The 144,179-nt window shown below is 34.4% G+C and overlaps 1 protein-coding gene across 1 annotated transcript; it reads left to right on the top strand.

The window, feature by feature from the left end:
* The first annotated feature begins 47,857 nt into the window (after nt 1–47,857).
* LOC140436383 (protein gooseberry-like) lies at nt 47,858–143,678 on the top strand. Its single transcript, XM_072525138.1, has 7 exons — nt 47,858–48,095; nt 91,793–91,965; nt 106,694–106,919; nt 132,082–132,287; nt 133,036–133,228; nt 133,307–133,675; nt 140,925–143,678. The coding sequence occupies exons 1-7, from the start codon at nt 48,032–48,034 to the stop codon at nt 141,197–141,199; spliced, it is 1,506 nt and encodes a 501-aa protein (XP_072381239.1). The 5' UTR covers nt 47,858–48,031; the 3' UTR covers nt 141,200–143,678.
* The last annotated feature ends 501 nt before the right edge of the window (nt 143,679–144,179 follow it).

The raw sequence follows: 144,179 nt of genomic DNA, 5'->3' as shown, positions 1-144,179 counted from the left end.
TCAATGATATTCGACGGCTTGCATTTCAAATCGTCAAGAGAAATCAAATACCACATAATTTTAATAAAGAATCCCAAATGGCAGGAAAGAAGTGGTTTTATGCTTTCAAAGCTCTTCATAAGGACATAATCTAACTGAGAGAACCTCAAGCAACGTCCATGATGCGCGCAAAAGGATTTAATAAAAAGAATGTTTACATATTTTTAAACCATTTGGAAAAAATTGTTGATGAGAATAATATTGATGCAACTCGTATATTTAGCGTTGACGAAACGGGTGTCAGCACTGTCCAGAACAAACACCAAAAGGTTCTAGCACAAAAAAAAAGTTGGGACAGTGTCCAGTGGAGAACGTGGAGCTAACACGATAGTTGTTTGCTGGGTAAGTGCTTCAGGAATTTACCTATGCTTCCACAAGTTCCACCTATTATATTTAAGCTTATGCGAATGAACAATGATTTGAGGGTTGGTGCTCCACCAGGGAGTATGGTTGAGATATCAGAATCAGGCTACATAACTAGGGATGATCTCTTTGTATAATGGCTCCAGCATTTTATTGATTCTGATTCTTTTATTGATTCTTTTATGACAAGAAGAAATGACGATTGGAATGTGGTAAACGGCAAACAGAATGCTTGTGTTAAGCCACGGATAAGTTAGTAAGTAATTAATATATATATATATATATATATATTAAACTTTCCACCGCGGAAAGTCTTTTCCACATTAAACATTAAACCGCGGAAATCTTTCCGAACATATATACATATATATATATATATATATATATATATATATATATATATATATATATATATATATATATATATGTATATATATATATTACAGCTACCGCCGTTTCTCGCAACCTAGCTTCCAACGCTTGCGATCGTTCCAGTCATCTACTTGTAGACCCCTATCTTCCATTGCACCTTTTACTTCTTGTCTCCACGATCTTCTTGGTCTTCCCTTTTTCCTGCGGTTGGTGGGGATCCACTGTAACATTCTCTTTGGCCATCGTTGATCATTCATCCTTTCTACATGGCCATACCATTTCAGCCTTTTGCATTCTATAGTTTCCAGGACGTCAATGTCTATGCCCATACGCTCTCTGATTTCAGTATTCCTTACTCTATCTCTTCTAGTGAGTTGGCAACATCTTCTCCAATAATTTATTTCCATTGCTTTTATTTTGAATGCGTCATTTTTATTTATTACCCAAAGCTCTGAACCCTATATAGCAATGTTTTCTATGATACTTTTGTATATCCTAATTTTTGTGTTTCCGGTGATGTGGTTATTCCAAAGTATACTATTCAGTTGACGTATTGCTGAATTTCCTTGACCAATTCTAGTAGCTATTTCTTTTGTATTCCGACCATTGTTTGTAATGTTTACACCGAGATATTTATAGCTATCAGTATTTTGAATTTGTTTGCTTCCTAGTTCTAAGTGCTTTCCTTCACCTCCCACTACTACGTACTCTGTTTTTGATGGATTAATTGATAAGCCCCACTTAGTATATTCTTCATCTATTTTTCGTAACATGTAGTGGATATCATCTTGATCTTCTGCAAGTATTACTTGGTCATCAGCAAAATGCAAGCTGTACAGTGTATGGTCTACAATTTTAACACCTATAGGTTCACATTTTCTTTTACAAATATCCAAAACCCCCTCCAAATAAATCTTAAAGAGTGTAGGTGCAGTGCAGCAGCCTTGGCGAAGTCCTTTGGTCATTTTTATCTTTTTTGTCACTTTTTGTCCAATCTTTATTACACTCGTCATATCATCGTACAACTCCCTTACAGCATTAATGTAAATCGGTGGAATATTCTTGTCTTCTAGCACCTGCCATAGCTTGGCTAATGGGACACTGTCATACGCTTTTTAAAGATCAATAAATACCATGTGTGTATTTCCATATTATGTTCCAAACGCTTTTCTATTGTTTGTTTTAGGCAGAACACATTGTCTATACAAGAACGACCAGTACGAAAGCCATTCTGATCTTCAGCGTCTTCCCAGCAATCTTCAATTCGGCTTTTAATTATCTTCCCGTAGACTCTACAGATTGAGTTAGTTACACTAAGCCCTCGGTAGTTCTTACAATCTTTTCTGTCGCCTTTATTTTTGTATAGATTGCTGATATATGCAGTTTTCCATTCTGGGGGTAGCTCTTCTCCTCTCACGAATAAATTAAAAGTATAAGCCAATAGCTGAAATAGTTTGTCAGTACCATATTTAATCAGTTCAATGGGTACTCCCCCCGGTTCTGGAGCCTTTCCATTTTTTATAGCGTTGGCGTGTTTTTTAATTTCTTCTGGTGTTATTTCAGTTTCTTCGCGGTAGGAAATATCATATTTTTGGTAGCCAATATCTTGGAATTCTGTTCGATCTTCTGTCAGCATTTGTTCATAATATTCGACCCATAATTCTGGGGCTATTAGAGTTAACCTACTGCATTCTTTTCTATCTGTTCTACTACCTCTAATTATTTTCCAGGCTTCTTTACTTCTTGCTGTACCCATAAAATTTTCTACGTTATCGCAGGCTTTATTCCACATCTCATTTTTGGATTTATTTACCTCTTTTTTTACTTCTTTGTTTTGTTGTCGATAGTAAGGGTCCTTTGTTGCTAGCCATTTGTTATACATATTCTTCTTCTTCCCCACAAGATCTTCTATTTCTTTATTCCACCGAATTTTATTTTTTTATTCCATTCTCAGGATCTGAACCAGACATGGCAGATGTGCATACGTGCTACATAAATGGGGAAAGAACCCGTCTCCTCAATGTGACTGTGGGGAGAACCAAACCATCGACCACATTATTCAAGAGTGTCCCTCAAGATCCTACAATGGTAGCCCTGAAGACTTCCTGTTTGCAACTTCAGAGTCAATTGATTATATAAATACACTTGATGTTTGTTTGTAACTATTTAAAGTTTGTCAAATACCTATATTACTAGTGTTTGTGTATTTGTTCTAAATGTGTTGTAATTGCCATACGATAAATAAATAAATCTTTATTACACCATTTATTTCTATTTTTTATGCTATCCACTTCTCCAATAGCTTCCATTGCAGCTTCGTCAAGAGCTTTCATAATTTCGTTGTACGTATTAATTGGTGAGGAGTAACAAACATCGTGCAATTTCAGATTCAACCTCATTCGATACAGAAAGTGGGTAGACTCATTTTCAAAACCTTGTAGATTATATCTCTTTGTTGAAATGTCTTGCAGTATCATTGAACTTTCGTTTTCATTTTGTTGTTGGCTTCCTTTAAATGTAAATAGTAGTGACGCTTTAAGCAAATGGTGATCAGATCCACATTCTGCTCCTCGATGGACTCTAACGTTATTAACCTTTATTGTGAAGTTTTCTTTGCATATACAGTAATCGATTATTGATTTCAAATTCCTCGTTGACTGAATCCACGTGAATTTATGAATATATTTGTGCTGATAATATCCATTCATTATCTTTAAATTCATATGATCGCAGAAACTTATTAATCTCTCACCGTTTTTATTTATTTTTTCTTCTCCAAATGGACCGACCACTTTGCTATTTACTTTTCTTCCGGTTCTAGCATTTAAGTCACCTTGTAGAAGTGTCAGTAATTAATTAAGAAAATTATTTAAATGTTGAACTGTTGAAGTGAAGGATTGCTCTTGAAAATATTGTGTCAATAATATTAATATTACTTCAATAAACATATCCCTTTAGATTTTATTTGTTTAAAAAAATATTCTAATGCGCAGCAATTACGTTTTGCATATTGTGTATCATAACCTAAACGAATATACAATTTATTATAGAATCAAATATTCTTAGGTTTAATTAACATAGTAGGAAAACAGAATATTGCTTTTCTAAGAATGTTATAATTACTTACAGGTCAAATAGAAGTGTTGATCGTAAAAACTGGTACTTATATAAGATTGTGCTTCTTGGAAGTTACTTTTATACGCATAGTTAAAATTGTGTAAACTTACACCATTAGTAATTAAAATTTATAAAAGCTTTGCCAAAGTATGAAAAATTGGTTACAGTAACGTGTTTCATGTTATACATAAAGCAATTTTAAAAATACTGGCAAATATTTTTATGCACTTACGAAAACTTCTTATTTACATGTCAACTCTTTTAAGCAGGTTGCCACTCTTAAGAGTTCTTCAATTTTTGATGAAACTTTTCATAAGGGGTTACTTAAACTGTTCAACCAGCAAATTCGTTTTCATTCGCAATTCATTCTTGTCCGTATGTTTTTTTTACTATTATTTGAAGAAGGGGAAGTCTGTGTAATATATTGTACGTTTTCCATAACAAGATATTAATTTTTTGCATCTTCTACTTCATCATCATCATTCTGACTTAACAACCCTACGTGGGTCCTAGCCTCCTCAAGAATTTCTCTTCAGTCTTCCCTATCCATCGCCTTCCTCTACCAAGCACGTATTCCCATATTTCTCATGTCTTCATCGATGTTAACAAGGAACTTCGTTCTGGATCTTCCTCTTCTTCTCTGATCAATAGGTCTATCAAGGAGCGTTTTTCTAGTTGGGTCATTTTGCTCCACCTCTATTACATGCCATATGCATCTTTAGAGGTCCTATCTTAATATGTTTTACGATATCTGGTTCCTGGTATTTTCTATAAAGTTCGAAGTTGTATCGTCTTCTCCACACTCCATTGTCATTGACTGCTCCATAGATTTGCCTTAGTACTTTTCTTTCGAAACATCGTAACATGTTTTCATTACTTTTTGTTATAGTCCAGGTCTCTGAACTATGTGTTAGGCGTATTATTGTTTTTTAAACTTCAATCAAATGAAAGGCAGATATCGAGCACAGTTTATTTATTAAATCTTGCCCAAGTACTTTCGCTCCTAGAGCATCTTGAGGGGCATTTAGTCAAATTTAGCCTTTTCAAAAATCGACTGAGAATGTAATTAACTGAGGTTGTACCTCAGTTGTATAACTGAGGTTATACTTATGACTGTTATTAACTGAGAATATAAACATAATAACTATACAATTACCACTACACAACACAAGGACAAACAGTTTAAAATTTTAAAAACGGCGAAGCTACATATTAGTTGGCATCAGGAGAGAGAATGATCATTTTCTCTCCTGATGCCAACCAATATGTATCAATAGGCAGGTAGACTTGGAGTTAAGTTTGGATATCGTTTCATGTAGATCATAAAACATTGGCTGTATTTTGTCAGCTCTAATTTTCAATCTCTACTCTGAAAAAATAGCGAAGTGTTGCGCGAAACTGAAAAAAGCGCTCTACTAAACGGGTACCGGCTAAACATCAGATATGCAGATAACACCACAACCAGTATCTGGGGATAACCTACAAGTATGGACTCAATATAAACGTAAAGAATGCAAAGCTTATAATAATTAGCAAAAAAACGATAACAAAAGGTCAACTCTACGTAAACCAAACCCCAGTAGAAAGAGTGATGCCCTACAACTATCTAAATCCATCTAGGATGGGGGCCTACTTCAAGAGCCACAACCTCCTTCTTGGTATAAAAGTGAGAATACTGCGATGTTACGTCTTATCTGTCTTTTTTATGGTGTTGAATCGTGGACTTTGAACGAAGATATTTATGTGCAGAAGATTGGAAGCATTTGAGCTGTGGCTATTTGGGAGAATAGTTAAGATCCCGTGAACTGACTAAGGTACACAAGAGGAGGTCCTCAGAAGAATGAAGATGAACCGAAAGGTACTGACGACCATCAAATCTCGAAATCTACAATACTTCGTACTAAATCTAGATATGCCCTTCTACAAGGCATTCTAAAGAGAAAAATATTTGAAAAGCGAGGTCCAGGAAGAAGAAGGACATCCTGATTAAATAACCTCATATCCTGGTTCAGCACAACATCTGTGCAGCTTTTCAACGCTGTTGCAGACAAGATAATGGTTGCCATGATGATGGTCAACATTCGTCACTGATAGGCAAATTAAGAAGAATCCTCCGCTTTCGAGCCTTTTTTAGAAACAGATGAATTTTTTGTGGGAATGATTTACAAAATAATTTAATATTTGAATAAAACAGGAATAGATGCCCATAGATACCAATAGATACCCATTTATTATTATTATTATTATTATTATTATATTACAAATAAGGGCAGAGGAGCGAGCTCCTATTATGCCCAAAAATCAAAAATAAAAAACATCCTTATAAAACTAATACCAATTATAAAGTTAAGTAAACATAAACAATTAAGTATATCATACAAAAGTTGAATGGTAAGACAATAAATAAATAATGCTTTCCAAGAAAAAAAAAATCCTATAAATAAAATAAACCACTATCAAGTTTATTTTTAAAGATATTAACACTAGTTGCCGATATGGTGTCTTGATCCAAATTGTTCCAGATATTAAAGATTCTATTTGGCAAGAAGTTCACCCTGGACCTTGCAGTAGTTTGTTCCCTTTTTAATTTGTATCGATGGCCTCTTAATCTTTCGTCTTGATTCAAAGTGAATATGGTGCTTAGGTTCCCAAAATTATGTTTTAAAATACGGAAGGACATAATTAGATCACCTCGAAGACGTCGCTGCTCGAATGTCGTAAGATGAGCCATGGATAATCTATCTTCATAGTTAGGTCTAACACGACCGTATGCTAGTCTTGTAGCTTTAGCGCTGAACATTTTCAAGTAGGATCTTATCGCGAATGAGATCTGGATTCCACACTGGTCCGGCAAACTCAAGAATAGGTCTAACGTATATTGAGTAAAGTTTACTAACAGAAGTTAGAGATATACGTGTAAAACATTTACGGATCAAAAACAGTTTAGAGTTTGCACGTTTACACACCGACACTATGTGATCAGACCAATTTAAGTCACTATTAATTATCACTCCGAGATCATTGTGGGAGGTTACCGAGTTTAAGGGATGTCTTATTTGATATTTTATTTGGAAGCTAAAGCCGCAGCAATGACGACTCGAGGGAAACCACAACTAGGAAACAATTCCGACTTAACGGAAATCATCCCGAAAGAATTGGTGGTAAAGGGGACCAAGAAATTCCGGGTGACCTGCAATAACGGCCTCACACCGTAGTGCTTCGTACACACGCATCCCCACCACAAGTTCCTCCTTCAACAATATGCACTAGAGGAGATGGAAGGCCTTCAACCGTACAAAAGAGCTTACTCGTCACAAATTGGTTCCTGCTTGGGCGCCAATTTGTTATATGGGTATCGAGCCATTTCAACAGTTTTGAAAGAACGAATAAATCAGCTCTTAAACTTAGCAGATGAGCAACCAGGCTTCCTTACGGGAAAGTCGTGTACATACGCAATACTCGTCATAAAACAGACAAAGCATTAAAATACAATAGAGCCGCATTTCTATATTTGATCGACTGAAGAAGGCGTTTGACAGAGTAAGACTTAAAGATGTAATACATCCCTTGTATAATCAAAGGATCCTGCTGGATATTATAAAACAATTGAAAACGTGTATCAAAACAATGAACAAAGATGAAGGTCAGAATAGATGGACAACCTACGGAACCTACAGATACACACAATGAGATAAGACAGTGGGATAGACTTCAAATACTAGTTCGCAGATTTAATACCAGAGCAAAAGAATTTAACATGAAGAATTGAGTGACAATCTTCCATAGATGCAACAATCCGCAAATGAACAATTAAAATTGCTTAAATAAATAAAGGAGAAAGAAGAAGAATCCTAGCATTTATATACAAGATTTTTAAAAGAACAAACTTTATATGACTGACTGCGTAACCGTGCAAGAACTTATGGAAACGTTCACAACATGCAAGAATAGAAAAGATGAAGCAAATTTGTTGCTAATTCCTGGAATGAATTCCATGAATGAATCTCTTCTTCTTTAGATGCAAATCCACTAATGGATGTTAGCGATCACATTTTCCATTAATTCTCTATTTCTTGCAATATGTATCAGAGATTGTATGTCGTTAATCCCTGTCCATTGCCTTATGTTTCGGAGCCAGGACATTTTCTTGCGTCCCATTCCTCTTTTGCCTTCAATTTTACCCTCGATTATAAGTTGGAGGAACTGGTATTTTTCATTTCGCATGATGTGACCTAGATACGCCGTTTTCCTTTTCTTGATGGTTTCGAAAAGTTGGCGTTCTTGGTTTATTCTTTATAAATGAATCAATCCTACACAAATATGAAAAACGCAACCTATGTTTTCGACGTATCAATGCCACCTCACAATTTTTCTGTAATAGTTTTTCGACATCTTCTATAGAAACCTATAAAAAAGAAAGAATTATTTTTCAAATTAACCCTTCCTAAATGATTTATCTATTTAAACGAATATATCACTTTATATATTTATAATAGCCAACCATTACTTGCAACACTATCTCTATTCAAGTTCATTGATTGCATGTGAAAATGTAAAGTGAGGTATTTATACTAACTACATTCCCTGCTAACAATACGGAATTTTTATAAGTTTGACAGTTCATTTTACGTTTCTGTTTTCCATTTCATTCCACTTTTTATTTTGATTCTGATGAGAAATAATGCATGAAGTGTTTATCGATACAATGGGAAGTTGAATTCGTGATGGAATTCGTTTACACTTTTACGAAAAAATTCAATGTAATGGATGCAGTTTGTTTTAAAATTCGTTATTTGAAATACTTAACTAAAGTTACGGTAGATAAGCTAAGGAATTTTTATAAATCACTGTATAATGATGATATAGTAGAAATTTTTATATTTTGGCAAAGTTCGAACACGGAGAAAATAGAAATTTTAGAAACTTGGAAACAACATTATACAGAGATATTTGGGGGCAAACTGGCAAGAAATCTTGAAGGAAGATGAAGTAGAGGAAAGTTTACTGCAGATAACTAGAGGGAAAATTCACGAAATCATAAATATAATCAAAAAGGAAAAGTAAATCAAAAGTATCCAGTAGAAAAGTGAAAGGAATGGCTGTGAATAATTTACAAAGAAGCTATCAAAAATCAAAAGATCCGAAAAATGGGAAAGTAACTTAAACGTACCAATATATAAAATAGGATCTTAAAAAATCCGCATCGGTAGTATAATAACGAAGAAAGATGAAAGCAAAACTTCCAACCTTTGTAAAAGTGCTGAGATCCTGATGAAAACACACTTCCCCGGTTCTAGTGCCTCAACAGCACCGAACTGAACGAAAGAAATAATCATATCTTCACTGAACGCCTGGCATCCCGCCATAACAATGATATTGTAGGATTGGCCATATCCTGCTTCACCCCTTTCAACTCACCAGAGCCTGATGGCATATATCCAATCCTACTAATCTTGTGGAAATGTTCAGAGCCTCCTTGGCTCTGAGATATATTCTTAGGCAGTGGAGAGAGGTACGTATCGTCTTTATACCAAAACCAGGTAGGATGGACCTTACTGAGGCTTTCCAACCAGCTAGTCACACATCGTTTCCCTTGAAACAGTTAGAAAAATACTATGCGAGAGGTATACAAGAGATGAAGTTCTGGTTATAACCCACATCACCCAAATCAACATGCATATACTTCAGGAAAGTAGTGAGAAGAATTAAAAGATTGCTGGATAATAAAGAGTCCATCTTAGGTACATTTATAGACATTGAGGGAGCGTTTGATAAAACAACATTCCCAAAGTGAACGTTTAGGTCAGAAACTTGGAATTCCCTTTAAACTTTAGATTCAACTGTTATTTTAATATTTAGATAAAAACGGCAACACGGTGATTTTATCCTTTTATCCGTTTCTTAAAAATACTTATGCACGATTTATCTTGTGAAACAATTGTGGATTTTTCAAGATTTTTTGAGTTTTAGTAAATATAGTGGTTTCTTTTTCACCAATATTTGTTGTTCTGTTTTTTAGACTGCATCCTTATCATGCAGTTCTTCACCAAGCTTTACATGAGAGAGATTTTGATGCAAGACTAGATTACTGCAATTGGATATTAGGTCTGCTAGAAGAACAACCGCATATCATGTCAAAGATTTTGTGGACAGATGAGGCTACGTTTAATAGTGCGGGTGGTGTTAATCTGCATAATATGCATTATTGGGCTGAAGAAAATCCGCACTGGATACATGAGGTTCAAGGTAGATGGAGTCTTAATGTTTGGTGTAGTATAGTTGATGGAAAGATCGTAGGTCCATATTTCTTTAATAGAACTTTAAATGGCGAAACGTTGTATAAAAATGTTTTATTGGAAGATATTTCCTTACAAACAAGAAGAGATATGATATTACAACATGACGGGTGTCCTGCGCACTTTTCCAGACGAGCTCGAGATTATTTGTATGCAAGTTATCCAAATAAATGGATTGGAAGGGAAGTATATTTTCATGGCCAGCTAGATCTCCAGACTTAACATGTCTGGACTTTTATCTGTGGGGAAGATTGAAGGACTTAGTGTACCAAACTCGACCAACCACGCGAGACGACATGAAACAGCGCATTATAAACGCAATAAATAGTACCTATATCAACAGCTGAAAATGAAGCAGCTGTTATGTCTAAGCGCGAAAGATTACATCTTTGTGTGGACAACGATGGAAAACAATTTGAACATTTAATTGGACATTAAGTTTTAATGATCGAGATATTTGTATGATCTTTCACATATTTAATTTTAAGTTATAATAAAGAGTGAGTCAATACTATACTTACTTATGTTTATGCGTTTTTATTCGTATCTCGAGTTCGACAAATGCTATCAACATGCAGTTTGCGCCATTTTGTTACGAATTTAATTCAGTTCCATTATAATTTACAATAAATAGGTGTTTCCATTAAACATTTTGAAGAAAAACAAATTTTAATTTTTTCTATTCGAAAGTACCGTCTATCCATGACAATTAAAACTAAATGCAAATGTTTTATAGTAGATATAAATTAAATCATCCACACTTTTTCTAATGACACTAATTTCATTATTGGTTGATCCAAACCAAAGTTATAGGTATTTATCCACAAATACGTTCCCACTCTCCCCACCCTTTAGGTAAAAAAATAAAAAAAAGTACTCGAACAACTTTGTGAGCAATTTAGGCCTCTTTCTAGTTTACTTATTTAACTCTTTGTATAATTGGGCATATTTCACAAAAAACTGGTTTTCCAATTTTTCTTCACAGGTTACGCCCCCTAGCGGTTAACCCAGAAACTTGAAAGTTATTTCCAGCGATTTCTCTTGGCCACTTTTACTAAGGAACTTTTTCTCCTAAAGTTATAACATGAATAGTTTCTGATATATAGCCGAGAGATCGGCTTATTGGACCACCCGGTACACAGCAATGAAGTCAATTGGATATAAAGGAAACATTACGAATCGTGGATAACCCAGAACCCTAAAAAAATTTTAAGAGATAAGAACAATAAAAACCAAAATAATCAGAACAACAAATCCCATAAGATGAAGAGAAATAGAGGAAGAACACAAAGAAAAAAATAGGGAAAATATCGTTATAGCAGTAGCTGTATGCAGCCGCACAAGACACAGACATATGGAAAAAGCTGAGGGAGACATATGTGCAGCAGTGGCCGCATACTGGTTGATAAGTATGATGATGGTTTGTTTTTGTATACAAAATGGTTAATTCCACAAAAAGAATTAATTATTCCGTTACGAATATTTTACTTATTGTTCCAAGAATGCATTGCGTGCATGAAATTCTCCCAACTGGCAAAATCGATATCTAAATTACATTCGTTTCGGACATGTTACAATAATTGTAAAACTTAATTTAGCTTAGCAATTATCAACGTTTCAATTAATTTTTCTAATTCCGTTACCTTTGAATGTTTAATTTCGATTTCATGTAACATTATAATCTGCACCGTATATGTCGTTAAAACTAACTGATTGATTTTTATGGCGAAACCAATAACGTTTGTAATAAACGAGTAATATTAAAAATCTTATTTGCTTTTGAGCCATAAATCTAATCGAAAAAATAATTAATGTTCAATAAGAGAAATAAACGATCTATTGTTTTAAATTTGCATTTTTTTTCAACTGTTACATTATTTCTGAAAGTTAAAAATTAAAAAGAAGAGTTGAAAAAAAATTAAAAAGAAAGATGAAAATAGTATATTGTTCGTTTCATCCTTTTTTGCCGATTTCATAATGTAAACTACGAAGTAGAATAAAACAGAATCAACGGAATTGACATCAATAACCTAAGTTACGCAGATGACACTGGATGAATCAGAAGAACGTGTAAAGCCACTGATGAATGTTCTGTCGGAATCGAGTACCAGAATGGGACTAGAGATAAACTATTGTAGTAAACCAAAACTCTAGTTGTTGACCGTGAAACAAGGAACATACATGCAAAACAGCATCATAATTTACTCGACAATCCTTTGTGGATCTTGACTTGCTCACAGAGAACTCTCGTCGATTCCTAGCAACTCCCCCCATCTTCTGACGCTTAGAATCTTAAGGTCTTCTTCCACATCATCAATCCATCTTCTACACGGTTGTCCTCTACTTCTTCTGTCCTCTAGATTTGAGAAGAGAACGTTAATCTATTAGCGTAATTATTATCTATCTTCTTCTTAACATGTTATACACCAAAGTGCGTAGGCGACTATCTCATTACTAGAATTCTGTTCTTAGCGGCGTGACACAGCTCGCCTGTATTGTGTATTCCTGTCCATTCTTTAATATTCCTTAACCGGGATAATTGTTTGCGGCCGGCTCCTCTCCTACCTTCGATCTTCCCTTGTAGGATTAACTGTGGTATTTCATATTTTGCTCCTCTCAATATGTGCCCAAGGTAACCAATCTTGCGTTTTTTAATTAATTTAAAGAGTTCTCTTTCCACGCCGGCTGTCTTAAGGACGTCATCGTTTCGAACTCTATCCACCCAAGGTATGCGCATCATTCTTCTTAATGGCCACATTTCAAATGCTTCAAGTTTGTTGATAGATGTTTTTTTTCAAAGTCCACGTTTCCATGCCATAAAGCAAGATGGACCATATGTAGCACTTGACCATTCTGTAGCGTATTTCGAAATTTAGGTTTTGATTACATAGGAGCGGTCTGAATTTCACAAAAGCTTGTCTTGCCATTTGTATTCGGGTTTTTATCTCTTGTTGTGGATCCGATTGGTCATTGATTGTGGTGCCAAGGTATTTAAAAGTTTTCACGCGTTTTATGCGATCGCCACCTATGCATATTGTCGGGTTTTCTGGAGGGTTTCTGCTAATGACCATATATTTCGTTTTATATATAGGGGAGAGTAACATAAGATGGGACACTTTTTTTGTTCCAACGAATTTTAAACAATCATTAAGGCAAATGAAAAAACAAAATATGGAAACAGAAACTTTATAACATTGACAAGAAACATTTTCATAGATAATATGTAAAAAAACAAAACTTTTTTTTCTAATTTAAAATGCAAAAAACTTTGCAAATGTCCCATTTTAGGCAACCTATATCCTAAAATGGGACATGGGGTTACTCAAAAAGGGACACTAAGTACAACAGTTGATACATGTGAAATAAAGTTCATCTAAAATTCCACAAGTTTCATTTGCCCAAAGGCAACAGTTTTTGCACTGATACCAGTCCTCTTTGCTAGATGCGTAAATACATTTACACACTGCACACAACTCCTTTTCTTCGCGCTCTTTTTTTTGTTCTGAGTCTAGCTTTCTTTTGCCTTTTCCACTTTTATTTTTTGTATTTTCATTCGCTTCAAGTTCATTTTTATACGGAGACTCAGTAAGAATGGTTGATGGTAGGGACCTATTAGAATTCATTTTCTTTTTTCTGCTCCGGGCTACTGGAACAGGACTTATCTGCAATATGCTGATATGCTTTTTCTGAGATTTTTCACTTTCGTCCTGGATTTTTGATGTTGAAGGTTGTGGATTATTTAAGATTCCGGCGTTTTCCTTTGATTTTTTCTTATTCGGGATATTTAGTGACTGATCTTTACCCAGAATGGACACTTCATTGGTGTTACTTTCAATAACTAGAGGGGGAGGGGCTTCAGTTCTGTCGTTTTCTTCCAAAGGTAATTCTGTCGTTTTACTTGGGGCAAATTCGTATTCCTGAAATATGTCGGGGTTGTATGGCCATATGCCAGCTGCTCTAAAACCATTCATAGCAGTTTTAACAGAGGCTGCCTGTGAAAAAGCATCAGTTACCGCTGCAGCAACCTGATATATGCCAAAAGTACGTCCAGGGTGGTTTTTCATCCATCTATTTAGCCCAGCGTCGTAGAATGTCATAAAAGGTTTAAAAAATGACACATCTAATGGCTGCATTTTGTGCGTGCAATGAGGAGGCAAGCTTAAAAGGATAAGATGGTTTTCTCTTGCAAAATTGATTACGTCTAAGCTTTTGGTGTGCGAGACATGACCGTCTAATATTAATAGGACTGGTTTTTCGGCAGTAGGTCTTACATTATCCACAAAATATTTCAAATATTTCAAAAAAACGTCGCGGTCCATCCAGCCCTTATCTTGAGCAAATGCTACACTTCCATTGGGAGCATTATCCATAAGCTCAGGTTTTATCCTCTTACGAGCAAAAATAAATGCTGGTGCTAGAAAATTTCCCGTCGCACTCATTGCACAGACGAGTGTGGTGTTCACTCCTCGTTCGGCACTTGTTAGCCCTCCTACCTGTCGTTTACCTTTCTGAGCTAGTACTTTAGACAGCTTTTGTACTGTTGTTACTCCTGTCTCATCCACATTCCATATTCGATCAGGAGACAAATCATACTTGGCAAAGATGGCTTCTAAATTTTTGAAAAATGTCGAGACAGCATTTTTGTTGAAGCCCGTCGCCCTTGCGTAGGACGTTGCTTCTGGTTTTCTAAGAGAAATGTTCGAATGACGGGACAGGAAACAATAGAGCCATTTTTTGGAAGCCATTCTTGTCACTTGGTTGAAGTTGTTGGGGATGCCGTTAATTGCAGCGAAATCGAAGGCTAATCGACGAAGTTCTTTATAGGAAACTCCAAAGAATCTTGATTCCATTTCCAAAACGTATGCTATAATTTCCTGTTCTTGCTGTTCATTGAAAACGCTACGAAATCTGCCCAGATGTTTTTCGCTGTTCTGTACCGTTTTATTTTTATTTCCCGTTCTTCTTGCGAGGGTACTTTTTGGCACATTGTAACGTTCTGCCGCGTCTCTGATGGAAAGCTCTCCTTTATGGACCTTGACAATCGCCTGCGACATATCTGTTTGAGACCACTTGCCGCGATTGGTTTTTCTAACATATTTGTATTTTTCTAAGTTGGGCATCTAGAAACAAGAATAAATGCTGTTTACTATTCACATAGTAACTCTTTAAATAACCCTACTAACCGATAACACTTTATAAAAATATGTTTTATTTTTATTGTAATGCATACCAAATATAAGAGAAGAAAATAGAATAAGTTACCTAAGATGGGACGTCTCGACTTAGGAAACTTCTTTCTGTCCCATCTTAGGAATAATGAATATACAAAAAAATTTCATAACCCTACTTATCAGCAGTCGAAAATAAAATCATGCAACCATAGCAATATGTACAGTATAAAGTACCTAATGTTATGCCAAATAAAGAAATAAAACGCACTTACATTTTCCGAGTAAAAACACGCCTCGAATAAACCAGAATATTTTAACGAATGGCACGATAACAAGCAACGGCTTCTCACAGGACACTGCGAGATCGATGATGGCCGATATTCGTAAAACTTGTTCATACTGAAGGAAGGTTTCCGCACGGGACGGTAGATGTCAGTAGCCTCACAGAATAGACGGGAAATTACGTGTCTCATCTTAGGTTACCGTCCCGTTTTAGGTTACTCTCCCCTATGTGCTACAGACGTATGCTAAGAATCAGCTGGACCAGTAGAACGACCAATGCAGAGGTCTTAAGGAAAATGATTATCCAGCCACAACTGGGAATAGCAACGATGTATTGATACATTAAATCTATCGGTATATTTGTCCGATATTTTTATATTGATATTCAACTTTTGATATATCGGCATATTTGGGATTCAATGTATCGTCACTCAAGATTAATATATTGCAATTAATATATTGCAAGTATTTAATCATCATCATCATCCCCATTAAATCTTCACTTGTTCAATGCTGGACGTAGATCTCCCTTATAATTCCATCTTTTTCGATCTTGTACCACTTGCATCCAATACCTATGATAACGTTTTAGATCGCCAGTCCAACGTATTAGTGGACGACCTCTGCTTTGGTAGTTACTATCTCTTGGTCCTCTTTTTAGTATCCGCTTTGTCCATCTGTTATCTGTAATTTGAGCCACGTAACAGCTCACGCATTTAATATTATACAAAAAATATCTATAAAATCAAATAAATTCATAAAGCTCTCTCTAAAAAATGATAAATAAATAAGAGTTCAATGTAGGTATTAAGTTAGATGGATTGACAGCTATATATCTGCTCAGCTATTGCTCTTAAGGTCAACCTCCAGTTCAAGTTGTGTATTTTATGTGGGATAAATTTAGCAGGACAAGACATGTGTTATGTTTTGTCCATCCGCTGAACTTAGTATGTGACATCTCAATGTTAAATGTTGCTCAGGGTTTGGATATATTAATTGACATTGAAAAATTGGGTTGTTTATTTCAAAATAAATGTGAAGGGCAAAAGCAAAAATATAATTAAAGAGGTAAAAGATATCAAAAAAATTACTACTACTGGAAGAAGTGACGATATAGTCCAGCGGATCTAGCTATGTCACCATAAGCCCATTAATGATAGCTTATTTATACTAATAGTATATAAATATTTACAATGTGGACTAGCAGCAATTTAAAAGCCGAAATCAAAAAAGAATTGATAAGAAAATTTGGGATCATTGAACAATCGATGATTACAACAATTACAACAATACTGGACCCAAAGGTTTAAAACCAGACACTTTCAGGATTCTGCGTCACTTGCGAACACAATACGCTATATAAGACATAAAATGAAACTCGTTGAGAAGTCAACATCTGCTTCTGAGACTAAAGGTCAAAGTTCATATGAAAAACAAAAAGGAGTAGATCTATGGGCCTATCACTAAAATAACACACGCGAAGAAAAAGGAAGAGCTTCCAGAACCAAGAGCTGAGAAAACTCAATATTTAGAGTTTCTCTTAAGGAAACTAAAAGAGTTTCCTAAGGAAACTAAACACTTCTGTTCTTAGGGAATAATTGATTTCAAAGACAGGAACAACTACCACCAAAACAAGAAACTCTTAATGGAAATACAATTGCCCAAATTCTTTTTTTTTTAATTAAATAAGGGTTTTCATCGCTGGTTTCTAGCATTCTTTTTATTCCCTCTACTTCGAGTCGTGTTTCTGCCACTTATGTCTTTATTGGCCTGATACATGTTTTGTAAATTCTGCCTTTGATTTCTTTCCCGATATTTTAATTTTTCCATATTGTTTCATTCAAGCTTCAGGCGGCTCTGCGGCTCAACAACCAACTTAAAGGATCTGATGACCTTCGCTGAAGATACTGCAATAATAGCATTGGACGAACATCCAGTATAGCATTGGGCCTCAGAATGACTTGACCAGAAAACTAAGCTTATAACAAATATGGTCTCCAATAACCATTTAACTATTCAAGACAAAGTGGTAGAACTGGTGGAGAAATATACGTATGTGGGTCATGAAATAAGAATCAGCAGGGATAACCAAACATGTGAAATCCAAAGACCAATTACTTTAGTGTAGGCAGCCTTTGGAAAACTACGAGACACACTTATGGTCAACTTATCAATTAGTCTCAAAAGAAAAGTATTTGACCAATGCGTATTACCGGTCATGACCTATGGGGTGGAAACTATGACTCTGACCGAGACTACGACTTCGAAATTGAGAGTGGCACAAAATTAAACATTGGAGGCCAAGAGCAGACAATCGTAGTAGAAGACCACCTACACGTTTGGCTGACGACATCAGGCGTATCACAAAAAATTGGCAACAAAGAACACAAAATCGCAAATAATGGAGGGAGAAAGCCTATGTCCAGCAGTGGACGTGATAAATGAAGGCTGGATGATGATGATGATGATGATGATGAACATCCAGTAGAAACGCCAGAAAAGCTCAATAACCACCTTAATTTGCATCAAACTTTTCTTCACAAGATTACAGTAAACACTAGGAAATCTGCACAGATAACTTTTACAACCAAATATCTTGTGTTCTCAAGTGACAATTAAGAATCAATCTATTCGAATGAAGAATGAAATCAAATATTTAGGCTTTCATCTTGAATAAATTTAACATGGATGGCACATATCCGAGAAAAAAAGCAACAACGAAATATTAAAACCCAACAAATGAACTGGTTCATTGACAAAAAGTCAAAATAAACACTAGAGAACAAGCTGCTAATATACAAAACTATACTGAAACTCATATTATGGCCGATACTCCTTGGTATGTATCCAATCAAACTCTCCATGGAAGACCTGAAAGTACCATTCATAACAGACATTATATATGAACATGCAGCTAAATACAGAAATAAAAACTTACACGACGAAATGAACTATTCAACGCTCTTGTCAACCATTCAGCAAGAATTAGAAGACAGAAAAAAAAGTGGCCAAAAAATCTGGTAAAACAAATCAAGGTGAATAGACGCATGCTGGTAACAACCACAAGATATCATCATCAACAAACTTATTTAATAACTAGAATGTAACGATTAGATTATAAAGAAACAACTTAATAAACAAAAGTTTGAGGGAAGCTTATGTTCCGCAGTAGACGCAAACAGGGCTTCAGATTATGTAGTTATGAGTGACGCATTTGTAAAAAATATTTGCATTTAAGTATTTTATTAAGGTAACTACTTCAACAAAGATTATAAATTGTTTTGTTTTGCTTCAATATGACATTGACCTTATAATTTGACAACAATATCTAATTTCCTATTTAAAATAAAATTATTCCTATAAAAGAAGACACTGCCAACATGATTCGTCGCAATCAAAACCAGTTAAAAATCGACAACACCCAAAAATTTAGTCAAATAAACTTGGGACAGGTTTTTTATTCGTATTATCAGTAAAACTAGTTTTAAGTTCTTACGTTTTTATTGGTGAATCAATGATTTTGGGTACGACTATGTATTACTAGTCAAACCACTAACGAATAGCTGCTAATGTATTGTTTTTTAAAGGTGTGTGAGTAAACCTGAAATATTATTTGATAAAACGATAAACCAATTAAAAAGGAACGTGCCTTCTAGAGGTGTAACAAATTGATACTTAGAAAATTAGGACAATGATCAAAAGATTAAGTAATACAGAAGCTGTAACTTTAATATTTTTCTTGAAAAATATTATTTCGCCAGGTTACAAACAAAATACATTAAATAAAAATATGCACGTTTGAAGACATTGGTTTAAAAGAGTTTTTTATATTATATTTCCTTTTGTTAAACCAGCGTTAAAATCAATAAGGTATTTTATTTTTTAATTTCAAGTATATTTTACAGTCCATCTAATTTACTTACCGTTGCACGTCATTATTATTGACAGAGATCGAAGTTGACATAGTTGCCAAAGTATAAAAAAAATCCTGAATCCATTTTAAATCAAATAGGTCACATAATTATTGAAAAAGTGGATTATAGAACAAAACAAATTAATATTTAATGTAAATAAATAGAAACAAAACAAGAGTTAAAAAATAATCTAACAATTTGAGTCTCTTGTATGCGTCGTATAAAGATGTAAAGTAAAATGGAATACTTAAACAAAAACAACACTTTTTTCATTACTTATTAACATTAGTCCGCAACTGTCAAATAAGTGTTACCAATTTATACCAAAATATCACCTTCGTTCGATTACAGTTACAGTGTGTTCCGAACAAATGTTCTTCATAAAAACGCTTTATAATGCATTTATACAAATTAAATGAAACATATTATTGTCTATTTCTTTAAGTTAACATTAATAGAAATCTTAAATATTATTTCTACGCGTATATAATAAAATACGTCTAGTGGCTGTAATGCCAGTGTACTCGGCAAAGTGATTCTAAAAAAGAACACACCTATTGCCTAAATATTTCGTGTTGGTATCATGTGACCTCACGGACTATGACGCGGATGACGTGTAACGGTAAGTAAATTAGATGAAGTATACATGTAAATGAAGCTTTTCGTAAATGTATTAAGGAGCACAAAGAGTTTTTCATCTTTCCCGTGATTGAATTTTACTCCTTTGCCAGTACGTTATTTTATTCGAATACTCTCCTATCCTTCCTTTTGACCATTTGCTAGCGGCGGCGAGGAGTTGTAATAGTGAGAGTGATAAGGTTCTTACATCGAAATTCACATTTAGCATTCAATATTCCAACAGACTGGAATAACGCTTCTATGATTCTATTACACAAAGCAGGAGACAAAGCAAATTTAGAGAATTACAGACCGATTAGCCTCCTCAGCCATATATATAAGTTGTTTACGCGAATACTAGTTAAGGAAAGAAAATTAGAGACTTATCAACCAAGGGAACAGGCAGGATTCCGAAAAAGTTACGGAACAAATGACCATCTACAAAGTATAAAAACCCTAATAGAGAAAGCAGTGGAATACAATAAACCTCTAGTTCTAATATTTATCGATTTTCACAAAGCCTTTGACACAGTTGAGCTAAGCAAAATATTACAGGCGCTTAAAGAATGCAGGCTAGATTATAGATATACTAAATTATTATACAAAATATACCTCCAGGCAACAACCACTGTCAGATTACATACTAACAGTAATCGCATAAAAATAGAACGGGGGGTTAGACAAGGAGACCCAATGTCACCTAAACTTTTTATTACGGTGCTAGAACATGCTTTTAAGAATTTGGATTGGATGACCAAGGGAATAAGAATAGATGGAGAATATCTAAACAACTTACGTTTCGCCGTGATATACTTATAATAGCTGAAGATCTAGGTATGGCAAGAGAGATGGTACAGGAACTCGTTGTGGCTGCAGAAAATGTAGGTTTAAATATAAATATCTCGAAAACAAAAATCATGACCAATTTGGTACCCAACCAGAACATCAGTATTTTGAAAGAAATAGAACTCGTAGATAGATATAAATACCTGGGACATGAAATTATGATTGGCAGGGATAACCAGACTCATGAACTGAAGAGAAGAATCGGCCTTGGGTCTTTAAAACTGAGCTGCCCACATGCCTAAAGAGAAAGGTATTTGATCAGTGCGTCCTCCCAGTCTTGACGTACGGAGCAGAAACACTTACCTTAACAAAAGCAGCAGCTATCAAACTGAGAGTCACGCAGAGAAGAATGGAGCGGTCCATGTTAGGAATAACTCTGCGAGACAGAATAACCAACGAAGACATCAGGAGAAGAACCGGAGTGACTGACATCATCGAGAAGATAGCCAGACTAAAATAGAGATGGGCAGGACACAGAGCCAGAATGACAGATGGGCGATGGACAAAGAGGTTATTGGAATGGAGGCCAAGGGAAGACAAGAGAAGCGTCGGTCGACCACCTACAAGATGGACTGACGATTTAAGAAGACTCAATAAAAACTGGATAAGAGCGTCGCAAGATAGACGGGGTTGGAAACATGAGGAAGAGGCCTATGTTCAGCAGTGGACTCTTGAGGCTGGATGATGATGATTCAGATGACAGCGTTACAGAGATAGACTAAGAGCGATTGATTACAGGGACCCGATCCGTCAACCGTCAACTGCGGATGTGCAGTCTTTGAAATGATATCAAAAGTGACAATCTCCCACCTAAAATAATCTGAGCAAATTTATAAAAATGATTTAGCAATAAAAATGGGAAATTTTAAAATATTTATTTCTACAGGTACATAGTTGTTACATTCAGAACTACAATATAGAGAATAAATAATGACTTGTACTCTCAGTAACAGGAAAGAAAATCACATTAATCTAATGGATATTGACGATTTTGATATGAACCGCCGAAGATTGTTTATCTTGTAGTAGCATATGGAGATTGTTAACTTTGCAACAGATAATTTAAAATATTTAACGCAATATACGTTTATGATTAAATATAATGATTATTATAAATTATTATATATTATTATTAACTTAAATTAAATTTATTATTGTTGAAAGTAAACAAATTATTTATGAACTAAATTTAAACGACATATTCTGGTAAATCTTGTATATGTTGGCACAAATCGTTGTCTTTAGGTGGATGTTTTCCAAAGATTTCTCGTTCTAAAACGTGTTTAAAATAGCTTAATTCTTTAATACTGTACCGTTTTTAAATAAAACGAGCGGTTCTAATTTATATAAATATATTTATTTATAAGTTTACAGCACGAAAATATCTTATCAACTAAAAACCTCAATCATCGTTACTTATATAATATATACAAGTTATTATGTACTAGTACTAGAATATTCTAGAGTAGTCCACCTCTAATTCGTTTGTTTTACGGGTCGAACTCTCCCGTGGTCGATAGTTCCGGTCGCTTCTAGAAGGGCAGATCATCCTCGTCTCGAGATGCAACCGTTATATGGGCTATGTCGAATGCATGTTCGTTACACTGCTCCCCTCTTAGATCTGAGCGTCCCGATCAGCAACTCCATATGTAGGCCCAGGATGGCGGAATATACAGGACTCTTCAGCTCTGCATGAACCCCTCAAGAAGAAATAACAGTCTACTGACTTTGAAGGGCACGATCTCTTCGGGTTAATGCAACATACAGTAATTCGTACGCCGGTTTCTCGGAAGATCACTTCAAGCATTCTTCTGACAATCTTCCAATCTAGATTTTCTAGTGCATAGCCTATCTTGTGTAAGGCTAAATTCTTGATGTCATCAAATTAGTTAGCCATATATCCTCGTAACTTGCCCGGTCTGTATACGACTTCCTGGTCACCATATAGGTACAGCAAAGATCGAGGACCATCTTCTAATCTCAATACTCTTCCAACTGTAGGCTGCTGATTTTTTTAACTCCTTTAAACGACTGAACTTCTTATATAATACGATGAGATTCGTTTAGTCGTCTCAAGATCTTGGGTAACACAGTGGGCTAGAGAGATGTTATGCGGAACACTAAAAAAAAAATGCTGAACCATCTTTGATTTCATCAAGTGGTTCTTCTGTTTCATTTGAGTCAGCATAAGCTGCAAGACGATTTATGTGAACTACTTTTGGTTTACCTTTCGGCAACTTCTTAATTTGGTATATTACGTCATTTATTCTCTTTTTAATTTCATACGGACCTTCCCATTGTCTTTGCAGTTTGGGAGACAAGCCTCGACGACGTTGTGGATTATAAAGCCAAACAAGATCACCTACTTCATAGCTTTCATTCTTGAATCTAGAATCTTCATAGAAACTTCAGGCGGTCGACATAATCTTCACTTGCAACATATGTTCTTCGGAAGGTCTGCAGCCAAACTCTAGGTCGCAAGGCAAACGAACTTCACGACCTAACGGCAGGTTGGAATCTGGCCTGTAGTTTCAATCACGGCCGAGCGGTAGGCCATTAGGAATAAATGAATTTGCTGGTCCCAATGTCTTTGATGTTCTGATACAACTTTGGACAGGTGTTTACTCATAGTTCGGTTCATCCTCTCGACCATTCCAATTTATTGAGAAAGCAGGGGTGTCGTTCTGGTCTTATTAACACCGATCAATTTACAAACGTTTTGGAAAAGGGTTGACTCGAAGTCCTTTGGTCGGAGTGGATCTCCAAGGGAACACCAAATCGGCTAAAGAATTATTTAACCAGTACCTCTGCAACGGTAGCAGCTTCTTGATTTGGTATCGCAAGTCCATTTTGATAAATAATCCATGGCTACCAGGATATATTTATTTACATCATTCTTCGCTGGAAGTGGACCTGTAATGTCGATTGATACTCTTTCCATAGGACTACCAACATTGTACCGTTTCATGGGTGCCCTCTTTTTACCAACTGGACTATTACTGGTTGCACACAGTTCACAATTCTGGCACCATCTTCTTACATCATCTTTACAGTTCACCCAATAGAACCGTTCTCGAACCTTTTGCAGAGTCTTCGTAATACCAAAGTGTCCACCTGATGCACCGTCATGCAACTGACGCAATACTTTACTTTGACGACACTTTACTTTTAGGTACAATCAACTGAAGCTTAGATTCTGTACCATCATCGTTCTCAAAGGTTCTATACAGAAGATCATCTTTTAGCTCTAGGCAATTCCATTGGCTCCAGTAACACTTGAATTCTGGACTACATGCACTAATTTCTTGCCAAGAAGGTCTTTCACTTCGACGCATCCGATCCAATACTCTTTTTATACATGGATCTTCTACTTGAGCGTCTTGTAGCTGTTGAGGTTGCCGTTGATCATTAATGACGGTGGTGCGTCTTACGGGGCAAAGTCGTTCTTCTAATTTAAGACAATGATTACGATTTGCACTGTATAGCTGTCTTGACTGAGCATCAGCATTTGAATGACTTTTTCCAGCCCAGTGTTCGATCTGTTCTAGCTTTCTGATTGTTGTATTATTTTCTTGCAATTTACGGCGAATGTGACCTACGTCGCCACCATTCCAACATCTGGTTTCGCGTCTCTTCGGCATCGTGTTACGAACTACTTTCCGTACGATTTCTTCCAGACGTTTATTGTTTTGTTCGTCGCTCTCTTCAGAGGTTCGTACTCGATAGCTCCGTGAAGCTAGACTAGCTGTTTCGTGCTCCAAGGCAATGGCGTATTTGCACCTTTCGGTAACAAGAAGCCCACTGTTCCACATTTTTACCATAATCTGTTTTTACATAATCACCCATCTTCTTGGTCTCGTCATCAGATGGTAAAAGGTTTAAGAATTTATTGAAATTAAAAATAAACTGATCTTCATCCAGTGTACATTGAACATACTTCAATGACTTATAAACCCATTTTCTTTTATCCAAGTCTAGCACATTCCCCAAATTTTGTTGCCAAGCACGATCGATGTGCCATGAGCGTTATAACTGTTTAAGTGGGGTACCCATAATTTTTTTCCAAGGGAGATGAAAAACTGAATTAATGTCCGACGTAAAACAGAGTATTTGTATTTTTCCAACAACTTCCATAATTTCTGTAAAATAAACTTCATTAATGCAGTAGTCCTTTCGGTTTGAAAATAAAAAAGCTAGTGGAAATCCACTTCCAATTCATCAATGACCAGAACTGTAGTCATTTCAAAATAATATGCATAGAGGCCATGTGTGGCCAAATTTTTTTAACAGCTCTGCCTGAACTGGACTCATTAATATCAAACAAATGTCATTATTTTCTAAATTATATGCAGTACAATCGGTAAGATAGTTTCGAAACTATCTTACCGATTTTTCTATCAGATGTCGCTATTGCGTCCATAACGAAGCCATGTTATTGTTGCTTCCTTATAAGACAGAGAAGATTATTTTTCACGTTAAGAACGGCTATGAATAACTATTCTGATGAGACTTATTAAGTCGAAATACGTATCAATAGATATATAGACGCTTTGAACGTGAAATCAAATCTTTTCTGTCTTTTTCATTTTATATGCAGTACATTCAGAATTTTGATGTTTGTAAAATACTACAGGATTATTTTCGGTTCCAGACATTCCTTGAATTCACTATTCGACACTGACTGCATCTTATTTGTGACGGCATCCATTCTTCAGACCTATGTTATAAGAACCCATCACATTATCAATGTATATCCTCGTTAATAAGTGATCTCTTTTCAATGAACATCCAAAGTTGTCCCTCGTAGAATTTAAAGGAAGTTGAAGAAGACGCATTTCCTGGCTTCAAAATTTACGAAAGTGGTATAACACGACTAACACTGAACTGTTCCGCGCTGCTATAAACAAAGTAAAGATAGCCGTGATGATCGCCAACATCCGGAACGGATAGGCACTTTAAGAAGAAGAAGAACAGCAAATTGGTTGACAAAAAAAAACAAAATTGCTTATTTAAAACTTACTGCGATACTGAAACACCTGCAATTAATTTGTAAGCAACACTTTCACGTTTGAATTTAGAGAGTTTCATGTGCTGCATATCCTCTTCATGTCCATAATGAGTCTTAAAATTACTCATATTACAAAAACCTGTTCCAGTTACTAATGTAATTATTATCTGACTGGTACAATTTCTGTTCAATTTACAAAAACCATGACTTTTTTGTGTTCGAGTATGTGCATTTTCTTCTCTTCTTTCTTCTCCTGTAATAATCTGTAATAGCACACATATTTACACTTACTGACATAGTGTATATAAACTATAAACAGAACTTTTAAAAACTCATTAATTCATCACCTGAACGACTGCAATTGAAATAGATCTTCTGATTATCAGTTCCACTGCGTTTGATTCCTTTGGATTGTTCATAACGCACACTGTTTTCCTCTTCCTCAAGCTTTAACCATGCTGTAAACTCTACAATAATCATAATGCATAGTTCATGAATATTTCATTATTGTTATTTGTATTTTAGGATTGTTAATTGTTTACCAATTTACCTAAAACCTTTTACCTTTTATTACAATAGAGGGTACTCCCAAAATGATTCAAAGAAACAGAGGTTTTATCACTCGGGGCATTTGAATGAACAATTTTGAGAAAAGGTCGACACATTCAAAAACTACTGGCATTGTACATTTTTTATAATAATATGCAGATATACGCAATTTCATTTTGCATTACAAATACATTTTACATATATTTCGGTCACTAGTTATCATGCATTCCCAAATAGAGTGTAGTTACCTCTTTTCTTTACTAGTATTAGTCGGTCATCCAACTAGATTCTTATGATTAAAAATTGTTTGTTTTAAACTTTTATTTAGGGGCTTTTAGTGGTATTAATATAACGATTTTAATTCAAATACGAATCTGGTCTCTGAGATATATGTGGCAAGTACCGACCAGGCCTATGAACATAGAGCACTTCATGCTACTCGAATTATTTCTTTTTCTTTTAAGCGTTAACTTGACAAAACACACCATCGATAATCGTTGGCATTTAAATTTAGTAAAAGTAAGTAAACCGGCCATTTCTTTTAGACATTAGCGTGAGAACCGCATTTTTTACTATCGGCTTAGAATTCATTCCTCTAGAACACATAAAATAGCCTGAGAACGATGATAGTCATTTATTTACATGGACTATTTGATTATTGAATTAAAAAGAGTTGCAAAAAGTCGGTTTCTGTTAATATCCATGACGATTCTGTGGTCCAGCGCGCAGTAGGATTCCGACTATGGTAACAAATGAAGCTACTCGGAACTACCGGTACTGTTAGATAAAATATTCATCTCGTACGCGATAGATTGTAACAAAGCAATGTGTCTAATTGGACAATGTATCACGAACGAGTATGGCCAATGGGAATACAGTAGCAGATATTATTCAGACTCCTTTCAAAGATGATATACGTGAATGATCGATTTGACGGTACGAGAATACGTTTTTAAAAATAGTCGGATTCGGTCGGTTCCAAGAAATTGCGAATTCAACAAATATAGTAATGGATATGCCTTGATTCTATTTAAACTAATTCAATAGTATTTGATTTTTTTTCTTAAGAATAAATAGAAGATTCTTAAGAAATCATTTATGGGTCTAATACACATGTCATTTGCCCTAGGTGATTTGGTATGCTGGAGTATCTCCCAAAAATTTTCGTACACATCTGGTTAATATTATTATGTATTAATTGGTCAATTTAGAGTATGTAGTCTACAATACTATCATTAAAATATATTATCCTGACCATATAGGTAAATGCTTAAGAAGAATTTCCTTTTTTTTTTCTTTTTTCTCACTACTCTCATATGTGGTGCCCTCACATGCCTCGTGTATGTGATTTTGTAGTTATATGTTCTTTTCCTTACATAAATAAGTCCGGTGGAGATGGTCGTAGTTTTTGTCAGTCACTACAAAAATCAAACTAGTGGTATTTTTTTCCAAATTTATATTTTAAAACAATCTTAAATCATTTAAGTAATCTTCTTCTTCAAGTGCCATCCCCGCGGCGGAGGTCGGCAATTATCATAGCTATTCGGACTTTTGAGACGGCTGCTCTGAAAAGTTCATTTGATGTACATCCGTACCACTCTCTCAGGTTGCGCAGCCATGACATTCTGCGCCTCCCTACGCTTCCCTTTCCTTGGATCTTTCCCTGCATAATCAGTTGGAGCAAGGTCTATTTCTCTTCACGAGTAACATGTCCGAGATATTCCAATTTTCTTGTTTTAATGGTATTTAAAATTTCTATTTCTTTATTCATCCTTTTCAGAACCTCTTTTTTTGTGACGTCTTCTGTCGACGATATTTTCAGAATTCTTCTGTACACCCACAGCTCAAATGATTTCAGTTTTTTTATTGATGTCACATTCAAGATCCAAGATTCCATTCCATACAACAAAGTCAAAAAAACATAGCAGTTCGCCAACCTAACTCTTAGTTCCAAGTTTAAATCCCTTCTATATAGCACTCTTCTCATTTTGTTCTTTAAGTAATGAAAGAATACAAAGTAATATACAAATTTTATTCGAATAAAATTAAAAAAAAAAAACATAACTAAAACCCTCAATTGTTCATCTGTCCGATGATGTCCGGAAGAGATCGCCACGGTAGTTAGGGAATGATAGCCAATAGTTTACTTTATTCTTTTTTTAGTTTTCTGCTTTTCTTCTCTTCTCTTTTTCTGATCACGAATCCTGGCCACACTGAACAGAATTAGAACAAACTATGGCAGGTGCTCCGACTCACTTTTTAGCTGGGGCAAAATACCCTCTCCAAACTGCGATTGTGGTGCTAAAAAATAAACCATTTAACATCTAGAGGAGGAATGCCCGATCAGATCTTACAGCATCAATCCGTCAGATTTCTTAGTTGCAATCAAAACCTCGTCTTCTTTTGATGTAAACAGGACTGTCTGTTTTTCGATATGCCTCAAGTAATTTGTCGTTCCATTGTTTACGTGGTCCTCCTACTTCCTACTACTCTCTTTGTTGTCATTTGGCTTATATGACTGTTTAATTCTACTCTTCTATTTCTTACCTAGTTCTTGATGTTCTTGACCTTGCATCTACGTCGTATATCTGTACTTCTAGCTGTGTCCCATGGTATTTTACTATTAATTTTTTTGAGTGTTTTCTTCTCTGCTGTTTCTAACATCCTTTTTGTCCCCTCTGTGTCAGGTTTCATTATTGGTCTGATGACTGTTTTGTAAACTCTGCCTTTCATTTCTTTTCCGATATTTTTATTTCTCCATATTGTTTCATTCAGGCAACCTGCGGCTCTGTTTGCTCTATTCGCTTTATGTTTTAAAAGAATATGTAGATCGGATACTTAATATAGTTTATAATACTTAGTTACTATATATGTGTTTATATTGCTTTTTTATTTTTATTCCAAAATTGCGTTTAGGTGATTATTTGTTTATCATGCACGTTTAAATAAATTTTAAATGGAGAAAACACCCACTGATTGTAGCCACATCAGAACAATGGTTTATTATTGAGGTAATGATCTTATTAATTTTAATACTTTTATTTGTACGAGACTAACGTAGACAATTTAGAGCAATAAAGAGGTAATGAATCACTCGAAACAAGTTTTTTTATATTTTGTTAACAAGAAAATAACAAACACGTATATTTCTAATTCTTTTTCTTTATTCCGATATCAAAATTTGCCTTATCTTTAAAGGGTGAGATACCTACTACAAAATTGTTTTAGTTATTTGTTTGTTTTTATTGATTCTGTTTCTTGTGAAGGCATTTTAATCGTGATATTTGTATTTCTGTATTCTGTACTCTGTAGAATAAAGAATTGCGCTATATCCGCAAACACTATTCTCCGTTCACAAATTGTTGAGAGCACGAAATGTGCCTCAAACTCATAAAACGGTCGTAAACCATAGGCGTTCCTGAGGTGTTTATTCATTAAATAATAATATAATATTTTTTAATACTGTTATACATATAATATTAATAATATTTTAATACTAATATATTTAGCAAAAAAACAATTAAAACTTTCACGGCTAATGTTATGTAATTATATTATATTAATAAAAATAAGAATTTAACCATTAACAATTTTGTAAATAAGAATACCTTATCTCTTTGGATATTTCAATACTAATCTTCGCGTTTAATCACTTTACTAGAAAACCTAGAATTCATATCCGAAGGTACTATTCGTTGCAAGATAATTAGGATGGAATTCCCCAGATTTTTAATAATATAATGGGTATTCTTTGGCCACGTGCCTCCTTTGTTCAGTTTATATTCGAAACTTAACTTAAAAGGGTGAAGTTATTACGAACGAAAACAATTGTTTTGTTTAGTACGTTTTTGATCACATGTAATTTACGGCTCGTCGGTGTGTCCGCGTCTACGGCAGTAATTAGCGTTTTGAATATTTCTTTTGCGAATTATATGCAGTGCGTGAGTGATTTTTTATGCCATATACCTATGAACATATACGTACCTTTCGCTCGTGCTCGTTTTGTTGGATTGTTTGTGATGGCTTCATCATCAACATCATCAAGTTTTACACCGGTACTGTTGCGTACAGTCAGTAAGTCTGTCTATTCACCAAGAGAGAAGACTATTGTCCTGAATGTTCACGATGCTCTGGTTTCTCAGAATCCCACAAACACTGTTCGCAACATAGTCGAAAGTTGTGCCAACATGACTGGCGTAAGAGAGTCAACTATATATAGGTTCCTATCAGAAAGAAAAAAACACGGTATAGCTAACCCAAACCCAAACGAACACTTAAAGAGAGGGAAAAAGCCTATTGAAATTGATGAATTTGCCAAAAATGGTATTCGAAGGAAAATTCATGGATTTTTTTTCAAAAAAGAAATACCAAACCTAAACAAAATTTTACAAGAAGTTAGAGATGACCCGGATTTGTCTCATATCGGACGAACTAAATTGTGGCAAGTTTTAAATGAATTAAATTTCCGGTGGGAGAAATCAGACCGAAAATCACTTTTGATTGACCGGGAGGAGATAATATGTTAAAGAAGCAATTATCTAAGATCCATAGGAAAATTCCGGGCTGAAGGAAGGCCCATCTTCTACCAGGATGAAACGTGGGTAAACTCAGGTCATACTCTAAAAAAATTTGGTCAGATAAAAATATATTAAGCTCCAGGCAAGCCTTTATGGAAGGTTGGTCTACTGGTATCTCCCCACCTTCTGGTAAAGGCAGTAGATTAATAATTTCTCACATTGGCAGTGAAAAAGGATTTGTTAAGCATAGTTTGTTGGAATTTCAGTCCAAAAGCACAAAAGACTATCACGAGGAGATGACAGCTGATGTTTTCGAAGAGTATTTTGAGCAGATGATTGAACACATACCACCAAATTCAATTATAGTATTAGATAATGCACCTAATCATTCACGACTAGTAGAAAAACTTCCAACGACTGCGTGGAAGAAACAGGATATTCTTGACTGGCTGCGGAATAAGTATCTGCCTTACGAAGATGGAATGGTAAAAGCAGAACTTCTAAAAATTGCCCGGCAACACAAATCTAAGTTCAAGGAATACGTAGTTGACAAAATGGCGGAAAGGTGAAACATTACAGTCCTTAGACTTCCACCCTACCACTGCGAAATAAATCCAATTGAACTCATTTGGGCACAAATGAAAAGTTATGTGGCTAGAAAAAATACGTTATATAAAATACAAGCTGTACGTGAATTGTTATACGAGTCTTTACAACATATTACAGAACAAAACTGGAAAGATGCAGTAAGGCATGTAATAGAAGAAGAACAAAAAATGTGGGATCTTGATAACATAATTGATGAGACCGTAGAGACACAACCGCTAATTATTAACCCTCAAGATGACTCGGATTCCGAAGTTGATCCTATTTATTTTGAATTTGAATAGTTTTCTAATCGTAATTATATAAGGTAAGTAAGAATAGTTGTAATCGTAAGGTATTAAAGGGGAAAGGCGCAAAATGTCGCCTGTCAAAATGTTCAATGTGTTTTAAATGTATCCATTTTTTTTTTCAAATCCTGAGAAAACTAAACAGCATTTTTGAAAAATTTAAAGGCAGAATGAAATATTTTTTAGAATAAATAAAAAGTTTCTTTTGCATGCAATATTTTGAATTAAAAATTAAACTATATTTTCTCTTTTATTTTTACCCCTGTTACATAACATATTAAAATAAACATTGTAGAAGTTTTCAGGGACTTTCTGCCCTGAGTAATAATGTAATCTTTCATTCTGCGTTTAAATTTTTCAAAAATATTTATTAGTTTTCTCCGGATTCGAAAATAATGGATACATTTAAAACACATTGGAAATTTTGCCAGGTGACATTTGGCGCCTTTTTCCTTAATTAAATAAATGTATCTTTTACAAATAGCAAGAAACTTTTTATTTTTGAATAAAATAAATAAGTTTTATTAAAAAATACAATTTACATAAGTACAATTTAAAAAATATATTTATTTAGTTCAAATAAATGTTTCAATCATATACTCTACGACACTGGTCGTTCATCTCTAACAATTCAAAATACCCCCGTAATAGGATTATAAGGTATTGTATTCCTTCAGATATAAGGTGGGTTAGTCGAAAACGTCTTAAACCGTCAGTTTTAGGTTGGTTTTTACTATTATATCGTATTACCTATCCTCTCTGTATTTCAGTTTTCTAATTAGGGTTAAACTTGTAGTGAGCTATCAACAAATTGTGAACCGACTGTAGTAAAGTTTTAAAACTACATTATCAAAACTGTGACGCAATATCACAAATAGTGTTTAGTAGCATCTTTCTCACTTTCAGCGATAATGACTGTATCGTCGGCATAACGAATGTTAATTATATCTTCACCATTTATCTTGATCCTTTCTGTACAGTTTTTAAGTGCTTGTGTAAATAACTCTTCAGAGTATATATTAAATAGTAATGATGAAAGTACATAGCGTTGTCTCACACCTCTACGTATCTGTTGCGCATCGTGCTATTTCTATCTAACGTTACCACAGCCTGTTGGTTCCAATAGAGATTTCTCACTATGTGCACTATGTTAATATCATGTTTGTAGAGTCCTTCTCGCTTTAAACATTCCATGAGAATGTTATGTTTAACTTTGTCGAAAGCTTTCTCATATTCTATAAATGCGACGAAAAGATCTTTTTGTTGGTCTCTTGGTTTTTAGTCTAAAAAACTAAAGATTTTAGTTTCATAGACCAAAATGTTCGTCTATTTTTTGTGGTTTTTCAGCTTTATAGAAAAGAGAGGCGGGGGCATTGAATTTCATTAGTTTAAGCAGCACTACTTAACTAAGTAGTCGGTTTCTTAGTTAAGAAGCTGATTCTTTAAGAAACTATGACATATACATCCTAGAAGCACTAGAAATAAACAAGACGTATAACTAAGAAAAAAGAAAGATAAAAGATATTTTGTTAAATAAAACAGAACCGACATCCGCGGGATATTTTGTGCTATCTAAACAAACTATTTATTCCTGCAGTGATTGATGCTACAATAAACGTCAATGATTAGCGACGAAAAGCATTTTCGGAAGAAATTCATGTTCTGACAGCTGGAGTCACTCAACGTAATTTGAGCATATTTACGAAAATTTACAACAGGTATTGTACGATTCTGACTAAGACGCCATAAAGTTTGGTCCGTACGGTAAGGCCTTTGGTTCGCACAAAACCATCGACGGCAATAAATATATATAATTTCCAAAAATCGGCGACAGGGCAGGATTTGACTTTCAATGCATTATTATTAACTTGGAACATGATAAGTAAAAATACATTAAGCGGCTGCCTATCAAATCTGTCAGATCTTCTAGAAATGTATACGGAATGTGCATTCTATCTGCCATCAACAAAGGGTTCAAGAAAAATTCAAACTAAATAACAATACATCTATTTTTTTTGCACAAGCCATTGGTATTATTAAAACCTGCGATTATTTAAAAAAAAAACAAGTTAAAAAAATACACTTTTTGAGTGACTTCTTATCTGTACTTAATTGCTTCGCTAAACCAATTAATGTGAGGGCTACCGGTATAAATCCTTTTATTAGAGAATTAAAAGTAAAATCCACAAGGAAAATAATTCCTGTAGCTGGCTGTATACCACGTATAACAAAAGAGGTTAGTCTTTGTATGTGGGTATATTTTATGAAGAGGTTTACTCTCCGGACACTGGAACTCACTTAAGCATGGGTGTATGTTACCTGAAGTAAAATCTAATTAAAATATTAAACATCACATAATATTATAAACATCATGTACAATCTTTGGTAACATTTTTCAATTTAAAGGGTTTTTACCCAAATATTTTGGTGGCTCAGGCATGTTAACCTGCATTTTAAACCTGATGATGGAACAGTTGTTCCGAAAACGTTCGTGCTTGTAATGTTGCCCTTTTAAGGGTTTTTATAAAATAAAATATACCCACATACAAAGACTAACCTCTTTTTTTAATTAAAAGTAAGAATTCATAGATTAAAGAAAAGTCAATACGACTTAAAATTCACTTAGGTAAACGTATGAGTACACGATACACACTGTTATCATCAGTGGCGTTACAGCTCTTTATGAGCCAAAGCCTTCTTCAGAACAATCCTCCATTCGCCCCTGTCTCCGGCAACTCTTCTCCATGCTCTAATTACGATAGACTTTAAATCATTTTCTAGGTTGTCTTGGTACCTAAGTCTCGGTTTTCCTCTTCTTCGTTGTCCGATCGGCCCTCTTCGGTCAAAAACTTTTCTTGAGTATGGCATCTTCCTCTCGTCTGATTACATGACCTATCCATCTGAGGCGTGCTACCTTAATGAATTTTACAACATCAGGTTCTCCAAATATTCTATACAACTCAAAATTGTAACACCTGCGCCACAAACCTTGTTCTTTTATGCCTCCATATATTCGTCTTAGTATTTTTCGCTCAAAACGTTTGAGCAATTCTTGGTCATTCTGTGTTAGTGTCCAAGTTTCTGAACCATATGTTAGTACTGGTCTTATTAGTGTTTTGTATACAGTCAGTTTAATTTTTCTAGGCATTTTTGAGGCCATCTGTCTTCTTAAGCCATAGTAACACTTATTGGCGAGCACTATTCTTCTTTTGATTTCTTCACTGACGTTGTTATCTTTGGTTAGCAGCGACCCTAAGTATATGAAGGTGTCAACACCTTAAAGTTCTAGGTCATCAATTATTATTCGTGTAGGTGTCGGGTGGCTTGACCTAGTGCAACACATATATTTGGTCTTTTGAACATTTATATTTAGTCCCATTCTGTGTGCAGATGCTCTTAACGACCGAAATGCTTCAGTCAGAGATTCTGTGGACCTACCTATGATGTCTATGTCATCTGCGTATCCGACAATTTGTACTGATTTGTTAAAGATAGTACCATTCGTAGTAATCTGCAACTCTCGAATTATTTTTTCTAATGCCAGGTTAAATAAGAGACACGATAGTCCATCACCCTGTCTTAGTCCATTTCTGCAATGGAAGGGTCTTGAGAGATCGTTTTGGATTTTTACCATGCTCTCTGCACCTGTGAGTGTAAGCTCAGTTAACCGGACAAGATCAAACGGAATGCAAACTTCTACCATAGCAAGTAGAAGTTTATTTTTATTAACGGAGTCGTATGCGGCTTTGAAGTCAACAAATATGTGGTGGGTGTCGACGCCGAACTCTAGGTTTTTTCAAGGATCTGCCTCACTGTAAATATCTGGTCCGTTGTTGATTTATTAGGACGGAAACCGCACTGATATCCTCCCACTATTTGTTCGGCGCAGGGGAGGAGTCTTTTGTACAATACGTTAGACAACACTTTATATGCCATATTGAGTAGAGTGATGCCTCTATAATTATCACACACCATCATGTCTCCCTTTTTGTGTATAGGACACAGTACACCTAACTTCCAGTCTGTGGGTGTTTCTTTCTGTTGTCAGATTGCAGTTATCAGTTTATGCATGTGTTTCATGAGGGGGTCGCAGCCATTTTTGAAAAGTTCGGCAGGGAGATTATCCGAACCGGGAGCTTTATTATTTTTCAGTGTTGCGATGGCTTCTCTAATTTCTTCTTCGGTGGGGGGTGGTTGCCGATCATCTTTATTCATTTGAAACATGGGATCCTCAATCTCGCCATCTTCGTGGTTGCCGCTAAGCAGTTCTTCAAAATGGTCCGCCCATCTGTTTAGTATCTGTTCTTTGTTACTAATTATAGGATACACACTGTTACATCGAAGTATTCCTACAGTTTTGTGGCACCAAGACTATGATTTTACGAATGATATTGTGATCATTTGTAGTCTGAAATTCGGACACTTGTATTGTATTTGTAATGCTATCTCCCGGACTATTATTTTTAATGTGTCCGTCGGAATTTTTTTTTTGTTAAATAAAAAATTTAATCTGCCGTTTTTGCAAAAGAAGTCGAAAACATCTGTTTTTTGGGTTCTGTCAGATTCAATAATTTTTGGTTTATTTGAGAATTTTAAATCATTAGTTGAAATCAAGTCATTAGTTTTCATCATTTGTACGATTGGTACTGTCATTCAGCTGTAGATGTCACGATGGTTTACATGATAAGTATACATGAATGCTTGGAGATCATTTTCATATTTGCCTCCCAGAACCAGTGTTATTTATGTAGGAAATATTTCTTAGTATAAGTATTTAGCATAGTTGTATTCGTTAGTTACGCCACTGCAAGATACCACTTGAACCATATGCTAAGTCGCTATAAACCAGACGCCATTGAGGGGCGAAGGGGACAGGAAATATGTAGACGAGATCACACATTCCTGAGCTAAGAGGGATTCGATATTTGTCGCTCGAACTGAATAGACGTAAATTATCGTGCACGCCGAAAAAGACGAAAGATGAAAACAATTAACGACGGGGATGTCCGATATTTGAATTCGCAGACAATTATCCGTAAAAGAACTTAATAGACCTACATTTACGAACAGCTCAAATATTTCATGAAAGGCATCCGGACAAAAATGTAAGTCACGTGTACGTCCGAGATTTAGTTGAAAAGTTAAAAGAAACGGGATCAGTACAAAATTAAAAAAGGGATGCCCCAAGATTACTGAACGAAGCATCCCAAATTGAAGGCCTTGGAAATTTTGCAATAGAGCCCACTACATCAACACGTCAAGTATCTGCAATGACAGGACTTTCATATGAGTCGGTTAGAAAGGTGTTGAAATCACATAATTTTCACCCGTACAAAACACAAATTCTTCAAGAACTAAGCAATGATGATCCAGACCAACGAATTGAGTTTTGTAAATTTATGACTGAAAGAATTCGCGTTGAACCGAGAATGTTAAAAAATATTTGTTTCACTGATGAATGTACTTTTATGCTGAATGGTAATGTAAATAAAAAAAACTGTCGGTACTGGAGTGATGCGAACCCGCAACGATTCAGAGAAGGTCACACTCAATACCCTGAAAAACTGAATTTTTGGGCAGGAATATTAGGCGATGTTATAATTGGCCCCTTGTTCATACCAGCCAATTTAAGTGGCGGCATTTATCTCGATATGGTGGAAAACACCATCGAACCTTTAAATGTGCATGAATTACAAGACCAAAGGGACGATCAAGGCAACCTAGTTCTAGACGAAGATTTGCTGCAATTCCAACAAGATGAAGCACCTCCTCACTATGCAGCTCCAGTTAGACACTGGTTGGATACTAATTATCCGAACAAATGGATTGGAAGGAGAGGTCCTATTGAGTAGCCACTGAGGTCACCAGACTTACCGTCACCTTACTTTTTTCTATGGGGTTACCTCAAGTCAGTTGTTTATAAAACTCAACCAGCGTCACTTGGGGAATTGCAAGAAAGAATTACACAAGCATATCGCGCTATTACTAGAACAACATATGCCAAAGTCCGTGCAGAATTTGAAAATAGTCTGTATTATTGTTTACAAAACAACGGAACCCACTTTGAACATTTACTTAATTGACATTTTTAACAAATTTATAGTTCAACAAAAACCTCATTAAATTTTCCGTTTAAGCCAAAGTTTCACAATAATTCCTTCACCCTGTATAATTATTATTTATACCATTGGATAGCATTTTTTATAGTCTTTTCAATGATGTATCACAAGTTGGGGTTTACAATTTAAACTTTTTTAGTTGTGGTGGGTGGAGCCTAGGGGGTTGATGGAGGTGAGTAGTCTTTCATGTTATTTTAGTTCCCTCTTACTATCCTAGAAACGGTTTCAAGCATTTTACGATATCAGCTTTTGTTCGTGAGATATTACACATTGTAAGTTTTAAAATTAACACACTGTATAATAACTGTGTGTAATAATAACAATGCCATCACAGAAGAAATAAAAACTAGAATTGGAAAGGCTCGAGCTGCTTTTGTTAATATGAAGGACATTCTGGGAAGTTATGACATTAACTTAAACTTGAAAATGAGATTGGTTAGATGCTACATCTTCTCGATACTGCTATATGGAGTAGAGACTCGGACTTTAAACAAGAGTAATACCGATAAACTAGAGGCCTTCGAAATGTGGACATACAGAAGAATTTTGAAAATACCTTGGACAGACAAAATAACAAATAGTGTAGTTCTTCGAAGAATGAACAAAGAACGGGAGCTGTTGATCACCATCAAGAGAAGAAAGTTGGAATATCTTGGTCATGTGATGAGAGGGAAAAAGTACCGATTGCTCCAGTTAATTATCCAAGGAAATATTCAGGGTAAACGAAGCGTGAAGAGACGACGTATATCTTGGCTGCGCAATTTAAGAGACTGGTTCCAGTGCACATCTAACCAATTATTTAGAGCAACAGCTTCAAAGATACGAATAGCAATGATGATTGCCAAACTCCGTAGCGGAGAGGGCACTTGAAGAAGAAGAAGATAATAACTGGTCTTATGGCAGTTTTATAGAATTTTCCTTTCAGGTTTATTAGAAACTTCTTTTCTGTTTTTCTGAATAATTTAACTGCAGTATCTATATCTAACAATATTATTACATATATTTCTCCAAAATGTATTAGGACTTCTTTTCATGTTTCAGCTCATTTTTTTTATAATTTTTGCTCTAAATTTTGAATAGCCATCATTTGATTTTTTTGTATTACTCCCAGATATCTACATTTTGCTTGTAATAAATTTGTTTTGTTTGTAATAAATTAAGTGGAAATGATAAAAATTTTTATAAAATTTTAATTTGTTGTTTTTTAATAATTGTACATTTCCCAAGTAGTTTGAATAAATATTATTTTTATGTATAAGTAGTGTTAGATTCGGCCCTGGCACCGGTTTATTCAGATTTACAACTTTATAGAATTTTATTACTAGAAAGTCACTTGGAATTACATTATTGCATTGCCTTATAGAAAACTGTAGTTAGGTTACAGACAACTACACTTATTGAGGATGAAATTGAAAATTATGGCATTATGGGGACCGTTTGGTTTTACAGTGGTACCACGCGAACAAAAAATTTGTTGTGATTTTTATTGCAGGGGCAGTCGGTTGTAAACCGAAGCAGTAAAAGTTTTGATAATTACATACAATGCCATAGAAATCGATAGAAAATATTATTTTTGGTATAATAGAACTAAGGTCAACGGTAACACACACTTTTTTCAAAAATAAACCAGATTTTTTTATTGTAAGAGATTTTTGTCTAAAAAGGATACTGGAAAGAAACCAAAATATAGTTTTGGTTCTGCTTGCGTAATCAATTATTATAGATAGGAGACACTAAGATATTCCTTCTTTATATACTATGTATTTTTAACTTGCCACAAACAATATTTGTAGGTAAATAAATAAATCATCCATCATCATACTTTTTATCCATCTGGATATGTCTCGTGATATGTAGGGGAAGGTGGAGGAATATCGACCGAAGGGATATATCGATTACTCTTAAATTTCATCTAATTGACATCGCAGAGCAAAACGAAAGCGCACATGTTGAAAGCATCAACAACAGGTGGTGCACTGGCCACTTAGTCGTTTTTCATACGCCATAGGCACTTAATGTCTAGTAAATTTGTGTTTTGTGGAAGATTTTTATAAGATTTTGCAGTCATATTTTAAGGTAAGGGCTCCTTTATTACCTGAAGTCAACATTTTAGTATTCACAATGCATGAAAACATATTTCTAGAATAGAGATATCACAAAATCATATAATTTCAGGTTGTGTTATCTAAAAAAGTTCATCAAAAGGTCAACGTGATAGATATTACGCTAATTGTGATAGGTCTCAGTTGATGTTATTTATTTCAGATGCCACGAACATATCACAGAAAAACAACAGGGTCCTCATGGGGCGAAGAGACAATGGAAAGAGCCCTCAGCGGTATAGCTGACAAAATACTTCGATTTAACGCTGATGAAACGGGACTGTATTGGAAAAAAATGCCTAACCGTACTTACATCGCAAAGGATGAAAAAACTGCAAGTGGACATAAAGCAAGTAAATATCGAGTAACATTATTACATACTTTCTAGCATCAGGAGAAAGGATGTTGAAACAGCTCTTAATGAATAAATCTCTTAGACCACGTGCTTTAAAAGGTAAGGATTTACTTAACAAGAAAAACAAGAAAAAGCAGTTGATGTTAGAAAATTGATAGAAAAACATTATGATTCAAACCGGAAGAGTATTGAAGAATTAAGATATTTTATTCTCTGTTCACAAATTGTTGAGAGCACGAAATATACCTCAAACTCATAAAACGGTCGTAAATCATAGGCGTTCCTAAGGTGTTTATTCATTAAATAATAATATAATGTTTTAATACTGTTATATATAATATTGATAATATTTTAATACTAATATATTTAGCAAAAAAACAATTAAAACTTTCACGACTAATGTTGGTTATTATATTATATTAATAAAAATAAGAATTTAACCTTTAACAATTTTGTAAATAAGAATACCTTATCTCTTTGGATATTTCAATACTAATCTTCGCGTTTAATCACTTTACTAGAAAACCTGGAATTCATATGTACGTTGGAATGTACTATTCGTTGCAAGATAATTAAGATGGAATTCCCCAGATTTTTAATAATATAATTATATTCGAAACTTAACTTGGAAAGGTGAAGTTATTACGAACGAAAACAATTTTTTTGTTTAGTACGTTTTTGATCGCATGTAATTTACGGCTCGTCGGTGTTTCCGCGTCTACGGCAGTAATTAGCGTCTCGAATATTTCTTTTGCGAATTATATGCAGTGCGTGAGTGATTTTTTATTCCATATACCTACGAACATATACGTACCTTTCGCTCGTGCTCGTTTTGTAGGATTGTTTGTGATGGCTTCATCATCAAGTTTTACACCGGTACTGTTGCGTACAGTCAGTAAGTCTGTCTAGTCACCAAGAGAGAAGACTATTGTCCTGAATGTTCACGATGCTCTGGTTTCTCAGAATCCCACAAACACTGTTCGCAACATAGTCGAAAGTTGTGCCAACATGACTGGCGTAGGAGAGTCAACTTTATATAGGTTCCTATCAGAAATAAAAAAACACGGTATAGCTAACCCAAACACAAACGAAAACTTAAAGAGAGGGAAAAAGCCTATTGAAATTGATGAATTTGCCAAAAATGGTATTCGAAGGAAAATTCATGGATTTTTTTTCAAAAAAGAAATAACAAACCTAAACAAAATTTTACAAGAAGTTAGAGACGACCCGGATTTGCCTCATATCGGACGAACTAAATTGTGGCAAGTTTTAAAAGAATTAAATTTCCGGTGGGACAAATCAGACCGAAAATCACTTTTGATTGACCGGGAGGAGAAGATGATGTTGGAGAAGAAATTATCTAAGATTCATACGAAAATTCCGGGCTGAAGAAAGGCTCATCTTCTACCAGGATGAAACGTGGGTAAACTCAGGTCATACTCTAAAAAAAATTTGGTCAGATAAAAATATATTAAGCTCCAGGCAAGCCTTTATGGAAGGTTGGTCTACTGGTATCTCCCCACCTTCTGGTAAAGGCAGTAGATTAATAATTTCTCACATTGGCAGTGAAAAAGGATTTGTTAAGCATGGTTTGTTGGAATTTCATTCCAAAAGCACAAAATACTATCACGAGGAGATGACAGCTGATGTTTTCGAAGAGTATTTTGAGCAAATGATTGAATACATACCACCAAATTCAATTATAGTATTAGATAATGCACCTTATCATTCACGACTAGTAGAAAGACTTCTAACGAATGCGTGGAAGAAACAGGATATTCTTGACTGGCTGCGGAATAAGTATCTGCCTTACGAAGATGGAATGGTAAAAGCAGAACTTTTAAAAATTGCCCGGCAACACAAATCTAAGTTCAAGAACTACGTAGTTGACAAAATGGCGGAAAGGCGAAACATCACAGTCTTTAGACTTCCACCCTACCACTGCGAAATAAATCCAATTGAACTCATTTGGGCACAAATGAAAAGTTATGTGGCTAGAAAAAATACGTCATATAAAATACAAGCTGTACGTGAATTGGATTCCGAAGTTGATCCTATTTATTTTGAATTTGAATAGTTTTCTAATCGTAATTATATAAGGTAAGTAATAGTAGTTGTAATCGTAAGGTATTAAAGGGAAAAGGCGCAAAATGTCGCCTGTCAAAATGTTCAATGTGTTTTAAATGTATCCATTTTTTTTTAAATCCTGAGAAAACTAAAAAGCATTTTTGAAAAATTTAAAGGCAGAATGAAATATTTTTTAGAATAAATAAAAAGTTTCTTTTGCATGCAATATTTTCAATTAAAAATTATACTATATTTTCTCTTTTATTTTCACCCCTGTTACATAACATATTAAAATAAACATTGTAGAAGTTTTCAGGGACTTTCTGCCCTGAGTAATAATGTAATCTTTCATTCTGCGTTTAAATTTTTCAAAAATATTTATTAGTTTTCTCCGGATTGGAAAATAATGGATACATTTAAAACACATTGGAAATTTTGCCAGGCGACATTTGGCGTCTTTTTCCTTAATTAAATAAATGTATCTTTTACAAATGGCAAGAAACTTTTTATTTTTGAATAAAATAAATAAGTTTTATTAAAAAATACAATTTACATAGGTACAATTTAAAAAATATATTTATTTAGTTCAAATAAATGTTTCAATCATATACTCTACGACACTGGTCGTTCATTTCTAACCATTCAAAATACCCCCGTAATAGAATTATAAGGTATTGTATTCCTTCAGATATAAGGTGGGTTAGTCGAAAACGTCTTAAACCGTCAGTTTTAGGTTGGTTTTTACTATTATATCGTATTACCTATCCTCTCTGTATTTCAATTTTCTAATTAGGGTTAAACTTGTAGTGAGCTATCAACAAATTGTGAACCGTGTATAAACACATTTTAGAACGAGTCAACTTAGGAAAACATCCAGCTGTAGACGAAGTTCATCAATAATTAGTTTACTTTCAACCACAATACTAGTCAAATAAACAGGTTCCCTGTTTTCCTGTCTATCGATACGATATAAATAAATATAAATATTCACAAAAACGAATAGAAATATGAACCAGTTTTTTTAAGCTTTTGTATCAATTTCTTTTAGATATTCGAAGTAATTTATCATGCAGACTATTTCTTTTAATTTCTGCAAACTTTTTTGTTTTTGTCTTGGTTTTATGTAGTTTTAGAATGCTACGGACGTATCCCTACTTTTTCAAGGCAAGTAATGTCTTTTTTCATGCAATTTTTTATTGCGCTTTTCCGTGAAACGTATCCACCGCATAAAACGAGACCTTACTGTACTTTTTTAGGTTTTTAAATAGAAACAATGATTTAAATAGTGTGATTCTATTTTAAACTTAACCGATAATAAGTGTGGAGATTTTTATTCAGCTGGCAAAAACCAACATCAGTCGAATTTTTTACACTCTTTCTTAATCAAAAACGTGCTCTAATAGCATCTCTAGATCTTGTACCGTGACCATGTAAGCTGGAGTTTCCTTTGTTGGCATGAATTTCAATCAGCGTCTTATAAGTATAAGTATTATATATAGAGAGACTTTGCTCTTGCAAGTATCCTTACTACTCTTTTTGTAGTTTAAAAATTCTGTCTGCATGACAAGAGTCACCCCAAACAGTTATTCCGTACTGTAAATGGTTTTGCGTATTCAAAATATAGCTCTAACAAGAGCTCATACAGACTACTTGTCTGTATGAGCAGCCCAGTCGAAATTATCGTCTAGAAAGATTCCCAATAACACTATTTCCTAAGATATATTTGTGATCGAAACTAAAAATCAAATTCTAATTTTTCTCTTCATTTAGTTTCAGCTTATTATGCAAAAACCAGTTTTTTTGTTTTCTGAGTATCACTAGGTATTTTAATGTATGTTGATTAATATCAGTATTAATGAGAGTTGTATCGTCTGGAAAGCATACACATTTACAGGAAAAGTATAGTGAAACACATCGTTTAGATAAATATGAAACACAGTGGGTCCTTAAATCGAATCTTGAGGAACCCCGTATTGACAGTATTAATATCAGAATAGCTGTTATTAAGAAAAACTGCTTGTTTTCTATTTGTTAATGTAGTATGATCTAAGAGTTCATTATAATGATTTTATGCCAAAAAGTGCCTGAGGTTTAGCCAATCCAAGCGGTTGGACACCACAAGAAGGATTTCTATCGACAGTTAAACATTTTATTAAATATACCAATCGTTCCAAAGAGAAACCATGCCTTATTCTCATGGACAATCATAAAACACATATAACTTTAAAGACAGTAATATTCTTCTTTATGTGCCGTCTTCTACCGAAGGTTGGCGACCATCAAACGATAGGTTTCTCTGTTTTGTGCCGCATGTATTATGTTCGCAGCTTCTGGTATTTGAAACCATTCTCTCAAGTTTCTTAGCCAGGATTTCTTCTTTCTGCCCAAACCACTTCTACCTTTAATCTTGCCTTCCACGATAAGCTGTAGCAGACTGTACTTATCATTACGGAACACATGGCCCAGGTATGACGATTTCCTCCTTTTAACAGTTGTTAACAATTCCACCTCTTTACCCATTCGTCTTAATACCTCTGTGTTGGTCACTCTGTCTGTCCAAGGTATTCTCAGTATGCGTCGATACAGCCACATTTCTAGAGCCGCTAACTTCTTTATAGTTGCTGCTGTTAACGTCCACCCTTTAACTCCGTAAAGTAGCGTAGAGAGTACGTAGCATTTCGTGGCGCGCCATCGGAGGTTAATGCTTAGGTGGTGGCTGCTTAAGAGCTTTCTTATTTTGATGAATTTGGATCTTGCTATTTCAATTCGGAACTTAATCGCTACGTCTGGGTCCCACTTATCATTTACTGTATATCCCAGATATTTAAATCGGTGTACTCTTTCAATACGTTCGGCTTCAATATTCAGGTCGATATGTTGAATGTTCTTTTTACTGATCACCATAAATTTAGTTTTCTTTCTATTTATATAATGTTTTCTTTATTTATATAAAGAATACAGCCCTGTCTAACCCCTCTCGAAATTGTTACGTTTTCACTCACCATATGTCCATCCTTCATGTGGGCTGTTTGATTCCAATATAGATTTTTTATAATTTGGATGTCCTTAGTGTCAAGTCCTGTAAGATGTAATAGTTCTATGAGTTTGTCATGTTTGATAGTATCGAATGCTTTCTCATAGTCGATAAAACAGGCGTAAACATTTTTCTGTTGATCCAGACATTTTTGAATCAAGACTTGTATTGCAAAGAGCGGCTCTCGAGTTCCAAAACCGCATCTAAAACCGAACTGTGTTTTACTTATGCTGTGCTCTAATTTTGCTCGTATTCTGGAATGGATAGTACGCAAGAATACTTTAAGTAATATTAGCACGGGAAAATCATATGATTATTCGGACATTTCCACCACATTACAGCCATCATCTACAACCAGCAGACGATTCCGTCTTTGAGTCTGTTAAAAAGAGATTTGGAATTTCTATGATGTTGTGTAATCCTGGCAAGACATTCACAATATATGAAGTGGCGTCAATTGCTTATGAGTCCTTTATTCATGCTTTTTCTACGGAAAACATAATATAAAAATTTGCTAAGACATGTATTTACCCATTTAATAGAAATGTATTTTCAAATGATGATTTTTTTACCATGTTTTGTTACGGATAGACCTAATCCATGCTAATCAACCGATGAAATTGCTGATGCACGATCTTTATTGATAATAAGAGAAAGTAATGATCTTGACCTATCATCAACTTCAAGAGATGTTCCATATGTATCTCCACAACAAATAAGACCATATCCTAAGGCTGGTCCTCGGATAAAATCAAAGCAAGGAGGACTCAAAAAAGGTAAAACTACAATTATCATATACACTTCCGAGGCTCATAATAGGCTCATTCATGGAGGAGAAAGAAGTAGCTGAAGGAAAACATCAAAAGTAACAAACAAACGCATTCAAAGCTTATGGCAAGAATCAAATTCTGATGAATCATTTTCAAATATATCTTTACACGACTCAAGCGAGACGACCCTCCTTTTAACACATTTAAAGAAGTCAAAGATACAAATAGAATATCAAAAAGAAAGAAATGTAGAACAAACGACAAGCGGTAAAGAGGGCTTCCTTCTTAATGCATTTGAGAAAGCAAAAAATACATAGAAGGAAACAAATAAAAATCAGACAAAATTCGCCAATAGAAAAGATGAAGAATATGTGACATGCAGGTCGTCAATAGGTCTTTAAACTATTGACTTCTGCTCATAAACTTTGTTCTTCTGTCTTTTCCTCCCCACACATCGCACAAATTACAGCCCTTAGACCACAGTGTCTACGGACCACTAAAATCTTATCTGAATAATTGTATGATGGATACTTGGATCAAGAATAATCCCGGTCAAACTGTCACTATTTATGACTTACCTGGACTTATCGCTGAAGCACTACCCGAAGCTACTTCTCCAGCTAATATACTGAGTGGTTTTAAAGTAACTGGCATATTCCCACTCACAAGCCATATGATCCTACGCTTGTTGAATCTGCAGCAAGAGAACCTGTGCTATCACTGCTTTCCACCTCTAAAGAACTACTTCAATCTATGTATATCCGATGGAACTGGCGAGAACGGAATAGCGTCTGAGATGGTTGCAACAACATCTAGAAAAACCGACAAGTTAAATACTTCTAAGGAGTTATTGGAAAGTCTTCGCGCCTTTTCAAAAGCTCCTACGACTACTAAGAACAATACCATAAATAGAAGAAAGAAAAAAATCAGCTATATTAACAGAAACACCAGAGAATATCGCACTTGAAGAAGAGATAGCTAAAGGTGAAAAAAAGGTGAAAAGTATGCACAAATATCACACAAAAGATGTGTTATATTAAAATTGAGTCCAACGAATTAAATTATTTAGTCGACCATATCGTTCGGAAAATCTGAGAAGTCAAAAATATTTTAAAACAAATAATAATTATTTACAAAATCCTCTTTTAAAAAAAAATACATATTCATTTAATAGAAGTCACCTTCTAAAGAGAATTAAGCCAAAAAACTTGTGGATTAAATCATTATCAACAATTACAAACTCAACATATTGTAACATCTATAACCCATAATCTACCATTATCCCTATAATCAAACTTTCAACTTTTTCATGTTTTGTGCTAGAACACGCCCCAGACAAGGCGGAGCTACAACGCGAGGCGGAGCCAACGACTTCAGCCACTGGCTCAAGTCACAGAATTTTGAATTAGTTCTCAAGTTCTTTCCCGAGTGTTAAGGTTTGATGCCTGTTCGAGGTGAAGACCACTATTCAAGTATATACGATTGAGTTAGAAGTTTCATAGATTTGCTTTTACGGACTTTCCGGTTCAAATAAATTGTCAAAGACTTTTCGGTTGTGCCGTGATTTTTATGAAGTGACACAAAGACGCTGTTAGCGCAATGACTGTTACCGGAAATTTTGGAATTATGCACAGGCCATGTTTTTCAGGGTATCCATTTCAAGGTAAGATTATCTATTAAACATATGGTCTATTGAATCAAACGATTTATTTCTAAGACATTATAATTAACGTAAAATATTTATTCTTCTTTTTCGCTACATACAGTGTAGATACAGGGACAAATCTTTGCTTGTTTTGTTTTAACAAGGATATTATGACTATTTTCTTTCTTTCTACATCTCTCTTATCTTTCGTTTATAGCGTATACACGTAGTTAATGATGTAGTCTTCATTTCTTATTAGATATCTGCGTGTGCAGCTTGCACTCTTCTTAAAACTCTGCTGTCTGTATACCTTTCTCCTGTTTTTTATCATTTATCCAACATTCACCACTATACATAAGTAAAGATACGGTACTTACTTTCATAAAATTTAATTTTTGTATCGTTTCTTTGTTTTATAAAATAGTTTTTGTATTTATTGTACCGCGTATGTATTAGAATTTATTTATTTTATTGTGTATATCATTGTTGTATTTATAATTTGCGCCGCATTCTAAGTACCTACTGAAAATGTAATATGTACTTGCTCTGCTATCGATTAATTTCGACCGGATAGAGCTACACCGAGTAGAAGAGACTTCGCCTCTACTGAATGGTATGAAGCATTATTGCAAACAACTACTGAGTTAGGGGGTAAAATTGGAATTAGTTTGTCCTTTAGCCATTTGCGGTAATTCGTGGCATTCATTTCTAAGTGGTTTTTCTACCAGACTTAAATATTCTAAGTGCTTTTGGAATAAACTCCATTTTACCACCAACATTGCTACCAGCTAACCGCTATCAGCATTAATCGTACCAGTCCAAGTTTTCGATAAAATATGTCCACTGTGTAGTTATGTCTCATCCAGGTAAACCATGGGCCTATTTTTTTTTTCTATAATGTTTGACCAGTATTATTAGATATTTATTATCCGGTATTATCCTCAAACGTAAATGCATCTTTCAAAGGACTGTTTGTAGAGACGTTTCTGATATTTTAATATCCAAATCTTTTTCAATTTTCAACACAAACAACAATTTTATGTCCTATGGAAATCGTGTATTATGCGCCAAATAGGGAAATGTGTACCAAATGACATAGTTTTTTTTGTATCATAACTTTTTAATTCACAGCACATCCATAACTTACATCAATCATCTTTGGTCCTTAAATTATCGAAACTAATAAACATTTCTAGAAAGAAAAATAAAAAATATTTAACTGACATCAATCATAATCCATTTGGTCTATAAGCTTTGGACAAAATAACATATTGGTAATGGGAAAAATGACATACATATAATAGCTACAAAATTATTGGCATAATTCGCAAATAAGTTCTTGGAACATCAGCGTCTTCTCTGGCCTTAGATCTTGAATAAAGGTCGTTACAGTAAATTCAAGCACAGTCATCTTCATCGTCATAAGAAATATTAGGAAAATCTTCTTCGCCATCTTCTTCTTGCAGTACCGTCTCCTATCGGAGGTTGGCTACCATCACAGCAATCTTTACTTTGTTGGCTGCAACTCTGAACAACTGTATTGAACTGCACCCATACCACTCCCTTAAATTTCGCAACCAGGAAATCCTCCTAAGTCCCACATTTCTCTTTCCCGAGATTTTTCCTTGGGTTATGAGTCTAAGCAGAGAGTACTTTTCTCCTCTCATTATGTGGCCCAGATATTCAAGTTTTTTCGTTTGTATGGTTTTTATGACTTCGCATTCCTTCCCCAACTTCAGCAGAACATCTTGATTTGTTACTCTTTCTGTCCATGGTATTTTCCACATTCTCCTGTAGCACCACATCTCGAATGCCTCAATGTTTTTGATGTTTATTTTTTTCAGTGTCCAGGCTTCCATGCCGTACAGCAGAACGGAGAAAAACTTCGCCATCATTTTCTTCAAATAATTTTCTGGTGCCTTTGCTTTTTTTATTTGTTTTATGAGCTTTGGGTTCAGTTTAGATTTTATTTCCAACATATTAGAAGTAGGTATAAGCCGACACTACCGAGCTCTGTCTAATTTTTGGGTTACGTTTTCCTTGCCCACTAATAAAACATCTTTTCGGATCAGAACACGCTAGAAAAAGTAAGAACAGAAGGCGTTGAACGTTCATGGGTAGCAGCAACAGTTAAAACAACTGCCAGACCGGAGTTTCTTGTTGGAACCTGAGATGAATTTTCAGCTTGTAGTTCGATGGATGCTGATATTGCGACTGCATTATGTTCTTCAAATATCGTATCATGGGACCATGGCTAAACGTGAGGGAACGCAACAGCCACAGCGACCTGATACGTATTTATCACAGGAATTGAATAATCTGCATGTTGTGAAAATTGTGTCAAATCTTCTTCAAACTTGACAGAGTTGCTGTTGTAGGCTGAGGAGGCTGTTCATTGGAGTTGTCTCCCAGCGATATGTTTGCCGTTTCAGCGATCTCGTATATATAATCCGGAAATATATCTGCTTTCAGCCAACACGTCCAGGATGTGCCTTTAGCCATTTAGCAATTTCTTGGTTATGGTAGGTCTCTTAAAAAAGGAGACGTTAAGAGGTTGCATGTGCTTATGATGAGTGCTATTTGAAGGCAGGCAAATAGGTAACATGAATACGGTTTTCTTTTGCATATTCTGTACTCCAAAGACATCCCAGATATCACAACAGAGGAAATAAAAAGAAAAATATAGTCTAATTGATGATGATGAAGATACCATAAATGTTTTTAAATCTCAAATCTATTAAATTATCTATTTTTAATAAATACATAATGCCTTTATTTCCATTAGGCTTACACCCAATCACGGAAAATATACAAACAAATATAAATAGGAACTGAATATAAGATATTTTATAATAAAAAAAATCAAATCCTTAAACACGCATTAGCAACACTTAAAACTAACAAAAAAGAATGTAAGATGTTACAAAAAACTATTGTACTCGTAACATTTGATTGTCGTTTGAATAGAATCGAAATAGATATCGTAATTAGAATGGATTTCATTTAGTAAGTTGTACCTACATCCTTAGGTCTACCTACCTACTGGCCTACCGACGGAAACAAGGTACCAGATCTGGAAGATTTTAATGTCACCATGGCCATAACATCAAGCCACTTGAAGACTTGTTATTATGACCTGTCATCAGACTACTTTTCTGTTTTCGTAGAAATGCGTTTAAAAATTATTCACAGAAAATCACCTTCTACGTTAACCAACAAATCACCAAATTGGGAATAATTCATGATTACATTTCCATCACGACAAGTATACCAGACTTTGATCAATGACGGCTGGAGTCCCACAAAACAGTGTCCTCGATCCAATGCTGTACAACTTACGCAGACGACACAGTAGTAACCTCTTCAACTTGGTTAAAAATGGAACATTTACAAATCGCAAGTGACACTGTCTCTAGTATTATTAATCGGTCGTCCTCTTCCACAGAAAGATGATATAAAATACTTGGATATGTATTTGAATCGTAGGCTTATATTAAGGAAACACATCCTTACCAAGCGCAAACATCTGGGCTTAAACTCAGCAGACTATACTGATTAATGAGACGCAAAGATGGACGCATGTAACTAATGCTTCATAATGATCGTACAAGACCCCAAATTGCAACTGTTAAGGAATAAGTCATGACACTCAGCTAGCGATATGGACAGAGGCTAATAGATCATCCTAATAATATGTTTAAAACTTAATGATATTACCAGTCGGATGAAAGCTTAAGTGAAAGACCTCAGCCGATCTTCTAACTATATACTAGCTGCAGAAACCCGATAGAATTTAGAAGCAACAGTCCAACCAAATCTAAAAACATATGTGATGCTGTTATAGTACCAAGAATATAGGTATAGCATATTGTTAATGGACAATTTCCTTCAAGCCGCTTCTTAAATATTTTACAGATAATTTATGTACTTATTATAATTATATTACACATTGTAAATCCATTGGGAAGTTAATTCTTGTAATTCTAGTAAAATTTATAAAAAGTTTCATATATTTTGTACTCTATAGGGTAGCAAAAATCTAAACATAGAGCCTATTTTTCAAGCAAGTAAATTCACCCTTCGGTTACGCTTAATTTTTGAACTATTGTGCAGAGCGTGTGAATGTCTGACTCATCCAATTCTACGATACATTGAGTTGCTGTTTGATACGAAGTTTATCGTTTATTTATATGATCTTTTCAGATTCGCTTTTATATTAGTTATTAGAATTACATCGTCGGCATATCTTAGATAGTTTAGGTACATATTATCTCATTACTCCAAAGAGGACCAAAAGTCAATATGGCTCAGATAAGAAACAGTATTAAGTGTATACAGTATAAAGTGTATTTATTCAAGAAGAAAGTGTTTTACAAAAGAGAGTTAAATCAATATCTTGACACGTATCGAAAATTTGCTTATGAAATCCGAGATAAGAAAATGATAATTGAAAAAACGCTTAAATTACAAGTACTTGCAAAATAAGGCAGATGAAAATAAAGAAATATACTGAAAAATTAGGAACGGAAAAAAGGAATTCAAGACAAGTGTATCAGCAATCATTGGAGAAGTTTATTAGTCAAACCGAGCCCCCAGACACTACTATACTAATCACTAACCGGCAGTAATGCATTGGTTAATGATTGGTGTAGTAGTGCCTGGGGGCTCGGAAGACTGAGACCTTGGAAGCCCCGAAGAAGACATCAAAAGGGATGTCGAAAATTCGGCGCACTGATAATCGATAACAGTTTTTTCTGATCACAGTGTTAACGGTTAACAGTGTTCTCATAAAGACTTGGTCCAGAGTTAATGAACGTGGTCGAATTTATTATCGAATCCTATTTTCAACAGACTATCCCGTAATTATTAACGTAATAATAAATGCCAAGCTTTTAGAATAATAATTTATTCAGTTTTTGTTAAATTCCGACTTCAGATCAGTAAAATGAAAGTATATATATATACATATATATACATATATATATATATATATATATATATATATATATATATATATATATATATATATATATATATATATATATATATGCAATATATGCTATTAATCTGCTTATTTAGTTGATTAATTGTAAGATTTCATCGTACATTTAAAAAATACGTTTTACAGGCGTAAAAAATCTTTACCTTTAGTGGTTGTCTACAAATTTTATAATGTCCATTCATTTTTAAGTACTACTTTTTTGCTTGCTGGTTTTCTGGTGTTTCTTTTGTGAATTAACAGTACTATTTATGTCTCCGCTAACCTTTTTATTGCTTTTCTATGACTGTGTCGTTAAAGTGCAGTTACCTATTTTTTATACGAATAGGTACGAGTACTATTTCTCACTACAACCCGGAAAGTTGTACTACGAGTTTCACACACGATGTAGAATCTATCTAGATCGAATACGGATTTTTGTTATAGAGAAAATTGTCAATATTTATTTTATTTTTAATTCTTCATAGCCATTGAAGATTATACCTAATTTGTTTAGATGTTATTTGTAAGATTTTTTTACAATTTTTCCACGCACTTCTTTATCGCATCGTTTCATTAACTTCTGTTTCATTATGGATGCTAATCATATGCAGATCTTAGTATAATTTGAGAAATCATTTTTTTATGCTCAAAAAACACAAATCGTTAACTTCACAAAAAGCATTACAAGGCCTAAAACCACCGGTGCTGGGAGGAACAGAAATTCCACTTGCCAAAGAAATATAATACCTAGGGGTATAATTCTTCTACTTCTACTAAGATGTAGAAGAATATGCAGTAAGAATTGACTTAAGAGTTGCGGTAAGAATCAACCCCAAAATGACCCTATGCTTATCTTCTTCTTCAGGTTCCTTCTCCTATCGGAGGTTGGAAATCATCATCGCTATTTTAACTTTATTGGCAGCGTTTCTGAATAATTCTAATGAGCTGCAACCGAACCACTCTCTCAAATTTCTTAGCCAGGATATTTTTCGTCGTCGTGGGTTTCTCTTCCCTTGTATCTTCCCTTGCATAATTAATCTAAGTAATACGTACTTCTCGCCCCTCATTATATGACCCAGATATTGAATCTTTCTAATTTTAACAGTTTTTATGACTTCACATTCTTTCTTCATTCTTTGTAACACCTCTATATTAGTTACTTTTTTAGTCCACGATATTCTGTAGATTCTCCTGTAGCACCACATCTCAAAGGAGTTTAATTTTTTGATTTCAGACTATTTTATTGGCCATGCTTCCATGCCGTATAGTACAGTAGAAAAAACGTAACAACGTAGCATTCTTGTGCGGATCTCTGGATTAAGGTTACGGTTGCAGAGTAAGTTCTTCAATTTTATAAACGTGTTTCTTGCCATTTCTATTCTAAATCTGATTTCTTTTGTTTGATCTCCATCTTCGGTTAGCCACGTTCCTAAATATTTATATGCTGTTACTCTTTCGATCGTTGTATTATTGATGATCAGTTTATCTACATTTTGTGGTTTTTTTGAGAATATCATTGATTTCGTTTTCTTGAGATTCATTTGCAGTCCGTACCTTTAACATGCATTGTATACATGTATTATGTACTGTAGATCTTTCATGTCACTTGCAAATATGACCGCACCGTCCGCATATCTAATATTATTAATGCTATTTTCGTTGACCAAAATATCTTCCACAATATCCAATAAAGCTTCTTGAGATATCACTTCACTGTAGACGTTGAATAAGAGTGGTGAAAGTATGCACCCTTGTCGAACTCCTCTAAGTATACTTACTTCCTCTGTTAGTTCTCCTTCGACTCTTATGCTTATACACAAAGGTTATTACAGCAATGATAACCTATGGGTCTGTGACGTGGTGAACAAAGACGCAGAAAGTGGAAATAATAATAAACAAAGGTTAGTATGCCTGTGTATTACAGGGCCCATTAAAAATCTTCTACAGCGACGTTGGAAGTCCTGCTAAATCTACCACTTCATACCTTTATACAGGGCAAAGGCAGATTTGTGATGCACAGATTAGTATATAGACAACACATAAGCCAGGTGTATTGTGCTGACAATAAAAAGCTAATCTAGGAGCTAGAAACAAATATTGAAATGGGGCAACCCATCGATGCAACAGCTCCAAGATATAGCTTTGACAATAATTTCAAAATTAATATTCCAGGCAGAGAAGACTACAAGGAAGATGTAACCATACAAGTGATAGCTACCTAGTACACTGATGGGTCAAAAACATCGAAGGATATTGGAGCCGGTACACTAGGAGCAAAGTAAGGGATACATAAGTCTATCTAAGAATGTCACAATGTTCACTGCGGAAATAACAGCAATCCGTCGTTGCGAGGAAGAAATAGAAAGGCAAAAAAGAACGTACCGTTCAATTGAAATTTTCACAGATAGCCAAGTAGCGCTTAAGGCATTAAATTCTGTAGAGGTCAATTCTAAGCTAATATGGAATTGTGTGGGTGCCGTAAATAAACTAGGAGAAATGTAATGTAGCAATGAAAAGAAGATGAAATCAATGCCATTCGTTTAACTCGAACCCTTCTGAGGCATCGCAAAGGACAGAAACAAGAAGGATTATAAGAAAGTGTGTAGCTCACGTATCCCTGGAATGGTGAAAGAATTCACCAGAACAAAGACAGGAGAAACAGTTTATTGCAGATAGTTCTAGCAAAACTTAATAAGCAAAAACAGGAAAACAGTCAAAGCCAGAATAAACCATATGAACGTGGAAGATTACGTATAATATATATATAATAAATAAAAAGCTGAAAATCTAACTAAAAGCTACATTGCCAATATACAAACTTTGAAATTTCAAAAGCGTCTCAAAAATTTTAAAAAAGTCAGTTACTATTATTTACACTCTAATGTGAACGGAAAGTAGGGTACTGTGTTGTTAATAATTAATAACGATGCTATAGATATTAGACAAACAAAAAATATTCACGTTCCGTGCGGATGGCACACCTGTCACATGATACCAATGGGCGGACGGCGTGCATGTATGCCATTGATTATACACATTTTTAAGAAGTGTTTTTTTGTCGATAGTTCACTTACACTTCACTTACAATTACATTGGTTCGCGAATATATAAACAACTGAAATATCATACAAACAAATTAAAATAATGACTTTGCTGGGTAATATTTTAAGAAATATATTTTGAAGTATATAAGATTTTGTATATAATTATCTTACAGATATAAACCTAAATAATATATGAACTTTGATCAGATAAAAGGCATATATCGAGCACAGTTTAATTTAATCTTGCCCAAGTACTTTCGATCCCTAGATCATCTTCAAGGGCATTTCGTCAATTGCGGCCTATCCGACAAGAACAAAATGTCATAAACGAAATGACGAATTAACATTGACGATTGACGCATTGACGAAATGCCCCTGAAGATGATCTAGGGATCGAAAGTACTTGGGCAAGATTAAATTAAACTGTGCTCGATATATGCCTTTTATCTGATCAAACTTCATTTATTCGAGCATTCAACCTTATATTTAAATAATATATGCCAGAAAAGAGTCCACTTATGATTAGAACAGGTTGAAACCACTTATGATCTTCGAGTCGACAAGGGTGGAGTAAATATTTTTAAAATCGTCATTAAAAACCTTTGAAAGAAACGATGTTCGTTGTAAATTGCAATTATTCGAATATATTATAAAAAAAATTAGTGAAAATTTGAAAGCATGTCCATCGCGGCCTAAAATTTCTAAATTATGTAAAATATCTTCAAAAAAATCTAAAAGTTTTAGTGAAGAAGAACTATTTCACATCTTGCTCAAAAGTGATAGTGAGATAGATGAGTTGAACTGAGCGATGTTTCTTACAAACCTAGTAGATACTGCTCCCGAAATAAAAATATAAAATAAAAAAGAGTTCTGTTATATACCATTACCTTATGTGGCAGGAAAAACCAGGGTTGTGTGTTGGAAAATGTTTTGCAAATTTTCATAAGACCTAAAACTATTTTACTTATAATATATTAGCTTTTTTGTTTGTATACGAGTATAACAACATATTTAAAATCTTCTTCCTGCGCCTTACATGTGCGCCATCCGTTCCTGGTGCAAGTACCTTTATCTTACCGGACGTGTACGAACTCATCACTATATAGCCCCCCATAAAATTATTAGACCCTCGGAGATATAGTAAACTGATCACCGGCATCCTTTGGAGATTGGTAAACTCATCACCGCAGATAGGTAAATTCATCACCGGGATTTTTGCCTGGTTTCTAATGCGAAAGGTTGCCTCTTACCTGTTATACTTCTCGTTTATGTGATAATTTAATAAATTCAGAAATTATTTTAAGCAAGTTGCTTTAAAATTTAACTGAGATATTAATATTTCTCACGGTGTGGCCTATTAGACGTATCTGCCAATCTAAATGGTTTTGAGATCTAAAAATTTAGTTGCATAGGATTTCGATAGTGAACTTTAAAACGAAAATATTTGTCAAAATGTGCTATTTTTGTTTATATCGGAGGTAGTCCCCAACTTCGTTATTTGATTTTCATTGCATTTTTATATTTCTTATTGAATTTTCGAGATAATTTGTTAAGCATACATTCGGTCTAAATCTTACCGTTTTGGCGTTATTTGACTATCTTAAAAATAATAGACGATTTTAGACAGTTAGTAGATATAAAATATCTAAAACATAGGAAAAGCTGAAAACTTGAGTGTGCTATTAGTGCATAGAAGTCGAAGTAAAATTTAACCTTTGACACGTGCAAAGCTTTACATTGTATGGTATCATTGAAGGAAATTTTTAAATTTAAAGTAATTAGCAATGCATTTATTGTGACAGAATGCATCAAAATGCTTAAGTACAGTTTGCTGTACTTTATCTTTAAATAACTTGTACAAAGATCCCACAACTTCTTCTTCTTCACGTGCCATCTCCGCGACGGAGGTTGGCAATCATCATGGCTATTCTGATCTTATCCCACAACTACAGTGCTTTTAAAAGCAATTTTTTTACTTTATTTTTTGGTTAGTTTTCGCCACTATTTGTAGGAGTCAGATGAGTTGTTTAATTCATTTTATAAACATCATGACAACTAACATGAATTAGTGTAAGATACAAAATAATTTTTATTCTGTAATTTGTACTAATTTTGTTTATTGTAGAACCCTGATGATGCAAATAAAGATTTGTGAAAGCTTGGTAGATTAAAAAGAGTACTTCTTTGTCCTATCTTCGGCTACACACCCAAATAGTCGTGGTTTGTAGTCTAACTGATCAGCGTAGACTACGAGCATTTATCGCTTTTTTAGTATATATATATATATATATATATATATATATATATATATATATATATATATATATATATATATATATATATATATATATATAAGGAGTCCAATTAAGACGGTACCATACGGAAAAAATTTTTATTTTTAGTTTTATGAAAAAAAATTTAATCTCTAGTCCTGAATGATCTAGAACTTCAAACATCAGAATCAGATATTAGTCTTCTTCAGTCATTTAGGCGGTTCGGTAAACAACATGAATTTTATTAAGACTTGAGAATATCCACAATTCATTTTTTTGTTTTGACAAACCGCGTATACAACTAAAAAAACTTTAATATCTGATCATTGTATTCTAGGTTTTAGATCATTCTAAACTTATATATATATATATATATATATATATATATATATATTTATATAACAATGTGATTTTAACAATTTAATCAGAAATCTCAAATTGTAATAAATATCAGAAAAGGTAATTTACAGCAACAAAGTAATATTATGCCTTACCTACAAGAAACATCTTCTACAGTTAACTTAAAGAACTTAATTACGCTAATTTTTTTCTGTTTGATCAGGATGATTCGCGTAAACCAGTGCGAAACAACTAAACAAAAACGGTATAAAATTTCTACTCACCAGTTGTATGACATTTAGCCTTACACCCGTTCGTCGCACAAGTCCACAAAAGGCAATTTGATTTTTTTAGAGTCTTTCGCAATTGAAATTTGAAATTATTCATAACCATCATTTTTTGTCCGCGTTCGCTCAGAACGTAATCAATTAGCAGTTCACCATCCATGTTGAAGAAACAAGGGCAAGTAAAGAGAAAATTTTCTTTTCGCATGATTTTAGGTAGCTATTAATAGAATTTTGTGGAATCATAAAATAAAAACCAATAAATTGCAGTTGCATTTAAGACATCTGGATTTCGATTATTCTGTGAGATTACCAGAAACTAGCCGTTTGCAAGGATTTTATGGTCTATACCTGATCCGGGGTGCAGGTACGCCAGTGATCAGTTTACCGATCTCTTAGGGTCTATTTTGAAAACCCTACTTTTATGGCGGTGATGAGTTTGTACTATGTACGAGGGTATTTATGGTAATTGGTGATGAGTTTACGTGTACCCATCTTACCTGGTATACCTGGTGGCATACATGTGAGCCATGCAAAAAAGTTTCAGTTCAGAGTATAAGTCTCAGGTTCGGACATCCACATGCAACGTGTTAATAAGTTAATAAGTTACTTAGATGACTGAAGTAAATAAAAAAATCGCAGAATTGAAAGAATAATTTATATAAAAGAAAAATAACTTATGTCGTTTCAACACAAAGTTTAAAGCGATAACAAAAACAGAAAACCAGTAAGGAAATGTACTTCCGGAGAACAGGAATAACAATATAGAAATAGCTGGCAGTCTCCAAACAAAGCAATTGACACAATTAATTGATCAAGAAAGATCTCTTTTGAAATCATTTTTTTAAGACATGATATGGTCCTTATTAAAAACAGAACTGCTCATGTTATAATGTAGGTGTTCTATGCAATATTCAACTTTAAATTTAGTTTTACGTGACTAATTATCCTGGTGGTACTGGTATGTTATTTTCAGGTACAAACGATGAAACGACATCGTCGCTCTAGTTCCGTCATTGTCCACGTATCCAGCCGACAAGTGTCAACTCTCGTATGGACTAGCCCCGATCCACCCCCGATATTGAAAAAACTCAATACATAACATTGAAAAATAAATCACCGCCGAGATAAACTGTGCCGCCTGACCTGACAAAGACCTCCCAGAGTCTTTGGCATGTCACTGCGGTGTCCTTTACTTTGATCTTACGACCCCGACAAGGCAGGCGGCTTCGGAAAGGTGTTGTTATAATTGTAGACATAGATTTAGTGTTACATTAAGGCCATTAATAAGGATTTTTAAATTCATTGGTTTCTACTGAATATTTAAAAAATCGCAAATATATTGTAAAATCATTCAAACTAAGCGACAGAGACTGAAGATACATTTTTATTGAATTTGTTAAAAGCTTTGGTCAGAAATATATTTAATTCTGTTTAATATAATATTTACTTAGTTTTTCTAGTCCAACTGTCAATATAATTTTTCCTTTTTCCTTATTTTTTCGATATAAAGTCTTCTTCTTCAGATGCAAATCCACTAATGGATGTTAGCGATCACATTTTCCATTAATTCTCTATTTCTTGCAATATGTATCAGAGATTATATGTCGTTAATCCCTGTCCATTGCCTTATGTTTCGGAGCCAGGACATTTTCTTGCGTCCCATTCCTCTCTTGCCTTCAATTTTACCCTCGATTATAAGTTGGAGGAACTGGTATTTTTCATTTCGCATGATGTGACCTAGATACGCCGTTTTCCTTTTCTTGATGGTTTCGAAAAGTTGGCGTTCTTGGTTTATTCTTTTAAGGACATCTATATTTGTGATTTTCGCTGTACATGGTATTTTTAGGATACGGCGATAGAGCCACATTTCGAAAGCTTCTAATCTGTTTATATCCCTCGTTTTGAGTGTCCAGCCCTCTACGCCATATAGCAGCACTGACCACACGTACCACTTAGTAAACCTTAGTCTCAGTTGAAGATCGAATTCTGAACAAGTCAGTACCTTCTTGAATTTTACGAAAGCTTGTCGAGCTTGCTCAATGCGACATTTTACTTCCCTGTCCGATGCCCAGTCTTCAAAAAGCCACGATCCCAGGTATTTAAATTTACTCACTCTTTCAATGGACTTAGTATTCAGTGTTATGGTGGAGTTTTCAAGTGCATCCAAGTTTCTGGAGATGATCATAAATTTGGTTTTTTTGGTATTAATCTCTAATCCCATTCGCTTACTGTATTCTCCGATTATAGTGACAAGTTGTTGAAGATCGACTATGTTGTCACAAATTAAGACACCATCATCAGCATATCGTATGTTGTTGATCAATACTCCATTCACTTTGATTTCCATCTTTGCATCCTCCAAAGACTCTTGAAATAGGGCTTCCGAATAAATGTTAAATAAAAGAGGGGAAAGCACACATTCCTGTCGAATGCCCCTTCTTATATGTATGGGTTTGGATATAGAATTGTCTGTTTTTAACTGTGCCGTTTGATGCCAGTACAAGTTTTCAATGCATCTTATGTCTTTTTGGTCTATATCAACTTTCTTGAGGATCTGCATTAACTTGTGGTGTTGGACACGATCAAACGCTTTTTGGTAATCTAAAAAGCATAGGAACACATCCTTCTTCTAATCGTAACAATTTTGGACCAGCACCTGTGTTGCTACTATTGCTTCTCGTGTTCCTAAACCTTGCCTAAACCCGAACTGGGAGTCACTGATGTCCCATTCACATTTTTTGTATAATCTTTGATGTAGTATTTTTAAGAATATCTTTAAAGTGTGACTCATCAGGCTAATGAGTCTGTGATCCTCACATCTTTTTGTATTGACTTTCTTGGGCAGGGGAATTAAGGTAGAGCGTAACCACTGTTGAGAATAGCAGCCAGTTTCATAAATTAAGTTAAATATTTTGTGTAGTGCTGAAATTCCCCTTTCATCCAGTAATTTGAGTATTTCTGACGGGATTTCATTTGGTCCAGGTGCCTTATTGTTTTTTGAATTTAATATTACCTTTTCTATCTCCTCTTTGGTGATTGAAGGGCCAGTCAGCTAGTCGTCTGTATAAACTTCACTCATGGGTCTTTCGTCATGGAAGAGCTCCTGGATATAATTTTCCCATATATCAATTTTCTCCATTTCACCCAGCACTATCTGGTTATCCTGATTAACTATGGTAGTTGGTCTTCGTTTTCTGTATATTCCAGCAGTCTCCTTAAGCTTTTTATGTAAATTACGGTCGTCGTGCTGTCTTTGTAAATGTTTTAGATCGATACATTGTTGCTTAAGCCATTCATTTTTTGCTATTCTTATTTTTGCTTTTATTTGCCTGTTAATGTTTTCATACATATTGCTGCCATATAAAGTCTAAGATACCTTTTTTGTCCGACTTTTCACTTCTATTTGAAACTATGGAAAAAGAGAGTACCCAATATTGATTAAAAGATTTACTTAGCATGAATGACTTTTTCTCATATATGTATAGAACCACCGGTCAGGTACTCGATATATGCTGATGATATTATATATACTGCCAAGGCAGAGTCACAGCTATCACCAGCACTTTGCTACAAAATGCAATAAACAAAATAGACACTTGGTCTACGCGTGCTGGATTTATGTTTTCAGCTTCTTAATCCAAAGTAATTCACTTTACCAAAAAGCATAGACCTAATCTACCTTCTATAACTCTAAACGGACTTCGTTTACAAACAGTTGACACTTCTTGGTATCACCTTTGATAAAAAGCTTATCTGGAGACAGCATATTCAAAAACTTAAAGGAAGCTAAACTATGGCATATAGTAGCTCTTTACTAAAGTCTCTAAACACGATTCAAAATACATCTATACGACTGTGTCTTGGTGTTTTCAAATCAAGCTCCGCTAAAAGTGTTTTTTTACATCTTTAGAGCCACCACTCCATCTAAGAAGGCAGCAACTTATTCTTTCATACTTTGTAAGAATATCAGCAAACCCAAGTAACCCGGTAATAAATATAATCAATCCCATAGAACCTCCCACAGCAAACGCATCCAATCACTCACTCACATTACCACAAATATTATCTCCTTTATTAGATTCCATCAACCTTTCCAATACTACATCTATTTATACCCCCAAGACAGCTCCATGAATACTGATTTATGCAGATTCAATAAAACAGAAACCACAAATTCAATCCTTAGAAAATCCTTCTAAAACATCCTCAATTTAACACAATTTGATGAAAATTTGTACACCAATGCGTCCAAGAATGAAGACTGTTGGGGCTGCACTGTGTCCACATTGACGACGACAATAATCTCTGTGCGACTACTTAGAAGTTGTAGTATTTACACCGCAGAATTATATGAAATACTCCAAGCATTAAAGACTTCTATCCATCCTGCTTCAAATGAAAGCAAAACAATTGCCATTTGTACTGATTCTCTTTCCTCGATTTATTCCATAAGATGCATATTTTCCAAAAATCTACCTACTAGTCCTGGAAATACACACCATCTGTAACCAATTATATTCTGCTAACATAAAAGTCATAATGATCTGGACTCCATCTCATATTTGTATATTGGGAAACGAAAAAGCAGACCAGGCCTCTAAAGCAGCATGTTCTTCTGACTCAGCCTTTAAAGAGGTCAGAACTCATATGGATCTTAAGATATTGATAAAACATAAAATCCTCAGCTTATGGGGAGACCTGTGGAATAAAACAAACACTAAGCTGCACGACGTTCAGCCCAACTTATCTCGCGTCAATATGTCCTCTATGAAAAGGAAAGAAAAATCAGTTATTCGCCGACTACGAATAGGGCATACATGTCTCACACATGGATACCTTATGGCATCAGAAAACCCTCCAGTATGCCACAACTGTGATACTCCCCTTTCCATCAAATACGTGATAATGGACTGCTGCCAGTATGATTCTTCTAGAAACAAGCATAACCTGAAAGGAAATCTAGAAGACATTCTTAGTGTTTTAAACCATTTTGACAGTGTTCTCAAATTTTTATAAGAACTTTTCCACAAAAAAAAATTGTTCCACCCTGGTTATATGACTGGCCCTGTATATTTGAAAACATTTTTAAAATATGGTCCTATCTATGTTTGAACTTTTACCTAAATAATTTTTTTCGTATCTCTTAACACTCTCTCGAAACACCCTGTATAAATAAAAAAGATAAACATCAACTAAAACAAATACTTAATTACAAATCAAAACTAAGACAAAACATAGGCCGCCACCTTAAAAAGAAGCGATGTTTGATGAAATAAAGAAGAAGATTCTTCCCGTGAAGAAAATTCAAATTCTAACCTGAAAGAAATATTTTTTCTTTTCACAACAATTTCGAACAACCTTACATTCTTGTAAAACACTTTATACGTCTTTAAAGTGTCACAACAGAATGCAAGGTGTCAATCAAAGAAACTAAACCATTTACTTGTATTATGTATATTTATACTAGTGCAGAGCCGGTTTTTGCCTTTTTTGTAAGATCACAATGGAAGAAGAAATATGAATGTGCATTTCTTTATTATTTTCCATTCTTTGTGTTAATAGATTTTCACTATTTCATTAATTATTTCACATATATCACATTACAAAAAGTGTCATTTTATACCTAAACATTTTAAGATTCATAATTTTGGATTTGTTTACTTTTTCTTATTTTCTAGCAACTATAACAACTAAACAACTATATAATGGGACAAGCAAATCCGCTTGAACTGGCAAAAAAAGACGACATTCTTCAATTTTTTTACACCTATCCTGCAAAACTAAATTCATTTTGTGAACATGACAGTGAGTAAATAAAGCTTGCGGTGCAATAGTTCTAACTTTTGCCTGGAGACCATTCAATTTACCAGACATCACGGCAGCGCCGACATAAGTATGCCTACCAATTTATTTTTGATATCAAAAAATTTTAATCTGTCCTTTAAAACACCAAAAATATATTTTGCCTTATGGCTTTTATTCATGTCTGTAAAACCTAAAAACCTCTTATAAATATTACCAAGTAACGCGTAACGAAAAACAATTATTAATTGTGAATGACATGATATATCAGTAATTTCATCTACTTCTAGCGAAAAGTAAATGGTTTCCTGAATCTCAGATTCAATAACGTTATTCAAGATGTAACTAATTGATTCTATTTATTAATTCTGTATTGTTTTAGTTACGCCGCTAAATGTATTCGAATCTGAAAGTAAATTAGAAAATTCCAAATCGTATTTCTTAAAATTTTTTATTAGTTCCCTATAATTACCTCAATTTAACGAATGTTCCGATTCATCGTGTCCCATATACGATAATTCCTGAGAACTTAAGAAAATTCCGATATCAATTAAACGACGTAAAACTGCGTGACTATTTTTTACAATTTCGTTATGTTTAATAGCATTTTCACGTTGGGCATTATCTAATGAAACATAGATATTTGGTTTTCCAAATAAATCTAATTTAATTTGGCTGTATGTATGATTTTTCAAAATATCATGTTTCTGTAAAGCTGTAAATAATTCGTTTAAATTATTGTAATCAGATTCCCACCAAAGGTTTTAACAAATAAAATAAATACAATGCCAACAGAAAAGTTTGTTTTTTATTTCACTCCCGGTAAGCCATGAGTCCATGAATACTTACTGTACCAATTATGCTGTACCCCGCACTAATATTTATAAGCGGGGACATTTTAGGCAAAGGACGTCCCTTATTTTTAATATCAATTTGTTCTTCGTATGGAACAGATTATAGATGAAAACCCATTTTGCAAAATATAATTTACAATGTCAGATTTATTAGTACTTACAGTTTCTCCCATTGCTTGAATTTTTTAGGTTAATTTACCTGAATTTGTTTACGCTTTAATTTTAAAAAAGAAAAAACTTCAAATATATTAAAGAACCCTTTAACTATTTACGGCAGCGATAACTTATCACAGTATTACTTTGAAAAATTAAAATAAATCAATACAAAACGAATCGATTGATACGATACCAGAAAAGCCAGTCAGTGCACTCACTATCACTTCACTACTTAAGTACTTATCGATCCCGAAATAACATTACATCCAGTACTCGCAAGGTACGTGAAACTTTGCGGCCAATCCAAAAAAAGCATCGGGAGATTCAAATTTGCCGTACTTTCCATTTAAATGCGTACGGAGAGAAATGTATGTTTGGTTGCTTATCGACTAGCTTGAGATCTGCTTGCCGAAACGTGTATTTATAAGAATTCTCACAATTGAATGGATGACTCGGATCTCTGATTATTAATTTGAAAAGTGTCTTGAACCATGAATAAAATTTAGTCTGTATTATCTCACAGATATTTTTTTATTTCACAGAAATATTATCTGCAATAATTAATTATTAAAATTAAATTATTAAATTTATAATATCTATAAATGTGTGGGTCGGCACTGCCGATCCTGACCGGCCGCCACTGTACTGTCCCATTATTTAGTTGTCACTATTTTTCACATATTTTGATGGTCCTTATGACATTAATAGGTTAGGAGGGGTTATATAAAATGATATTATTAACATTTTTTGATTATATCATCATCATCATCATCTTGGTGCTACAGCCCTTAGAGGGCCTCGACCTTCTCAAGCTTTCTACGCCATTCTATTCTGTCCCTCGCTTGCATTTTCCAGTTGCCGACTCCGATCTTCTCGGCATCTTGTGTTACCCCGTCCATCTACCTCAGCTTTGGTCTACCCCGTCTTCTCATTCCCACGGGTTGCGCTGTTAGAATCTTTTTTATCATGTTTGACTCAGGGGCCCGGGCTACATGTCCTGCCCACTGCAAGCGGTTTCGCTTAATTATAGTGGTAATATCTTTACCACCAAACGAATGCTTGTAGATATTCTGCAGTTCAAAGTTATATCTACGCCTCCATATTCCGTTCTCACAGACCGCTCCGAATATCTTGCGTAGCACCTTTCTTTCAAAAATGGATAGAGCGGATTCATCTGTTTTCGTTAGCGTCCATGCCTCTGATCCATATGTGAGAACGGGGACTATCAGTGTTCTATACAGCCTTATACGAGTTTTTTGTGACAGACGTTTGTTAGCCAAGTACATTGATAGACCATGATAACACCTGTTTGCAATTATTATTCGCCTTTTTATTTCCTCAGATGTGTTATTATTGGGGTTAACCGATGTCCCTATATATATGAACTCTTTAACTGCTTGGAAGTTTTGGTCATTGATGTTTAAATTTGTGTCAACATTTCCAGCTCTTATGTTTGTGTTAGTCGCCATGAATTTGGTTTTATTTTGATTTATCTGTAACCTCATTCGTTCTGCTGCTGCTACTAGCTCGGTTAGGATTTCCGCAGTTCTCGCCGTTGTTTTTTGATTATATATTATTTAAAATATTGCTTATTTAGCATTATTATCATAACTATCAAAAAAATAATAAATTAACGGTCTAATATCTCTAATTTGTTGTAAGTTGTCCCATTATATAGATGTTACGGCTCATATAATAATATATCATGTTCCTCGTTATCTTACTGTATATTAGCTCATATTAATTGAAGTTTTTTAATATTCTTTTCTTGGATTTTTAGTTTCTTCAAGGCATTATTAAAATGGAGAGTGTAGTGAGTTTAAACTATCTTCCTGCTTAAGGATTCTCCAAACTTGTCCTCGTGTTCCATGTGTCCAATATTATCTTTTTATCATTCTTATCTAAAATTGATATAGTTTCTTCCTCTTCTCATCCTATAATACGATGTATAATAATATACTCCATAATTTCTTCTAGTGTTTTCTAACAGCACTTTGAGCAAAATCCATTACGCAAATTTATTCAGTTACGAGACCAATATCTACCTGCTGAAAAGCTTGTACCGGTTCTGGCCACACTCTAGGGACTTACGTGTAGCTACCGGTCACCTGTACATTGACCGATAGGACTACAGGGAAGTATATAATTCCCAATACGTCAAGTGACATATGAATAACATTTTCACAGTTGAAGTGGTATGTTTATTTGTCAAAGAGCTTCACTGACAAATGATAAATTAACCTTCATGATACGTTTCCGTTTTGGAACTGTATCATTGAATGTTATGGAAATGTAAAAATTTAAAGAATGTCTTAAGGTCTACCTGTATAACAAGGTGCTATTGTACATTTTTAGCTAGATGCATTGTCCTTTTGCCATCAAAGTTAAATTATGGTTTTGTTTGATTTCTATGCTTTTAATTTTTGGAAATGTTCAATTGTATTTCTTCTATTTTTGGAGGATTACTAATTTTAAGTGGATATTCACATTTATTATCTATTAATCTCTCACAAACTGTGTGTTATGTGGTGGAAGTAGCTCAGTGGCTGTGGTATTGAGTTGCTAAAACGGCTTCCAAAAAACATGTATTTAGCAGGTTATACTTTTTATCTTTATTTTGTTGTAGAACTGCTAACAAACTAAACGGCTATATTTAGCTGCATCAGATGACTCACAATATTCGGCTTCATCCCGGAATATTTTGTGATCTTATATTGTGCGCTCATCGCACATAATTTCACGGTCTCGACTGACACGTGCCAAGCTCACAACTGAACCTTAACTCTGAGTTGTAGATAAGTCGGGGATTGTCTGAATAAAAAATGGATTTAGATTCACAATAAAGTTACAATACCATTCTAGTTACATCATGGATTTTTGATTAAAATTGGCAAATATTTTTTGAAGTTCTGTCCACCATAAATATATGAGAGAGAGTAATTGATAGACGGGTACATGAAGAAAGTGAAATATCCGATAATCAGTTTGGATTTATACAAGGCAGATCAACAACACATGCAATTTTAATTATAAAGCAGCTGATGAAAATATACAGGAATAAAGAAAAAAACGTTCGTATGGTATTCATTGGTATTGAGAAAACATATGATATAGTTACTTAATCCGGAAAGGTGTCCGCCAAGGCTGCATACTCTCTCCGATGCTTTTTAATTTATATGTTGAAAATATATTTGCGGAAGCATTAGAAGACGCGGAATTAGGCATTAAGGTGAACGGCATACCAATTAGCAACCTACGCTATGCGGACGACACAGTAATTATAACTGATAAATTGGAAGATCAGCAGTTATTACTTGATAGGGTGAATAGCATAGGTAAAAAATATGTCCTCCAAATCAACATTTTGAAAACGAAATATATGGTCATTAGCAGAAACCCTCCAGAAAACCCGATAATATGCATAAGTGACGATCGAATAAAACGCGTGAAAACTTTTAAATACCTTGGCACCACAATCAATGACCAATCGGATCCACAACAAGAGATAAAAATCCGAATACAAATGGCAAGACAAGCTTTTGTGAAATTCAGACCGCTTCTATGTAATCAAAACCTACATTTCGAAATACGCTACAGAATGGTCAAGTGCTACATATGGTCCATCTTGCTTTATGGCATGGAAACGTGGACTTTAAAAAAAACATCTATCAACAAACTTGAAGCATTTGAAATGTGGTCATTAAGAAGTATGATGCGCATACCTTGGGTGGATAGAGTTCGAAACGATGACGTCCTTAAGAGAGCCGGCGTGGAAAGAGAACTCTTTAAATTAATTAAAAAACGCAAGATTGGTTACCTTGGGCACATATTGAGAGGAGCAAAATATGAAATACCACAGTTAATCCTACAAGGGAAGATCGAAGGTAGGAGAGGAGCCGGCCGCAAACAATTATCCTGGTTAAGAGATATTAAAGAATGGACAGGAATACACAATAAAGGCGAGCTGTGTCACGCCGCCAAGAACAGAATTCTAGTAATGTGATAGTCGCCTACGCACTTTGGTGTATGGCATGTTAAGAAGAAGAAGAAGTTACTTAAGAGATTATTATGTGGTGAAGAGAATATGAATCGTAGAAAATTAATCAAAAAGTGAAATATGCTTTCCATCGCTTTAACAATCGTTCAAACGTCCGAATGCTTTGCGATTACCCCATTATAATTTATTATAATTAATAACTGTCTTGCTAGAATCACGGGATTTATTCTTGTTGAAAATTTATAGCACTCCTTATGAATGTAGTCAAACTAAAATTCGTATAGCAGAAGATGATGTAATATATTACAAGAAAGCTGTAAAACTGAGAAAAAAAATAGCAAATACAATGTGCATACACTCATAAATTTCCATTTGTTTCGCCATGCGATTTTGGCATTGCTTATTTCTTAAAATATACAAGCGGAAAAGTACGAGGATCAGTCGATTGCTATGTTGTATTATACGTAGAGCGATATATATTGTTTCCTGCAATGTTGTAAATTTCATCGTATTAATGAAGAAGTTTCGAGATGAGCAAAAAAACATCTATCAAACTGAAATGTGACAAATTCATGGAATGTTAACAAAGAAAAATTCTGAACACAAATGACACCATAATAATACAAAAACTGTACTGGAATCAAGGTGTCTTTGCTAGAACAGAGCCTGGTGATACTGAAGTCATGGATATTTAAAGACGGGTTAGACAAGGTTGTGTTTTATTTCATCGGTTATGTTTAATCTATATTCAGAGAAAATCTTTACAAAGGACTTAAATGACGTATAGAGAGGTATAAAAATTAATAGAAAAATCATCATCAACATCCGATATGAAGAAGATACTGTACTAATCTCTGACAACGAACAAAATCGGTGAATTTTGATAGACAGAATTGTGTAAGAAGAAGAAGAAACATATGATATCAGATTTAATAAAAAGAAAACCAATTTATTGATCATTTTTAAAAATATCCCTTCCGTAAGTGTATACATCAAATGGTATTACATTGAGCAGATTCAGATACCTTGGCTGTCTAACCAATAATACACTAGATCCGGATAAAGACCTTAAAACACTTTGAGATGTGCGTATTTCCGCATGCCGAATATTCCATGGAGGAGACCACGTCGGAGCAAAAAAAATTGTAAAGCAAATGGGCATCGATCAAGATTAAGATTAGGAATAGCACAAAGCGAAAAGTAGGTTACCTTGGATACGTCCTTGAGGTACGAGCGACATAATTTCCTACAGCTTATAATCTGCAAAAGGGGCATCTGCATCAGGAGTTCTGCAAAAGGTTATCTAATATATAATTCACAATAATGTTCTATTAATTTCTCTTTGAAATTGAGGAATATTGTCTTTTTTTCTTTTCCTTTTTATGGCTTTGATTGAGCAGGTTTCTTGTTAATCTAGATTATGATCTACAGGAAACAAATCTTTATTTTCTATGGTGATTTCTATGCATTTTGGAAATCATAGAAAGAAATAAATCTCTTCTTTTACTTGGGCCATTTCATCATTTGTTTGATATATTTTCAATTCTTAAAGCTACTATATTTGCATTTTTTCAGAAGCAAAAAATATTAATGTTGAAAATAACTCTTTGATATAAACGTAAACGTGTATTGGTATAACAGCTTCTCCCCTAAGAATATGTGTTGATTAGTATTTTCTCTATATAGATTAGAACATTAATGTTGCTTGGTTTGACTTTTTAGTGATTTTTTATCCACCAATGTTAATGTGGTGACAAATTTTATTATATCTTAATTACACTACTTACCTCTTTGTTACAAAGTTTTATTAAAAGTTCGATTTGTTCACTCGCTCTATCATTTGACTACCAAACCTATTCAAAGCCTTTACAAAAATCTCAAAATTTTAAAGATCTCGTAGTAAAATTCAATTAAAAAGTGTCTTTGAGGACCATATCAATAACATTTTCTCTGCTGTTTAAAGAAGATTGAGATTTGTAATTGGGATTTACATTAACAAACGTAAAATAACATAAAAACTTCGAATTTTCGGAGCCAGGATGTTCTTCTTCGCCTTGGGCTCTTCTTCCGGCGATCTTGCCTTGTATGTGAGGCGTATGAGGTTATATCTCTCTGGATGTCTCATTACATGGCCGAAATACTGTAACTTTCAAATTTTTATTGTTTTTGTTATTTCTGTGCTCCTTTTCATTCGTTGTAAAACTATTTTATTTGTTATTCGATCAATTATCCGCAATATTCGTCGGTAAATCCACATCTCAAAGGCCTCAAGTTTTTTATTAGTATTGCTTTAATAGTCCAGCTCTCCATGCCATACAGCAATGTGGAGAATATCTCTTACATTAAGGTTTAACGTAATATCTCTATTAATCAGAGTTTTGTTAACTTATAGAAAGCAGCTCTGACTTTTTAAATTCCAATTCTTATTATATATATTCAGGGAATCTACAGTATTCACTGCCTTCCCTCGCTCAACCGTTTCCATATCTCTCTCTCTCTGTTGTTCCGTTCTTCCTCGTTTAGGCCTCTCTTACTCATGGCGTCGTCTACTTCGTTCCTCCAGGATTTTCGGGGTCGTCCTCTTTTCCTCCTTCCTATGGGGCTCCATTCGGTTATTCTCTTTATCCATCTGCTGTCGTTAGTTCATCTTACATGTCCATACCACTTTAGTCTTTTTTGTTCTATATATGTTAATATGTCTGTTTCTATTGATGTTCTTTGCTTTATTTCGTCATTACTTCTCCTATCCATTCTTGTTACTCTACAGCATCTCCGCAGGCATTCCATCTCTGTTGCTGTTATCTTATTGCTGTTTTTCTTGTTTATGATCCTATTTTCAGCCCCATATGTCATAATACTTCGCACTAATGTTTTATAAATCTGTGTTTTTGTCTTCATATTTAAGTGTCTATCCCACCATACTGAGTTAAGTTGTCGGATTGCTGTTATTGTTTGTCCTAATCTTTGTGTAATTTCTTCCTCTGTTGTTGCCTTTTTCGTGATTATAAACCCCAAGTATTTGAATTTATCCTTTCCTTTGATTGTTACGTTGTCATCAATCTGTAGATCTTCTATGTCTTCTTTACTTGTAGATAGGTACTCTGTTTTCGCGAAGTTAATATCTAGACCAGCCTTGGTATATTCTTCTTGTAGTTTCTTCATCATGTAGCTGAGGTCGTCTTGGTCTTGTGCAATCACTACTTGATCGTCTGTAAAGCTTAACGTATATAGGTATTCGTTCCGTACCGCCACTCCCATGCCTTCACATTTTCTTTTCCATGTAGCCAAGGCTTTCTCTAAGTATATTTTGAATAGGGTTGGAGATGTGGAACAACCCTGCAGGAGCTCTTTTGTTGTGATGAAGTCTCCTATGGTTCTTGTTCCCATTTTAATGGACACTTTATTTTCTTTATACAGAGCTTTTGTAGCTTCTATGAGTATCGTCTGTATTTCTAACTTGTACATTGTCGCCCATAGTTCTGGCCTTGGTACAGGGTCTTCGAATTTTTATTTCTTTGCTTATATCCCAGTTATCGCTAACATTAGTGCCCAAATAGGTGATGTTGTGGATTCTTTCTAACTCTATTCCATACGCTTTGATGTTCCTAACAATCTGCCAATATAAAAACATTAGGTATGCATATATTGGCTGACAATCTCGGAAGATTTTCAAGTAATGGCTATGATAACTATGTTTCCACAAGTTACAGAGGAATAACTATCTAGTATAATAGTATAACTATCTAGGATTTAGTATAATACTAGTGACATAATCTAACAGATATGACCTGAATTGAACGATCAAAAGACTATAATAAAAAATAAAATTTTCTTTGTATAAAAAAAATTTCGCCTTATGTTTAATCCATATATTTATCGGAGAATCCTGGTATATTATCAACATATGTCAAATGTTGGTTAACATTTAAAGAAGTTATATTTTAGCACCTGTTACCATAGCATAAAACTACTGATTTGATATTTATGACATGTGTGAAATAAATTAAAATTAAAAATCATCGCTTTTCACAATACCCAAGCCATTGTCACAGGCGTGGTTTTAAATTGAGTGTTAATTTTTAATTAAATTTTGTTTTATTGTATACCATTTTTAATTACTACTACTTTTAATGTCTACTTAATTAAATTTCGTTAACTATGTTAACGAAAAACGTTAATCTTTGTATTAAAACTAAAAAAAATGTTTTAAAGTGAGATCTTTTTACCATCCCATCCCACAAAAATTATCATTAAACTGGATTCCTGGATTCCTAACGGACAAAAAGTGCAAATAGGTAAAACAATCGTCCATTAAACTAATCTCTATACACTATTATAAATAATAAATGTACCTGTCACAAAAAAAAAAACACTATCAATAGACTAAAGCTAAGTAGCGAAAGGAAACAACAATAGATTACACGGTGCTGCAAAGATTTTGATGTCTAAGAACAAAAGAGTTCTTCTAAAGTATTGTTTGGCGCTGAATCCAACACCGTTGAGATTTTTTTATCACGTCCAGTTTTTTTTTCTATACAAATTGCATAAATAGGCACTACATTTAGAAATGTGACCGAAGGTTTCATCATCTGGTGATGAAATTGTTGTGACTTGTTCAAAAATGTAAAAAGTAATTATTTCGAAGTATTGATAAAGTACCTACTCGGCGGCAAAGTTTATCTTATACATTTGGCAACGCTGTGAATTATGGCCGGAAGAATTTGCCTCCTAATGATAAACTTAATCGAGATGGAAGATACAGAAATCGGGTCAGTTTCAATTCTACTGTCGTTGTATGAACAGATATATTTTTTTATTATTTGTTCTAAAATGAATCAATCTAGGTATGAAAGTGTTTTGTTTTATTTGTGGGTGTTTTGTAGTTGTAAAACAGAGTTGTGAACATATTACCAAATTTGCAGAAAATGTGTACTTTTCATATTTTGGTGTAAAACTTGGCGATCAAGACAAGGTATGGGTTCCTTAGACTGTTTGTTCAACTTGTGTCGAGGCATTGCAATTATGGTTAACAGGTAAAAAGAAAGCTATGTCCTTTAGAATACCTATGGTCTGGAGAGAACTATCAAATTCTGTGAATGCTTGTTACTTTTGTCTGGTTAATATATGAAGCTACTCAGTTCAGAACAAGAAATCTCTTGCTTATCCTAAACTATCTTCTGCTATTAGACCAGTAGCTCATAGCGAGACTATACCTCTTTCTGCCTCTCTTACTGATCTAAAAGATGTTACTGACGACTGTGACTGTGAAAGTAGTGACAATGAGAATAATGTATGCGATGAGGCATATGAACTCGATGAAGATCGCTCACCTAAACTTTTTACTCAAGAGGAATCTACATCTGAAAACTCAAGAAAGAGGAACTTTCTTGTGACTTAATGGCAAATAACATTATATTAATTTATATAATAGTTGTAGAGAATTAAAATAGAGTCAGGTTTTAATTTGTAATCAATGAATTTTAAGAAAATGTTACGTATATAGTGTACTATACTATGGAGTGGAATCATGGACGTTAAATCTAGACACAATGAGACGACTTAACGCCTTTGAAATGTGGACCTATAGAAGAATTATGAGGGTTTCCTGGGTAGATAGAGTTACGAATAATGAAGTACTGAGAAGAATAGATATAGAGAAGGAAGTTGAACTTACAATTAAAGAAAGAAAGCTACAGTATCTCGGACATGTAATGCGGGGCGAGAAGTATGGCATCCTGCGACTCATAATGCAAGGAAAGATAGATGGCAGAAGAAGCATCGGAAGAAGACGAATTTCATGGCTCAAAAACCTGAGAGAATGGTTTGGATGCAGCTCAAAACAACTTTTTAGAGCTACTGCCTCAAAAATTAAAATAGCTATGATGATTGCCAACCTCCGTAGCGGAGATGGCACCTGAAGAAGAAAAATGAATTTTATTTTGTTCATCTTAATATTTTCATTTTCGTACAAAAGTTAGATGGCGATTTGTAAACAATCTGTACGTGGTAGGGAAAATCCGATCAAGATTGAAAATGAACATGGAAAATGAGTTCTAAGATACCTTTTACTTCTCAGTCATCGATCAATTTATTTTATTTGCAGCACTGTGTTATTGTTTTTATTATCTTCGTGTTTTTTGAAGACCATTCTAACCTTCTTGTATAAAAGCTATGCTATCAAGTATTTTCAAATCGAATATAAAAGGGTTTCATTTTGTAGGGTTTTTCTTTGTCGTCTAGGGTTTAATAATTATAGGCCACGGGTCGATCCGAATTGAAACAAACACTTTATTGTTTAACTTGTAAATTACAGGAATGAATAATGCAACTAACGTAAACAATAACTACTTATAACTTAAAATAGGTCCGCGGCTTAATAGCAAAAATATTATCGTCTTTCGTCGTACGTCGTATAGAGATGAGATGCCGTCATATGCATATCAACTCTTCGTCTTGAGTGCTCTACTTACACTGTGTACTCGACCCCCCGTCGAGCTACCATCATACCGCGTTTTATGTTTTTTCAGCCATGGTACTTTCGGCTTTCGGCTCGCGGTTCGTGATAAATAAAAGTTATTGGTAACGGAAATAACGGAAATGGAGTTTATTTGATGACGAATGTAATCCTACACTCGGCCATCCTCTTCAGAATCCGACTCGGATTCGTCGCTTTCATTGTCGACCCACGGTTTAAGATACTCAGCACACGTTGATGTTCGCATTGGTCCCTCATGCTCACCAATCTTAACAACATCGTAACGATCGTTATCTTTAACCTTGACAATCTCGTATGGACCTAAGAACTTTATCTTGAGTTTAAGTCCTGGGCCGAACTGGGTTCTTTTTATTGCAACTAAATCTTTTTCCTTATAAATTTTTGCACGTTTTCTTCTAGAATTATACCCTTTTTTGTTTTCAGCTTGTACCTTACATATTTGTTCTTTACATCTTTCTCGAAGTTCTTTTCTTTCTTCATCATATATTTTAATCACCTCTTCCTCTATGAGTTCTCTGATTCGAATATCATCTTTATTTTTCATTTTTACGCCAACCAATACTTCGAAAGGTGTAGTACCTATACTTCGTTGATAGGTAGAGTTCAATGCATTTTGTACCCTGTCAACATTTTTATACCATTTCGTAGGTTCTTCTAAACTCAATTTGGTAAGAACAGGGATGATTGTTCTATTCACTCGTTCAACCTGACCGTTTCCTCGTGGTACTCCAGTTGTCACTAGAACATGTTGAATGTTTTCTTCTTGGCAATATCTTTCAAATTCCTCTGATCGAAATGCTGTACCTCGGTCGGTTATCATTCGAGAAGGGTTTCCAAATATTCTTCGTTGCTTTTCAAGACAACTTATAACTTCTTTCGTCGTTGTGGACTTCGTCGGGTAAAGCCAAACAAATTTGGTAAAATCGTCTATAATTACAAGTATATGCTGATAATTCTTACTTGTAGACTGCAATGGACCCAAATGATCCGCATGGTATGTGTGCAGTGGACCGTCTAGTTTTGGTATGGGGTTAAGTGTCCCTTCCTTTTTTCCTTCCTTTTTGCTTCCCAGTATACATGCTATACAGTTAGAAATAACATTTTTAACTTTTTCTTTTATCTTTGGTATATAAAAGTCTTTAGCTATTACTTCCTCAGTTTTTTTCTCAGAAAAATGTCCTACCTCGTGACTTCTTCTTATTATCTCAGTCTGCATATTTCTCGGTACAACTAATAGTTTTAATCCATTGACATACTTGTATAATATTTCGTGCTCTAAGTAAAAATCTTCATATGCTTCTGTCAAAAGTATTTGTTTTATCGCCTTAATGTGCTCATCTTTATCTTGAGCCACTTTAATTCGTTGTATTACACCATTTTCTTCTGTAACCGTTAAAACTTTTGGATACCGGCTAAGGGTATCCACGTGAGACATCTGAGCACCTTTTCTATGCTCAATTTCATACTGGTACTCCTCTAGCATCAGTGCCCATCGTGCAACTCTTGTTGTAAGGTCCTTCTTGTCCATAGTTCGCTTAAAGGCGTCACAATCTGTAACAATTTTGAATTTGTTCCCAAGTAAATATATTCTAAACTTCTTTACCGCTCTTATAATAGCGAGTACTTCTAGCTCGTAACTGGTGTACTTTTCTTCTGCAGGTGTGGTTTTTTTACTCATGTAATATATTGGGTGGAGCTTGGAATCGTCAATTGATCGCTGTAGTAAACATGCTCCATAACCATGCTGGCTGGCATCAGTATGAAGTTCCGTATAAGCACCTTGTCGATAAATGTGTAACACCGGCTCACTTATTAGTTTTTCCTTTAGCGTTTCAAAAGCCTTTTTTTGCTTATCTTCAAACCTAAATTCTTCATCTTTTCTTAGTAAGTCACTTAACGGTTTTGCAATGTTTGCATATCCGGCTATGAATTTTCGAAAATAACCTGTAAGCCCTAAGTAAGATTGAACTTGTTTCTGAGTTTTAGGTTCAGGAAATTTCTTTATTGCTATGACCTTCGCATCACCTGGTTGAATTTTTCCGTCTTCCACAATAAATCCTAAAAATTCTACCTTTTTCTGCAGCAATTGGCATTTCTTCTTTTTAATTTCCAGTCCATATTCTTGTGCTAATTTCAATACTAATTTTAATCTATATATCCCTTCTTCTATATCAGAGCTCAGAATGATAATATCATCCATATAATAAATTACGTATTTTTTAGCCGTCAATTCTCTAAAAATGTGAGCAATAAACCTCTGAAATACTGCTGGGCTGTTACATAGTCCAAATGGACACTTGAGGAATTCAAACTGTCCGCTGGGCGTCACAAACGATGTGTACTTAGTACTACTAAATTCTACGGGAACATGAAAAAATCCGTTCTTTAAATCAATAGTGCTAAAAATTTTTGCACCTTGTAAACAGTCAAGCACGTCTTCAACAAGGGGAAGTGGGAATCTGTCTCTTATTATGTTTTTATTTACTTTTCTATAATCGCAGCAAATTCTTGTCCGACCGTCCTTCTTCTTTACCAATACTATTGGGCTGGCAAAATCTGAACAACTAGGTTTAATTATACCTTCGTTTAACCATTCATTTATCTGACTGTCTACCTCTTCTTTTTCAGAAACAGATAATCGTCTGGGTCTTTCATAAATCGGTTCCTCGCTTTTAAGGACAATTTTCATTTCAATTTCTGTCGTCTTCGTTTTCTTTGGTTCATAACTTTCCATTAACTGTCTAACAATTTCTCTGTGTTTTTCGTCTTCAATGTGTGCTACTTTTACTTCATCTTCTTTATCTTTTTCGTCAAGCATAATGTGCATAATAAAGTTTTCGTTCGTCCTCTTATGCATTACTATCCCATCATCTCTTATACTAACATATGCTTGTTGTAAAATATTATTTCCAATTATTGCTTGAAAAGATGTCGCGGCTTTTGGGATAATATGAAATGTTAGATCAAACTTCTCTTCGTTAACGTCAGCTTGTGTAGAGAATGATCCTAATGTGTTAACTTTCGCATTTTGTCCTAAGCCTTTCAAAATTATGGTGTTGGGTGTTAAACAAATATCGTTAAAGAATGTATCGTAAACATCTTCTCTTATCGTACATATATCACTTCCTGTGTCAAATAAAGCTGTTAGTGTGATCTGATTAATTGTTAGCTTAACCGCTGTTTTTGGCTGAACCTCAATTACATTTAAAGCTGTGTTTTCTGTAGTAGCCTTCGTCGAATTTTTATTGGGACATTTACTTGAAACATGCCCATATTTGTTGCAACCAAAGCACTTCGTTCCCTTAAACTTATCTGGGCAATCCTTAGATTTATGACCTCTACTTCCACAATTAAAACAAGTAATGTTGTTTTCTCTTTTCACGTCGTTCTTCTCTCTTTTGTCCTTTCTAACGATGTCTTCGTTTTTCTTAAATCCTTCTTTATTTGCTCTAAAGACTTGAGCTTGTCCAGTAGCCTTCTTACCGCGTATCCTCTCATATAGTTTAATTTTCTCCTTAAACTCTGCAAAATTTTTTGCTCCATATAGCACTAGTTTATTGGATGATTCGTCTTGTATTCCATCAATTATGTATTGCATAACAACTTCTTGTTCTAAGTAAGCTCTATTAGCTATTTCTCTCATTTTAATCATGTATTCTTGTACAGTCTCATCAAATTTTTTTCGTCTCGTCATCAACATTTTATGTATCTGCGCACTATTTACCTGTTCTCCAAATTCTTCTATTAAACGTCTCTTCAATTCAGGCCAATTTCTGATGCCTTTTTCTGACTGCACAAACAATTTGGCGAGTCCTTTTAAACATTTTTTTGCATAGATTAATTTTTGCAGGTTGTTCCACCCTGTTATCTCAGCTACTTCTTCAAATTCGATAATCCACGTGCGAATAGGATATTCGTCTTTTCCATCAAATGATCTTATGCTGTCCTCCACGTCTCTAAAACTTAATGCAAATGATTCTTGTCGTCTTATACCAGTCGCTCCAGTATTCACGGATCTAACTTCAGCGTCATTTCTTGCGCTATAACTCCTTTGTCCAATTTCTTCATGTATGTAAATATCTTCGTCATCTCGCCTTTCTTCGAATTTTCGTCTCTCTTCGTCATTATTTCGTTCATATCTACGTCTTTCATCACATATTTGTCGTCCTTCGTCATAATTTCGCCCTTCGCGTCTTCGTCTATCCTCGTCGTTTCTTCTCTCACGTCTTCGTCTTTCTTTTTCTTCACGTCTTTCGTCTTCCGAACGTCTTTCATCGTCTTCTCGTCTTTCTTCTTCTAATCGTCGTTTTTCTTTTTCACGTCTTTCATCGTCTTTCCGTCTTTCTTCTTCCAATCGTCGTTTTTCTTTTTCACGTCTTTCATCATCTTTCCGTCTTTCTTCTTCCAATCGTCTTTTTTCGTCTTCCAGTTGCCTTTTTTCGTCTTCCAGTTGTCTTTTTTCGTCTTTCAGTTGTCTTTTTTCTTCCTTTCGTCTTTCGTCGTCTTCATCCATATCTGATACGTCATCCTCCTCTTCGTCGTCTTCAGTTTCGTCGTCGTTAATAAAGGTATTCAAAAAGGAACAAATACGGACAACCACGTCATGCTTTTCATTTTTATAATTTAAACCAAGAATTTGGCATACCGCAATTAAATCAGGAAGATCAAAATTTTCACTTACGTCTTGACATTTACTCAAAAATTGTTCGGAAGTGTCGTCAAGCCGAAATCCAGGAAAAGCACGCAAAGCTTTTCTAGTTTTTCGAGGTTCACCATCAGTGGTAAAACAAATATAATGTAAAATTTTAGCAACTCTCAATTTAGCATGAGTAATATTATAGCCAATATTACCGATAGAACCCAAAGTTGCCATAATAATAAAATATTTTTTTAAAAATATCCAACAATACCGAAAATATATGTAACTACATATAAACTATAAACATACAAAAAATGAAACCTTTTCAAAAATGATCATTGTCTTTTAATAACCATAATAACGCATATTTGTGCTATCAAACCTACATAAATTATCGTTTTCCTAATCTAAAACAGAAATATATCGTCGACAAAAAATAGGAGTAATAAAATTTTTATTATAATTGATTTCTATTTATTACGGAATTCACTCTTAAGACTCATAAACGTTTAAAAACCGGATACCATAAATGTTCAAATGTATCAAAATGTTTTTATTATAGTCACAAAATTAAATCTAGGTCAAATAAAAATAGTTCATTCATATAAGAAACACGTGCGTCTTTACTGAGAGTTCATCTACTATACTATTAATTCTGTTATATAATCAAATGCAAAACTTTCAAAACACAAATGTCATATAAATATAAATAACGTTATCTTCTTTGTCTTTATTTGCTTGGTAGAATGTTGAAAAATAACTCTTACCTTAGCAAATCATCTTTAATAGTTTTTTAATTCGTTACCATCTTTCATCGGTTGAGATTTTATCCTCTTTGCTCCTGTTTCTCGTTCTTGGCACATCTACTTGAGTTGGTATTGGTAAACAAGGCGTTGTTGTGTCGTCAATCATATAATATCCTGTTCCTCTATCCTTTATCTGCTATCCGCTATCTGCTATCGTTCATCGTTCATCGTTTATCGTTTATCGTTTATCGTTTATCGTTTATCGTTTATCGTTCATCGTTCATCCCGGTTGAGCCCCCAAAATGTAGGGTTTTTCTTTGTCGTCTAGGGTTTAATAATTATAGGCCACGGGTCGATCCGAATTGAAACAAACACTTTATTGTTTAACTTGTAAATTACAGGAATGAATAATGCAACTAACGTAAACAATAACTACTTATAACTTAAAATAGGTCCGCGGCTTAATAGCAAAAATATTATCGTCTTTCGTCGTACGTCGTATAGAGATGAGATGCCGTCATATGCATATCAACTCTTCGTCTTGAGTGCTCTACTTACACTGTGTACTCGACCCCCCGTCGAGCTACCATCATACCGCGTTTTATGTTTTTTCAGCCATGGTACTTTCGGCTTTCGGCTCGCGGTTCGTGATAAATAAAAGTTATTGGTAACGGAAATAACGGAAATGGAGTTTATTTGATGACGAATGTAATCCTACAATTTTTTATTCTGTTACACTTTCTAAATATAACGCAACTCATCATAGTAGAAATTTGTTTGTTTATAGAGTAACTTTGTAACAGAAAATAAGTGAATGAAATACACTCGATCTCTAAACAAACACTAATCGTAATTTACATATTAATTTAAAACAGTAGTTAATAGTCTTAGGCAAAAATACCTTTAGGCAAGATTAATGAAATTGTTAAAAACTCATGGGTGTACCTACAGCACTAATGGCATCTTAATTGCTGTGTGGAGACCTGGAACAATTAATTTTTTGTTAGAAGTGGATCATTACCGAATACGAAAAAATTAAGTCATTAAAAGATTAATAGGTGGTGAGAAAATTGTGCCAAAATGCAGTTTTAGATACTTTTTCACAATAATGATACAATATATGGGCGTGGTGGTCTCTTTTTAAAGCTATCTCGATATATTGGATCAAAAATGTTACTCATATCAACGGTTTTACCAGGGCCAGACCTAGAGTGTTTGTGAGGAGGGGCAAAGATCAGTTTGCCGCCCCCTTCCTCTACCGCCAAAAAACAATACTTCTGTAATCTATTTTTTAGATGGGGTAGTTGAAATTGCAAACCATATGTATACTATTAAAAAGTTTTATTTATGAAAAACACTTATATTAATACACTTATACATATTAAAATATACATTACAGTTATATTGAAAAACTACATAATTTACAACTAATACAAATAATTTGTTTGTAGTGTAACTCAATTGGAACTACGCAAAAATTTGTTATGTATTGTATTATAAAACTAATTAAGGACGCTCGTTTTTATTCAATTGATATTATACTTAAGTTAGAGAGTCTCTTCTGTTTTGTTGAACTTTTCATGTAAAGGGTGTTTTTTTTAGAAGTATAGAAATTGGTAACACTTTTTAAATGTCGGCCTTTTTGGCAGCTGTCAAGTGATTTATGTTAAGTTGGGTTTAGCATTTCAGCATAAATAAACTTGACGCCTGAACAACGCTTCCAATTGTACATATTTATTTTGAAAATTGTGATTCTGTTCGAAATACGTATCGCGCACTACCTCCATTTTATGGTCAGCATAAAAGTCGATAAGAGCAAGTAATTCGATTAATGGAACGTTTTTGCACCTCGTTTACTTCAACTGATAATATGCATCCACAGACACGCCACACAGTGCGTACAGAGGAAGTTAGAGCATAGCATACAGAAAGCCCCGAATCAGTCTATCTGCCAACCACTTTATGGAAGATTTTGTGGAAAGATCTTACTTTGCGTGCTTACAAAATCCAACTCATGCAAGAATTGAAGGTACATCATCAACTAGCAAGGCGTAGAGTCGTAGATTCGGTGATTGGGTCCAAAACAAGATTGCCGTTGATTCCGATATTCATAGGCGAATTTTGTTTAGCGATGAAGCTCACTTTTGGTTGAATGGCTACGTCAAACAAACTATCCTTCCTCTAGTTTATTTTTATAAATAAGACTGAACATTTCTCTTGATGCGGCTTCCTCTAAATTTTTATCAACTGATAAAGCGTGGAGCTTAAGCCTTTCGTACTTTTTATCAGCAGTGTAGATATTTGCCAATTTTTCTGTTTTCATTTTTAGATCTTTTGTTTAAATTTGTTTAATTCGAGCTCCATTTAAAAATCCAAACTTGTGCTGTCCAAAGCCTTAAACCTGTCACTCAATTCCGTAATCAGGCGGTCAATAACCTCTAACATAGCTACTTGGTATACATTCTCAGTACTTGTCGAAACTTCATCGCCACAAAGCTCACCAGATATTGTTTTTTCTTTGTCTTTTTTCTGACAACTCAGATGGTAGATCACTCATACTTGCTAAGAATTTTCTCTCAGTAATGGCCTCATCTGTTAGATCTTTTCGTTGCAATCACTTATTGACATGATTGATCCATTATAACAAAACATGCCAGAAACATGTCAAAAAGATGAATTCGAGTTTCCCAATATTTTTCAAAAGAGAGCTCTTTCTGTTGGCCTCTCGCATTCTGTCTTTCTTCCGCGAAACCATCTTTTATCGGAGTAACGGTTAAAATAGCAGTTTGTCTCTACTTCCGTGATTTTCTCGAATTTTGTTGAAGACCTGCTTTTGGAAACGGCCTTACTTCTTGCATTTTCGGCGGATTGTGGATCCTTCATGATTTTAGCTTGTCCACTGTTGAAATATTTTCGTTGTTTTCGGTAGTGTATCCTTCGTCACTCTATGTGAAGATACCCTCTAAGATTGAGAGGATATATTTCTGTTTTACTGAACACAGCCTATACTGATTGGAGTAGCAGCTAGAGGCAGACTCAATTTTACAATCATAGGAACATCATATATGGAAAATGTCTTACCTGGATTGTTCACCTGGATCCAGTTATCGATAGCTGAATTGCAGTATTTTTTAGAGGTTCGCAAAGACTCCTATTTAGAGACTGCAATTTATGTGAGCAGTGCGTAGGGAAAGATAAAGCTGTTACTCCATTTTCCTTACAAATATCTAACGCCTTGATAGAAAGGTGGAATTCATGGTTGTCGAGCAGCAAAAGTATAGGGCGCTCCCTAGAACATCCTGTGTGAAACACAAAATACTTGGCACATTTCACAAAATGTTGCTCTTTCATCCATCCTGATGGATTTGAATCTCAACTGGATGAGAGTGGCACAGGATAGACGGGGTTGAAAACACGAGGAAGAGGCCTATGTTCAGCAGTGGACTATTGAGGCTGGATGATTATGAATTTGCATCTCCTAGGCTTCAGACAGGTGTATTTCTAAATAAAGTGGTCTCTGTAGTTTACCCTCGGAAAAATGGAGAACGGAGGAACAGGATTACCACTTGCTGAAACTGCAACAGTGAGGGTTACAAGGGTTCCTCTTTCTGCGGATGTGAGTTTACCTATTTGCTTGAGCCGCGCTGTGCCACTATTCTATCCGGCTTCTGAACAGTTGTGATACCCGTCTCGTCAACGTTCCAAATATCCGAAGCTTGCAAATTCAGACTCTTAGCATAATTAGCTAGAAGTTTTTCTTGATCCTTAGAAAAAATATTTTGGCCATTAAAATAACCTACACGTTCTATACGTTTGTGGTACTAAGAAGTACTTTGTAACACTATTAACACTTCTGCCATCATTTAAAACTGTTGAAACTGCCCATTGAATGATATCGGGTACTGTCTTGCCCTTATCCCATAGTTCTGCTGTATCAAAAATAGAAACTATTAACGCTTCAGATAGATTTACATTTGGTGAAACATATGCAATATAACAGTTGCTAATAGTTTCCAAATGTCTCGTTATCACTATCAACTTATTAATCCATTATAAAATGTCAACTTAGTTCACAAATTTTGAAATTTGAGTACATGATGGTTTTCGTCAATAGACCCCGGCACGGCTTAGTCGACAAGCCCCATAAAATCACCCTGTCATTCGAGGAGGTATCATAGACATGCATTAAACGAATAACTTACGTCAAATCATTGTCAAGTATGTTACTTCTCAAAAATATTCAGTGGAATTTCTAATTTCTGATGAACGATTTTATAGACTATTTCACTCATCTTAAAATTTTCACATAATCTGACCAATCACAAACCAAAGACAGCTTGTGTTATCGCGAAAACACCAACTGTCTTTCAATTCTGATTGGTCTATCAGCTTCGTGTTTTCAACGACGTAACCATGGATACCGATCGCAAAGAAAAGTTTGACGTTTGCCAAAAAAATTATTGTAGCTGTATACGTCAAAATGAGTCGTTTCGGTGGTACTTCAAACGAAGTTATAAACCAAAACATTGAAGAAAATATACCGAGTAACACAAGAAAATCTAAATCTTATATATGGAGACAATTTATGATGTTCTGTGTGGATCGCAACTACAAATTAGATGCAGAAAATAACAACGAAAGACTAACTAAATTCCTTTCTCTCATTCTACTGAATTTTTGACCTATCACTTTGTTCATGAAATAGTCTAATAAAATACCACTCGTGATTTAATTTAGCTTATAAGTCTGTCTTTTATTTCTAAACTCAACTGAGTTTCTTAAAGAAAACACCACTCGTCCTACGGACTCGTGGTGTTTTCAAGCAACTCAGTTTCGTTTAGAAGTAAATCGACAGACTTATTGCGAAAATTGAATCACTAGTGGTATTACTATTGATAATAATACGAAAATGCTGAGAACCAAGGTAGTTACTTACCAAGGATGATTCTAGATTTCTCATTCTCACCGACACAAAACACAAGCAACCATAACAGCGATATTGTAAAATGGAGGCGCAAATGTAGGCAGTTCAGATATCGTGTCTACAGGCGACATCTTTTACACATTAGAGGAACTAGAGGCAATTAGTCAACTAGCCCCGGTCTCCCCTACTGCTGTTCAAAGTTTGCATACACTCGTGATTTTTCAGCGCGTAATCGACATCCTTATTTGTTATATTTGGCCCGTTATCGGTTTCTTCTGTTATTGTTGGCCCGACCCTTTCGTCTTGAAAGAGTTCTTTAACATATTCTTCCCAAGTTTTAAGTTTCATCCGCGTTTCGAATATTATATGCATATTGGAGTGTATTAGTTTGTTATCCTATTTGCTTCTTATCTGTAATTTCCAGTGATTTCTTTGATTAAAGGAGTCGTGTAATTCCTGTAGTCTTTTAATTTTACAGCATTTTCCATTCGGCTAATTTTCTTTTACTTCTATCATCTTTTGTATTTCTCGATGAGTTTTACAATATTCTATTTTGTCTAAATTTTTAACTAATATTTTCTTTTCCATTAACTGAAGAATTTCTTTGTATATGCAGTATTTTTTCTTCTTCTGGCCAATTTGATTAAATTCTTCTTTTTTCTTGAAATTGTTAATTTTTTTGCTTCTGTCATGTACTAAGACTGTTGTAATCTTTTACCACCATAAAAACTTTATTAACATTCATTTCCAAAATATAGAATAATTCTAAAATATATTCGTATTTCATATTAAATTCTTTACAGCAATCTTCATGGCCAAGAAATCAATGCTGTAAAGCTTAAAGCAACGTTAACACGCACACATGCCACAGAATACCCCCAGGCCAGCGAAAACTCAATCGGCGAACGGCTCTTCTATTAAAAACCAGACCCGTTACGAACGTCCATTCGACATACTATAAAACTTTTTTAAAAGAACACTGTTTGGATCTTTCCTTGTCAGCTTTTTGAGTAACAGCGCTTGTTTCAGTTCTTACATCCTCTTCCGGTATCACAAATTGCCGCGAAAGAAATATATAAACTTCTTGAGCCGCAAAGACAGCCCATAATCGGTAGGGCTCTTAACGTATATACGTACTAAACTATTTTATTGGCGTGCGAGATAGTTAAGTTTAAGAAATAATTCCGACGACGAAACAAAGTCGAATTTCTTTGTAGGTATGTATGAGTTTCTTTTAATAATTAAATATTTAAACACATTAAACATTTTAATCATTTATATCATTCATTTCTTCTTCTTTTAGTGCCTATCCGTTTCGCATATTAGTGATCATCATCATCATCATCATCAGTGGCATTACAGCTCGTTATGAGCCAAAGCCTTCTTCAGAACAATTTTCCATTCGCCCCTGTCTCTGGCAACTCTTCTCCATGCTTTAACTCCGATAGATTTTAGATCATCCTCTATGTTATCTTGATACCTAAGTTTTGGTCTTCCTCTGGCTCGTCTTCCCACTGGTCCTCTTCGGTTGAAAATTTTTCTGATCGTTGCATCTTCACCTCGCCTAATTACATGTCCTACCCATCGAAGGCGTGCTAATTTAATATATTTTACAACGTCAGGTTCCCCAAAACTTCTATATAATTCAAAGTTGTAGCGCCTACGCCACAAACCCTGTTCTTGGATTCCTCCATATATTTTTCTTAGAATTAATATATAGTGATATATTCTATAGTGATTATATTAGTGATCATTCTGGCTATAATTATTATTTGACTGATGATTTAAATAGATTTGTTGTTGTGAAATTCCATTTAGTCAGGTCTTTTAACCATGATATTCTTCTCCCAATTCATCGCTTTCTTAATATTTTGCTTTGAGGAATTTTTTAGTAATATATATTTAATGGCGATTCTCACTATGTGTTAGATATTCTAACTTTCTTCTTTTAATCGTTTACATCAGTTCTCTTTCTTTCCCCATTCTTCGTAGTACGGTCTCATTGGTTATCTTGTCTAATGATTTCCTTGAGAATCGTCTGTATAGCTACATTTCTTCTGCATTCGTCAGTGCAAGGCTTCAAGATTCTTCTGCATTGGTTCAGTGATAGTAAAGGATTGAACTCCTCTTTTTCTTTTTCTTTTTGTGTAGAATATGTCTCTTTTTCAATGGGCCTTCGGTAAGTTGCCGTTCTATTGTTTTCGTGGTCTTCCTACTGATCGTATTTCTATTGGAGAACCGTCTCTCGCCGTCTTTAATACTCCATTTGTTGTCATTTGGCTTATGTGATCATTCTATTCTACTCTTCTATTTCTTACAGAGCCCTTGATTTTCTTTAACTTGCATCTATGTCGTTTATCTGTACTTCTAGCTCTGTCCCATAATGTCTAACTAGGATTTTTCTAAGGCTTTTTATCTCTAGCACTCGTTGCGACCTCTCTGTGTCAAGTCGTCGTGATTCTGCCGCGTATATCAATATTGGTCTGATGACTGTTTTGTAAATTCTGCCTTTCATTTCTTTTCCGATATTTTTTTTCTCCATATTGTATCTCCCGTTCCTAACCCTGTCATGAATTCAAACTATGTGTCTTGTATTCTCTCTACGCATAGCTTGTATATTTCTCTATGAATAATTTTAAAAAAAATGGCTCACTAAACTTAGTTATATTCTTCCACTGTAGGGAGCACCTTTCGCTCCCTGGGTCTGTGATAATGTAATAAATCCTGAAACTAGCGAATCCTTTGGAATATTGTCTGTGCCGTAGATATTATTAAAGATCTTTCATTTAAAACTTCAAATTAAAAATGTAAATATTATTTTACTAGACAAATATAATAAAAATATACAACAAATTAAACAGTACATTATTGGATTCAAAGTACATAAATATTTCAATTTTATTAAAGACGTTTACAGCCTAAAGAAAGCTAAGGGTGTGCTGTCCATCGATTGATGAATTTACAGCTTAGTTAAGGTATAGTCGGTTCGCTATATTTACGCGGGTTTCGGATTAACAAAATTATGCTAATGACTCATTGATAACCAGTTGCAGTAAACGACTTCCCAGAAAATTAGGTAAAAACTGCATTAATGGTCATATTTTAAAATACATTAAAATAACATTAGGGTAGGTATAAATTTGTTACAATATTGCAGTTGAATTGATTCTTTGCCAGTGTTGACATTGTATGTTTGGTGGAAATATTTAAAAATGCCTAGACGTGTGTTAGATGTAGATAGTCTAATTTGTAGTGTACATAAGTATTTTACGGATGAAAAAGAAAATGGCGGTCCTTTAAAATCGGTAATGTCTGTTCAACAACGCGTATGTGATGCTCTAGGAATTAGTGAAACCAAACTAAGAGGAGTATTACAAAATCGCAATAATGAACGGCCGAAAGAAGATCACCGAAAAATTCGCCGAAAATCATTGAAAACGAAAGATATTCCAGATGGAAAAAAATTTGAAATTCGTGATACCATTTATCGAATGCGAGCCAACAAGGAACATGTGACCTTAAATACAATTCTCTCGGAATTAAAAGATAGAAAATTTGACGAAATTGGCAGAACAAGTCTATGGCAAGTGATACATAATTTGGGTTTCAAATTTCAAAAGGAGGATAACAGAAAAGCCCTTTGTGAAAGAAGTTCTGTTGTGCATAAAAGAATTAACTTTCTAAGAAAATATTCTAAATTAAAAGAAGAAAGGGCAAATTTTATATATTTAGACGAAACATGGATATTTTCTAGGGGTGCAACCAAGAGAATATGGCACGATGATAAGTCTATCAAACATACTGATGGAGAAGGAAAGCGACACATAATTTTAGATGTAGGAGGGAAATCGGGTTTTATAGAAGGTGCTGATTTAATATTTTCATCTAAATCAAAATCAAGTGACTATGACGATAATATGAACACAGAAATGTTTGTAAAATGGTTACATGAAAAACTTCTCTCAGGTTTAAGTGAGCCCAGCGTAATTATTTTAGACAATGCACCTTACCATTCTGAAGTATTAAACAAAAGTCCAACGAATTATTGGACTGTTAATAAAATTAAAGAATGGTTGACAAAGGAACATATACCATTTATACAACATATTTTAAAATCAGAATTATTACGCTTGGCAAATATCCACGCAAAACTAAAAACCTTTGTTGTGGATCAGATTATTGAAAGTTACGGTCATCAAGTTTTACGTCTGCCACCGTATCATTGCGAGTTTACTCCCATCGAATATATATGGGGAATAGCAAAACAATATTATGACAACCATATTGGGCCTAACGGTTATAGCGACGACGCAGTTCGGGAAACTTGGCGAAAGGCACTTTCAATTGTAACTCCAGAAGTGTGGTGCAACTGTATATTCAAGTGCGAGAAACTAATAGAAGATTGGTGGACTCGTGAAAATAAAATAAACGAAATAAGTCCAATCATAATAACAATTAATGGTGATGACAGTGATGATGATGACGATTATGATATTTTTGATGATAATGACTGATTTTCATTTTTGTTGGTAAGTTAAATTTTTTTATTTTTCATTAGAAATTCTCTCCATGGAACAAATATACATAGACCATATTTTATGTGTGAAGTGTAATATAAAATTATTATTAGGTTTATATTAGCCACATTAGACTCCATTAATGAAGTAATTCTCCTTATTATACTGTCAATTATATAAAAGATTTTCCATTATTATTTAATTAAAAAAAGTTATGGATTATTTTTTATTTCATTTGACCAGTTGATATTTCCCCAAAGAGCAGGTAATTAAAACTGGGTACTTACAATAAAATTTTTAATCCGAAACCCGCGTAAATATAGCGAACCGACTATAACCCTTTAGTCCATGTGTAGTCGTTGTTCCTGTTGCTATTTTAGACTAAAAAGAACATGTCTGAAAGTAACCTCGACCCAAAAAAGACCGATGAGGCCAAACGACCTCTCTCTATATATATATATATATATATATATATATATATATATATATATATATATATATATATATATATATATATATATATATATATATGTATAAACAAAAATTAATTAGTAATAGCGATTCTAGGAGTCTAAACATTAGATTCACAATTCAAATACAAGATTAATATCCCAATTGATTAACAACTATTTTAATTTACTAATTCTCCTCTTGTTTTAGGACAAGGAAGAGTAAATCAACTAGGAGGCGTCTTCATAAACGGGAGACCACTTCCAAACCACATAAGGCTGAAAATAGTAGAAATGGCTGCAGCGGGTGTAAGGCCTTGTGTTATTTCACGACAACTGAGGGTATCACACGGTTGTGTCAGCAAAATTTTGAATAGATATCAGGTGAGAATAATATAATATTATTTTTTATTCTTTAACGTAGTGGTTTTCCAAAGTATGGGTCGCGACCCGTTGAGAGGTTGCGTTAAAGAACTGGGAGGGTCGCGAAATGATTTAGAAAAAAGGAACCTTTCTTACAAGGATGTTTAATTTATAAAAATATGTCAGCTAAAGATATAACGCCCTAATTATCATAATATTAAGATTGTTGTCTTTTATTTAGGAACATAAATTTGACTACCTTATAAAAAATAAATATTAATTGAAGATTTAACATAAAAAAATACATTACAATATATATTAATGTTTTTCGGAAATTTACTTTTCAAACCTAAACTCCTTATTCGTTAGGTAAAAAATGATGTCATTTTCGAATTCTAAGCGATTTCTCACCTTTTAATACAAGCTATTGATAAGAAACTCAACTCGCCTAAATAAGATATTTCAAACGGAACAAAACATTTGAGAGCTTCGCTCACTCTTCGCTTGTGCATCCTTCTGATCCAAAACTGATCTGGGCTTTGGGAAAAAAGTCTATATCAGAGAACTACGAACACAGTTTGTTCGTAGTTCTCTGTCTATACTTCATGGGTGTGTCATGTCGTCAAAGCTTGTCATTGGCTAGAAATGCTGCGACTGTCACCTCGGGGGAACAAATAAGGGTCTATACACCTTCTGTCATCTCCGGGTGCTCTGTAGAGGGCTTCGAATATACTTTCGATAGCTCCTCTACTTAAGTCCATTTTCGGGTTATGAACTTGGAAAATATTTATCTTCTGATGGCTTGTCTTGAAAAAGACAAGATATTTCTTACATGACAAAGATACACCAAGTCGAAATAAAGCATCAGGTCGTGGTTTTCTGACGGCTTGTTTTGAAAAAGACAAGATATTTCTTACATGACGAAAATATAGGTCAAAATAAAACATCAGATTGTAGTGGAATAATATCTCAGCCACAGAGTATAATTGGAACAGCAGGAAGCAGCGCCCCAAAAGCACTAAGCTCTCGGAGAGACCGTAAGGGACTGATCTGGCTGACGTGAAAATCGCCAATATTTATATGCGCTGTTCGAGCGATAAATAGAGATTTCCAGGTCAAGAGCCAATGGGAAAATTCGAGGCGGGGCGATGCGCATTGAAATGCGTACGAGTCCACATACTATGGCATTCGATGACACGACTACACGACACAACCACTGATCACGTGTCTGAAATTGAAAAGTATAGTTTTAACATTCCATCACTTGATATTTCAATAAGTTTTTCTTTTATTCTTATTGGAATGTAAGCTTGTCGAAAAGAATTGTCCAAAAAACGATGACAAGTACATGGCTGGTTTTGAATTTCTTTGGGGAAATATTCACAGAGCTATTGTTTTACATTGTTCAAAGTAACTTGCTCTATAAAAACTTGCTTAAAATTGATCCTATTATTATACTTGGCTAATTCTTCAATGAGTTTTGAACGCACTGGAATGAATCAAAATTCTTTTTTTCCAATTGAAATCTGCCATAATTCTTCCAAATTCCGAATTTTTATCTTTCAAATACCTCAGAAGTTCTGCTCTTAACTGAAAAACTTTTTTCAAGACATTAGCCCTTGAAAGCCATCTTACCTCTGTGTGGTAAAGAAAAGTAGAAACAGTATTCTTATAGTAAGAGAAGATATTATTTGGTGGCGGAGACATTACCTGAAAAAAACCTAAAACTGAAAAATGTACTATTTAGACGAAACTTGGCTAAATCAAGGCCATACTGTCGCGAAGGTGTGGCAAGATTTTGAAGTTAGAAACCGCCGACATGCCTTTATTGAAGGGTTATCGTTGAGTCTGAAAACACCAGCGGGCAAAGAACGGAGACTTAGTTTACCACGCATAGGCAGTACTTTTTTTAATACGAGTTGTGAATAACGGCTTGTTACTCTTTGAATCCAAAAAACCAATGAACATCATGAAGAAATGGACGCCCAAAAATTTGAAAGTTGATTTTCAAAGATTTTATTAAACCTTGAACCAAATTCTGTCGTTGTTATGGACAACGCATCTTACCATACTCGACAATTGTAGATGTCAGCAGCAACTGCGGTAGCAATATATCATTCGATAACAATATGTTGAAAGTAGAATAATCTTGCAAGAAGACATAAACCCAAATACAAGAGATATGTTGTCGAAGAAATGGCTCGTGGAAAAAAGATTGGAATTGTTCTTCCACCACCTACCTCCTTATCATTGTGAGCTGAACCCTATCGAATTTATACGAGGTGGTCCTTAAGTAATTGTACAAAAAGAAACAGTAGATTGTACACTTTAAAATATTAAGATTTAAGACAACTTGCTTTAATAAAATGTTGATATTAAGAAAGACACATGTGTTAAAGTGGAAATTTAAAATTTTATTTTTCACTATAACTTTCATGTTTGTAAAAATTATATTTTAATAATCACAGAAAATACCTAAAAACTCACTATAAACCAAAACTCCAATAAAACTCAAATTAAATAATTACAGAATATAACTAAAAATTTACTATAAAATGACAAACTATAACACTCGTATTATCAATAACACGTTTTATCAATGCTACAATACAGTATTGACAAAACAGTATTGACAACAATAAGTTTACATACTTATCACATAAAATATACTCACATGCACTACCCTCAGAAACGCCAATGTAAATGAACCATTGTTGATTTCTTGATCGGCACTTGTTCGGTCAAAAACGAGTTTTACGGCTATCTCTGGGTCGGAACTGTAAATCGGAGTTTCCTCGCTAATTCCAAAGTTGCCAAACGATTGAAAAATAATGTTTTAAAATATCATTTTTTATTTTATAAATTTAAATATATAACGAAACGGAACATATAAATAAAATTTATTTCATTACAATTTTGTGCTTAATTTTTACTATTGAAAAAATCATGTTTTTGGTATTTTTATGACGGTAATAATCGCTGCGTGGAAGAATACAGGTTTTGTATGACCATAATTACTACTTGTGAACAAGAATTGGCTACACTGTACGACAACTCCTGGTCAAGTCTGCTATAGAGAAGCACAAATAAATATACTACTTTATATATTCTGTAATTTCTTATGAGAAAACACAAATTGCAATTGAGAAAACGGGTAGTTTTCGAGGGCCGCTGTGTACATTTAAATTTGAGGATATTTGGCGTTTAAACGATGAAATCACTCTTCTAAATTGAGGATTTATAGTATAGAAGAAGTAATAAACCGTTTAAATATTTAATTAGTGTCAACAACTTTATGCTCAGCGTCAATAAATAAAAATTGAGCTCGATGGTCAGAAAAACAAGGTATACGCCCACTCTGTAGATATTTTCAGTAAAATTTGTCATAATATATATCCATCCACGGTGATTTTGCAAGCCAAATTGACAGAATGTTAGCCAATTTGACTGATATAAAGTCTGAATATTCTTATTTATTGTTCGTCGTCAAACAAGAATATGTCACGCAGAAAATTAGATTTTCGTAAAACACTATTTTATAATTTTTACATTAGGTATTTAAATTTGACAATAATTAAAAAGTAGTGAAATTGATAAAATTTTGCTATAATTTTGCAAGCATATCAGTTCTATTAGTCAGAATTGTTATTGAATTTTGTAACTAAATGAAATGAAAGTTCCAAGTAGTTATTTTGTGTAATATTTCGGTACGATTCTTAAAAATATACATAAATAACATATCGATAGCCTAATGCTGACAGATCGTAACCCACAAAAAATTGAAAATTCATATTTTTGTGTCAAAGGCAACCAACCGTGCATCCCTATATGCTGTTAAATTCTCGTAACCTAACTAAAATAGTAAGGTGGCCATTCCCGCGATTTCTAACAAGTCCTAACCCGCTCGCGTTGTTTGTTTACTTCCAACTCATCTTATCCCACAGTGTAGCTTGAATGGCAAAGCGTGTTGGTAGTAATTCGTTTGGCCTTTAAAATTAGTTTATAAATCAGCTATTAAATAGGTAAGTCATTGAATCAGAAGAAGTTAATGACGCAGAGCTGGGCGGTCAAAGAAATGTACAAGAACCCGAAGATATTGACTTAGAAAGTGAGAGGCTCAAAGAAAACATCGAAGATTCAGAAGATCAAGAAGTCCGATTAATGAAAAGGCGCAAAGTTGCGAATCCGGAGAACTGGGATAAAAATCAGACAAAACAGTCAAGAATGTTAGGAAGGGAATATACTGGTTATAGAAGGCTACAAAACATTGTGAAACATGATATTCTAGGCCCTGAACGTAAAATAAAGCCAGCCTGTGTCTCGAAGTTTTGTGCTACCGCGCCGACTCGCTTTTGCCAAACAATATCAGAAAACTTAAGAAAAGAAATATTTTTTAAAATTTTGGGAAATGTCCTGGAAACAAAAAAGGATGTTCTTCGCTCATATGGTTACATACAAGGGAAAAAAAGATGTTATGTAGATGGACCTTCCAGGCGAAGTGGTACCTACGAATACTTTCTGACAGTAAAAGGCGATAAATTACAAGTCTGCAAATTGATGTTTCTTAACACACTAGGAGTAGGAGAAAAGATGGTACAGAACTGGGTAAGTGCGGCACGAAAAGATTTCTAGAAAGTTGTGACATGATGCAAACAAGGATCAAAGAAAAAAGAGAGTCTACACCAAAAGCAAAACAGGACATTTTGCGAGTACAGAATTTACGAGAGTTTCTGAACAGGCTGCCTAAAATAGAGCCACTATTGCCGCAAGTCTACTGGAAAGTTATACCTGGAACATAATTTCAAATCGAAAACTGAAGTATATAATCTTTATAAAGAACAATGTAAAGACAGGGAGGTACCATTATCAAATTGTAAATTCTCTACAGAATTTGACTCGAACAGCAGGAAGCAGCGCCCCAAAAGCACTAAGCTCTCGGAGAGACCGTAAGGGACTGATCTGGCTGACGTGAAAATCGCCAATATTTATATGCGCTGTTCGAGCGATAAATAGAGATTTCCAGGTCAAGAGCCAATGGGAAAATTCGAGGCGGGGCGATGCGCATTGAAATGCGTACGAGTCCACATACTATGGCATTCGATGACACGACTACACGACACAACCACTGATCACGTGTCTGAAATTGAAAAGTATAGTTTTAACATTCCATCACTTGATATTTCAATAAGTTTTTCTTTTATTCTTATTGGAATGTAAGCTTGTCGAAAAGAATTGTCCAAAAAACGATGACAAGTACATGGCTGGTTTTGAATTTCTTTGGGGAAATATTCACAGAGCTATTGTTTTACATTGTTCAAAGTAACTTGCTCTATAAAAACTTGCTTAAAATTGATCCTATTATTATACTTGGCTAATTCTTCAATGAGTTTTGAACGCACTGGAATGAATCAAAATTCTTTTTTTCCAATTGAAATCTGCCATAATTCTTCCAAATTCCGAATTTTTATCTTTCAAATACCTCAGAAGTTCTGCTCTTAACTGAAAAACTTTTTTCAAGACATTAGCCCTTGAAAGCCATCTTACCTCTGTGTGGTAAAGAAAAGTAGAAACAGTATTCTTATAGTAAGAGAAGATATTATTTGGTGGCGGAGACATTACCTGAAAAAAACCTAAAACTGAAAAATGTACTATTTAGACGAAACTTGGCTAAATCAAGGCCATACTGTCGCGAAGGTGTGGCAAGATTTTGAAGTTAGAAACCGCCGACATGCCTTTATTGAAGGGTTATCGTTGAGTCTGAAAACACCAGCGGGCAAAGAACGGAGACTTAGTTTACCACGCATAGGCAGTACTTTTTTTAATACGAGTTGTGAATAACGGCTTGTTACTCTTTGAATCCAAAAAACCAATGAACATCATGAAGAAATGGACGCCCAAAAATTTGAAAGTTGATTTTCAAAGATTTTATTAAACCTTGAACCAAATTCTGTCGTTGTTATGGACAACGCATCTTACCATACTCGACAATTGTAGATGTCAGCAGCAACTGCGGTAGCAATATATCATTCGATAACAATATGTTGAAAGTAGAATAATCTTGCAAGAAGACATAAACCCAAATACAAGAGATATGTTGTCGAAGAAATGGCTCGTGGAAAAAAGATTGGAATTGTTCTTCCACCACCTACCTCCTTATCATTGTGAGCTGAACCCTATCGAATTTATACGAGGTGGTCCTTAAGTAATTGTACAAAAAGAAACAGTAGATTGTACACTTTAAAATATTAAGATTTAAGACAACTTGCTTTAATAAAATGTTGATATTAAGAAAGACACATGTGTTAAAGTGGAAATTTAAAATTTTATTTTTCACTATAACTTTCATGTTTGTAAAAATTATATTTTAATAATCACAGAAAATACCTAAAAACTCACTATAAACCAAAACTCCAATAAAACTCAAATTAAATAATTACAGAATATAACTAAAAATTTACTATAAAATGACAAACTATAACACTCGTATTATCAATAACACGTTTTATCAATGCTACAATACAGTATTGACAAAACAGTATTGACAACAATAAGTTTACATACTTATCACATAAAATATACTCACATGCACTACCCTCAGAAACGCCAATGTAAATGAACCATTGTTGATTTCTTGATCGGCACTTGTTCGGTCAAAAACGAGTTTTACGGCTATCTCTGGGTCGGAACTGTAAATCGGAGTTTCCTCGCTAATTCCAAAGTTGCCAAACGATTGAAAAATAATGTTTTAAAATATCATTTTTTATTTTATAAATTTAAATATATAACGAAACGGAACATATAAATAAAATTTATTTCATTACAATTTTGTGCTTAATTTTTACTATTGAAAAAATCATGTTTTTGGTATTTTTATGACGGTAATAATCGCTGCGTGGAAGAATACAGGTTTTGTATGACCATAATTACTACTTGTGAACAAGAATTGGCTACACTGTACGACAACTCCTGGTCAAGTCTGCTATAGAGAAGCACAAATAAATATACTACTTTATATATTCTGTAATTTCTTATGAGAAAACACAAATTGCAATTGAGAAAACGGGTAGTTTTCGAGGGCCGCTGTGTACATTTAAATTTGAGGATATTTGGCGTTTAAACGATGAAATCACTCTTCTAAATTGAGGATTTATAGTATAGAAGAAGTAATAAACCGTTTAAATATTTAATTAGTGTCAACAACTTTATGCTCAGCGTCAATAAATAAAAATTGAGCTCGATGGTCAGAAAAACAAGGTATACGCCCACTCTGTAGATATTTTCAGTAAAATTTGTCATAATATATATCCATCCACGGTGATTTTGCAAGCCAAATTGACAGAATGTTAGCCAATTTGACTGATATAAAGTCTGAATATTCTTATTTATTGTTCGTCGTCAAACAAGAATATGTCACGCAGAAAATTAGATTTTCGTAAAACACTATTTTATAATTTTTACATTAGGTATTTAAATTTGACAATAATTAAAAAGTAGTGAAATTGATAAAATTTTGCTATAATTTTGCAAGCATATCAGTTCTATTAGTCAGAATTGTTATTGAATTTTGTAACTAAATGAAATGAAAGTTCCAAGTAGTTATTTTGTGTAATATTTCGGTACGATTCTTAAAAATATACATAAATAACATATCGATAGCCTAATGCTGACAGATCGTAACCCACAAAAAATTGAAAATTCATATTTTTGTGTCAAAGGCAACCAACCGTGCATCCCTATATGCTGTTAAATTCTCGTAACCTAACTAAAATAGTAAGGTGGCCATTCCCGCGATTTCTAACAAGTCCTAACCCGCTCGCGTTGTTTGTTTACTTCCAACTCATCTTATCCCACAGTGTAGCTTGAATGGCAAAGCGTGTTGGTAGTAATTCGTTTGGCCTTTAAAATTAGTTTATAAATCAGCTATTAAATAGGTAAGTCATTGAATCAGAAGAAGTTAATGACGCAGAGCTGGGCGGTCAAAGAAATGTACAAGAACCCGAAGATATTGACTTAGAAAGTGAGAGGCTCAAAGAAAACATCGAAGATTCAGAAGATCAAGAAGTCCGATTAATGAAAAGGCGCAAAGTTGCGAATCCGGAGAACTGGGATAAAAATCAGACAAAACAGTCAAGAATGTTAGGAAGGGAATATACTGGTTATAGAAGGCTACAAAACATTGTGAAACATGATATTCTAGGCCCTGAACGTAAAATAAAGCCAGCCTGTGTCTCGAAGTTTTGTGCTACCGCGCCGACTCGCTTTTGCCAAACAATATCAGAAAACTTAAGAAAAGAAATATTTTTTAAAATTTTGGGAAATGTCCTGGAAACAAAAAAGGATGTTCTTCGCTCATATGGTTACATACAAGGGAAAAAAAGATGTTATGTAGATGGACCTTCCAGGCGAAGTGGTACCTACGAATACTTTCTGACAGTAAAAGGCGATAAATTACAAGTCTGCAAATTGATGTTTCTTAACACACTAGGAGTAGGAGAAAAGATGGTACAGAACTGGGTAAGTGCGGCACGAAAAGATTTCTAGAAAGTTGTGACATGATGCAAACAAGGATCAAAGAAAAAAGAGAGTCTACACCAAAAGCAAAACAGGACATTTTGCGAGTACAGAATTTACGAGAGTTTCTGAACAGGCTGCCTAAAATAGAGCCACTATTGCCGCAAGTCTACTGGAAAGTTATACCTGGAACATAATTTCAAATCGAAAACTGAAGTATATAATCTTTATAAAGAACAATGTAAAGACAGGGAGGTACCATTATCAAATTGTAAATTCTCTACAGAATTTGACGAAATGAATTTAGCATTGTTTAAACCACGTAAGGACCAATGTGATATACGTTCATCTTACAAGATGAAACAGGTTACAGATGAACAATACGCATATCACATTAGAGCAAAAGACCTAGCACGCGTCGAAAAATAAACCGATAAAACCAGAGCCATCCATAAAGAAATTTACTGTTTTGTCGTTGATGTGCAGGCAGTCAAATTGTGTCCAGTGTTACAGGCTAGTTCTTTGTACTATAAAACAAAGCAACAAGTACATAACCTTACAGTATATAACTTCGAAAACCATCGCAGCATGAATTTCGTTTGGAATGAGACTGAGGCAGACCTTGATTCATCTGTATTCACTACGTGTTTAATAAAACATCTAGAACAATATTTGACCTTTGAAAAGAAAAATGTTATAATATTCTCGGACGGCTGTGGTTATCAGAATAGGAATGTCGTCCTTGCGAATGGTTTATCGGTTTTAGCTTCCAAGTATGAAGTCGAGATTGAGCAAAAATTTCTAGAAAGAGGCCACACTCAGATGGAGTATGACTCTACCCACAGTCTAATTGAACGAAGACTAAAAAATCGGCAAATATTCCTACCCTCAGACTATATTTCGGTAATATCAGAAGCCAGGAAGAATCCTGCACCTTTGGAAGTATCCTATCTCACCCACACTTTTTTTCTAAACTACAATGACTCTAAAAACTTTTGCTACAGCTCAATTCGTCCAGGTAAATCAAAAGGAGATTTTGAAGGTAACAGATCTTAGAGGCTTAAAATACCTACCAAATAGGGATATATTATACAAAGTGGCCCATGATCAAAAATATGAACTCCTTCCTCAGAGAAAGAACACCGTCAATCACGATTTGGTTTACGATCAACTTTATTCGAATACATTAACAATAACCACAAAGAAATGGAAGGACCTTCAAGATCTAAAGTCTGTATTACCTGCAGATGTGCACTACTTCTATGATACGCTGCCTCACGAAGACTTAATCACCAAAGACAATAACAAAAATCAAAAAAAGAAAGCCAAGATTTAAACTTATTATTTAGTTATTTTATTTTAATTATTCCTAAAAATGTTAACTGTAACGTTGTTTAAATGGTATTCGCTTAGTTTGCTACATTTTATTTAAAGTAAACACACATTTGTATCTGTTTTTATTTGAAATTAATAAAAATAAAAAAATAAGGCTTATGATTTAAAATGACGTAAACCACACTTTTATGAGAACACCTTGAGTGATAATAACTTACTACATTTTCTAAGAGTTCGATATACTCGTAAGCCGCCATGACGTTGGTTACAATATGTCGTATCCCTTAGTACCCTGATCAAAATTAAATTAAACAAATTTATATTTTTACAATAAACTCACTTAGTAGCCATTACATAATTATTTATTTAAGAAAACATTACACAAGCAATCTTTTATAATTATGCTATACAGTTTTTTGTGCCTCGTAAAATTTTCTAAAATTGGGTTACGACCTATCAGCATTAGAGTATCGATATTGAAATAAATCATATGTTCCCACAAATCATAATATTAATAAATCTTTACCAGGTGATTACCTTTTCGCAAAGAACTTATTAAAAATCCAAATCGAACCAACCAAACATAATCTGCATCAAATATTTGTTGATTTTCCGAGCATACACAGGTGTTTCCATGGGAATAAAACATTGAAATCACCATAAAATACATTTTATGTCGCATAACAAACGACTACTTGTGTATTCGATAATAAGTACTCCACATTCGCCACTTTTTATGGTTGGTGCTGCTGATAAAAATAATAATTAACAAAATTTACGAGCATCGGCCGTCACGGATCCCGTGATGCAATAATAGCCGTACTGAGAAACCATTTCGAACTGGAAATAAAATGGAGAAATTCCTAGAAGATCTCAAATGATCCATATTCAATTCACCAACTCATGAACCGAACACGTTACAATGCTGTAAAACCCGAAACGTTTATTCCTTTTACAAATTAAATTTAATTATATAATATTTTGATTTTAATACTCAACGCCGGCGATAACGGGCCTGTAAGGGATGCACTGCAGGCGGGTGCCCCTGTTTGGAGGGTTCAAAATGCGCTTTTTTTTTCTGCTGGTGATATACAAAATTTTAAAGTAGAAAATTAATTTTTTAAATGTAGTTTTAATTCTAATTATAATACGCTAATCCGTGTTTGTTATTTTTGCATACCACACACTCAAAATATCATCATCATCATCCAGCCTTCATTTATCACGTCCACTGCTGGACATAGGCCTCCCTTAAACTCCTTCATTCTTAACGATTTTGTGCTTTTTGTTGCCAATTTTTGGTGATGTCGTCAGCCCAACGTGTAGGTGGCCTTCCTCTATGACGTTTGTCTGCTCTTGGCCTCCAATTTGTAATTTTGCTCGTCCATCGTGAGTCGTGCATCCTTCCTACATGGCCTGCCCAGTTCCATTTAAGTTCCGCTATGTGTTTCACAACATCAGCAATACTCGTCCTTCTTCGCAGATCTTTGTTTCTTATTCGGTCCTGCAACGTCACTCCCAGCATAGACCGTTCCATTCGTCTCTGTGCCACTCTCAATTTCGAAGTCGTAGTCTTGGTTAGTCTTGTTTAGAGTCACATTTTCTGTCCCATAAGTCATGACCGGTAATGCGCATTGGTCAAATACTTTTCTTTTGAGGCGAATTGGTATGTTGGCCCTAAGTGTGTCTAGCAATTTTCCAAAGGCTGCCCATGCTAAAGTAATTCATCTATGGTTTTCGCATGTTTGGTTATCCCTGCTGATTCTTATTTCATGACCCAAATACTATATATATATATATATATATATATATATATATATATATATATATATATATATATGTATATATATATATATATATATATATATATATATGTATATATATATATATATATATATATATATATATATATATATATATATGTAAATATATAACTGTTTTAGATGGGTTGGAGTCAATAATAGGGCTATTGGTTAACTATTTTTTTATTATTCTCGAGCTTTCAATTGTGTTTACAATTATTATCAAGAGCTAAAAAAGACAAAATACTTATAAGGTTGAACTAAAAAGAAAAAACAATTTTTGTTAACTTACCAAATAAAAATTAGTTTGGTAAGTAAAAATCACTGCTTACATGTTCAAAATATTTAATATAAAAATGTTTTTATCCAATAAATGTTTCTCTGAAATTTGTAATTGGTTGCTATTTGAACTTATTTATAAATTCAATTATTCTTATATTATAAAAAAAATGTTTTCAAAATTATAAAAAATTTTTCAGAGAAACATTTATTGGATAAAAACATTTTTATATTAAATATTTTGAACATGTAAGCAGTGATTTTTACTTACCAAACTAATTTTTATTTGGTAAGTTAACAAAAATTGTTTTTTCTTTTTAGTTCAACCTTATAAGTATTTTGTCTTTTTTAGCTCTTGATAATAATTGTAAACACAATTGAAAGCTCGAGAATAATAAAAAAATAGTTAACCAATAGCCCTATTATTGACTCCAACCCATCTAAAACAGTTATATATTTGTTCCAAACGAGTCACAAGTACTTCTTTTTTCTTATATATATGTATATATATATATATATATATATATATATATATATATACTACCGAGCATAAAATTAGGGTCACCCCGTAATTTGAATTTATTTTAGAAATTATTATTGCTTAAAGAAAACAACGTTTTTGTCGTTTAAAGTTTATTAAAAGTAATGGAAATGAAGAATTTTCCTTTAATATACTAAATATTGAAAAAGGACAATTTTAATTTGATGTGCTTTTTGTTGAAAAAAAGAAATTTTAAGAACTTCAGTAGCGAGTATTCCCTCCTCTGGCAGTGATAACAGCTTGCAAACGACGAGGTATGCTTTGGATCAGATTTTGGATCACATTCTGCGGAAGATTATTCCATTCTTGCACCAATATGTCGCGAAGCTCTCTCGAATTGCTGGGGGCCGACACATGACTCCGTAAACGTCTCTTCATCTCATCCCAAACATGTTCTATGGGATTGATATCTGGACTGCGAGCAGGCCAAACAAATCGTGTGATTTGAACCGCGTCAAGATACTTAGTAACTATCCTAGCAGTATGGGGCCGTGCATTATCATGCATAAATGTTGCGTCGTCTCCAAGAATAACCATAAACTGTAAAACATGGTCTTCCAGAATCTGTGTCAGGTACCTATGCGCTGTCAATGTCCCATTCTCGATAAAGACTAACTCCGTGCAAGCATCAAACGATATGCCTCCCCATGCCATAACTGACCCTCCACCAAATGGAAGACGCTCGGCAACACATGCTTGAGCATATCTCTCGTCTGGACGTCGTTACACTCTTACACGTTTGTCTGAGCCCGTAAGACAGAATCTCGATTCATCGGAAAACAATACACGACTCCAATCCTGCATTGTCCAAGCCAAGTGTTCTCGTGCAAAATTCAATCTGGCAATTCGGTGTTCACGGGAAAGCGGCGGTCCAGTTACTCTAGCTCGAGAAGATAAACCAGCAGCATGAAGTCGTCTCCTAACTGCCTATTCACTTATGTTTACATTTCTAACTTCTTGCAGATGATTTCGAAGAGAAACTGCCGTGACCGTTCGGTTTCTCAAAGCACTAGAAACTACAAAGCGGTCATCTCTAGCTGTTGTAATCCTGCCTCGACCTGAACCAGCTCTTCGAGTAAGCAGACCGGTCTCTTCGTACCGTTGCCATAGTCGTTGCACACTCGAGAGACTTACACCAACGTTTCTCGCAGTTTCGCGCTGACCGTGGCCATCTTCTAACGCCGCCACAATTCTTGCCGCCACAACAGAATTTATGCTCATTGCAATATACTGACAGTGATAACAATACACAAACAATTTACTATTGACGTTAAAACCATAGAAACAAAAACTGTGCTGATAACGGTTTTTAGGAATTAGGCTACGGGGCCCTTTTTATCTCAACCGCTTGTCGAAACAACAACGACAACCATTTTTTTTTTTTTCAAGAAATCCATTAGTAAACTATGTTACAACCGAAAATAGTTAAAACAGAATAGTAATTTCTAAAATAAATTCAAATTACGGGGTGACCCTAATTTTATGCTCGGTAGTGTATATATATTTCTCCACCAGTTCTACCACTTTGTCTTGAATAGTTAAATGGTTATTCCATATTTGTCATAAACTTGGTTTTGGTCAAGTTCATTCTGAGGCCCACCTTCGAACATGCAAAGTCCAATTCCTTTAACATATCTGTGGCTTATCCTAAATTATCTGTGATAAGGACAACGTCATCTGTGAAACGGAGATGATTAAACTTTTTGTTCTATTGTTACTCTTCTGTGGTCCCAATTGGCCTTCTTAAAGGCATACTCTAATGCCGTTATGAATAATTTCGGTGACAATGTATCTCCTTGCCTTATTCGACGTTTCATTTTTATTGGTCGGGTTTTATCGTGTATTTTAACAGTCATAGTGGCATTTTTGTAAATATTCTAAATAAGTTCACTATACCTATGGTCAATCCTGCTGTCATTCATTGCTTCTATAAGGCTGTCTATTTCGATGGTGTCGAACACTTTATAAAAATCTACGAAAGTGAGAACAAGAGGTTTGTTGTCTTCTATAGATTTTTCAATGTCGAGTGTCTTTACTGTATGGAGGTGATACCATAATTTGAACGGAATCCTGCCTGCTCTCTCGGTTTTTTCTCCAATCTTGAGGTCACTAACCTAGTGAAGAGCTTGTACATGTGCTTTTTAACCCCCAAACCCCCCTGGGTGAGCCACAGGCGTAGTCTACAAATCCACTGCTTTTTATTAATATAAGTCATTTTAGAATTTTGAATTAATTCAAGAAATTTATGAATGTTATGTCATTTACCAATCTTCTTTTCTAGGAAACTGGATCTATTCGTCCTGGTGTTATAGGCGGTTCCAAACCTCGAGTGGCCACTCCAGAGGTAGAAAGCAGAATAGAACAATATAAACGAGAAAATCCGTCCATTTTCAGCTGGGAAATTAGAGACCGGTTGGTAAAGGAAGGTATATGCGATAGAAGTACAGCTCCTAGCGTTTCTGCGATATCTAGGCTATTGAGAGGAAAAGGAGATTATGAAGGAGACGGTAAGTTTTTTAAGACATTAAATTGTGGCATTGTGGCATAATCATTCTTTGTAGTTCTAGGGTAGCTGTATAATACACATCTTTTATAGTGAATTATCGAATACCTTCTTCTCTGTCATTGAAATGCTTCTGGTCTTCTCTTCTTTGGTTATTTCAGAAAATAAATTCAGAAAAAAATACTTATCGGCTTTGTTTTGATGGTAACAGTTCCAGATAAATATCCAAAGATAGAGATGCAATTTTTTTTTTCTTCAATTTATTTGAAACAAGCTTTTTGTCAAATACCTTTAGATGAAGGTCAAAATTAAAAATCACTTTTTCTGTTCATAAAAGAGGTTTATTTTGTTTTAATGTTTTACCTTTTGGTCTAACTAACTAATAGTAAAAACTAAACTGGAAATAAAGAAATTAATAAATTAATAAAGAAATTAAAATAAAATAATTATTTAAATATAAATTAATAAAGATGTGACGTTTATAACGTTACACCACGATTAGCAATTTCAATTTGTGGGATCTTGATATATTCGAGCATATCATGAGAATGAGACGTTCTTTCTGAAGTTTTCTACCAAAAACTTTTTTTCTGAAGTGACAAACGTTTTTATTAGAAGTTGTCGCCAGTTTAGACCGGTTTCATTAGCGTTATAAAGTTGTTCAAGAATTAGGTCTAATTCGGTGATCTTTTTGCTCAAATTCTAAATAAATTGAGATATCTCAGACTCATCTGCACTCAACTTCTCTCCACTCATCGGCAAAAATCGTATTCCGTACCGTTTTTTGAAGTTTTCGAACCAACTTTGACTATCACGAAAATCAGTTTTCTTTGTTTATTCCTGATAAAAAAATGAGCTTAATTTTTTAAAATGTCATCTGAAATAGAAGATTATCTTCTTCGTTGTTGCCTAAACCAGATGTTCAGCTTCTTTAACATCAGGAAATTCACTCATTTTAAGGGTTTTTCTGTCCTTTCTGAATCATTCTCTACTTCTTCTTCTTCTTCCTATGCCGTCCCCATTAACGGAGGTTGGCGACCACATTTTTAAAAGCTTCTCTGTCTTTTGCAACGTGGAATAATTCGTCTACAGTCATGTTTGTCCAGTCTCGAATATTTCGTAGCCATGACTTCCTCTTTCTACCTATTCCCTTTTTGCCATCGACTCTACCCTGCATGATGACCTGCAGAAGACTATATTTATTATTTCTTAGTATGTGTCCAAGGTATGCAGTCTTGCGTACTTTTATCGTTCTCAACAATTCTTTGTCGCGACCCATCCTTCTCAGCACTTCCTCATTGGTGACCCTGGAAGTCCATGGAATTCTCAACATTCTCCGGTATATCCAAAGTTCAAAGGCTTCAATCTTTTTAACTATTTGCGCTTTTAGTGTCCATGTTTCTACCCCGTACAATAGTTGCGACCAGCCGTAACATTCAACAAACCTCAGTCTCAGCGCAGTATTCAGATTTTTGTCACAGAACAATTGTTTGAATTTTAAGAACGCTGCCCTTGCCATTTCTATTCGTACCCGGATCTCTTGGTCTGGATCTAATTCTGTGTTGATGTAAGCTCCCAGATATTTATATTTTGTCACTCTCTCTATTTGCTGTCCACCAAGAGTTAGTTGTTCATTATTTATTGGACTCCTTGATACTATCATAAATTTGGTCTTATCTGTGTTTATGTCAAGTCCCATTTGAATGCATTCACCATTTATTGCATCTAATAAAGTTTGTAGTTCTTCTATACTCTCAGCCATAATTACCGTGTCATCTGCAAATCTCATGGTGTTTATGATTTCTCCACCAATTCTTATTCCCTCTTTTCTTTCCCATAAGGCTTTTCTGAATATGACCTGTGAGTACACGTTGAAAAGCGTCGGAGACAAGACGCATCCTTGCCTAACCCCTCTCTCAATCGGTATGTTATTTGTTTCTATATCGTTCACCTTTACTACTGCTTTCTGGTTCCAGTATATAGCCTTAATAAACTCAATGTCTTTTTTGTCTAAATTGATGTTTTTTAATTCATCTATTAACTTCATATGCTGCACTCGGTCAAAGGCCTTCCTAAAGTCTATGAAGCATACATATGCACTCTTGTTATATTCCCGACATTTCTGCAAGAGTACCGTCAACGCAAATAATGCTTCTCTTGTACCCATGCCTCCTCTGAAGCCAAACTGAGTTTCATCTATCTGCTCCTCACATTTCTTATAAATTCGGTTTTGCACAATTTTCAAGAGAATCTTTAAAGGGTGGCACATTAGACTTAACAATCTATAGTCATTACATGATTTGGGATTGTTGTTTTTTGGTAGAGGTAAAAATATCGATTTAAGCCATTCTTCCGGGATGTTGCCCTCTACATATATGTGGTTGAGAATTCGGGTGAGTCTCTTTATATTACCGTCATCTAAGGCTTTTAACAGTTCAACTGGAATTTGATCAGGACCCGGTGCTTTTCCTTGTTTTGCATTCTGTAGGGCATTCTTTACTTCTGAGGGTAAAATTTGTAGGTATTGTTTTTCTTCACCTATATCTTGTTCATTTTCTCTCTCGTCATGGAACAGATGGATTATATATTGTTCCCATACTTCCTTTATTTTGCTCTCTTCAGTAAGTATTTCTCCATTATTATCTCTTGTTATGAGTGTTCTTCTTTGTCTGGTGTTGCCTGTAAGTTCTTTCATTTTTTATGTAAGTTTGAGGTGTCATGTTTGTTGCTGAGTTCTTCCAATTCCTGGCATTCTTTGTTCATCCATTCCTCCTTAGCCTTTCTGATTTCATATTTGATTTTATTCTTGATGGTTTTATATTTATTTTCATCTTTATGTTTGTATTTTCTTTTTTCATTTATTAGCTCAACTATTTCCGGTGTCATCCAGTCTTTTTTAGTGGTTTTCTCTTCTTCACCTAGGACCTCCTTTCCCGCTTTTAGTATGGCTTTTTTCATATCTGACCATTCAGCGCTTCCTTCGGTTAATTTATTTATCTCTGCATTTAGTTGCTGTTGGCAGTTGTCGTCTTTTAGGTTTTTGATGTTAATTTTGGTGGTTTTAACTTTTTTCTCTTGTTTCCTGAGTTTAATGTTGACGTTTGCTAGTAATAGATTATGATCCGTATCTGCATCTGCGCTTGGATAGGTTTTTACACTTTGTACTCCATTACGAAACCTTTTGTTAATCGTTATAAAATCTATTTGGTTTCTGATTATATTGTTGGTGTTATCTTTTGGAGAAGTCCACGTGTATAATCTTCGTAAGGGTAGGTCGTAGTATGTATTTGTTATGACTAATTCTTTCTCCTGGCAGTACTGGACTAGTCTGTCTCCTCTTTCGTTTCTTTTACCTAACCCAAAATTTCCTACTATATTTCCAGTTTTTCCTCGACCGACTTTAGCATTAAAGTCGCCCATAATTATTTTTACCTCCTGCTTCTTTATGTTTTTTGTTAACAGTTCTAAGTCCACGTAGAATTTTTCGACCTCAGCATCATTGCTATCAGATGTTGGAGCATACACTTGGATTAGATTTATGTTTAGAGGTTTGGTTTACAGCTGAAGTAGCATCATACGTTCGTTAAAGGGAATGAAATTTGTCACAAACTCTTTTAAGTTATTGTTGATAATAATACCAACACCATGGCTATGTTCTCCAGTACTTTTGCCTGAGTAGAAAATAGTATTATTATCCTTGGTGTAGTTTCCAGACTTTGGCCATCGGACTTCTGAAAGGCCCAATACTTGTATGTCTAATCTCTCCATTTCTAGCACGACTGTTGTTAATTTTCCTGCTTCATAAAGTGTTCTTATATTCCACGTTGCTATGCGTTTTAAATCGCTTACACTAAATTTGTTTCTCCACCCGGGGATTCTTCGCGCCCCTGTCCCATTAAAGGTACGCCGGGCACTCGGGGCCACTGTTTGATTTACGTCCATTTGTGGTTGTTCTTGAGAATCCTTAGGGATCTTTAATGCAGTGGTTTCTCCTTGCCTTCTGCATCCTTATGCCGTTGATCTTGGTTCATCCGCTTTTGAGATCGATTTCTCAATCTCAGGACAAAAGAGTGCCCTTCCACTTACCAACTCATCCGCCCGAAGCCGTTAGTCAGTAAGTGGGGGTTTGCTTATACCGGCAAACATTCGGTGATTTCGCAGTGTCACAACCGGTTAAATCATAATTACCGGCTGTGATTATTCAGTATCAGACCGGTAAAGAGATTTTCTCTACCGCTCCGATCCTGTAATGACATAGCAGCTGCCCTATGCCATGCTCTCAGTTGATCCGCGGGTGTTTATTTGGCAGAGCCTTATTCACACCTGCCCCACATATATGTAGGACGTTCCCTATCAGCCATTGGGACGCGCCGTGTTGAGGTTGAGAGCTACCCCCCTCCGAGTGTGTTTTCCAAGAAGTACTGAAGAGCCCCTACTCAATTCAGAACTCCTCCTTCTTGGAAACTACACCGGCACATTCTCTACAGGTTTCATAAATTTTTCGATTTTGTCTTTGTTTTTCATAATGTCGTACACTGCAGCTCGTCCTTCTTCTTCTTAAAGTGCCCCCTCCTCAATGGAGGTTGGCTACTACAATTTTAAACTCTTCTCTATCTTCAGCTGTTCTTACTAGCTGTTCAAAATTTAGCCCTGTCCATTGTCGGATGTTTCTGAGCCACGATAGTCTTTTCCTTCCTAGGCCTAGCAGCTCGTCCAATATCATAGAATCTAGATTTCGCAGTCGGAGTTTCACCACATTCTCATCTCTTAATAATATCCCACTTGTCTTTTGATATTAATTTTTTTATGAGATATTTATACACAAATTAAAAGTTTCCACTCACTACAACCAACACTATATAGATACCTTTTGGACGCAAGTGACATGAACATGAACAGCTAATTAGTTTTATTCATTATTATAAGAAGTCGTAGTACGTAAGGTTTTGTTTGTAGTGCCGATACATAATCTAATGATCTTTTTTAAGCTTCATTATCGCGTAGCTACCAGAGAGCAACGGAAGTCGCTGTCAAGCACTAGACCATTTTTTACTCAAATGCCATAAATTCGACAAACTAATAAGAAGCTCATGTCGTCATCATCAGCCCGGCAAATTATCCACGGTATTATTATCTAGATCAGTTTCAGCGTTGTCCGCAGCGCGATGCATGACATTTATTAATAACTTTTTGTGGAATTTTCAGCTTTTTCGAATTAAAACAGCATAATTCAATAGAAAATGCATTTCGTGTTGTGTGTTGTTAATGTAATTATTATTAAATATAAGTGGAGAGTCGCTAGCTGCAAAAGAAAATGATTTATTAAGTCTTTTATGGTGTTACGGGCCGACAGGTATACCGCAGGTGGGGTCCATTCTTCTCTAGACCTTTCGTAATAACACTTTTGTTCGAAACTGTTTTGACTAATTTAGAATAAATAAACCGCTGGGGAAATTTGATTTTTGATCATTTGTCTCCAAGATCGTTACTTGATAACCGTTTGTTTTAATATTTCTATCAATTTATAGACAAAAAATGAAACAAATAAAATTATCAATACAACAAAAGCATAAGAAGCACAAAAGTAAGATGCTCTAGTAATGAAAATATGACACAACTAATTTCTAAATTGAATTAAAAGACATGACTATAGTGTCCCATAACTAATTGAACATTAGCTAATGGGTGATAGCTGATATCAAAATAAAGCGTTTGACCTTAAACAAAGAAATTAACGTACTGAAAGTATTTTAGTAGGCACGTTAAAAAATCGATAAAAAGCGATTGAATTTGAGAGAATTTCAAAATAGAGATAAAAATCAGTCGATTTCTATTTCTTTTTATCGATTTTTTAAAATATTAAAATGTGTTATGTATATGCAAAATATGTATAAACTCCATTCGCTTAGCTCGGGCATATTTTGACAGATTCATTGTCGGAAACCTACAACACAACAATTCCTACTTCTCAGTATTAATAGCTCAAGTATCCTGCTATTACAGACTTCTTTCTTTAAAAAAAGAAGAATTATTCTAAATAGTCGTAAGTGTATACTAAACCCATCAAATTTTGGGTAGTATATATTTAAAAAATATATATTTAGTTGTTATAATTTAACATAACTATTTATTATATGGTGCAGATAAATAAATATTGATTGTCGGTAATTCGCAAAGTTCTATTTTATTTACTATTTAGTTTGTTTACTATTAATATTGGCTATGAGTACGGGTGCTTGGTTGTATAGTAATTTCCAGCCACTTTTAGTCTGTCAAAAAGTAACTAACTTCGCAAAAAAATAATTACTAAATTCACTAGACAGTTCGGACTGGGATTAGCGAACCGAGTTTAACAGTATTATTCTTTTTTTACTATTATATTATACTTTTTTTTATATTATTATACTTTTTTATGGTATTAAAATATAAATATGTATAACAGTATTATTCTTTTTTGCTAGTAGACAACACACACGAAACAACACTTCTCAATACGTAAACAAACTTCAGTTTTATAGGTTGACACTGACAGATAAACTATTTATAGTTTATTTTTATGAACGAGAGAGTAATTAGCATAATTTTAACTGGTAGCTCCGACCACTCCATGGGCGTGCTCAAGATTAATTGAAAAATTACTTTGAATAATTGTAAAAAATAAATGAATTATTTCAGTGTTATAAAGTGTCATGTGTATGTAAACAAAAGTGACCTCTTTTATCACACACTATATTAGAACTGACTGGCCTACATTAAACAGGGTTTTAAAAAATTCACATTTTTTTTAATTTTTAAAAATTACAAAAGAGAAAAAGAGTTTTTAAAACCGTCTAAGGTATGTTAAATAGATGAATAAAAATATTAATATAAAACTTACAGCTACTTGTTACAAATCCAAATCAGATTCAGAAGATGAACTTTCAGAACCAAGATTTATAATAACTGGCTCGATCATTTTATCAGTAATATTGTCCAGCTTCCACATTTTTTCCTCTTCTTTAATAGTGTGATTTACTGCCTTTTCCCAGTTTTCAGGTTTTACATTATTTACGGCCTCCAAAAACAACTGTTTAACATTATGAATTTTAAAAGTGGTATTTTTTCTTGAAACTTCACTCTTTATCTGTGCCCATACCAGTTCAATCGGGTTTAATTCACAATGATATGGTGGGGATCTAAGTACTGTCATTCCACGATTTTTGGCAATTTCATCAATTTCGTATTTTTTAGATTTTTCTTTATGAAGGGCACACAACGAATAAAGTTCCTTTCTTATAGATCCGGGATGGTACGTAATATTTTTTGAACTCAGCCAATTCTGCAAGTCTTTTTTTAACCACTTGGTTGTGGGCAGTCCTTCTATAAGTCTGGAGTGATAACTTGCATTATCCATTACTATTACACAGTTCTTAGGAAGAAGATCTATCATTTGTTCGAACCATTCTTGAAAGACATCAGCGTTCATGTCTTCATGGTAGTCACCGGTACGAGTTGATCAAAAGTTAATAAACCACCTTCAACAAAACTGTCTGAACTGCCAATGTGTACTATTATCAGCCTGCGTCCCTTTCCTGATGGTGGGTTTAAACCAGTAAATAAGTTATTTACAAAAGCGTGCCTTTGACTTGTAAGAGTTCCATCCTGCCAAAATTTATTTGGTGTATGACCCTCGTTGATCCATGTTTCATCAAGATAAAATATTTTTCTTCTTTGGTTTCTCATTTCCTTTATGGTTCTTAGAAAATGTCTTCTCCATATGACAATATCGCTTCTTTCTAATAAAATAGATAGGGATTCTTTTTCCATCAGAAGCCTATTTCTTTTAAAAGTTTCCATAACTTACTTCGACTCATTTCTGGGTAATCCTTATCATCTCGAACTAAGACAAGAACTTTATCCAATGTTGGAAATTCTTGTCTAAAGAAGAATTCATGCACTTTCCGTCGAAGTCCTTCTTTAAAATGATATTCTATTTGAAATTTTGGTTTCCCTGGAGCATTACGTGGCATTTGAAAACTACCACATTTCTCTTCTTTAATAACTCTGTAAATTGTAGATTTCCCAACACCAAGTGTACTGCTAACTAACTCAACGGTCTCATCAACACTTTTACATAAACGTTTGTCTGTAAATGATTTAAAACAATTAAATATTAATGTTTTTCCATTAACTGTTAGAGGACCAATTTTTCGGCGTTTACACGGCACTTCCAAATTTTCCATAACACTAGTATACACAATAAACTGCACCTTGCAACTGAAGTACCTACTTTTAGTGAACTGTTAAGAATTTTGAATACGCCACTTGGACCTTCCTATATACAAAATGGAAAAACCCACTATCACATTTTCTATGGAATAAGTTTAGAAGGTAATTATCTAGTCAATTACTGTCGTAGATTCCTGGAATTAAAGAATTAAATGTTTGATTGTTGAAACCCTTACTTCGTGGAATGCATTCATTTCAGATAAAATAAAACGTTATATTTTATCTAAAGAATTAAACTTTATTTTGCAAATAGGCAAAGAATTAAACTTTATTTTGCAAATAGATAAAATAAAACGTTTTATTTTATCTAAAGAATTAAACTTTATTTTGCAAATAGGTAGGTACTTATTAAACTTTTATTGGTTATATATAACCAATAAAATAAACATCTTACATTTCTTGCAAATTCATTAGTACCTGTTAACCTCCATCACTCCGACACTGGCAACCTTATTTAGGGATTAGTAACCCTCACAACTATTGTATTCTATTCTGCTCCAACCTTTATACCTGGTGGTCATACTCAATTTAAAATTGTTTTCCTATATACTTCTGTAAACTTGTTGACAAATATCTGTTTTTCATTGAGTCACCCGTATCAACAGTTTAGGGATTTGCATACATAATTTATTGTTTTATTACTCTCTCATACATAAAAATACACTATAGAACATGGCGGATTCTCACAGAAATTTGGATTGTGAAAAAGCTCTTCGTTTCGCTTCTTGTTGTGTGGTGTATTCTGTGACTGTACTTTCAACAGTACTAGAAGGGCCTTCTTAATGATACCATTTTATACCTGAACTAGTGATTTTGCTCGTCGCCATGCGACGGAGGGTCCAATCAATTGCCATCTACAGTCACTACACTCAATTTTTTCTTCCTCAATTTCTTCTTCTTGTATCTTATCTCCATCAAATTTCAAACTTATCTCCATCAAAATGACAAAGTCATTTGTTGGGAGAGTCCGGGTTTTGTATTATATTTTTATGTCTCACTATATTCTCAGTTAAAATTTTAGAATTACCAAACTTTCAAAAGAATTAAAAAATAAAATTTTTAATTTATTAATTTTTTGCGTGTAACTTTTGGATTTCATGACTTATGTATATAAAAACCAACTTCGTTACAGGTGGCACAATCAAAATCTTTAAATTGATACGAATAATTTACCATTTATAATAATTGTCATCAAGAATCATACCATTAAATACCTTCAAAATAATCGTTTTATTACTACATAAGCAAAATATAATTACCATAAATATTCTGAAAGGAACAAATTCCCATCCATAAAATATCTCGATCGATACTCATTATTACCCTTTTAGGAAATTAGTAACCAAAAACCTTTGGGTAAACTGTTCAAAACATTCTTTTATAACAAAACATTACCATAATCTCTAGATCAATCATTGGTTCTAAAGAAAAAGTTAACAGGTTATAAGTTCACTAAAAGAGAATTGATTTAAATGGGCCCTTAGCCGAATTTCGCGGATTCTTTATACATTAGACCTATTCAAAATTTAGTCGATAAATGAATCGGTGTTTTTTGAATGACGTCGAAAGCGATTGTTGAACTGCCAAGCGGAAAGCTCCTAATATAATCCATATTGTTACGTATATAATTTCATATATGTATACCTATATCTATATATTTATTACCAGGGTGAGTTTTTAGTGCGACATCTGACTATCCATTGAAGGATAAATACTTATTAGTTACATACTGTCACTGTCACTGCCAAATCTTAAAATTTGCCAGATAACTTATTCTGTTCATCCTTAAAAAATGGCTTCACATGCTAGTAAAGAACTAAAAGCAAGAATTTTAACGAAATTAGAAGAAGATTGGTCACTATCTGCCGTAGCGAACCATGTTGCTAGTTTTCGTTCTACAGGATTATTTATTAATATTTTTTTATATTATTTTTAGGGATATATTGAAAACCATTCAACCAATTTAAGTGAAATTTTGTATCTTGCTATTATTTAGTATGCTTAATATAAAAATGATATTAATTTTACCATTGAGACTAGGTGGCGCCACCTACTATAACATTGGTTCATTATTGTGGCCATAATTTTTTTGCCCGCTCTGTATAAACATTTTTGAGAAACTAAAATGGAACAATAAGTATATCAACGTCGACGGATCATACTTAAACCACTTGCGATTCCCAGATGACATAGTTTTAATAGCCGATAATATCCAAGAACTAAATGATATGTTACAACAATTAAATGCAGTTTCAGGAGCGGTAGGCTTAAAAATGAACTACAGCAAAACAAAAATACTGAGCCGAGACCAGATAAATATAACAATACAAAATCATACCATAGAAAATGTTGAACATTATGTATATCTAGGTCATGTTATCAAACTAGGAAAACCAAATCAAGATGCTGAAATTAAAAGAAGAACACAACTGGTATGGGGCGCTTTCGGTAAATTAGCATATATCTTGAAAAACACCTCCATTCCTGTCAACTTAAAGAAAAAGGTGTATAACACATGCATACTACCAGTTTGTACTTACGGCTTGGAGACAGTAGCCCTTACCAAAAAATCTGCTAAAAAATTAGAAACAACGCAAAGAGCAATGGAACGAATCATGCTTGGAATATCACTAAGAGACAAGATTAGAAACACCGAGATAAGACGTAGAACGAAGATTAGGGATATTGTGGAAGAAATTACAAAAATGAAATGGCGATGGGCAGGTCACGTAGCCCGATATAATAACAACAGGTGAACACGGAGAATTCCAGAATGGAGACCAAGGACGACAACAAGAAGCATGAGAAGACCTCAAAAAAGATGGGTAGATGACATAAGAACAGTGGCGGGCAAACGGTGGATTAGATTGGCGCAAGATAGAGAAAGATGGAAGCAATTGGGAGAGACCTACATTCAGGAGTGGATGGAAAATGGTTGACAAAGAGAAGAGAGTATAAACATTCTAGGAAAAAAAACATGAAATAACATTCAATTCTACACAAAAAAGGTATTCTTGTTTCAAATCAAAAAAGTACACCGTTTTTAAATAAACGTATTTTGTTATTGATGCATGTCTCTATTTAACTTTTTGGAAAACACGTATGCTTTGAACTTAATGGCAACGTCAAAACGTAACTACGAATTTATTTACGATTATATTGTAGGACCATTCGAATTACCAACTAGGCTTGACGGACTAACGTATCTACATTTTTAAAGAGAAGATTTGCCAACTCTTTTAGAAGACATACCTCTAAACTTCAGATGTAATTCTTGGTACATAGATGATGGTGCACCACCACATTATAGCATAGAAGTTAGAAATTATCTAGATCAAATTTATCCTCAAAGGTGGATTGGTAAAGGTACTGTATACCCATGGCCAACACGTAGTCCCGAACTAAATCCCTTAGACTTTCACTTGTGGGGTTACCTAAAGTTAATTGTTTATATAAAAAAAATAAATAACCGTCAAGAGTTATGGCAAAATATTGTAACGATTTAAATAAAACGAGCGGTTCGAATTTATATAAATATATTTATTTATAAGTTTGCAGCACGAAAATATCTTATCAACTCTACTCTACTCATAACATCGTTACATATATATATATATATATATATATATATATATATATATATATATATATATATATATATATATATATATATTGTTGTACTTTTGAATGTCCATAAGCAATAAAAAACCGATATACAAATTTTATTACTTAAATAAAAATTAAAATTATTGATATTTCATAAAGACACGGGCATATAAATTTTCAAACATCCTGTATAAGACAAAATATGTATTTTAAGTTGTTCGAAGAATTGTTCATTAGGCCTCAGAGACAAGACTTTCAAATATTATCGATAAGAAATTTAAATAAGTCGGTTATTGTGGAATGGATTTACCCGGAATAAAAGTGTATATAGAAAGTGTTGAACCAATAGACCGGGATTTGCGGTGGTTTTTCTCCCCGAAAGATTATATCGGTAAAAGTTTATTAACAAAAGACATTGAATTGAGAGACAGGTATCGTTTGTAGCTATTAGTAAGAAATATTTGTAAAGCAGATAGATTTAGTTAGAATAATTAAAGAAGGTTGTTTTCTGGAATTACCCGAATGACGTTTTATAGAGAGAGTTGGTTGGTAACGATATACGTCACAGAGGTGGATGATTTTTATTGGTCAATTTTTGAATGCAAGGAGGTTGGTTTTGGCTATGAGATAGGAGAGAGAAAAAAAAGTTGGTTAGTCAGTTTTCGTCGTCCAAGAAGGAAGGAGCTTTGTGATTTGTCTTTGTTTGAAGTCCCGAAGACGTAATTTACCGGGTGTGTTTATTTGCTGTGTAAAAGCTGACCAGTGTGAGGAACGGGGTACAGAGAGATAGAAAACCAAAGGGTATAAGAATATTAATAGCAGACGAAGCCGGAAACATTTGGAGTTATAAACAGGCGCGGAGATTGGCTCAAAAGGAGGCTGCATAGACTAACACGAGTTGTTGGGTTGCAGATACAAGGACAGATAGGAGAAAGGTGTACGTCATCTGGACCACAATAGGAGCAGAAGCAGAGAAAGGATTTTTTTTGTTGTGGCGTGGCCATAGAATTGCAACGGCAGAGAAGGAAAGGTCAGTCAATTTTCATTAGAGCCGGAGTGTGATTTTCATTTATTAATTAAATAAATTGAATAAATAATAGAGACAGTTAATTTTGCGATCACTTAAAAAATAAGAATTATAAAAAGAGCTTAGTTATAACACATATTAAAAATCAATGTAAAATAACATTTGGGTCCATGATAGAAAACAACTTCTCATATATTTAAAGTTAGTATATTGCAAATATTACAGGATTGATTGTTATATAAAATTTCATTAAAATAAAGGACATCTCACATATAGTTCAGTTGAAATTCTATGTATTTTATTCAGGTCATATTACCTATCCCGATTAGGAAGCCAATTGGAAAATATTTTGAATCCACGATCAAAGGTAAATAGTACAATTTAAATAGCCTGAGATTGTAATTAATTAATGCTGATTTATTGTGATTAATTGGAGATTAGATCATTTAATAAATATATACAGGATTTTTTCTAAATAAGCAATATAATACAATTTAAATACCATAACAATATATATATATATATATATATATATATATATATATATATACCAAAAGTATTGTTCTAGAATCATTTGGAGTAGTCCCACCTCTAATTCGTTGTTTGACGGATCGACCTCTCCCGCGCTCGATACATATGTGGAAAGTTCTCGGCGCTTTCGAGATGCAACCGTTACATGGGCCACGCCGAATGCATGTTCGTAACAATATTGTAGAGGGAGTTAACGTAATTAGGTCTCAAAGAAATTCATTATTTAAGATAAGACGAAACTTACACAAAAGATTTAGATTATGTAGTTTCTCTAATGGTAAACATTTTGAACACATTGTATTTTTTTTTCGTTTCGTTTTGAATTATTCACTTTATTAATTGTTTTATATTCGCTTAATTATTTATTAAATTTAATTTTTTTTTTTATTATTAAATTTGCTGCTGTATAAAAGGTTTAATAAAAATAATTGTTTCAATCATATGCATTTTATTTGCAAAAATTATCTACTACTAATACATCTAATATTCACTGGTATTTAAGATCTTTTGAAATTTACATGTTTTTGTAAAATTTTTTCACTTTATGCACGTCTCTAAAAAATACGTTTATTTCGAAAACGGTGTACTTTTTTGATTTAAAACAGGAATACCTTTTTTGCGTAGAATCGAATGTTATTTCATGTTTTTTTTCCTAGAATGTTTATACAGGGCGGACAAAAAAATTATGGCCACATTAATGAACCGATGTTATAGTAAGTGGCGCCAACTAGTGTCAATGGTAAAACTAATATCATTTTCATATTAAGCATACTAAATAATAGCAAGATACCAAATTTCACTTAAATCGGTTGAATAGTTTTCAATATATCCCTAAAAATAATATAAAAAAATATTAATGACTTTGTAGAACGAAAAATAGCAAGATTTTACCTAAGCAATTTAAAAAACTAGTCGATATTTTTGAGTTATATTAAATTTTTTCAGAAAAAAATACAATTCACACAAAACAGATCTACTTAAAAAACATTAGTTTTAATAATTACTTTGTTTCTCGGTGTAACTATACTACTTTACTACTGTTTTCAACGACTTCTTCATTACTTTTCTTAGTGTACTAAGTAGTTTAACTGTCATTCTCTTATCGAAATTTCTGTCCTACGAACATCAAAGGTACCGACAAAGCTTTCGCTTCTTGTTGGGTAGTGTATTCTGTGGTACAGTTTTTAGTATTCAACCATACAGGAGTGGAGAAGCAATCATTATAGTTACTCCTCCATTTTAGAGTGTTAAATTTGTTTACTCTTAATTAAAGTATACTTAGTTATAAATTACTAAAAAGTCAAACATTCACAAATGCGATATATTCATAAATTTATTTTGCAAAAAAATTAGAAATAAAAACAGAATAAAAATCTATTCACACATTTAAACATATTCCAACATCCTTATGAATGTCTACGCTAAAACATAAATCCATCATTCACCACTTTTTCCCATACAACGAGAACATTAATAATCCCCGTTTGGGAGAGCTGTTAGGTTGCAGATGCAATAATAGAAAAGTGAAACTATTTCGTTTTTTAATTACGGTCATAATATTAAACCAGTGTATTGGGGCAGCTCAAAAGGTGTCAGGTTACACAGAGCGGCAACTTTAAAAGCGGCCTCTTAATAGTACCAGAATGACGTAACAAATTGCTAGGAACACTTTTTGCTCGCTTTTAAAATAACTATAAGGGACCAGAGATTTAACAATGTATCATGGACCTGCGCAGTGTATAAATGTAATTATAATTGGTATTTTTGTTTCATATTATACGTAATTTCAAATAAAAAAAAAGTGTCTTGTGTGCAAACATTTCTACAAAAATATCAGCTTTTGTTTTATTATCATCGTCAAATATTGTATTTATATGGGATCAAGCTATAATTGATCGTAGGGTAAGGTTTCCCAATTTGGGCCACTTGTATTATAATTAATAAATATTTTAAAATTTTATCATAAAAATATATATTTAGGGATTCTACAGTATTCACTGCCTTCCCTCGCTCAACCGTTTCCATCTCTCTCTGTTGTTCCATTCTCCATCGTTTAGTCCTCTCTTACTCATGGCGTCGTCTACTTCGTTCCTCCAGAATTTTCGGGGTCGTCCTCTTTTCCTCCTTCCTATGGGGCTCCATTCGGTTATTCTCTTTATCCATCTGCTGTCGCTAGTTCTTCTTACATGTCAATACCACTTTAGTCTTTTTTGTTCTATATATGTTAGTATGTCTGTTTCTATTGATGTTCTTTGCTTTATTTCGTCATTACTTCTCCTATCCATTCTTGTTACTCTGCAGCATCTTCGCAGGCATTCCATCTCTGTTGCTACTATCTTACTGCTGTTTTTCTTGTTTATGATCCAATTTTCAGCCCCATATGTCATAATACTTCGCACTAATGTTTTATAAATCTGCGTTTTTGTCTTCATATTTAGGTGTCTATCCCACCATACTGAGTTAAGTTGTCGGATTGCTGTTCTTGTTTGTCCTAATCTTTGTGTAATTTCTTCCTCTGTTGTTGCCTTTTTCGTGATTATAAACCCCAGGTATTTGAATTTATCCTTTCCTTTGATTGTTACGTTGTCATCAATCTGTAGATCTTCTATGTCTTCTTCACTTGTAGATAGGTACTCTGTTTTCGCGAGGTTAATATCTAGGCCATCCTTGGTATATTCTTCTTATAGTTTCTTCATCATGTAGCTGAGGTCGTCTTGGTCTTGTGCAATCACTACTTGATCGTCTGCAAAACTTAACGTATATAGGTATTCGTTCCGTACCGGTACTCCCATGCCTTCACATTTTCTTTTCCATGTAGTCAAGGCTTTCTCTAAGTATATTTTAAATAGGGTTGGAGATGTGGAACAGCCCTGCAGGAGCCCTTTTGTTGTGGTGAAGTCTCCTATGATTCTTGTTCCCATTTTAATGGACACTTTATTTTCTTTATACAGAGCTTCATACTTCAACTTCATAAAAATAATTTAGTAAATACCGTTTATATTCCTAAAAATCACAAATAATAGGTACATGATTTTTTTCAAATGAAAAAAATATAAACCAAAGTCCAATTTGGGATACCGGCATCTTTAACTAGACCATTAGCGTCCTAAATTGAACCGATGTTAAACCTATATTTAAACATGAAGAACGTGTTAAAAAATATATATTAAATTGATATAAGGTTGAATGCTCAAATAAATGAACTTTAATCAAATAAAAGGCAGATATCGAGCACAGTTTTATTAATCAAATCTTGCCCAAGTACTTTCGCTTCCGAGTGCCTCTTCAGGGAAACATTTCGTCAATTTTGGCCTAGTTAACAATTATAGAATGCCATAAACATAAAATCACACCACCCTTCACAAGGACAAACACTTTAAAATTTGTTAAAATAGTGGAAGCTACATTATGGTCGGCATCAGGAGCGAGAAGGTTGTTTTGCAGCGGATGGGGAAAGTTATGGAAGTGGTCAGAACAGTCAAAAATTGCATACTGCATAATTTACTAATAATACTTAATAATATAAGGTAAGGTAAAATCAGTAGGAAAAATTATCCACCAACAACTAGCTGACAAACTGGGGCTTCTCCAAACCGACCATCTTCCTTATTATCAATACGTCCCTAAAATAATGCTTGAAAATGACAACTACAAGCTATACTGGGACCGCACTGTGCTCATAGATCAACTAGTGGCACATAATAGACCGGATCTCATACTGGTTAATAAACTTACCAGGTAAACAACACCTACCTAACACCAATAATTTGCTTGTTAAATACAACGAAAAGATCGTCAAGTACAGAGATTTAGAAATACAAATTAGGAGACAATGTAGAATGGAAAGTAACCAGACAGTACCAATTATTCTATCTACTACTGATGTTATTTCCGAAAACCTTTTAGAGAACATAAAACAGCTGGGTCTAAATGAACATCTTTATAAGGCCATGCAGAAAGCTGTACTCCTCGCGACGTCCAGATGTGTACGAAAATTTTTGGGAGATACTCCAGCAAACCAAGTCACCTAGTGCTCGATAACACGGAACGAGTCCCACCAGAGCTCAATTCTTTGGTAACGTAGGTATCTGAGATGAGTTAATTTTCCCCTTAGAGAGAGTGTGAGCCGTATGGCTAAATCTGGACAAGGCAAGATAGATGGAAAAAGGGGGCCAAATAGAAGATTAACAATAATATTATTTTGAGACTTAAAAACCTGAGGGAATAGTTTAACAGATCCTCTGTACCCTTTTCCGAGCTGTCGTCAATAAAATTATTATAGCCAATTTGATAGCTAACGCATGATCATCGAGCAGGGCACAAGAATTAGAAGAAAAAGATCCATTTCAAGCGTTGTGTTTTAATTGTGTGTTCATGTCCTTACTCTTTCTCCTGTTTTATTCTTTTCTTTTTCTTTTCTGTGTATTTTTTTCTCTCTTTATCGTACCGAAGACACTTTTAAAGCCAATAAATAGGTACTACAGTAGAACTAAGATTAACCGTGCTCCACGAGTCCGGACGTAGGGAGGGATAGGGATAATTGAGAAGCACAGATAATCCAAACATTCATTTCTTATATATGATACATACCTACATACATACATATGTCATCATTATCATGGCATCTACACTCCTAGGGGAGTGATTGCCGCCCTCTTTTGGGCTCTTCCAATTCATTTGTCACGGGAAATTAGTCCGCATTAACATTTTGGTTTTACAATTGTTTGTGTGACTTGGTGTCTTCTATAATGTTGCTCCATTCTTTTCTATTTTTCTTACGGTTTTTCATTCTCTAACTCATATCTTCTTAAGATCCTTAATTGTCTGGTTCTCCTATTTCGGTTTCGGTCTTCCTCGTGATCTGCCTGATACTGGTCTCTATTTGGTGATTTTCTTGATAACTGCTTCTGGAGTTCTCCTTTTTAGATGTCCTATCCATTTCTATAAAAACATGATAAAATCATCAAAAACGTACCCAGGTGCCGATGTTCCTACGGACCACAATCTGTTGGTATGCAGAATGGTCATGAGAGTAAAACGGCTCGAGAAAAGATCTAATTTAAACACAATTGATATTAAGAAACTCACTAACCCAAAAACCGAAATAAAAGTACGAGAACAACTAGGAAAGAAAATAAACGACATTAACGAGAACACGTCGGACATAATAGAGAGATGGGATAAATCGAGGGAAGCAATCCAAACAACATGCGCGACTCTATGAAAGCGTGACAGACGGAAGAAGAAAGAATGGATGTCTGATGAGATAATGGATATGATGGATGAAAGACGTAAATTCAAGAATAAAAATGAAGAAAAATACCAGCAGATCCACAAAATCATAAGAACGAAAATTCGAGAAGCCAAAGAAAAATGGTTTTCCAACGAATGCAGGGAAATAGAACAATACGAACGAAAATACGACAGTTACAATATGTACAAAAAAATAAAATCAATGACAAACAAGAGGAAATTCAATAAGTCACCCAACAGCATAAAAGATGGCGATGGAAATCTTATTTTGGAGCCATCAACGATCTTAGAAACATGGAAATCATACATAGAAAAATTATCTGCATCTGACAGGACTGATGATCACCTATATGGAGAAGGAGAAACAGGACCTTCAATCCTTAAATCGGAGATAGAAGATGCCGTTGCAGCACTAAAAAACAATAAGTCAGCAGGTCCGGACAATGTACCCTGCGAAATATTAAAGATCCTATGTAAATCAGACAAACAGTTCCTTGATAATCTAGTTGAACTTTTTAACAACATATATAATAGCGGTAAAATCCCGGAGAACTGGCTGCAGTTAACATTTATTACAATCCCGAAGAAACCAAATCCCCAGATCTGTGATGACTACCGGCTTATAAGCTTGATTAATCATGTCACTAAAGCGTTCACTAAGATCATTCATAGAAGAATATATGATAAATGTGAGTCAAATATTGATAGATCGCAGTTTGGCTTTCGGAAAGCACTTGGAACTAGAGAAGCAATTTTCGCTCTCCAGGTGCTTATACAGCGGTGTAGAGACGTTGATAAGGACGTGTATTTGTGCTTTGTGGATTTTAGAAAAGCATTTGACAATGTCAATCATGAACAATTGATAGATATTCTGCGAAAGACAGGACATTCGAATTGTGGCAAACCTATACTGGGGTCAAACAGCAAGAGCAAAAATTGGCAACGAACTCACTAAAAGTGTGCAGATCAAAAGAGGTGTCCGTCAGGGTTGTATATTATCCCCACTCCTATTCAATATTTATTCCGAAGAAATATTTAATAAATGTATGGAAAATGCAAATGAGGGCATAAAAATAAACGGCGAGTTAACGAACAATGTAAGATATGCCGACGACACGGTGATCCTTGCCAGTACCATAGACGAATTACATCAGGTAATGGAAAGAGTTTATTCAGTTAGTGAGGAATACGGCCTGAGCCTCAACTTCAAGAAGACAAAGTGGATGCTGATAAGCAGGAAGCAACAGCCTGCTCGACAGTTACGGATAAGTAACATACTAATTGACCATGTAGAATCTTATGTGTACCTTGGCATCAACGTAAATGCAAAATGGGAACAGGCCACAGAAATTAAGGCGAGAATAGAACGAGCTAGAGCAGCATTTAGCAATATGAAAAAGCTCCTCATAAGCAGGGATTTGTCTCTTCCCCTGAAACTACGTCTAGTTAAATGCTACATTTTTCCGATCTTACTGTATGGTGTGGAGGCCTGGATGCTGACGGAGACGCTCACGAGAAAACTAGAAGCATTCGAAATGTGGGTGTACCGACGCATTCTTCGTATATCCTGGACCGAACATGTCACCAACACAGAGGTAATCCAAAGAATCGGAAAGGAGAAAGAAATCGTGAATACAATTAAACAAAGAAAGCTTGAATATCTAGGCCACATATTCAGACACGATAAGTACCGTCTACTGCAATTGATTGTCCAGGGAAAAATAGACAGTAAGCGAGGGCCAGGCAGGAGAAGACACTCGTGGCTCTAAAATCTGAGTAAGTGGTTCGGGCTCACATCGGTCGAACTATTCAGAAGCGCCGCAAACAAGATCAGAATTGCCATGTTAATAGCCAACGTTCGCAACGGACAGGGCACTTGAAGAAGAAGAAGATCCATTTCTGTGCCTTGATAAATCTGACAATGTCTTCTCCTTTTAAAAATGATGCATTGCAAAATTTTTTATAACGTATTGCAACTTTTGATAATAAACAAGTTCATTTTCTCTGCATTTGTATATTTACTAAAATGATTTCTCTTTCTAACAAGTTGAATCGGTAGACCACCTACATTTATTATAAGCATATCGGCATTGGCTAGGTAATTTTAATTGCGTTGTTTACTTTCTTTTTTAAATCTCTTCGACTGTGAAGAATTGTTCGCGTTACGCATTCTGACTTTAACAGGTAGATTTTAAAATGGCCGATTCAATCATGGCGTAATACGAATCCCACCGATCGGTATACACTTATTAGTAATTTTCTTTAATTATTGTTATTGTAATCGTATCAATTGCATTGTTGTGTTCGATGCAAGAGTAAAAATAAAAAAAAAACATAAAAGCGAAGTAAATATTAAAGAATTAATGAATATCTTATTCACACATGATATATTTCTTATTTAAAATAAACTTACTATGAAACTGCAAGTAATAAGGTTGACAAATAACTGATATCTGTATTGTTAAAATGTATTCACAGATTAACAACGACAAAAAAACTTTTATAGCAGACAACTAAGTTATTCACTGGGAAATACTATAAAAACAACTAGAATCTATCAGATATTAGCAACCAACGAAGTTCAGATACTCAAATATTAAAAACTGCGTGAATATAGTTCAATATGATGAAATACAGATATTAAGTGGTTAAATCTAATCTGGGATTTATAAAACAGGCATTGCATCATTCGTCATCATCATTATTCTCTTTCTGTTTATTCAAATGCGGGGTTGGGTTTCCTAATTATATTTCTCCATAAGTGTCTACCATGTATCATATCATTCTACATCTTTTTCACATACATTTCCTCCCTAAGCATCTCCCCTCTTCTTAAGGTGCCTTCTCCATTACTTAAAGTTGGCTATAACTACAGCAAATTGCTCTCTATCTGGAGCTGTTCTTAATATCAAATGTGTGTCCATGCCTGTCCAGTCTCTTACATTTTTCAGCCAGGAGCATTTTCTTCTTCTTGGACCTTTTCTTCCTTCCACTTTCCCTTCCATTATCAGTCGCAGGAAGTTGTATTTTTCTCCTCTGTAAATATGCACTAGATAACTCGTTTTTCTGGTTTTTACAATATTTAGGAATTCTCTCTGTCCCCATTCTTCTCAGCATTTCGTTATTGGTCACGTGCTCTGTCCAAGAGATCTTCAGCATCCTGCGAAAAACCCACATCTCAAAGGCTTCTACCCGTCTCCTACTTGTGATTCCGAGAGTCCATGTTTCCACTCCGTAGAGCAATATGGAATATGCTCTATACGAGCACGTATTTCAACTTAGTAGTTAAGATCGTTTGTTATCCAGCAACCAAGATGCTGGAATTTTTGTACGGGTTCTATCAGTTTGTTGTAGATACGAATATTAATGTCGGCATTTGGTGCATGTGTAACGGCCATTACTTTTGTTTTATTTGTATTTCTATTCAGCCCCAAGCTATCTCCCTCTTTGGTTATGGCATTCAAAAGTCGTTGCAAATCCTCAGCACTGTCCGCAATAATGACGACGTCGTCTGCGTATCTTAAGTTATTTACATAGTCTCCGTTGATTTTTATTCCTTCTTCAATATTTTCGAGGGCATTTTGGAAGATATATATATTAAACAATAGTGGAGAAAGTACACAGCCCTGGCGAACTCCTCTTTTTATTGACATTTCTGCTGTCATACGATATTGTCTATTTTTATTTTAATCGACGCCATTTGATCCCAATCTAGGTGTTTTTAATAAGGGCCACCGTGTCTATACCATGTTGTGTTAAGGTTTCTATGACTTGTGTGTTTTACTCGATCAGACGCTTTTTCGTAGTCGATAAAACAGAGAAACACGTCTTTTCGTTGATCTCAGCATTTTTTGTAGTAATATCTGGAGGTCAAATAATGCCTCCCTCGTACCAAGCCCCATACGAAATCCAAATTTATTGTCGCTCTTTCGCATTCTCTGTATATACGTTGATGTGTACAATTTTGAGTAAAATTTTTAGAAAATGGCTCATCAGGCTATTTAATCTGAACTATGAGCATCTATTTACTTTATTTTTCTTGGGTATAGGTATAAATGTTGATCTAAGCCAAAGTCTTCTGGGAAGATTCCAGCGATATATATTTTGTTAAATAGTAGTGTTAGGGACTGAAGATTTTCTTCATTGATAAGTTTTATCATCTCTACATATATCTCATCTGGAGCTGAGGCATTTCGTGGCTTTACCGTATTGATTGATTTTGTAACTTCCGATGTTAATATATCAAGTATTGTGTACTATATCCATTTGCGGTTCTGTTCTCTCGTCATCAAACAGATCTTCGATGTATTTTTCCCATATATTTCCTACATTTTCTGGGCTAGATACTATTTGGTTGTTATCATCTACTAGAGTTATTGTAGTGCATTTTTTCTTCATATTTGTGACTTCCTTAATCTTTTTGTATGCATTGAAGTAGTCATGTTTTTTTTAGTAATTCCCTTAGTTCCTCACATCTGCTGTTCATCCATTCTTCTTTAGCTTCCTGATTTTGTTTTGGATGGTTCTCTGGGTTTTTGTAAGATCTTCTTACGTCCATCAGTTCTAGGATTTCTTCTGTCATCCATGTATTCTTTATTTTTCTTGTGTGGCCTTGTAGTTGTTCTGTTTGTATAGTTGTGATTGTTATTTTGAAGGTGTACTAAATACTTTCTACTGATTCTTCTGTTACCGCGGGTGTTTCACTGAATTTTTCTTTGAGTGTATCATTGAGTATTTTCTCTATCTCTGCCTGTACTGCTGGATCTTTAAGTTTTTCGAGGCTAGGTTTTATCTTTTCTCTGCGTTTGATTTTCTTCAGTTTAATTGAGATTTTCCCGATAACAGGATTGTGGTCGGAACCGATGTCCATCCCGGGATATGTTTTAACTACCCTGATTCCATTTTTATAACGCTTATCAATTAATATATAATTCATCTGGTTTCTTATTATGTGGTTTTGATTATCTCCAGGTGCTTTCCATGTATCTAATCTTCTTTTTTCTAGTTTAAACCAGGTGTTTGCGATCATTAGATTTATTTCTTGACAAAATTGGACCAGTATCATTTCTTTGGCCCAAACCAAAATTTACGACTACGTCTTTGGTCCACCCTTCACCTACTTTGGCATTCAAATCTCCCATAATAATGTTTACAGCATTTTTCTTTGCGATCTTCATTAGCTGTTTGATCTCTTGGTAGAATTCTCGTATTTCTCTTTCCAGTTTTTCTTCTATAGGAGCATATACTTGAATTAAGGTTAATATTTCGAGGGGTGATATTAATTTATAGCATAGCTACTCTATCATCTATAGGTATAAAGTTTTTTACACATTTACTGCTTTTCTCGTCAACTATAAATGCCACTCCGTTGTAATGATGAGGATCGTCATTACCAGCATAGTATATCACATGGTTAATGATGTTTGTCTGCCCAGACCCAGGCCACCTAACTTCACTGACACCGAAAATGTTGACTCCTATTCTTTTCATTTCTCTCACGATGTTATGAGATTTTTCTGGCATAAAGAGAGATTTTGCATTCCAGGTTCCAATTGTCAATGTGTCATTTTTGTTTTCCACTTTTGGGTGGTTCCTAGCATTTAACGTGGAGATTCTTAGCACCCCTTGACTATTTAAGGTCTGCCACGGAGTAGGGGCCTTTTGTTTTCCATAACTTACCAGTCATAATATCTTGAGAATATTTAGTGTATTGGTTTCTTCTTGCCTTACATACCGCAGTATTACAACCGATTAAACCAATATCTGATTGTCGTCCAGAAGTATCTGATTCCAAGCCTATTAGAAGTCATTCTCCTCTAGCCTTGGAGTTAGTAATGGCATAGCTGCTGCCCTACACCATGTCCTCAGTTAATCTGCGGGTGCTTATTTGGCGAACCTTATTCGCACCTATCCTGTATAATATACAGGACGTCCCCCATTAGCCATATGGGACGCGCCGTGTCGGGGTTGAGGACTTCCCCGCCCAGTCTGCCTTATGTGAGTGCTGAAGAATCCCTACTTAGCTCAGAACTCTTCTTCCACAAAAGCTGAGACCGGCCAGGTCCCAACAAATCTTATTTAGTCTTCCTTTCATAGTGTTTCCAAAAAACTGGCAACTAGGCAATTCTTCGTAATGGGTTGTTAAAATCTCAGCTATATTTTTATCTTTGGCACCTTTTGGCGTATTTATTTTTTAATGGTATTTTTCACTTCCGATACAAGTATAGATGTTCCTGAATGATTTCTGAAGTCAGTTAGATTCAATATAGCTCATAAGTTATCGAGTTTTCCCAGACGAGACTTTTATTATTGTCTATTATTTTATTTTTTTGTCTAATCAATGTTATGTTTTTATTCCTAGAACATTCTGTAATCCGCTTAAATCTCTGAAGAAAATTATACTTTCCATGTCTAATAAATTGATAAGAGTATAAAAATGTATCCATTGTATTTATTAATTTATGCATTCTCTGATTTCCAGATAAGTCCAGTGACAACGAGGGAGGCTCAGACTGTGAAAGTGAACCAGGTATTCCTCTAAAACGAAAACAACGCCGATCTAGAACTACCTTCACCGCCCATCAACTCGACGAGTTAGAAAAAGCATTTGAAAGGACCCAGTACCCGGATATATACACCAGAGAGGAACTCGCCCAAAGAACTAAACTCACTGAAGCCAGAATACAGGTATTTATATGCAGATTCTTAAAACTTTTATATTCTTCCTTATTTTTTTTTCTTAAATCGGGATTTTGGACAATTTTTGCTTGTTTCATCATCTTTCCGCATAAAATGTCCAGTTATTTTTCTTTAGATTTAATATTTAGTATTTTTTATTAGAGACGCTTGTAAATTGATTTTGGAACGTAGTTGCAGCAATCTTCTGATTCAGCTGTTGTGTCTTTATTTTGCTATGGAAACACATTTCGACATAATGTCAGGACATTGATAAATTCCGCTATTAAATAGACTAACTCACTTATTTTGACAAGAGAATTTTTCTCAGAAATAAACATGCCTTTCGTTCTGTTTACTGCCGAATACGTAGGATCTGTTGATGGGAGGATTGTATTTGTCTAGATCTAATGTATTATTTTTATTATTATCAGCAGAAACGTAATATTATATTGTTACAATGTAAAGTAACCAGCTAGGAAACATATTTTCTTACGCCTCTCCAATGATCGAATTAAAACTTTCCGAGAATTCATGATTGACACGTGATTTCAGGTATTTTCGACCAATTAAGACGCTTGATTTTGGATGTCTAATTTCATTTTTTGTTTGCTAGAGTACAGCAAAGTATTTTAAGAGGTTATACATCAGACAGCTCTTTATTGATACATGGATGAGGTGGAAGGCATTCTAGCGTTATTTTTCTTTTGATATTTTAAACACAGAATGAAGTATAGCATATTTTTCCTTCTTAATGTAGGTATGGTTCAGTAACAGAAGAGCCAGACTCAGAAAACAACTATCATCTACATCATCGTCCTCGTATGCACCTTTAGGTGTGGTAGGAGGACCATATAGTGCTCCCACTACTCCATACGCCTCGTCTTTGGGACATGGTTTGGGTGATAGTACTTTCCCAAGCTCAGGAACTACTGCTTCAGGTACTAGTCAAAGTAAGTACTATTTCATTAAAATCTAAATGCAAATATACGAAAGATTTCCAGAATTAATGTGAATATTAAATTTTTCAGTGACTGAGCTTTATCCTAATCATACAGGACACTCGGCATCCCCAAATTTGCCGATAGCAGACGTCAAATGGGAGCATTCAATCCCCCACAATCCATACACTCATCCGATCTACTCATCGTCAAATCTGATGCCGATATCACAAGGGCTGACTCCTCCCATTAGTCTATCGTCTAATGTACAACCAAGCACTTCTCCTAGCATGGCTACTAACACTCTACAATCTTTGCCTCAACAGACTGAAATGGGAGATTACAAAGATGGAAACGATAATACCATTCATCATTCAACAAGCCCTTCTATCGGACAAAGCTACAGCAATATGACTGCTGCAGCTACTGGAATTGTTACGATGTTAGGACCAACTAGTGGTAAGTCATTTTTTTACTAAATTAACAAACAAAATCTGTATGTTTTATGGTAAAATGTATATTCAATTAGCTATTAGTTAATTGCTCTTGACATCACACATCTAGCTGCATCTAGTGTTGCACAAAACCTGTTGTTACTGCTTGTTCCCACACATTTCAGATCATCTGACCAACATTTAGTTAATATTTCCCTACTTTCTGGTAAATCTAAAATGCCATTCCAATATCTGATAGTTTAGTTCTATTTTAATTTGGCAATTCGTCGATGATGGCGAATTTCCTCGCTTTTAATTATATCCTTGATAGTTCTTCTCAGCATTGTTGGTTGCAGACATACCTAAAATACTTTAACAATAAATTGTTTATTAGAAAACAAGGGAAAACTTTATCACAGTGTTGCTATTCCACGAGTGCAGACTCCAGGAAAATCAATCAGAAACCAAAGTCATGAAATGAATATTTCCGTAAGCTCCCTACATCGCGTTCTCTCAAAATGTTTCTATTATATGTTATTTATTTTATATAAACACTCAATAGTTTTTTTTCATGTAAAAATTGTCGCATTTAGAGAACAGAAGTTTTACTAGTGATTTTTGGGAAATAAACTGCTTTAAACTAAAAAAATCTAACAATTTTTTATCTAAATAATGGTGGATGTGCCGTTCCAAAATAAAAAATTGTGGATCCTTCGCTAAAATATAAACTGATATCTTCGTAAAAGAAAGAAAATGTTCAGAATACGCTTATTTTTGACATTTTTTTATTGAATAAACATTTTATTGCCGGCAGAACATGTCGGTAATTGGGATTAATATTATTATGACCAAAAATAGAAACTTATGGAGTAATGTAAACAAGAAAAACAACCCCGCGTAGGGATAAAGGCAAAGAGACAATTTTAAATACTAAATAAAAACAGTGCTATCAGCGGTTTTAGGAGTATAAAGTTCCTATATTATTTAAGCTGATGTACTTATTTTTCTTATAATAAAAAAATAATATAACCGAAAGTGTTCTATAGACACAAATAAATTTATTTGTGAAGTGAAAGTGTAATAAAATTGTTGCAATCTTGCAATAACAATTGTAAAAATAACAAAATACCACTTTTAATTATATTGTATGTTTTGGTCTGATGGTTTTCGTTCTCGCCTCGATGGATAGACCTTTTTTTGTCAGCTGCTGGCCATTGATGACGGACGTAACGCAGACATTGTATAATGTTTTTGTATAAATTTTACATTTATTTTTTGGGAAATCCCCTGCTTCATTGAGTGCCGTTGTCCTACTATTGGATCATTTGGTGTTGGCCTAAATTGTGTTATCTAACCAATATTTAAATGAGATCATTTGAAAACAATGTTATACCTTTTTATAGTTTAAATAGTCCTTACATAAAAAATATCAAAAATAACTAAATACTTGGAAATCGATTAAAGACCATCATCAACCTTCTCATCAAAGAGCATAGAGCAACTGCAGTTAGAGTATGGAGCCTCAACTATGATGCTATATATTCTGAAAAGACGAGTTTTTATAATATCTCAATGAAAATCCCTAAAAGTTTAACAACGTTAAAAGATACTGTTAAGGGACCTTAATGCAAGAACAAGAAAAAGTTTGGTAGCTGGACAACATGACGAAGAATATTAAATAATAACAAAGATTAATAGATGTATGTAATTAACAGCATTAAAGTATTCAAATAATGTCCTTTTATTTATATTTTGAATATTTAAAGGTTTTGTTACACATATAGCGTTATGGATATCGAGGACGCGTTTAGTTGCGCTGCTTTAGATTCCATGGGTGATGCTGCGGAAAGGCATGGTTTGCCTGTAGCTTGATTAGTTGGATCTGGACCCTGCTTTCTCAGAGGTGGATAGCTGCTTACCGAAATGGTTTTTGCGTTCGGGTGTCAGCATCTCGTGGTTGCTCTCAAGGAGGAGTTGATACTATGGTACCTGGTAGTTGACGGCCTTCTTCAGCGACTGTCCGAACAAGGTATATATGCGCAAGCCTACGCCGATGACGTAGTTATACTGGTTGAGGGGCTCTTCCCAGGAACGGTGCACGAAGTTGCTAAGGTGAGCCTCGGGCTCATTAAGGAATGGTGCCTGGAGTAGTCACTCAAAGTTAATCCCAAAAAGACTGCTTTGGTTCTGATCATCCGACCTACCAGAGAGCTTCTATGGTAAAGCTTTATCGGTTTCCAAGTCAGTGAAGTACCTTTCATGGAAAGAACATCTCGACACCAAGGTGAAGAAGGCCACTGCAGCTTTCTGTGCGTACAGAAGAGCTTTCGGAGCTAACTGGGGTCTACAGCCTAAAATGGATGTAACCATCAATGATAAAGCTTATACTGTCATTGCCAGCTAAGGCCCAGTTGACTTACTTCCAGCGGTTAGCATGCGTTAGCATTTCAGAAAAGGTAAAAGATATAGATTACTCCAAATCATATTGGAATGTAAAGTGCAGAGCAAAAGATCAGTAGTAAGACGCCAGAACTCGTGGCTGAAGGACTTAAGGAAATTGTTTGACCGCTCATCCACAGAAATCTTTTGTGCAGCAGTTTTCAAAGCTACAATTGTCATTCGCCAACCTTCGAAAGGAGACGGCGCAATAAGAATGGTAGCGGAATTGGATTTGAATCTGGCCAGGCTCTCGGCTCTCATGCATCAGTCTTTCAGGCCGAGATCTTTGCGATCCTGGTATGGGCTCAGGAGATAATAGATAGGACTTGCTCAGGTAAGACCATCTCTATCTGCTCTGACAGTCAAGTAACGCTAAGGGCTTTGGAAGCGCATAAAGTCAGGTCTAAGCTGGTTCTTGAGTGAAAGAGAGTACTTGCTGATGTTACGCTGACCAATAGAGTTAAACTTAGTATGGGTACTAGGCCACACAGACGTGGAAGGGAACGAATGGGCTGACGCCCTGCAAGACCACTCTGCCTGGGGGACCCGAATCTGTGATTGGAGTACCCTTCAGTACTGGTCGGATAAATCTCAAAGAGCTTCTTCTGCAGAGGTTCCAGGACTCCTGGGCTAGCTGTGGAGGTATGAGACAAGCTAGGCTCCATATAGTGGGGCCATCCAAAAGTCTTACAGACCAAATTCTCCCAAATCGTAGAAGATATTTTCTGGTCAGTATACTTACCGGCCACTGTAGACTCAGTCGGCACCTTGATCTGCTTGGATTGGCGGATGGCCTACGGTGCTGTCTTTGTAATGAAGAGGAAGAAACCGCCTTCAATGTCCTCTGGAAATGCCTGGCACTGGCCTATCAGGGGTAGCAGATCCTGGGTCCGGTCTCTATGCAACCGAGCCAAATGAGGGAGTTATCCCTAAAGAGACTTGTGGCTTTCTATGAGGTTACAAGGTTACTAAAGAATTAGATGCTCGGAACGACAGGAAGATATCAGCTTTGGAGTCACTGCTGATTATAGCCGATATGAGAGGGATCTTAGGAGGTCTAAGTGTTTGAAGGGCTAACAAATGCGCCCTACAACGATCTACTATAACTATAACCACACATATTCTACATTCTTTAACAGTTTTTGATCGGTGATATTTTAAAAAACCGCTTCAATTGACATTAAATTTGAAATACGCATAGGAAACATGTCAAAAAAAGTTAAATAGTGCCGATTGTGCTTTCTTCCAGTGGTAAGTGCCACCCCTTCTTGGGGGTGAAAATATTTAACCATTAAAAATCTCCCGAAATTGATAGAGAATGCAATTTATAGCAAAAAGTTATACAGGCTTTTTTCGGTAAGTTAATATTTTTCAAGTTATTCACGCTTGAAATTGTTGATTTTCAACCTAAAAATTTGATTTCCAACCTAAAAATTTCAGGTTTTTGGATAGTTTTTTAAACATAACTCCAAAACAGTACATTTTAACTAAAAAGCCTTTCAAAATAACAAATCAAATTGGTTTTTCATTTTTACTGCAGCTATAAACCCGAGTTACAAATTGATGAAGGTTTTCCAAAAAAAAAAGGGTAAAAAAAGAGGTGTTTAAAAAAATACTCAAAATGTTTTTAAAAGTATTTAATCAGAGCTTTATTAAAATAAAATTGATTCGGATGAAAAACACACGAGATATTAACAAAACAAAACGATCATTTCTTAAAAAAGAAGAAATTAAATTGACTTTTTCACAATAATAAAAATTAATTTTATTCCACGTATAATTAGCTTTATTTATGTATCAACGATGTGTCCGCAAATTTTAACCAGTTTAAAATGTCTAATTAAAAAAAAACTTTAATTTAATATTAAATTGTAACACTATTATTAATATCTGGCATCACTGCCATCCGATGAAGTAGGATGGTATGCTGTCAATTGATATTCAGCCCTTAGATTGCAAGTTATGGACATAACGTTTTGTTGTAACCTATTTTTAAGAAGTTAAAGTACCAGATACGAAGAAACGCGGAAATAATCTTATCCCTGTCATGTACCTTAAACAATGTACTCATGTACCGTTCGCGTCATAAAAAACTGGTACAACTCTTATAACCGAAAATCGTGTTTTTCAAGTTGTGTTTGCCAGTTGCCAGTTCAACGAAAATATTATATCAAACCAGCTAAAAGCAGGGCTGTCACATTTATATTTAAACATACATTTTAAAAAATTGTATTAATTTTGAAATTTTCCATTATCTCAGTACCCATACATTGATTCGTGTTTTATTATAATTTATGAAAATATTTCAATTCAAAAATAATATTAGATAATAAATCTAGACATGACTTTAAATTATTATGTTTAATTTCAAATCGAGAGGTGTGATTGGTTTCTCGTAAAGTGTAGCACAAAACTGTATTAAGTTGTGGAATACTACAGTAAATAAAACCCACTGAAAAAATTTAAAATTTAATTTGAAATTAATAAAAAATGAATAATTTTTGCAGTGAACAAGTGTGGAATTTAAGTATATGTATTACAATTCGAAAAGTTAATATTTTGTCATAGCTCCATTATTATTAATCACTTCTTGTAATCTTCTGGGAACTGAGTGTATTGTTATGTTATTATAAGTCTTCTAATTTATTGTTTTCATTTATTTATTAAAGGTTCTATTTATAACACTAACAAATTTATTAAAGTCTTTATTACTAATTTATTTACACGAACAATTATACAATTTATTGTAAATCTATCGTAACAGTATTAAATTTAGTGACAAATTTTCATCTTCGGCCAAGCTTTCCCAGGTTTCTTCAATGATGGTCCATAAATGATCCCTGTTTTGGGGAACTACATTTAATTTTTGTATTTTGTTGATCATAAGTCCCCAAACGTTCTCTATTGGATTAATATCTGGACTTTTAGAGGGCCATGGAAGAGCTTCAATGCTATTTTCCATAAGGTAATCCCGTACACGGTGGGCTGTGTGGATTGAACAGTTGTCATGCTGGAAAATAAAATTATTGTTGGAGAAAATTTCAATAACCTATGGCAACATCACATATTATCTAATATATGTAAATAGGTTTCAGTATTGAATCGTCCTTCAATTCTCTAACACATTCCTAAACCTCTATACATCCAAGCCCAAACATTTACAGAGAACCGTCCGGACTTATCACTTGATAAAATATAGTTTTCGTTAAACTTATTTCGTGGCGGTCTATAAACCCTAATATGGCCATCATAATGAGACTGGAATACTTTTTCATCAGTAAAAATTACACGGTCCCAAAAATTGACTGGATTATTGAAAACGTAATTTAAAGCAAATAGGAGTCTAATTTGTTTATGTTCCTCGCTAAATTTGTATTTTCGGGCGGCTGCACAATTTTTTAAATCTGTTCTTCTAATTCTCCTTAACGCTGTAATTATAGAAGCATTAAAGTTTGTATTAACTTTTGCTTACCTTGCCCTATGGAAGGGATACGCTCTTAAATAATTAGTTAATGTTTCATCTTGTTGAGCTGTAGTAATAACTGGTCTCCCACTCCCCCTCCTTCTATCCAAAATCTGCTCGTTTTCCCATTTTTTTAATGTTGTGATTGTGGTTTTGCTTCTATTTAACTCTTGAGCCAGTTGTCGAATATACCAAACATCTTCTATTTTTAAAATTATTGTCGTTTGATCAAACTGACTTAACTGACGTGGCATTTTTATAAATTCACTTTGACAAACTTGTCAAATCTGACTGATGGCAAGCAATATTTTTTGTTTAATTTTTATGTTTAATCGTTCGGATATGTTCGGGAAGTTTTCACGCACTGATAATTTTATTCTCATTATCCTTTATACACCGTAAATCATTTAATTTTGAAAAAAATATGAATCTCAATGGGTAGGTAAATGTTTTTTGTTTACGTTTTATACATAATAATGTAAAAAAGTAATAGTCTATTTATAGATAAAAACGGATTACAATTAAGGTGTAGATTCAACCTCCATAAGGACCATTACAGTGAGATATTGGATTGTAATGTAATACTGTCACGTTTTAAAAAGCATTTTTCGTCCCGGATATTTTATAGTTTATAATCTACGTAGGATAAAGTATAATGTTAGTTTTTCACATTTATCGCTTATGTAATAAATAATAAATTAATTTAGGTAGTTTGCCTGTTACTAAACTTATTGACATAACATACAGTCAACAGTTTGTGTTCTGTAAGTAATTGAAGTATAAAATTACAGTAGATAATCCCTGTGATAATACCCTAAGTTTAAATATCGTTCAACATTGTGGACATTAACCCAATCCTCTCTCTGGTTATTAAATGTATTAGATACGGTTTTTTGTTGTTAATAATAAAAATAATATCTATCTAAAAACTTTATACATTTTTGAACGTTATTTTTTACGTTTTACGTTTTATTTAAATTTACTGAAATTCCGTGAATGCAACAACGAATACAGGTTTACATTGGGAAAAAAAGTGTACCAGTTTTATATGACGGGAAGTGTACCATACAAAATGTAGATATATTTAACATTAAAAAAGTTATGGTAAGAGAACCATTTACGTTTTCCTCTCAATTTGTTCGGAGCGTATAAATATCTCGGATTTCAACTATTTTGGAGCAGTCAAATACTCACAAACTTATACTCTTATACTATAACTACTATTCAATATTATTGTTTGCTCTCGCAAAAGACATACAGTTTAAAAAATTGAGCAGTGTGTAAGGCCCTAGACGATCAATTATGTTGCACAATAGTGTTAAATAACAACTAAACCACATAATAAATACTTAACAATATTTTTCTTTTTCAGCAAACAGCAACAGCAACGATGCCCCTTGCGCCGAATCCACCTCGGACCACCACATATCTTCACAATGGCACATGTCATCTCCACACCAAATACGAAATTTGAGCCCGACGCTTCCCAACCAAACAATATCGACCAGTTTGGGGCAATTAAGCCAGCCACTACCCCAAGGCTTAGGTAGTTTTAGTCAGAGCACCATGCAACACGGTATTCACAGTTATCACCACCATCAGACCCCAAAAACCTTCGGCCACCAGCCGTTTTATGGGTGGTATTAGAGAAAAGTGAACAAGAGTGTATTCAGTATTAAGAACTTTCATTTGTATATATATTTTGAGTTAAAATTTTTGAACTTATGAATTTTTGTATATTTACACAGTCAATCGATATTTTTATGTTTGTCCTGCGTTATTGACTGAAAATAGCACCAAAAAAAAAACGATAGGTTGGTCAATAAAACAGGATAGTTGGCAAACTGTAAATTTGGATTTTTTCTAAAACCATTACATACGAGTAGAATGCTATACTTTGTCCACGACTGGTATATATTTTTGAAAACAGTTTCATTGCGAAATATATAGAAATATATTAGAACAAATTTTAAATTATTGCTCGTAGATGAACTTATTTTCACATTTGAAAAGCCGACATTTTGACACGAATTAAAAGAAAATTGTTGTCTTTTGTTTCATTTTTGAATGGAAGTTGATAAAATTCCTAAGAACGGATAGAGAGGAAAAGTTCAGCCAAATACCACTAAAAGATTGGAAAGATTATTATCAAAATCATTTTACTGAATCGTTCACAATTTCATATTGAAGATAATGAACAGTGGTTCCAGTCAGAGACATCTTTTGTAAAAGAAAACTCAATAACACCAACTGAAGTAAAGAAAGTACTAATGTCAATGCCAATGAAAAATGGACGAGCTTCTGGACCTACAGATTTCTCCATTGAACTATGAACTGGACTTGCTACTGCAACTAACTACTCTCTTTGTATTTAATTGTTTTTTGAGAGGTGAAGAATTGCCACCCGAATGGAAAAAAGCGTTTGTATTAAACATCCATAAAAAAAAGTGACAGAAGAAAGTGCTGCAACTATATAGGTTTAAGTGGAACAAACTCTGTTTCTAGACTTTACAAAGTCTTAAAGCCTTAAATTTATAAAAAAGAATAGAAAACCAAGTTACGGAAGAGACGGAGCAAAAGATGTCGTGCAAGAAGGACAAAAAAGTGATATCAGTAACGGTAGAACCTATAAATTTAGGCGTTCAAAAATAAAAAAAGCTACTTCAAACCTCCATATCTCCGGATCTAGTTCTTCGATGGAGTGTTAAGCACCGCAAGACCCACTTTGGACTCAATATCAAAGATGTAGGTTTATCAATGTCATCTTGAATTATATCCGTTAATAGTTCTTCAAAGTGTTTCCATCTTTTAACTATTTGTTTTGTTTCTATTATTAATCTTTAATGTTGTATATTTAATGTTTTTTGTGCTCTTATCGTCTGCAGGGTTCTGTAGAATAGCTTTTAATTACTTTTGCTATCTTGTTTCATTTTATCTCCGAATTTTTCCCAATTGTCTCTCTGTGCTGCTTTACTGATATTTTTACCTTTTTTCTTTCATTTTTCATAATTCCCGTTTGCTTTATCTCTCTAGATATTTTTTCCATGCTTTTTTCTTAATTTTTACTTGCTTATTTTATTTCTTCGTAACACCATGATGTTTGTTTCTTTATTGAGTCTTTTTTATTTGCTAAATTGATTACCTTCGAAACAGATCTTATTGCTTAGCAGGCTGAGGCTAGTTTCTTACTTAAAAAATCTATATGAAGGGACCATTTAAGGTTGCTGTCCATAAAAATACCAAGAAATTTTACAGAATCAACAATAGTGATCTGGCTGTTATGAAGAAGCAAGGGTTGAAGAGCTCCTTTATAGGATAATGCTACTGTCTTATCCACGTTAAAAGAGAGTAAATTGGAATCGGACCAGATTTTTATTTTAAGTAGATCAGAAGTTATAGTTGCATGAAGAGTTGCAATATTAGAGTTTTTCCAGGTGATACTGGTATCATTAGCAAAAAGATGGCCTGTATCAGCCATGGATCAGCTTGGATTCTGTTTTGTTGCAGTGGGAGCACTCTGCTGAGCATGGCCTTTTAGAAAGAGCCTCCTGATACTGATACGATCAGCAAAAAGAAAAATTTTCCGTGGATTTTTGATGTCATTTATAAATTAAGGAAAAGTAGAGGACCCAATACTGAACCTTGTAGTACTCCATATATAATGATTTTGTGACTAGAATCAGTATTATTTTTGCTCTAACTAGTTGTTTCCTATTTCTCAAGTAAAATTGGAACCAATTCAAAAAAAATACCTCGAATTCCGTAGAAATTTAGTTTTTTTTTTATCAAAATGTGATTTACACAATCAAAAGCTTTGGCATAGTTACAAAAAACAGTCGCAATGTAAAGATTATTGTTTAGTGCTTGGTAAACCTTATGTAGTACAGAAAACATAGCATCGCTGGTACATTTATTAGATAAAAAGCCGAACTGATTTTGTGATAAAATGTTGTTTTCAACGAGAAAGGACATAAGTCGGGCTTTTATAAGTCTCTCAATAATTTTGGATAGTACCGGTAGTAAGGCAATAGGTCTGTAGTTGCAGACATTCGATTTTTCACCACTCTTATGAAGAGGAATAATAATGGCTGTTAGGTAAAAAAAATAAAATAAGACTTACAATCAATTTAATTTTACTACCAAAACGGCCGGTTTCGCTTTCTACACTTTGCAAAGCATCATCAGGTCAAACGGTACAAAGTAAATTAAATGCTGAAATTATAAAAAGTTCATATTAGGGTTCTGTCTTATAAAAATAAAGATCAAAAAAGGGTTATAGTAATTATGCCAATATTACATGTATGTGTTTATTAATATGCATAAAATTGATTAAGCAGACACAGTAAAAACCCACAAATCGGTAAGAGATAATCTATTGAATTGTAATAAATCAATAACAAACAAAATACTACTTACATGCCGGTATGAGAATTTTTAGTTAGTGATTCGTGATACATAGTTCAGTTAGTTACTTGGTGATATATTCAGGGAGAAAGACATTGGTAGTCAATTTCTTGATGTATAGTAGTGAACACATATTCTTGACTGATCGCTTGGTAGTCCAGGTTTGTGATGTTTTGGCTTAACTGTAATTAAGAGAAATGCCTTATTGAAAATACAGACAAGT

The sequence above is a fragment of the Diabrotica undecimpunctata genome, chromosome 3 (assembly GCF_040954645.1).
Source record: "Diabrotica undecimpunctata isolate CICGRU chromosome 3, icDiaUnde3, whole genome shotgun sequence".
NCBI classification, from domain to species: domain Eukaryota; kingdom Metazoa; phylum Arthropoda; class Insecta; order Coleoptera; family Chrysomelidae; genus Diabrotica; species Diabrotica undecimpunctata.
Note: the sequence above shows the minus strand (reverse complement) of the source record. Positions and strands in the feature narration are given on the sequence as shown.

Bases quoted from the DNA above. Each gene is read 5' to 3' on its own strand.
- LOC140436383 (XM_072525138.1), top strand. From the start codon at position 48,032: ATGACTGTTACCGGAAATTTTGGAATTATGCACAGGCCATGTTTTTCA. The intron at 91,966-106,693 runs GTGAGAATAATA...CTTCTTTTCTAG, and splicing joins AAATTTTGAATAGATATCAG to GAAACTGGATCTATTCGTCC. The intron at 132,288-133,035 runs GTATTTATATGC...TTCTTAATGTAG, and splicing joins TCACTGAAGCCAGAATACAG to GTATGGTTCAGTAACAGAAG.